At 42.9% G+C, this 144,179-nt stretch overlaps 5 protein-coding genes and 4 long non-coding RNA genes across 33 annotated transcripts in view; 7 read left to right on the forward strand and 2 right to left on the reverse strand.

Moving 5' to 3' along the window:
• Positions 1-14,231: 14,231 nt before the first annotated feature.
• On the forward strand, positions 14,232-20,909 carry LOC148903360 (uncharacterized). Its single transcript, XR_016114985.1, has 3 exons — positions 14,232-14,402; positions 15,747-18,109; positions 19,148-20,909. It is a non-coding gene; the product is annotated as an uncharacterized LOC148903360 (long non-coding RNA).
• On the reverse strand, positions 16,751-23,665 carry LOC148903361 (uncharacterized). The gene is made up of 3 exons (XR_016114972.1): positions 23,561-23,665; positions 17,953-18,127; positions 16,751-16,889 (listed from the first exon to the last, which is right to left on the reverse strand). It is a non-coding gene; the product is annotated as an uncharacterized LOC148903361 (long non-coding RNA).
• A 201-nt stretch (positions 23,666-23,866) lies between these two features.
• LOC148903362 (uncharacterized) lies at positions 23,867-28,840 on the forward strand. 2 transcript variants are annotated; one of them, XR_016114998.1, is made up of 4 exons: positions 23,867-24,341; positions 25,342-25,482; positions 25,549-25,939; positions 28,408-28,840. It is a non-coding gene; the product is annotated as an uncharacterized LOC148903362 (long non-coding RNA). The 2 variants fall into 2 exon arrangements; XR_016114990.1 differs by lacking the exon at positions 28,408-28,840 and having other exon boundaries at positions 25,549-26,007.
• A 1,707-nt stretch (positions 28,841-30,547) lies between these two features.
• Positions 30,548-32,871, forward strand: ccdc28a (coiled-coil domain containing 28A). Its single transcript, XM_089001310.1, has 5 exons — positions 30,548-31,067; positions 31,279-31,460; positions 31,676-31,830; positions 32,163-32,185; positions 32,281-32,871. Exons 1-5 carry the CDS (start codon positions 30,898-30,900, stop codon positions 32,333-32,335), a joined length of 585 nt encoding a protein of 194 aa, XP_088857436.1. The 5' UTR covers positions 30,548-30,897; the 3' UTR covers positions 32,336-32,871.
• A 3,051-nt stretch (positions 32,872-35,922) lies between these two features.
• On the forward strand, positions 35,923-56,304 carry ect2l (epithelial cell transforming 2 like). Of its 14 annotated transcripts, XR_016115578.1 has the most exons (23): positions 35,923-36,597; positions 39,170-39,282; positions 39,363-39,528; positions 39,814-40,069; positions 40,158-40,329; positions 41,211-41,349; positions 41,426-41,591; positions 41,687-41,815; positions 41,884-42,264; positions 42,332-42,435; positions 42,648-42,758; positions 42,836-42,922; positions 43,093-43,202; positions 43,275-43,422; positions 43,980-44,053; positions 44,156-44,312; positions 44,374-44,439; positions 44,517-44,605; positions 44,802-44,971; positions 45,041-45,201; positions 46,507-46,662; positions 54,096-54,190; positions 54,406-56,304. XR_016115578.1 is itself a non-coding variant. In XM_089001145.1 (22 exons), exons 1-21 carry the CDS (start codon positions 36,523-36,525, stop codon positions 45,169-45,171), a joined length of 2,766 nt encoding a protein of 921 aa, XP_088857271.1. In that variant the 5' UTR covers positions 35,927-36,522; the 3' UTR covers positions 45,172-45,201; positions 46,507-49,581. The 14 variants fall into 14 exon arrangements, 11 of the variants coding, with proteins under 11 accessions (XP_088857236.1, XP_088857284.1, XP_088857262.1 ...); XR_016115579.1 differs by lacking the exon at positions 54,096-54,190; XR_016115581.1 differs by lacking the exons at positions 54,096-54,190; positions 54,406-56,304 and having other exon boundaries at positions 35,924-36,597; positions 41,884-41,976; positions 42,055-42,264; positions 45,049-45,201; positions 46,507-49,581.
• filip1l (filamin A interacting protein 1 like) lies at positions 46,130-89,702 on the reverse strand. 2 transcript variants are annotated; one of them, XM_089001101.1, is made up of 6 exons: positions 89,467-89,702; positions 71,305-71,563; positions 71,054-71,227; positions 70,709-70,887; positions 50,553-53,292; positions 46,130-46,666 (listed from the first exon to the last, which is right to left on the reverse strand). In XM_089001101.1, the coding sequence occupies exons 2-6, from the start codon at positions 71,554-71,556 to the stop codon at positions 46,448-46,450; spliced, it is 3,564 nt and encodes a 1,187-aa protein (XP_088857227.1). In that variant the 5' UTR covers positions 71,557-71,563; positions 89,467-89,702; the 3' UTR covers positions 46,130-46,447. The 2 variants fall into 2 exon arrangements, with proteins under 2 accessions (XP_088857227.1, XP_088857221.1); XM_089001095.1 differs by having other exon boundaries at positions 71,305-71,567.
• On the forward strand, positions 85,373-86,714 carry LOC148903366 (uncharacterized). The gene is made up of 3 exons (XR_016115007.1): positions 85,373-85,445; positions 85,529-85,598; positions 86,513-86,714. It is a non-coding gene; the product is annotated as an uncharacterized LOC148903366 (long non-coding RNA).
• Positions 89,703-127,882: 38,180 nt separating the features above from the next.
• Positions 127,883-134,222, forward strand: LOC148903367 (uncharacterized). 10 transcript variants are annotated; one of them, XM_089001256.1, is made up of 10 exons: positions 127,883-128,148; positions 128,276-128,366; positions 128,725-129,018; positions 129,100-129,163; positions 130,998-131,113; positions 131,180-131,275; positions 132,527-132,717; positions 132,809-132,866; positions 132,927-132,989; positions 133,070-134,222. In XM_089001256.1, exons 3-10 carry the CDS (start codon positions 128,830-128,832, stop codon positions 133,451-133,453), a joined length of 1,161 nt encoding a protein of 386 aa, XP_088857382.1. In that variant the 5' UTR covers positions 127,883-128,148; positions 128,276-128,366; positions 128,725-128,829; the 3' UTR covers positions 133,454-134,222. The 10 variants fall into 10 exon arrangements, with proteins under 10 accessions (XP_088857382.1, XP_088857407.1, XP_088857364.1 ...); XM_089001281.1 differs by having other exon boundaries at positions 128,878-129,018; XM_089001238.1 differs by having other exon boundaries at positions 127,883-128,366.
• A 7,384-nt stretch (positions 134,223-141,606) lies between these two features.
• Positions 141,607-144,179, forward strand: part of LOC148903368 (uncharacterized) — a 9,790-nt gene continuing 7,217 nt past the window's right edge. Inside the window, exon 1 of the mRNA XM_089001321.1 lies at positions 141,607-141,714. The gene's annotated coding sequence lies outside the window, so the exon portion shown is untranslated. The remainder of the gene's footprint in view (positions 141,715-144,179) is intronic.

Raw genomic sequence — 144,179 nt, forward strand, 5'->3', positions numbered from 1 at the left:
CAGATGAAATTAATGTCCTCTCGGACCCAGCGTGCAAGACATGCAAGGCATTTATAACGTGGCTAAAAAGACATACAATTGACAACAGACAATACATGTAATTTCTGTATGTAAAGTGAGGCCGTGTCGTCTGGAAAGTGAGGTAGTGATGTATGTAAAGTGAGGTAGTGACATATGTAAAGTGAGGAAGTGACGTATATAAAGTGACGTAATGTAGTAATGCAAAAACAAACAACAAGAAAGGGTTGAAGTGAGGGCTTGCAGAAAAAAATGAGAAAGAACAAAAAAATTCAGTTCAGGATGATCGTACAGTATGTAGCATGTACTCAGAGTTCGGTGAGTGTGGCAGTGGGAAGGGGCAGGCTGGGCAGGGCTGGAAGGGAGTTGAGTCTCCGGACTGCCTGGTGGCAGAAACTGTCCTTGAGCCTGCTGGTCTTGGCTCGGAGACTCTGCAGTCTCCTACCCGATGGCAGCAGACTGAAGAGGTTGTGGGAGGGGTGTGTGGGATCGCCAGCGATCCTGATGGCTCTGCGGGTGAGGCGGGTGTTGTAGATGTCCTGAAAGGGGGGGAGAGAGACACCGATGATCTTCTCAGCCGTCCTCACGATGCGCTGCAGAGTCTTATGGCAGGACACGGTGCAGGCGCCGTACCACACAGTGATACAGCTGGTCAGGATGCTCTTGATGGTACCGCGGTAGAAGGAGGTCGTGATGGGGGTCGGGGCTCCAACTCTTTTGAGCTTGCGGAGGAAGTACAGGCGCTGGTGGGATCTCTTGGCCATTGATGCCGTGTTGTGGATCCAGGACAGGTCTTCGGATATGTGCACTCCCAGGAAATTGGTGCTGCTCACTCTCTCCACTGCAGCACCATTGATGGTTAGTGGAGCATGCTGGGGGCGCACTCTCCTGAAGTCCACAACAATCTCCTTCGTCTTCTCCACATTCAGACGGAGATTGTTGTCCTTGCACCACGTGGCCAGGCGGCTGACCTCGTCCCTGTAGGCTGTCTTCTCGTCGTTGTTGATGAGGCCCACCACAGTCGTGTCATCCGCAAACTTTATGAAGAGGTTGGAGCTGGGTGATGATGGTGAGCAGTCGTGCGTGAGCAGAGTGAAGAGGAGGGATCTCAGCACACACCCCTGGGGGGCCCCTGTGTTCAGCGTGATGGTGCTGGAAGTGTTGTCGCCAACTCTGACTGCCTGTGGTCTCCCCGTCAGGAAGTCCAGCAGCCAGTTGCACAGGGAGGTGCTGATCCCCAGTTTGCTCAGTTTATCGGTGAGCTGTTGGGGGATGATTGTGTTGAATGCTGAGCTGAAGTCGATGAACAGCATTCTGACGTAGGAGTCTCTGGTCTCCAGGTGGCTGAGCGCTGTGTGGAGAGCAGTGGAGATGGCATCGTCGGTCGAGCGGTTGAACTGGAAGGGGAAGGGGGAAGACTGGCAAACTAGAAGGGGTCATGGTTGGGGCGAGGGCAGCCTTGATGTGGTTCATAACTAGCCGCTCGAAGCACTTCATGAGGATGTGAGCTCCACAGCGCAGTCTCTCAGAACACGGCCAGGAATGCCGTCGGGACCCGGGGCTTTTCGTGCGTTGGTCCCCCTGAGGGATCGCCTCACGCTGTCCTGGGACAGTGTCAGCACCTGTTCACCGGGAGGTGGTGGGGTCTTCTGTGCTGGAGTGCTGTTGTCTGCCTCGAAGCGGGCGAAGAAGTCGTTCAGCTGGTTCAGCAGAGTGGTGGAGTTCTCACAGGTCTGTGGAGAGGACTTGTAGTCTGTGATGGTCTGTATCCCACGCCACAGGTTCCTGGTGTCTCTGCTGTCTCTGAAGTGGTTGGCGATCCTCCTGGAGTGCTGTCTATTGGCCATCCTGATGCCACGTGATAGGTTGGCCCTGGCTGTCCTCAGGCCCAGCTCATCGTCAGCTTTGTAGGCAGCGTTCCGAGCCCTAAGGAGCCTGTGGACTTCACCCGTCAGCCATTGCTTCTGGTTGGCCAGGATGGTGACAGATCTGGTGACAGTCACGTCATCCATGCACTTCCTCATGTAGGAGGTAACAGAGTCTGTGTACTCTTGGAGGTCGGTGGTGTTGTAGGTGGCCGCTTGTCTGAACATGTTCCAGTCAGTGTTGGAGAAGCAGTCTTTGAGTGCCTCTGACGACCCATCAGGCCACACCCTTATCTGCTTCTTGACTGGTTTGACGACTTTGACAAGTGGCCTGTATGCGGGCATTAACATGATAGTGGAGTGGTCCGAAGCTCCTAGGTGGGGGAGGGGGTAGGCTTTGTAGGCTCCTTTTTGTGTGGTGAAAACATTGTCCAGAATGTTGTTACCTCTAGTCGGAAAGTTAATGTGTCCATGGAGTTGTGGAAAAACGCTTTTCGGGTTGGCATAGTTGAAATCGCCAGCTAGGATAAGGAAAGCATCTGGGTGGGCTATCTGTTGCTCGCTGATGTGCTGGTAGAGTTCATTCAATGCCGTGCTCCTGTTGTTAATTGAGCTCGGGGGGGTGTAAACTGCTACCAGCAGTATGGCACTAAATTCCCACGGCCGGTAGAATGGCCGACATTTTATGACCATAAGCTCCATCAGTGGTGAACAGTGTTTGCATTCCACAACAGCGTTGCGGCGCCAGGCATCACTGATGTAAACACAGAGTCCCCCACCGCGAGTCTTCCCCCCCTCGACGAGCGCTCTGTCTGCCCGGAAGCTAGTTAGCTAGGCTAGCTGGATGGCAATGTCCGGTATGCTGTCGGTCAGCCATGTTTCCACAAACACAAGGGCACAACACTCACCCACGGTCTTGGAAGTTGAGCGGAGAAGTCTGATGTAGTCCATTTTATTGTCCAGCGAGCGGACATACATACATACATACATACATACATACATACATACATACATACATACATACATACATACATACATACATACATACATACATACATACATACGTATGTCTCTGTAAGCTCTCAGTCGTACAGGAGTGGTCCATCGATGAGAAGGTTTCTTCAGCCGTCATCTGTACACATTTGAAGGTTTCGGACGTTTCGCCTCCTATCCAAGAGGCTTCGTCAGCGAACTAAAGTCTGACTGGTCGTATCGGCCCTATTTATATATCACTAATGTCCAGACATGGCGGCGCCGGACACAGCTATAATAGGTCCCTACTCTCAGGTTGGGGGGAGCAGAGGACCACTTCCTGTGGCCCCACTGATTGTTCCTACATTCCTGACTAACGACTGGCCTATTTGCCCCACTCCCACCGGTATCACCTCATCAGCATTAAATGTTGTCTAACCTGTTTTGCCTAAGCAGGCTATTGTATGAACGATCCAAATTGAACCTCACCCCACCAGACCGGTTTAATGAAGGATTTTGTTGTTTTATAAGAATCGCTTCTTTTACCCCCCTTTCAAACCATCTATGTTCTTTCGCTAAGATTTTAACCTCATTGTCGTCAAATGAGTGGTTGCTAGCTTTTAGGTACAAATGTACTGCCGATTGAGGCCCACTAGTATTATCCCTGCGATGTTGATATAGTATTTTTTTGAGAATTTGTTTAGTCTCCCCAATGTACTGCTCTTTACAATTTCAGACAGACAGACAGACAGACAGACAGACAGACAGATAGATAGATAGATAGATAGATAGATAGATAGATAGATAGATAGATAGATAGATAGATAGATAGATAGATAGATAGATAGATAGATAGATAGATAGATAGATAGATAGATAGATAGATAGATAGATAGATAGATAGATAGATAGATAGATAGACAGACGGACGGACGGACGGACGGACGGACGGATGGATGGATGGATGGATGGATGGATGGATGGATGGATGGATCGATAGATAGATTGATAGATGTGGTGTGGTAGAGGCTGGGGTTCCGCACGGTACCGCACGCCTTCTTTTACAGTGGGAAATTGAGCCGTGGCTCAATTTTACTTCACATATAAGGCACACCTGCGTATAAGGTGCAGGCTCATCTTTTCAAGAAAATTAAGGCTTTTGGGTGCGCCTCATACACGGCGTATGTCACTTGAAGATAGCATTAAGGCTGATTTGAGAGTGTGTCAAATATCTGTATGGGTATTTACACATACAGGAGATTCGTGTGCAATTTTTTATGAGGTGCATGTTTGAAGCATAACAGTGGCAAGGTATTATGATCCATCGTTAGGTGTCGTCTTGGTCTCATGGTGTCAAAATGTTGAAATACCAGCCCTGTCAAATCTCGTCGCCGTCCTGGGTGCGCCCCGCCCCTCCTGTGACCTCCTTCGCTGCTCCCTAGAGACGGCCCCTCCCTTCATCACGCACCTGGGTTCCCATAGCTGTTTGTCATTCCCTTGATTGTGCCTTCTGACTATATTTGCCGATCGAACTAGATCGTCTTCGTCGGAGTATCAGAAAGCTACCCTCGCGACTTCCCTTCCGTCAGGTCTGCATTATTCTTTTGTCCTCACTCATCTCCATTGGTATTGTTTTTGCACATGTGTCTCAGTAAAGACTTTCCTTGGTTCACGAGTATCTGTCTCGCCGTGTACTTTGGATCCAAACTCCCCGCTTTCCCTCGTCACTTGAGTCCTGCCTCCAAGCCTCAAGAGACATAACAGCTCTAATTGAACCAGGACATTCTGTCCGGTTAAAATTTCGTTTGTCTTTCCTGGTTCGCGCATTGTCTGGAGTTCACTTGATAAAGATATCAGCAAGTACAATAGATGGTGAACAAAAAACTACTTTATTCTAATGAGACAGAGAAAGCACTTCTCGTCTCGGTGGGACGAAGACATGAGCACAAGAGCACAAAGAACAAAGAAAAAAAGCTCCCGCTCTGACAAGTTTTTAAACATACAGAGTGGCGATCTGTTGTCCAATCAGTTGCGAACAAGTCGACCTTTCCCGTCCAATCGGTTACGAGCAACTCAGTGTTGGGCGGGTCTCAGATTGAAGTTGGAGCCGCTGCCTTTTCCTTCCAACGGCTATTGAACTAATAAGACTGATAGTTTTATTTAACTAAATTAGACTGAAATTAAACGTGCACAATTCATTATATATGCTAAGCTAAACATGAAAAAACATATGTTTACTTAATCTAAACATGAAATAACGTAATATGTTTACTAATGTGCATAAACACTCTATCATTCCCTCCTGTTGTACATTTAAACATCAGTTCATACATTTCCAAAAGATTTCATGCATGCACGTCATACTAATTGCACAGGGAACCATTCTAATCTCATCTATCCAACGTCTAATATTATTTAACTTACCATGGAGAAGGCGAAAAACCTCTATCACAATTTTGCTGCTGTGATATATAACCTCTCCATTTTTGAGGGTTTTTAATGAGGAAAACTCCTTCTCGGCTCTCCGTTTCCTTTTTTTGCTTTTGTTCTTTGGAGCAACCACTCTCTGGCCATGGTGTACTATCCCTAGCTACAACACTGGGTCCCCTTCACGCATTTGTTGATACAAAACCTTTGCGTAATTCACCTGGGAATTAGTTATCATATTCATTAGCATTGTTCTTAAGCATGGAATAATACAACCAATGACTAAGAAAATAAGTACAATCACAATTGCGAATGGGATGAACATTCTGAGCAAAGTCTTATACCAAGAGCCCCCAAAGAGCCCGTCAAAGATCCACGGTTGATCAGGCCGGTGATCTTTGGCCATGGCATCTCTGAGATCCCTGACAACAGACAGAGCATCAGTTCATGTTTATGGAATTCGCTTCTTCGGGTATGTACGTACAACAAGTATCACCCACCATAGCACAGACGCCCCCTTGTGGCGCTGTCAAAAGGTCCAAAACCATTCTATTTTGCAGCACCATTTGTCTAATTGCTGCAATTTCAGTGTTTTGCATTTCATCTACTTCCAAACTGGCGTTTACAAACACTTGAAACCTGTAGTCAATTGTTTCAATTCGTAGCATGTTTTTAGCTACTCCAATTTGTGGAAAAAGAGCTAACATTACCTTACTTCCCGTGCTATGGTGTTTGAATTGTTCTGGAACATCAGTTCCCCAGATCGAATCGTGGGGCTTAAACGACACTCTTCTTTTCACATGATGGTGTGCTGGACGACTGGTAACGATGAAAGTATTGTCAGTCACAGTAACAGGTGCGCACATACCGTAGGCTTTCGGAGGAATAAAAGAATATACTTTCCAACCACATAACCACCAAAGATGTGAAGATACAGGTAAAATAGTGACATTGGTGTTTAACGGTAGCACGTATAAACATCTATTCTCATCTATAAAACCTAAATTTTGACCTGTACCGTACATTGCAACGCATACTGGTAATCGCAATCCGCTCTCGGTCATAACCTGATTTTCAGTTTCCAAAATGGTATCCAAACTTGGAACAATCTCTCCTCTCGAAGCATTGCGAAGAACTGGAAAATGTTGATCAGGTTTATGCGAAGATATTAACATATACGCAGCTCGAGCCATTTTATCTCCAAATACCTTTGAATGCACTCTTTGTTGCGTTACAGAATGTGGCATAAAAGAACAAACAAAGCAATTACTTTTCCTATTTTGTTTAGCAATTAATGTAGCATAACGATACCACGTGTTTGATAACAACGGATTCCAGTCATGTTTTTCTCCTGCAAATGGTTGATATAATGCGTCCATGACATCTGAATTTTGGGCTTTTTTGTCAGGTGTTTCCATCCAGGCTGTCGGTCTGATGTGCGGTTTATTTTTGAACGGCGATGTCACGACTGGTGTTGTCAAAGATGACATCATGCATATAGTTACAGGAAAACCAGTGTGATGTTCACGAAAATCAGGACAGAGTCTCAAGTCCATGCATCCTGCAACCTTGTGGGTTACGATAACGAGTTGGATATCTGTCATTGTGCCAGTTCCAGTTCCTAACCAGTTCCCTTGAGTTATCTTTCTGACAATTCGTTTTGCTTCTTGGGCACAGCTATTTTGAACCCATTTTGTTTTGGGCTCAGAATGGACCACAACGGAGTCCCAACCAGTGGTCCAAGTCTTCCCTGACTTGATACGAGCGTACCAAGAACCATGAGGGTAATCACTTCCCGTTTGTCGTGCTTCGTTCATGAGGATGTTAAGAGGAAATGAGATGATTCCTGCATCTTGTAGTGGCAAGCAGGCTACAGGATGTGCCATGCTAGGGCACTTTTCTGTCATCGTTGGTTGCAATGGTGGAGTTTGGCAGGCTGATGGAATGGGAGGCTTTACGTGCGTCATCTGGATTGCCTCCACTAATTCATACAGCAAGATGATGTGGACCAAACCCATGGCTATTGAGTGGTTTGGCTCCGTCTCTCTTCCATCTGCTCCGGATCTGGTTGGTGAACGATTTTGCAGTGGCTTTGATGCACCCAGGTGGACCTCTCGGCGATTTTGATGGCAGTTGGCGTGGTTATCAGCACGGTGAATGGCCCCTCCGACTTTGGTGCAGACCTTGATCAGCGCCTTCGGGGAGCCCAGCAGCCTCTCTGTTCCTGCAAAGGGAACACAGGACTGCGGCAGTACACGTGCTGTGGACCTCTTTGTTGTTGTACAACATTTCACACAACCATTTTGCCAACAAAGCGCCTGGATCTGAATTATTCTTTTAGAATAAAATGCAACTGGTCTCAGCTTTTGTCCATGCTTTTGTAACAGGACTGAAGTCATGTATTTGTCTTTGCAGTCAACTGTTTGAACAAAAGGTTTGTCATAGTCAGGTAAAGCTAAGACGCTAGTGTTTGCTATCAAATTTTTTAATTCTGTAAATGCTTTACTGCCCTCTTCGGTCCACTGAATAGAGTCTTTCAGTGCCATTTCGTCTTGGTATATAAGTGTCAATAATGGTTGGGTAACTTGTGCATAATGCGGAATCCAAGTTCTGCAATAATTGCACAGTCCCAAAAACGTCATCATCTGTTTTTTCGTCTTAGGTCGAGGAACCTGCAAAATTGTCTGTTTTCTCTTAGTTGTCAACTCTCTTCCCTTTCTTGACAAACGATGTCCTAAGAAAACTACTTCTTGTTGACAGAACTGCAATTTATCCAAAGAAGCTTTGTTACCTGTATTCGCTAAATATTGGAACAAAGCTATTGATACAGTCTTGTTCTCATCTGCAGTCGGTGAAGCAATTAAGATGTCGTCAACATACAAAAGAATCTGAGAAGATTCAGGATGTTTAAAATCAGCAATGCACGAAGACATTTCCTGTGAAAAAATTGTAGGACTATCTGTAAACCCTTGTGGTAATCTTGTATATGTATATTTTTTCCCATTAAATGTAAATCCGAACCAATGACGTGAATTTTTGTGTAACGGAATGGAGAAAAAGGCATTGCTCAAATCAATCACTGTAAACCATTTTTTGTCAGGTTTTAAACTGTTCAATAATGTGTGCGGGTCTGGCACACACGGAGCACGTGATTGTATGGATTTATTTACCTGTCGTAAATCATGCACCATTCCCCAAACTCCAGATTCCACTTTTTTAACAGGAAATATCGGTGTATTACATTCACAAGTTGGGTCTTCAATCAAAATACCAGCTTTCACCATATCCCGTATTACAGGGGTGATGCCAATAATAGCGTCCTGTTTTAATGGATATTGTTTAAGTCTTGGTCGATAAGTCGTTTTAGGCAATACTTCAACTGGTTTCGCTGTTTTAAGTAAGCCCACATCAGTTTTTCCCGATGACCAAAGGGTGGCAGGGACGTCTGGAAAGTCCTCCGCCCCTAAAGTGGCCATCAGTCATAATTCTAGTGAATCGACCTTTACTGGGTCCCCCATAGCGTCAACTACGAAGGACTCCAGAAAATTCACTTTTTTGGGTTTATACCCTTCTTCTGTTGGTATTAACGCTATTTGCAATTTTTGTAACAGGTCTCTCCCCAACAAATTTATAGGACACTCTCCACTCAAGACCATAGTGACCTTGTATGGAGTTAGTCCCTCATCTAAAATTTTTATTGGTTTGGAAATCGGTAACAATGTCACTTTCCCATCTGCAGATACCACAGAAATTTGTTGTCGACTCGGAGTGACACCTGGAATGGTGTCTCTTAACACTGATCTGCATGCACCACTATCGCAAAGAAATTTGACACCCTTTTTCCTGATTTTTAGCCAATAATAAGGTTTTTCGTTTTCCGGTAAGGTTAAGGCAAACACATTAGTCAAATCCAAGATTTCAACTGGTTTTATTGATTCCCATTTCTCACTGTTGTGATTGTTGTCATCATGTTGAAATGGGGTTCCTCGCGTCAATCTGAATGTTTTGTTTTATGTCCTTCACCATATCGCGTATTATATGGTGGAGGTCTGTAAGATTTCCCATGTTTCCTTTTCGGTATAGGTTTCTTCTTGCAGTGGCGAGCAATATGCCCTACACTGCCACAATTGTAGCATCGATCATTGTGCGGCATCCGTCTCTTCATCCGATCCTGGTATAACACGTTCTCCATTATGTTACCCATGGTAGATGCCATCACATGTTCCATCGGCGAATCTGCACCATTTCCCCACTTTTTTCTCACCACTTCTTGGGCGTGTATCGCCCACTCCATGAGATCAACCAACCTTCCAGTCCGGTGTTGGACATAATGTTTGCGAATGAAATCTCCAATTTCCGGCGTCAAATTCTGCAAAAATGTTTGCTTGAATTGGTTGACATATATGGAATTCTCATCAGCAGATTCAGGAATACAGCAGTGGTTTCGAAAAACATTTTCCAAGCGTCCCCGAAAAATGTTAATATCTTCCCCACGTAACTGTCTACAATTCTGAATCAAGCCAAAGTTTGGTGTTTTTTTCCATAATGTTCGGATGTTTTCACAAATCAATCTCCGTTGGGTTGACGCTTCCTCGTACGTCATATTCGTTCCCATCGATGTTTTCCCAGTAAAGTCACCTTTCACCCGATTCCAATGGTGTCCCAAGCATCTCCTGAGAACCTTAAGTGTTTCTTGTCCATTCAACTGATAAGAAGCACATAATTCCTCAAAATTCTCAGTCCAACTTTCTGCATTTTCAACAACATCACCTAGTCCTTTACACGCCTCTGCAACATCACTGTCGCCCCATGGCCAATAAACCAAGATAGTTTGATCATGTATGCTTGAAGAATTAGGATTTGCTACCTGAATGAGTGGCAAAACGTCACAGTCGCTTCCATTATTCATTTCAATTCCATTCAACTCTTCAAACGGATACAATTGTCCAGAACAATTTGCTTTGCTCCTCGTACGCGAAGAGACACAATCAGCAGCAATCTGATTTTTAATATCAGGTTGCAATCCTCGTATTCCTCCAGTAGGGGTCATAAGCGCTCCATTCTGCTGGTCTGCCCAACAGACATTTGGAGTCATCACCGGGGGGGGCCACCCAGGGGGGCCCACCCGCCCCACAGGGGTTGAACAAATGGCGTCCTCCCCTTTCTTCAGCCCTGCGGAGGAGGGGTAGAAGGAGTGGTAGGAGGGGGGGGGTCGTGGCGCCTGCTCGGCGGCGCAGGCCCCCGCCCCACCCCCTCGCCTCCCGTGGGGGAGCTCTGGGGATTGGAACAATGGCTGCTTTCCATTTTCCACCAACTTTTCATTGGGACGTGCAACAGACGAAGCCACAGTTTCATCGTCAGAGCCCACTTTGGAAGACATTGCAACTATCGCTTTCTCCTCTTTTTTTCATTCGTTTGGCTTCCATTTCTCTCTCTCTGATTTTTGCTTGCACAATCCAAGCTTCGCAGGCAATTATCTCGGCACGTATCTTTCCAAGAGATTTTTTTCATCGCGGATGCTTCCTGAAGTTTCAATTGAAACATGATTTCTGTCAAAGGCTGTAGTTGCAATGCACCAGAGAACGTACTACAGTCCATCCACTTCTTGCAATAAAGTTCGCTACCTGGGAACTTTTTGGACATAAACTCTACGTCCCTATGAATTGGGGTCTTTTTAGAAAAAATAGCACCCATTTTCACGATTGCAACAACAAATTCCTTCTTTAGCTATCACAAGAAAGGAAGCACACCTCGCGATGTTGATTCAAACCCAAGAACAAAGGGCGTGATTCGCGCCAATCCTCAGCCAGGATGCGCGTTCACGCACACACACAAGGAATGCTCTTACGCACACACGCACACACACACACACCAACGGCTCAAATGACTTCGCCCCCACCCGTCTTTCTCTCCGAGACAAAGAACTTTCTCTGTGCCACCATGCTAGCATAGACAAACCAAGTTAAGAATGTATTTTTGATCTTATTTCTTTCCTCTCGACTCAGTACTATAGCAGCTGCCCTAAAACACTTCCGCTCTTCAGAATAAAAGCGGTCCACCACACAAACTGAATCCCAGCTATCACCACCTTGTGAACAATATTCTTTCGCTGGAAAACTTCCGATTCACAATTCGGCGTGTGGATATTTCGTGCACATTAATATGCACTCCTCCACCGGCATACGTATTCTCATTTGGCCACCTTGCCTAACGAAAATCGCTCCACACCGGTCCGTACGTGAGTCAAGTGGAAGAGACCGTCTCTGGCCAAGAAGAGGTCTCACAATGCATTCAAACAATGGCTGCTAGCTAGCGCGCTACTTACTTAGTGAACTTTTGAATGCTGCCGTGTAGTCCTTCAGCCAGAACGCGAGGAGCCACAACGCCACCAGAAAGTTGTGATTCTTTCCGTCTCTCGCGCGGAGGATTGCACGAGCAGGCTTCAGTGAAGAACGAAAAAAAATATTCGTTTCTTCCGTAGGTCGAAGCCAATCAAAGAGCAGGTTTGACGCGCCTCTCAATGCGCGCCTCCCGTCAAAAATCATAAAACGGGTCAACCACCAGGAGCTTCTTTAGTTCCCGTCTCGCCTCGATTGGTCGCCCAGGTTGTAGTCCTCACGCAAAGGTTGACTTGGCACGGGTTTCTTGGCACCAATTAATGTCCGGTTAAAACTTCATTTGTCTTTCCTGGTTCGCGCATTGTCTGGAGTTCACTTGATAAAGATATCAGCAAGTACAATAGATGGTGAACAAAAAACTACTTTATTCTAATGAGACAGAGAAAGCACTTCTCGTCTCGGTGGGACGAAGACATGAGCACAAGAGCACAAAGAACAAAGAAAAAAAGCTCCCGCTCTGACAAGTTTTTAAACATACAGAGTGGCGATCTGTTGTCCAATCAGTTGCGAACAAGTCGACCTTTCCCGTCCAATCGGTTACGAGCAACTCAGTGTTGGGCGGGTCTCAGATTGAAGTTGGAGCCGCTGCCTTTTCCTTCCAACGGCTATTGAACTAATAAGACTGATAGTTTTATTTAACTAAATTAGACTGAAATTAAACGTGCACAATTCATTATATATGCTAAGCTAAACATGAAAAAACATATGTTTACTTAATCTAAACATGAAATAACGTAATATGTTTACTAATGTGCATAAACACTCTATCACATTCATTGGGCAATTTAAGGATACAATGCCTGTTGTGAATTTTCCCATTAAGCTCCTCACCTTGTGCAAAAAGTCCTGGAACATTTAACAGTTGGACATGCGTATTCAGAAGCTTAGAGAAGGTCACATTTAAGTTCACCTGGAGAGGTTTGAATGCACCTGTGTGTCTGTATGTTTCCACATTTATGCTGAAATGAGACACAGACTGTCCAGTTGGCATGGCGACGGAGCGACTCAAACACTTCATATAGGACGGGAAAATAAGTACAACTACGAGTCACACCCCTCTCGGCTGTCTGTCCTATATGACAAACCCGATTACAACAATCGTCATCAGAGTATTTATGACAGCAACTTATGTCCGTGTAATCACATTGTTGTGCTCGTCTTGCCACCGGTTGCTGATGCAACGGGCCTGAAGCCACCGCCATAGCAAGAAAGGCCCGGGAGGCCTCTTAAAGTGCAGTCATTAGGCAGTCACTTGTGTAGGTGTTCTTGCAAGAAATCTTTTACCAGCTGTCAATTAGACACACACACTTACTGGGGAGAACGGCAGTGGAAGTGCATGCCAGTGCGTGTGTGTGTGTGTGTGTGTGTGTGTGTGTGTGTGTGTGTGTGTGTGTGTGTGTGTGTGTGTGTGTGTGTGTGTGTGTGTGTGTGTGTGTGTGTGTGTGTGTGTGTGTGTGTGTGTGTGCATGTTAATCATGACCCAAGGCTCAACCTGCTGTTGAGAAGAGAAACTTGTCACTTAATGCTTTTGTTCACTCAGGAACATCTGGCTTTGACCGAAGGGTTTGCGCGTGTGTCTCTGATTGTTTAAAATGGGCCGTTGCTCAAAGAAGCAGAGCGAGAAACAGCATTTGTGTGTGCGCACGTGTGTCTGCGTGTGTACTGATGCGAGTGCAGCAAGGACTAAGGCGCGAGGAGCTGATCATCGCCGTGTAAACCTCTGAGGGAAAAAGGCCTCGAAGCCCCTTCTGTCAGCTGGGCTCTGAACTCCTTCCCCTCGACTGCTCCCACACAAACACACACATTTATACACACAAGCACACACACACGTACACACGCAAACAGACAGGATCCCTCTGGTGCACCAGATTTGTGTTTAGGTGAGTGTGAGCAGAACAATACCCCAGTGTGTGTTTGGAGAGCCGTGGCTAATTGTGTTCATTTGCTGCTTAACAGTGAGGCCAATGAAGATGTGTGTGAGTGTGTGCGTGTGTGTGTGTGTGTGTGTGTGAGTGTCTGTGTTTGCGTGTGTGTGTGTGTTTTAAGTGCCATGTGCGGCCATTTTTTTCTGTGTTTGAACATCCTAGTTCATATCCACCTCAGAGGCCACATTTGTAAGTGCAGCTTCCACAACTTCATAAAGTAACGCTGAGTCAAGTCAAGACCACCAAGCGTCCTTAAAAGCGGAACAATGACAGCATTGTCGGCACCGAAGTCCCAGCAAGGTTCAAACGCACGACCGCGGTGGATCGATTGTAAATAATGTCATCTTAGAAGGTCACTCTTGGACCTTTTGGCCGTGTCAATACAAAACCACATGCACAGTCACTCGCATAAAATTGACATAATAAAATCTTGGCGTAACATTTCTAATGATGAAACGACTGGCATGCAAACACACGTCCTGTAAATGTGAACGCAGCGCTGCAGGCTTCGCTGTGTTCACCCACCCTCTCTCGCTTTGCTAAGAGGCCCCTCCCTGCCCATGGCGAGCGCAGGAGAAAAAAAATATATAAACAGCCGAAGAGACAAACAGCGAGAGCCACTTAGAACCACTTAAAGCCAAGGCTCCTTCCCACAGCGAAGCACTTGCCCAGGGCGAGCGGTGGCTGCTTGCCACGCTGGGAGGCCGAGACGCCACGACTGGCTCTGTGCTAGTAGGCAATACTTACAAAGGGGCACTTGCTCAAAGAGGATTGCAGTGGATCTTCCACTATAGGAGGCAAGTGAATTTTAAGATTTTTTTCTTCAAATAATCAGATTAATATACCCACCCAAGACACAATTCTGTGGAAATTTCTCACGCCAAAAATATTTTTACACAAGATAAATGAGTCATTTGGCCAAATTCACATTCAGTTGCATTGGCAGGACAGGATTGTTAACTTTTGAGGTGGTTTGCAACTTTCATTCTTCCATTTTTCATTGTTTCCTTTTTTTTGTTGCTATTATTCGGTCCACTCTGCCTCCCTGTGCTCATTGCTTCACCTGCCTCTATTTTTTTTTTTTTTTTTTTTCGTTCCCCGGCTGTGAACCCAAAGGCCAACACTCCCCTGGAAGTTCTGTTTACCCTACTTGCTGCTTTTTGACATTCACTTACTTGGAGACAGAAGGAGAAAAAAAGGGAAGGACACGCATTGTTTTAGGAGGTGAATGTCGACCCCCCACTTAAAAATAAATAAAAAGCCATCATAGAAAGTATATATGTGGCAAACCAGAATTAAATTTGGAAATATTTTGCATCTATTGAGGAATGATCTGGAATATCCCATAAAAGCATAGAGACACTCTCCAATTTACAAACATTCGAGTTCCGAATAACGTTACATACGAACATTTTTGCGGGTACAGTGTGTCGAAAAATGTTCGGACATAGATGCCGTATATTAGATTTTGTATTGCGCGCCTTTTTCCGTCCGAGCTCGCTTGTGATTGGCTGCATACTGTGCTTCACACACACACAGCGCATTGGAGGCTTCAAGGGCTGGATGTTTACATGACAGACACCAAGGCTGACCAATCGCACCCGTCTTTGCTGAATTGTTGCCAACGAGTTCAGGCCCCAATCCCCAGAGCTCACGTACGATTGGCTGCATAGAGTATGTGGGTGGGGAAGAAATCCCTCTTCCCTGTTGACGGTCCAGTAGGACGCAATGCATAACAAAAATGGCTGCTGGCATGTAATTCCATAATTACATGCAAGCAGCTTCAGTAATGGTTTACTGTAGACCCAATGATATACAGGTAACATCCGAGTTATGACCGGGTTCCGTTCCGACAAAACAGTCGTAAGTCAAACGGTCGTAAATCGAAAAGCATTCAAAATGGCTGACGCGGTCGACCACGTGATCATAACAAATGACGACACACTGGCCTCTCCTATATGACAGGATAGTATACGATGTTAATCTGTTGTTTCTAAGCAACATTTTTTATTGAATACTATTAGATACCAAAATGTTGACAGTTCATTTATACATCTTATGACTTTTAGTGTCATTTTAATCATTTTATATTATGTATTATCGATCTTTATAACTATTACCGGTTGCCCTCTTCCACCCAGGGGCTGTCTGCAACACCGACTCGCCCAACCCGCCATCTCGCCGCGCAGCAGAACGACCTGTCTCAAAAAGGCAGCGCCGCCGATCCTGAGCCCAACACGCTGTTTGCGTCGCGATAATCACACCCGCTCAAGCACACGGGTGTGCACCGTCGCCTCGGCATCGGTGGACACCCCCGCCCCCGATTGCTGTGCGAGTGAGATGCTGTCTTGCTGGAGAAAATTGTCGTGCGCATTTGTTAAGAAACAGTCATTTTGTCCTACTTCGATATTGTCACGTTCGGATTGACAGCTGGGGGCGGGGCCAAACCTCCCTAATGGGTTTATCTTGATCGTTCGTCCCTGGTTCATTCATTCTACGGGCGTTGATGGCAGAGGATGGTTAAATCAGTAGGAAGCCTGGTGTTGGACAGAAAGTTAGTTTAATCTTGAAGACAGCAGAGACATCGCGGTGTCGGCTGAAGAGGAAGCATGAAGAGAGAGAGAGAGAGAGAGAGAGAGAGAGAGAGAGAGAGAGAGAGAGAGAGAGAGAGAGAGAGAGAGAGAGAGAGACGAATTGGGAGGGCATTTATATGGCGCACAGTGTGCGACGCAATAGGATGTGACGTAATGGTGTGCGACATCAAGGAAAGCAGGATATGACGTATCAGAAAGTCCAAAACGTAAACAAAGATTAGAAAGCAATGTTTAAAGATGTTGGTATAGTGAATTACCGCAACATGTCCCCCCTGACAAACATATCTAACATCGGTGGAGGTGAACAGAAAGAAGAAAGAAAAAAGAAAAGAAATTCACAAAATAAAACAATCACAATGGAAAAAATCTCAAATTAAAGTCATGTCATTTGCTACAACAGTCAGTCTTCATGGCATCCTGGATGGTGATCACCAGGACGACAAGGAGGAATGAAATTGTTTGTAGCATTTGTCGCAAGCAGGCCCCAGGGTGTGATACGGATGAGCTGGTGACTGGCAAAGAGGGTGTGATCTGTTGGCTCCAGTGACGTGCATCGGGAATCTTCTTGACGAACGATGTCCTCGCGAATCTAGATGAAGCTTGTGGCTGCTAAGATGGCTAGCAGCTCCGCAACCGGTCCATCCCACGTTGGCGTGGTCCATGTCATTCTCTTCAGACCGCAGCTCCGTCCTGTGGAGAACAAAAGACTTGTGCCAGGTCACATGTCGAAAGGATGGTTTCATTCTACACATCACACTTTCTTGGCATTTCTTTCTCTATCAAAGTCTGTCTCATCGTTTAGGCTCTGCAATGCATTCTCTCACAGAAATGGCAGTAAGTCATTGTTAGATGTTAGTTGGTTAGTACATGTTAGTGGTTAGTTAGTCTGCATTTCTGGAGGGCACAACTTTCTTGGGGAATGACGTTGCAGCCAACATCACTCATTACCACAAGTGAAAATGTTGGTAATGATGATCTGAGCTATCGTCACTCCCCCCTGTTGATACATGAACAGTTTGCCAACTGGGAACGTGTTTGCGTGGAAAACACGATCCATCTTTGACATTGCACAGATCAATTTGTATAAAACCATTTGTCAATCACTGTTCCAAAATTTTGGAGGCTGTTCCTCCTCTCCTGGCACCTCTCAATTCTCAATGACCATCGCAGCTCTGTTTACGAATTGTTGCGGTTCATATCATCTGCATAAAAATCATAATGAAAAAAAGTTTAGTCATCATATTTTGCAAATCAACCTTGTCCAATTTGTTATCGTCATCAAATTTAATATGTATCGTATATATGAATCAAATCATCTGTTCTTTGGCTTCATAGGGATGACAATTGTCAGGTCAAAACAAGTGCAATGATCTTGTCTTGATCAAGTCTGGTGGTCGTGGTCGTAAGTACGGGTGGTCGTAACTCGCGCTGGTCGTTAGTCGGATGTTACCTATATGTATGTCGTTCTACAGTAGGTGTGAATTTATTTTATGACTGTTAGAGCGTCTGTGTTTTATACTTCTCCGTTTCGTGTTTGACTTAAACATACATTCCATACAAAACATAGCACTGAAGCGACTTACGACCAAATTCACCTTACGAACGTCCGCTCGGAACATATCTCGTTCGTAAATTGGGGGGGCGTCTGTATTTCGAAAAAATATTATAAAAAAAACAAAAACGGACTTCACGATCAGTTTGATAGGCAGTGTGTGAAGCCCACAAGACGTGGCGACTCACAGTATGCATTTACCTTGAGTGTAATCCATGCTGATGGTGACACAGATCCCTACAGGGCCAACCACCCCTGGGTTCCAGGTCGCCCAGCTTGATGACGAGGTCAAACAGGCAACTCTCAGCCACGGCACCATAGAGGACTGCCCAGGACCATTAGTATCCATTACCAGGAGGTATGCCCGGCTACGCTACTAAAAACACAAACACACAAAAGGTGAAGATGACGTGAAGATGAATGTCAAAGAGGGGCTTCTACTAGAGAGAATACATAGTATGTGTTTTTTTTTTATAATCTGGAGAAGAAAAAAAAATACCTGCTGGTTTGCAATTAGATTTTCGTGTTTGGTTATTCACATTTCAATGCCAAGGCTTTTTGTTTGTCTGTACAATCTACGTGCAGAACAATGACTTTAGCAGAGGAAAGCATGCATGAGTTGCAGCATTAGACACCAGAACTCGGCCTCCAGCCGCTTGGTGCCAAAGATCATCACTTCAAATAGATTTCCTTAGGGCAATGACCTTCCGGGAGTCTGTGGGGATTTTGTGCTGGTATCAATGCAATAATTGTGATATGCAAACTAAACATCGCCACAGTTGTGCGGAATACCCTCATATGACCTCTGGTGGTCAATTTCATCTTTCTTACCCATTCATTGAGAGCTTCGTGGCATTCTGTTGCCTCATAGATTAAAATCGTAATGGTTTTTTTTCGACAATATCAAGTTATAATTGATTTGATCATCTCAGCAGGCTTATCTCATACACAATTACTGTATTTTCCAGTGTATAAGGCGCACCCCCAATGAATGGTGTATTTTCAAACTTTTCAATTGATGAAAAATGTTTTCCAAATATAATATATCAATATATATTTCCAAATATAAGCTAAACCATATTATAATGTGGTTCGGTTCACTACTTCTTCTACAAGGCGAGGGTGGAGTCGGTGGCTGCTGGCAGTAGTTGCGAGACCTGTTGCGGCCCAATATTAATTCACAAATAAGGCGCAGTTGCGTATTTAAGGCGCAGGGTCATCTATTCAAGAAAATTAATGCTTTTGGGTGCGCCTTATACGCTGGGAACTATGGTATGTCTGTACTACTTTGTTTGAGAAGGAAGTTAGATTTCCACAAAGAACAAAGCCCACTAATGACACTGGAGTCAGTTCATTGTTTTTGCATCACTCATGGCTCTTTTTGTGTTGTTTGTAGGCAAAAACAGACTTTGGTGGACATAGCTGGCAAGGGAAACATGCTCAGACCATTTTAACCCTTTCAGGGACTGCAGTTACAACAGTGGATATCATAACAGGTAACAGGGTGAGGGAAAAGGTGCGTGAAAAGCATCTTGCGTGAAATTTTTTTTGTGAATTCAATCATTGATTAAATATGCATTTTGAGGTGGTGGTGAGTTAATGGCCTTGGCCACCCGAATATTAGAAAGTATAATCCAAGCAAGGATGATGCGGTGTTTGGTAATAGAAGCAAGGTGACTTTTCCCCCCCTAAAAACAAGTAATTTTGCAGATGGATGCAAGGAATATACCCGGCAGCAACTATATCCAACAGGTGGAGCAAAACAATGCTAAACAGCCTGCCATTTAACAACGCTCACAAGATAAGAGAAACTTGTCTCTTGAGTTTGTGTATATATATAGATATATGCATGCATGCATGTGTGTGTGTGTGTGTGTGTGTGTGTGTGTGTGTGTGTGTGTGTGTGTGTGTGTGTGTGTGTGTGTGTGTGTGTGTGTGTGTGTGTGTGTGTGCGTGCGTGCTCGTATGTGCACACGCACCCATCAAGCAAGCTGCGCCCTTGGCAGCCTATTATCCAAACTAAAGCATGGCACCCGGCCCGTGCGTGTGCGCTTCAGAGCGCAGCAGCTGTGCCATACCTCCAAGCATCTTCACAATCGTCAGACGAGGACGATTGTGGATGAATTGAAGGACAAAAGTCACACCTCTGCCGCGTTTGTCTGCTCCCCAGATGTATGTAATTTCTGCTCCTTGGACAGCAGTGTATGCATGCAGATGTGCACTTCAAGATCTGTTGCAGATCTTCTCACTTTACAAAATCTTCCGACTGTTCAAGGCTTTATTCCAGGGGTGTCAAACTCATTTCGCATCGCGGGCCACATACGGCCTAGGGAGATGTCAAGTGGGCCGGACCATTAAAATTATACCATACTCTGGTAAAAATAGCAAAAATATCATGTCTTTCCTTTGTTTTGGTGTAAAGAAGCACAATAACATTCGGAAAATGTTGGCATTTAATGAACTATCCTTTTCCAAAACATTTCATGAAACACCTCATATTTCCTTAGACAAATGTGCAATTTACTTTTATCATTCACAATGCATATGCATTGCAACTGATCCCACTGATTGTACAAAGGCACAAAACTTTAATTGGTACTGAAAAATATAGTAATGCACTTTAAGATTTAAAGTAGACTTTTAAAGAATGGGAATTTTTAAACCACTTACACATACGCATATAAAATCTATACGTAATCCCTGCGTACACCTTACAAACTAAGGAGACTGATTTTAAATGTGTAATGAAGAAAGTGTTCACCTGTCCTGTAAATCTTTAAACTTCATACATGAAACATACATACACATACAATACATACTGAACATTTATGGAGTTGTATGAACAGTAGAATTCCATCACAGAACTTTTGTTTTGAAGCTGCTGACTAACATTAAAGTGTGGTATGTCGCGACACCTGCTTTCTTTCCGACCATGGATGACGCGCCGTCTGTAGCCAGGCTGACAGCGTGGGACCAGTCCACTCCAAATTTGTCCAATACAGCAACGACAGAGCCGAAAATGTCCTCTGCTGTTGTGGTGTCCATCATTGGGACCAACTCAAGAAACTCTTCAGTAACAGTCAATGTCTCATCAACTCCTCGAATAAATATGGCCAGTTGGGCCACGTCTGTGATGTCAGTGCTCTTGTCAATTGCCACGGAAAATGCAATAAATCCTCTCTGCTATAGTGTTCTTCGTCAGGCTATTGGCAAAAGCTTGTCGCTTCTCGGAACATACAAGTTCAGCCGCCTTCATCATGCATCGTTTAACAAAGTCGCCGTCAAAATACGGCTTCAATGCTAATGCTATTTCGCTAGCAATTAGGTAGCTGACTTTTACTGCTGCTTCACTGACTTCTCGGCTCCGTATGAAAGTTGACTGCTGTTTCTTCAAACCCGCCAGCAATTCGCTAATCTTTTCTCTTCTCAGTTGTCCTTGGAACCCGTCATATTTTTCGCTGTGATGAGTCTCGTAGTGGCGTCGAATATTATATTCCTTCAATACCGAAACTTGTTGCAAACACACCAAGCACAAAGGTTTTCTGCGCATCTCTGTAAATAAATAGGACGTAGTCCATTTTTCTTTGAAAATTCTACATTCCTTATCTACTTTTCCCCGTTTGGATAACGACATTTTGGCTAATTAGGGTGTAGCGGAGAGGTAGAGACCAAGGTATTAACAACGTCGTAACAAGCAGCAGATGGCGCATTGACACCGTCTTCTGTTTTCAGTCTGTCTCAGTGATGCGGCGCGTCTTCTACTCTGATGGAAAGAGTGCGCCCCTTAATATTAATTCCATGTCTTTTATGAATTTTTCCACTTTCAAATGATCCTGCGGACCTGATCGAACCTCCTTGGGGGCCGGTTCCGGCCCGCAGGCCGTATGTTTGACACCACTGCTTTATTCCATTATGCATTTGCATTTTGACATGAAATCATTAGATTTGAGTTAGAGATAGACAGATAAACAGAGCGAGAGAGAGAGAGAGAGAGAGAGAGAGAGAGAGAGAGAGAGAGAGAGAGAGAGAGAGAGAGAGAGAGAGAGAGAGAGAGAGAGAGAGAGAGAGAGATGGAGATTAAATCAGAACCCTCATTTTAAACATTTAACTTGTTTTTTAAGCTGTAAAAGCTATTTAATTTTCTTTGAATTGTCGGATGGAAGAGAGCAGGCCTGGTTTCTGATTCTTCATTTCTTCCTTAGTCATTCACTCATGACCATGCTGTACCACGACTGAACATTTTCAGAATCAGAATCAGAGTCAGAATCATCTTTATTGCCAAGTTTGTAGAACACACAAGGAATTTGTTTCCGTAGGATTTTCCGCGCCCTAGTTTTAACACATTTTTGACTGAATAAGTTTAAATGCATAGGTAAATGCTCTTTGTGGCTGACTCAACTTGCGCAAGCGGCATTCGCATTCAGACATACAAACACACAACCATCGCCTAACCATGCACCAGCACCACCACCAGCCATGGCAGCCTCAGGGCTCAACCATCTGCCGCCGCTCTGTCCTACCCAACTTCTTAACATATGCAGCCCTTGCCCTGGGTAAGGTGGTGGGGGCACTGGCCGCGGCCTCGGCCAAGTTGGTGGGAGGAAGAGGGGGTGCAAGAGTGCATATGGTGCACGTGAAAAAGAGACAGAAAGGAGGCGAAGAAAATGGAGACAAATGAAGGATTACTTAAACCTCGTTTTTTCGCTCGGTCTCCCCCATATGGGAGACCACCAAGGTCACGGCCTGCAAAGGACTAGCAAGGCCGCAAGCAACGGATTGAACAAGGGGGTGGCGGTGAGGGGATTTGGGGGTGGGGGTGGAAAGTGTGGGGGTTTGGTCAATGAGGTTGGCACTGTCACTGAGACACCATTGTGACATTATGCCTCGGGGCATACGCTGCCACAAAAGGCAGGTGTGCACTACTTTCATCTAGTCATCATCATCCCGTCTCTGTCTTCTACCCCCCACGCAATCAAGATGAGCGAATGACAGTCAGTTTTGTTTCATCGCTAACATTAATTACATCCGCTTTCCTAAAGTCCTTTCATTCATTTTTCATGAGGCTTCTTTGCATGCGTTGCACCACTCTGCTATTCTCTTTCTTCCACTGGGGGTCTCTTTACCCGTTCCAGGAAAGCATCAAGTATGGAGGTTTGTTCACCCATGGGGGAGTTGTGTCAAAAATACACTTAAAAATTCACAAAAACTCTGAGCATGTAGAGATAAGGTAAAAAAATATCAAATTCTGTCACCTCGATCATCTCCTGATGGAAATGTGTGTGTGCGCACGTGTGATTGTGCAGTGATTAAATAAACCATGCTGACCTTTGCTATAACCTTCCGCCCACCCCACTTCAAGCTTCTGCCTGATCTATCTGACCTTACAAGACCCACTCACATTAAAGACTTTTTTCCACTCCTTCATCTGAAGTTTTCCCACATCTGTCCTTCTCACAGGATGAAGAATTTCCCTGTCCAGCCGGTCGGATTCTATGTGCCGTCCTTTCGCCAAAACCCAGAAGCCTCATCACCATTGTGTGTTGTGCAATGTGCAGTAGATATGTTTGTACATGCGTTTATGCCATTTGTGCGTGTGAGTGATCTTTAAAATCTTGAGGTTCAAACGACCACTCTCACCACGCCTTGCCACTGAACTCACCAAGAGGTCGCTGAGATGCCACTGTGTGTGTGTGAGCCTTTATCCTGATCTCCTGCTCTAATACCCCGAGGACCTTTGGTTCCTTAACGGCAGGAGCTCAGAAGAAACACACATAGGCACCTTCAAAGATCTCACATCAATCGCTCTTACCTCTTGAAGCGTTGAAGAACGAGCACCTCAGGTGAAAGGTCAGCACGCCTGCAGAGTGACACTCAATCACCGTGCGCCGATGAAGGCAGCGTGAGGATGACTGGCTGGGAGGAGGAAGGAAGCAACGGCTTAATGTGAAGATTATGTAATAAGTCCTGTGCCAAGTGAGAAGAGGCTTCCATAGTGTTGAACGTGTACACAACCTTTCCCACATTTATAAGGCTCATCAGGAAGGTTCTGAGTTTAAATCCTGACTTTGAAGGCTTTGGGTTAGGGGGGTGAAACGCGTGGCGGGGAATTTTGGAATTGGTGGTATTTTTTAACTGATTTGATCGTTCCAGTGAATGCAGGTACACACACGAGCTGAGTCTGCTCTACAAGGCACGTTACATTTACCGTACTTTTCAGTGTATAACACACACCCAAAAGCCTTGATTTTCTTCAACAGATGACCTTGTACCTTATACGCAGGCGTGCCTAATATGTAAAGTCATATTAAGCCACAACAGGTCTCGCAACTACTGTCAGCAGCCACTGACTCCATTTCCTCCTGTAGAAGAAGTCATGCGTAACCCAGCCTCTATTGTAGCGCCATATAATGTGGTGTGCCTTTTATTTGGAAAAGTTTTATATATGTCTATATTATAATTGGATAACTGTTTTTATTCATTGAAGGTGCACCTTATAGTCAGGCACTCCTTATATATGGAAAACGTTTGAAAATACCATTCATTGAGGGTGCGCCTTATACTCCCGTGAGCCTTATACCCTGGAAAATACAGTGAGTCGTAATTTTTTTGTTACTCTTGTTTGTTATGTATAAATCTTAATTCCATCTGCTTGGAGCAGAAAACCAACAGCAATTGGACACTGCGTTATGTTCTGATAATTTCGCCTGTTCTGTTCCCTTCACCTCTGTGTCCTTGCTTATGTTGGGTGTAATTCCCCCGTGAGTGTGAACTGCCCTGACTGCTGACGTGAAATTTGTTGCATTTGATCACGTATTTTTGACATTCGATGTTGAGTTTTTCTACATTATGTGTTATTTGGTGCAATTGTAGTGCAAGTGACGAGAGGCATAATAAATAAAAACAGTTTTCTGAACCTGTATCACACAAGTAACCATGGGGGTCAGAATCTCTTCAGACACCTGAAATGAAAATCGATAGGATTTCCCGTTCTATCTTATTACTATTTCAAGTACCTGTTGCGAGTGATATATCAGCCTGTCCACCATATTGGATGTGGCCACCGTATTAGTCATATTGACTTTAATTCGTAAAATTTAATTTGAATGACAATACAGTACAATCAAAAGTAAAAAGTTCAGTATTCATTCAATGAGTTCCAGTTTGATGATCTCCAACGAGAAATTGTATGAGGCATTTTCCCCAAACCGCTTCACTTTGCCACATTAATATGACTGCAACATCGGCGTAATCATGGTGAAGTCTCTGTATGTGTACTTTATATGTTGCACCGCAGTGCAGTGTCAATAAAGTACAAGTAAAATATGGAGCAAAGTGTCATGCATATTAGCTTATTTGACAATAAAGCTGACTTTGACTTTTGACTTTGACTTTGACAATACAAATGGTCATGTTTCCAGTACTTCTCCTCCAAAGTCTTTAGAACAATTCGAACTGGCCACAAGCTTTGCATAACTCATAACTGATTTGTGTTCATGGAGACAGTGTTAGTGTCCAGTTGGGATGATCGCGAAAGGCTTGTCTTGTGCCTGTTTGAATGCCGGTGTTATAGAATTGTGCTTGACTTTGCAGTGCTGAGTGACCAGTGTAGATGAGAGAGGAGAGGCTTATCTCTGGATGCTTGGTGTTTCCTAGCGTGTGATGTCGGACCAGTTTCAGAAAAGCTTCCTGGACTGCGTTCACTGATAAGCTTTGGGATGTGGAGATGTGCAGGTAGCAAAAATGTCTCAGTTGAAATTGGAGCCCATTTATTTGTGATGTTCTCATTTTGCTTGTCAGACTCCCTGAGCAGTGACCGGAGCAGCAAGCCATCCAAACATTTGGAAACTGGGACGACAAGGAAAAAGAGATGGACAGGAAAAAGACGGCTGAGGGAGAAAAATGATGGACCGCAAAGAAAGCAGGACAGCAGAGGAGTGGCGGCACATGGAATGTCACAAAACGGAAAGAACTGAAAGCCGAGTGCATGGAACCAAACGAAAGGAGAAGAAATGTTGGACTGAACGATGAGAGGAAAGCTAAGGCCACCTTTCTCCTTCTCCTCTCGTGCCTCCTCTTTTCCGCGTGAGAATGTGCATTTTTCTTCCTTCTTCAGATGTGGCACGTTTTCATGTGCACACAAAGATGAGACGTACCTGGCACAGAAGGGCGTGAAGGAGCTGGCACAAAGGTTTGTGTGCACCACACTGATACGCACACACCTGCCTGGCACAGAGTTCTCTATTATATGTATATATATATATATATATATATATATATATCGATATAACCGGACTATCGATATATCCGACCCTGCCCGCATGTAATTTTCTCCTTGCGTTCATAGAAATAGTATCGTAATAAGCGGTACTATCGATATAACTACTGTACTATCGATATCGATATAACGAGACTTTACTGTATATATATATATATATCGATATAACGAGACTTTACTGTATATATATATATATATATATATATATATATATATATATATATATATATATATATATATATATATATATATATATATATATATATATATATATACAGTAAAGTCTCGTTATATCGATATCGGTTATATCGATAGTACCGCTTATTACGATACTATTTCTATGAACGCAAGGAGAAAATTACATGCGCGCAGGGTCGGATATATTGATAATCCGGTTATATCGATATTTTTTCGGACTCCCAAGAATATCGATATAACGAGACTTTACTGTATATATATGCTAACCTTTATATATATTGTGCAAACCTTTAATGGCTTGTTTTTATTTGTGCCCAAAGTGTTGATGTTATTGTGATTTTGGTGTTATTGTGCTTTAAACCAAAAGCAACAGCTGGAGCATTAAACAAGTGCATTTCAAAGAAACTGGTGGCAGAAAACAATCAAGGAAATGGTAACTAATTGATACACACGCAAACATAAACACACACACACACACTCATACACACACACACACACAAACAACGATTGCTGTAATTAGTTTGTTTTTAAAAGAACCAAATGACAGTGATTTGCGCACCACAGCATCCATAACAATTTGCCACTGGGTGTGGGTTGAACCATTTTACCATGGTTCTATTCAAACACTCGCAAATAGTCATGCATCTGTGCACGTGCGCGCGCACACACACACACACACACACACACACACACACACACACACACACACACACACACACACACACACACACACACATCCACACACAATCCGTATACACGCATACTGTTATGCCATCATGAAATTTACTTGAGATTGATGAAGAGAGGCTGTCTAAGCTCCAGTGACGTGCAGTCAGTGGAGGCAGGTGAGGCCGTGCCTCACCTGTCATCATGGAAATATCAAATCAAAAATAAATTAAACAGTTATATTTATTTAGTGATTTGTACTTAAAATTATTTTCCATTTAACTGCACCATTTTTGGTGCAGTTAAAGTTCCACTCGACAAAACGTGAAGTAAATAATGACACAAAAAGTAATCTGGACTCGAAATGAATAAGTGAGCTAATTAGATAACACTAGACAGTATAAAAGGGGAAACAAAATAAGATATTGTCATGAAAATGCGCGTTAATCGAGACCAACAGAAAATTGCGACTCACCATTAATCTCCTCCAGATTGTTCTGGAACTATGGACGGGACATGGTGCCACGCTGTGCGCCGTTGCGTCACTTCCTTCATAATTTAATAATCTATATATATATATATATATATATATATATATATATATATACAGTAAAGTCCCTCGATACTATATCGATATGCAAAAGGGTCGGGAGTCCCGGTTATATATATATATATATATATATATATATATATATATATATATATATATATATATATATATATATATATATATATATATATATCGATATTCAAGGGAAAAAATATCGATATAACCGGGACTATCGATATATCCGACCCTGTTTGCATGTAATTTTCTCCGTGCGTGCATAGAAATAGTATCGATATAACCGGGACTATCGATATATCCGATATCGATATAACGAGACTTTACTGTATATAGGGCCTAAACTAGCAGTAAGAATTTAGTTTGCTGACGAAGTTTCTTGGGTAAGAAGCAAAACGTCCGACACCTTCAAAGAAGTACACATGACAGCTGAAGAAACCTTTTCATCGATGGACCACTCTCGTACGACTGAGAGCTTAAACAGTCATTTGGCTTCTCAACCACACAAAGGGACAATTTAGTCTGTTCTATGAACCTGCCATGCATGTTTTGGGAATGTGGAGTGAAACCCAAGTACCCTGGGAACACCCACACAGACACAATGAAAACATGCCGACTTCACTCAGGAAGGCCGGGTCGGAATCGAACCCTGCACTTCTGCTTGGTGAGGCCGATGTGTTCACCACTAACCACTGTGCTGGTTAGTGGTTAACACATATACACTCCTAAACATTTCATATACACTTATTGGCCAATCCTTTGAACTGTTAAGAGCAGCGGGGGCTCCCCACTGCTGTTTTAACTCCTAACACCACAAATGTTGCGAATGACTATAATTCTAACGCGTTGTGGCCAAGGGTAGAATCTCATTTCAGTCACTTGCAGTCTGACTTGCAGTCTATTTATGCTTATCATCATCTTCTTTGTCTTCTTTTTTTGTTCTTCTTTTCAGTTCATTGGGGTATTACAGCTCTTTGGTGCATCCCATCATCTACTGTACAGGAAGCGCAAAGAATTTCTAGATGTAGTCAACGAAACCAACCCTGCTTGTACTCAGACCCACAACAGACAAGACACGCCATTGGTCGAGAGCAAAACGGGTGTCTTGTCTGTTTGTGTCTGTCAGTGACGGAAGGCCTACGTTCGCTAATACTGTCTGCTGTGATTAAACACAGATTGTACAGCTCTTATAAATACATAATTTACAACTAATACAAAGTAAACCGCTACTTTGCTGCTGAAGGCCAGTTGCATAGGGAGAATAAAAATTTCCCCTGTGAACTAATAATATAGAGTCGATTTAAAGGACAACCGGCGTCTCCGGACAAGTTATGTCCATAATTTGTAAAATGGCTTCAAATGACTTTTACTGAGCGTATTTTACAAAGATTCCACCGCATATAGCTATATTTTACGTTTTAAGACTCGCACTGAATATTCAGGAAGTCTTGTTTTTGAGTTGGTGACGAGTCCGTACGTGACGTCACGAAAGGACAACCCCCCTGACCGACAAAAAGACACATTGTAGCAGTCCTTCATCACGTCAATGTATTTTGCTGTACTGTTTGTCTGAAAACCTTGATGTTGCCCCCAAAAGCCGCCAGAAGAGAGCGTCCAAGCTCCATTGAAGGAATTTATCAGCCTGTGGAAACGGTCTGATTCATTCCTCATGGGAGCTGGTCGCCATTTTTGGGTGCGACATTCCCCCCTGCCCGTTTGCCTCAAAATGACACGGAAAAAATTATTTAATCGATTGCAAACTTGTATGCTTTTCTCTTCAGAATTATTTGAATCATATTCATAACTGGATGTGTAACAAGAAAGCATATTCTCCGAATCTGAAGCCATTGTTTTGATTTTTCAGCAATGTAAGACGTCTTGGCGTGACGTCACGAACTGGGGGCGGGACTTTCTGAAAATGCCCAATTCGCAGCTCAATTTTTTTGCAGATTTTGGACACTTTAAGTTATTTTTATTGGTGTTTTGCATTTGAATAAAAATATCATACTGCGTGTTTTGGGTATTTTAGATGCTATAAAATGTTTTCTGATGTCAGTTAAGAAATAAAAAAGTGACGTTGGTTGTCTTTTGCTGCAACCCAAGTAAAATGGTTATTTCCTCACTTTAAAAAAACAGCAGCTGACTTAGAATTAGCTGCAAGAGGAAGTCTGTAATTAGATGAGTTGTCATTCATCTGAATTTGAATGCATAATTCAAACAACATTAGAAAGGACTGAACCAGTTTTGGAAACAGCATCCTACATTGCAATTATGGTACCCGCCTCTCCTAATGGCTGCGAGGACTCGGTCTAAATGTGTTCATCTGTGAAGTTTTAGCCATGGTTCACCTCACTCAGTCGCTGTCACGCTGCACAAGCACACAAGCTCACAAAGGCGGGAAAAAGGAGAGTCGAGGGGGATCAAGTGGAGCAATTCTCTCAAAGTACTCTTTTGCTACATATTCCAGATTTTTAAAGAAATGTTCGATATGTCTTGTTGATGCATAATAGCCTGGCTGATATAAAAACTAATACTATAACTTCAAATGCCTACACCAGGCATTCTAATTATATTTTTTCAACTATATCTGATCACAGAAAATTTGACCAAGTAGCAGTTTTTTGCAAATTGGCATTTTTATCGAATGTTTGGTTAGTGACATCCAGTGACTACCATCTGTAACTACATAAAAAAAATGTCAGGAAGAAAAAAAACTGAAGAATAAACGTTTTCTTGGTGGGCTAAAAAGTCGCCCATAAACAAAACGCCTATTTCGTCAAAATGTATTGAGAAATTTCATACTAAAAAATAAAAACTAAACTACAGAATCGGTGCAACATATAGATAGAACATCTTTTTAGCAATACAGTACTTAATTAACTAACATAAGTGAGGTTTAAAAAAAAGATAAATAGCATTTACTGTCTTATAAATTCCTTAAAAGTTTTGTGAAATATTGTGTCATATTTTAAAGGAAACAAATCTGGTCATTTGGAGGCGTTGCTTTTCATTTACTTTCTATCCTTAATTCATACTCTACGCCAATAGTGGCGGTAATGCTCATCAACGTTATTTTCCAACCACTTGTCACACACCCAAAGAAGAAGCAGAGGCGAAGAGAAAAAGGGAAAAAACACAGGAACTATTGAGTGCCGGTTTTGACGAAAAACACGCCTATTTCCCGAGTTTCTTTTTGTTGGTGTCTGTTTTATTATTTGCCTCGATTTTTTTTTCAATCGTGAAGACATGCGAGACGCGTGTGGGTTTTGACCGACAATATTGTTTACGTGCGTTTTTCATCGTGTCATAAGCCTTTAAACTTCACGTTCCCCGTGCGATTATCATTTTGTGTGTTTTGGTTGATACGGCTGTTGTGTTGAGTGCTTAACTGTCATGACGTGAGCTCGACCCTGGTAATTGGTCACCACGTTCGTCTGCCGTTATGGAGGGGCGAAAGCTGAAAAGAAAAATCCCCAGGACCCCCACTACCACAGCGGCCGCACCAGTGACGGGAGCAACGCCGATACCCACCAGCGGTTCTGCTCGCAAAGCCAGTTCTCCCATCGGAGGCAAACACGACCCCCATTCCAGTCAGAAGAGCAAGGATAAAAGGTAGCAACGTATGCCCACTACTTATATAAAATACTTTATGTTCAAGGTACGATTAAGTCACACATGTTTGGATTGCAATAATAGGCTTTTGCCTTTCTAACCCCAAAAGCATAAAATCGCTGCTGAACACTGCTTACCCGCATTAAGTAGCCAATCTTTGCCTGGGCTGTATGCTTGCAATGTCTTCTTTAATTGGAGTTTTTTTTCCCAGGGGACTTCGTGATAAAACCAAGTATCAAATGGGTCCCGGTGTCTGTCGCAGCCCAAAACCGAACCAGACGGCACCCATCATTCAGCACTCATTCTTGACTGATGTCTCTGACGTGCAGGAGATGGAGAATGGTCTTCTCAGCCTTCTCAATGACTTCCACTCAGGGAAACTGCAAGCTTTTGGTGAGGTGATTTAAGGATGAACCAAGTGATGCAATTGTATTTTTGGTGTTTATTTTTTCCTCTCAATTGTAATCAGTAAAACATGGCAGAGTGAAGTGAAAATAGAATTGTGAATTTGTAATTGTGACCCGCAGTTTAAATTCAGCCTGAAGTGTTTTCTTCCCACCAGGAACTTATACACAAGAGTCTACAAACGTTTCTTTTGTCTGTCACAGGTAATGAGTGCTCCATTGGGCAGATGGAGCATGTGCGGGAGATGCAGGAAAAGTTGGCCCGCTTACACTTTGACCTGTATGGCGAGGAAGACGAAATGCAAGAGGACCATAGAAAAACAGTCCGGGACAACAACATGGACAAGTTGCTTCTGAATGTAAGACCTTGGACATTCAACAGTTTGTTCAAAAAGTCTTGGAGCAGCACCCAAATGATTGTTTAAAGGCCATTTTCCCTCTGTAATACATTTACAATGGCCTCTGTAATTCTTGGCCCCCTTGGTTAAGAGGTATTAAAAGCCTGAAAATGATTTCCATTTTTATGAGAGAAGCATCCTCTCGTTTTGAGAATGGCTCATCAAATAGAGACTGATGCTCATCCCATGGCCACCCCCCCCCCCAAACTCGGCCCTCATTGAAAAGTAACCGATATATGGTTGTAAGCTTATGATTCTAAAAATGAAAAGCTAATTATAATTTTCCTTTTCAGCTGGAGGAGTTGAGTTCATCTATGTATCCTTATTGGCATCTGCAAGACCACATGTGAGATATAAATAATGCCTATTTACATTGTGTGCTTGTGTTCTCCCTGAACTTGCCACTTCCAGCCAGAAACTGAATCTGACTGACAGCCACGAGATTCCGAGGTCTGCCAGCACATGAATGCCTGTCTGCCAGACATTGCCAGAAATCTGTTTGTTGCTCATGAAAGGCAAAAACTAAATTTGATGCGCCTAATGTAGACATTGCCAATCTAATATTACTAAACATCAAGATCCATGTAGTTTAGGTGCAGTTTATTATTTTACCGGACTGGTCACCAGCATCTATTTCCTGTTTTAGAGCATGTCACGTAAGAGGAAGTGCATCATTCTAATCAAAATGATTTGAATTAACTTAACAGATCGTTTGGCTGCCAATAATTGTATGACACTTTGTTGCACTTTAAATCATCACAACTATCAGTATATAATCAAATAGATTTATCGAAGTGTATTTATAATATGGGAAAAAAAGAATGTTTAACCAAATTCAGCATTGTGATTAGACAGTTTATGTCCACATATGTGCTTCCTGTTGGACTGCAAGCAGTCCAGTAACCCAAATATTGACTTCACGACAACGCCTTAATTTCTTATGTTGTTTTTTAAAGCTTTATTGGTTGGCTTTATTGGTTGAAACAAAATGATACTTCTCCACATGCGAATTGTAATCATTACTTTTAACTGTCAGTCCGCCAATGTTGGATGTAGTATTATCTTTAAAGCTTGAACTGTGCGGCCCGGTAGTCGAGTGGTTAGCACACCGGCTTCATAGTGCACTCCCTGTGTGGAGTTTGCATGTTCTCCCCGGACCCGCGTGGGTTTTCTCCGGGTCCTCCGGTTTCCTCCCACACTCCAAAAACATGCATGGCAGGCAGATTGACCACTCCAAATTGTCCCGAGGTGTGAGTGTGAGAGTGACTGTTATATGTCTTTGTGTGCCCTACGATTGGCTGGCAACCAATTCAGGGTGTCCCCCGCCTCGTGCCCGATGACAGCTAAGATAGGCTCCAGCAACCCCCGCGACCCTAATAAGGAATAAGCGGTACGGAAAATGAGATGAGCTTGAACTGTGGAAAATGTGTATGCTGGTGGCAGTGGCGTGCAGTCAGGGGAGGCAGGTGAGGCAGTGCCTCACCTGTCATCATGGAAATATCAAATGAAAAAATAAATTAAACAGTTATATTTATTTAGTGATTTGTACTTTAAAGTTCTTTTCCATTTAACTGCACCATTTTTGGATTTTTTTTCCGCCGAATTTTCACATTTACCATTCAAATACTAAGTCGAGACGAGCGGTGAGGCAGCAGCCGGCTGTGCCTCACCATGGATTGCGCAATGACTGTGCTAACTGGGCTGCTTGCTCTGCAGTGAGACCGCATTGCTGTCCCTCTGCATATTGCAATTAAAGTGTTCAAACACTTTTAGTATATGAACTAAATTTATACAGTTTAGCTGGTGTATATAATGTACAGTCACTGTACATAAACACTGTACTACAGTGTTTATTTTTTATCAAAACTGTGTGCATAGGTGAGGCACACAGTTCTCCTGCCTCATGACAGGGGGCGCTTGTGATTACAGATTCTTCTAGGGCCTCCTAGGCTGCAGAATAATAGAATTAGTGAAATTAGTGAGAGCAAGAGACAGTAAACGGTTAGCAAGTTAAGTGCAACCATCCAGTCATTTTTTTGTGTTGCTTGGCCTTATTTTCAGAATGGGGGATTACATATCTAAATTGAAAGAAATAGAGATACTTTTAAAACTGAAGAAAGATAAGGAAGGCTTCTACAAAGAAGTTATCGATGCCTTTCTTCAGAAGGAGCGGCACATGGACTTCATTTATAAGTAAAGGTAACACAATGTTTTTTTTTTAATTCTGTTTTTCGATGCTACAGTTTATATAAAGAATGCTGACATGACATTTTAAACAAAATACGTTAACTGTTGCCAATCAAATGCTGAATAAACTACTCTGTAGAGCGAATATGTTTGTAAATTTGACTATGATGACGTCAGTGCCTCACCAGCCATGAACCTCACCGCACGTCACTGCTAGCAAGTGACGTGTGGCGAGGTTCATGGCTGGTGAGGCACTGACGTTATCATAGTCAGATTTATAAACATGAACTCTACAGAGTAGTTTATTCACCATTTGATTGGCAACAGTTAACGTATTTTGTTTAAAATTTCATGTCAGCATTCTTTATATATACAAACTGTAGCATAGAAAAAAATAATTAAAAAAAAACGTTTTTATCGTGTTACCTTTAGTCCATGCGCCGCTCCTTCTGAAGAAAGGCATCGATAACTTCTTTGTAGAAGCCTTCCTTATCTTTCTTCAGTTTTAAAAGTCTCTGTCTCAACGGAGATCACTGCCAGTGAAGAAAGTCGTCCTTGATCAGTCCTGTTCCTGTAATGGTATGAGCAAATTGTATTTGCATGTTCTACTAGTGATGCTGGCTTTAGATCAAAGGAGCATGCGCGCTGCTGCAAGTCAGTCTGATGAGAGCCTGCGAGAGCCACACATGTCAATTGCCTTCTCCCTCCAACCAACACAGCCGTCCGTCCTAATTAATAACCTCAACTCTATCCAGAAGTTGTATCATTTACCGAACCCGCTTACACAAAGCAACACAGTTCCGACTGTATGTTTTCAGTGCTGAGAATGACAATCTCGTCTACTTCTACAGCAACAAATGGGGCTGCACCGATCTCCTCTTTAATGTAATTTCTAATGACATCACCAACTGCTTCAATTAAATCGTTCTGTATTCTGTTTCACAGGCTAGAAAATATAGTGGATGTCCCAAAATGACTCGCTAGCCTGTCATCTTTCTGAGCGAAAGCATGTAACATAGTTGCCAGGATGAGCAGAGCCTTTACTTTCATCATTTCCGCGAGATGCCAGCTGTTGTTTGGCAAGGAAGCAGGTGGCATTGAGATCTTTTAAAATCTCCCGGTTCTCCTTTACCTTAGCATTGTGGATGCTGATGTTGAGTCTTCGCTCATTTTTGATGAGGCTCCGTTGTAAATTTTTCAGGTCGCAATATCCCATTTGAGTCCAGACATTGTCACAAGTTGAGAACAGAAGGCAGGAAAAGCAGAAAATGCGGTTTCTTGCTGGACATCCACCCAGCCAGCCTTTTCGTGTGCACCAGTCCGCCTGAAAAGAGCGAGTATTGTGTCCCGTTGTCTGAAGCAAACCTTTTAGCTCCGGTGTTGGTCTTCCTTTAATTATTACCTCCTGCTTCGATTGAAAGTCCAGTTTAGAAAATTCTTTCAATTTAGATATGTAATCCTCCATTCTGAAAGTGAGGCCAAGCAACACGAAAAAATGACTGCAGGGTTGCACTTTACTTGCTAACTGTTTACTGTAGCTTTCTGTCTCTAATTCTATTATTCTGCAGACGTGGAGTAAGAAGTATCTCTGGAATCACAAGCGCCCCCTGCCTGTCATGAGGCGGGAGAACTGTTTGCCTCACCTACGCACAGCGTTTTGATAAAAATAAAACAATAAACACTGTAGTACAGTGTTTATAATGTACAATGACTACATTATATACACCAGCTAAACTGTAGAAATTTAGTTCATATACTAAACGTGTTTGAACGCTTTAATAGCGATATGCAGAAGGACAGCAATGCGGTCTCACTGCAGAGCAAGCAGCACAGTAAGCATAGTGATTGCGCAATCCATGGTGAGGATCAGCCGGCTGGTGCCTCACTGCTCGTCTCTACTTAGTATTTGAACGGTAAATGTGAAAATTCAGCGATTTTGGAAAAAATCCTAAAACGGTGAAGTTAAATGGACAAGAACTTTAAAGTACAAATCACTAAATACATATAACTGTTTAATTTATTTTTTCATTTGATATTTCCATGACAGCTTTCCATGATGACAGGTGAGGCACTGCCTCCATTGACTGCACGTCACTGCTTGCTAGTGGTTTTAAATAAAATACACGAACGACAACGTTCCGCGTTCATATTTGGATTTCATCAGACGCTCACGCAGCGCCATCTTGTGCATGTAACACTGAAGTACACCATAACGTATTGAACAAATGAGAAACTTGCTCACACGCCCCCCAACAAATATGCAATGGTATTTCAAAAGATAATATGTGAATTCCACAGGACAACCTGACTGGTTTTTCGTACATATAATGTAATTATGTCGGTCGCAACTAGTGCAGTGTCATGAGTGAAGGAATGTGTTGATGTGTGTCCATGGCGACCCGCAGCCACAGATAGTGCATTTGTAGGTCACACTTCGTCAGGGGTCCAAGTGGATTAAAAAAATCCATGGAGAAAAGGTGTCACTCCAGCGCTCGGTTCAGCTGCTGGACTCCGCTGAACAACCGTGCAGAGAACATGCAGGTGAGAATCAGAGCAATACGAACGGAAACAGTTTTATAGTTCTACTATATGGATACAGATTGTGATAAAATTCATAAAAATGGTCAATGAGTCGATCAAGAATGCACCAACATTGTGCTTTGCTGTATTCATTTTTATGTTTTCAAGGAAAGGGAGTACTGTAAACCAATCTCGTAATTGGAGTCGTTCAGTTCACCTATAACTGTTTTTTTTGTCATGTAAAAACTTTTTAATAAGATTCATAAATATTCTTTTTTTTTTCCATTTATGGATGTGTGTCAACCCAACGCGGCCCTGTTCACCATATCATAAAAATGCAATTTAGAGATGTGCATTAGTCTGTTCGTATATAAATCAGCATACCAACCGAACACAACAAGCGATGCTGTTTTCGTAATTATAGAGACGGAAAAAAATTAAATTAATATTGGAGTGAATTGAGTAGTAAAACAAATATTCAACAGTATACTGAATCTTATTTTCATTCCGTTATATAATGACAAATAAAATACCTGAAAAGATTTTGTTGAGCTGGATGAATTCCAATTCACCTTATCTTGAAAAATAATATATAATTATAATGAAAATCATAACATCATTCACTCCGAAATACTGTAGTGATTTGTTATGCCTTTTCAGACTCCATGAAGAGTTTGTCAAATATCTTTATTTGTTGAATGGTGGTTGTGAAATCTCCCAGGGAAGTGACACACAGATGTCTCGCAGAGCTTGATCGTGGCATGGAGTCGAGCAAGTCGTGCTGTGAAACTCTGTCCGATGCTGAGCAGGTCTCTGGGAGTTGTCTGAGGGTTTGTCTGAGTCCCGCGATGGCTGCCCTTTTATACTTTCCAAGCATGGGAAAAGTGTCAGCCTGAGATTCACATCAAAGCCGCGGTGCACACCTGTGACGCCACAGGGCTCCCCTCCTGGATCTGAAGCCGGGGAAGGCGAAGCAGGAAAAAACGAGCTGGGCCTGCTCAGAAGAGCCGGTAGGAGGTGAGCCGTTCTGGGAAGTGCACACGTCTGCCGCTCCGGGTTGTTTCGTCACATGGAGAGGCCAGGCATGTCCATCACCGGACATGGGGGGCGTTGTTGGGGGGGTGGCCGACGTCAATGTTTGGGAGCACGGCAACGTGTGCTCAACGACTGCGTTGTTTGAGTTGGTCGATGGAGACTGTATCCTCGCGGCCGTTGATTTGAATCCGGAACGTCTTCTCACCGCGGGAGAGGACGGGATACGGGCCATCGTAAGGGGGCTGCCGGGACTTGCACACCCGATCACACCGCAGGAAGGCATGCGTGCACGTTTGGAGTGCGGGATCAATGTGCGTCAGTTGGTACGATGTTTGCGGCGGCCGGGGCCGCTGAGCCAGCACAAACTGCCGGAGGCGGGTGAACAGATCATTGACGTCGACAGTCGAAGTGTCGGTCAGGTTGAGTAGCTCACCAGGCATTCGTAAACTGGCGCGATATACCAGCTCCGCTGGAGTCGAGTTGATGTCGGGCTTTAGCGTGGAGCGGATGCCCAGCAACACCAGAGGCAGGTTATCCACCCAATCTTCGGCATTGTCGGAAGACATCAGGGAGGCCTTCAGTTGGCGATGGAGGCGCTCAGCCATGCCGTTTGCAGCAGGTTGGTAGGCGGTTGTCCGTTTTCGTTCATATCCCAGGAACTTGCACAGCTTACCAAATAGTGCAGACTCGAACTGGGCTCCACGATCGGTGGTGATGGTCTTGGGCGACCCAGTGTTGGAGGAAGGCACCGACAACAGCTTCGGACCCGCAGTCGGGCAAGGGAAAGGCTTCGCACCATCGGGTGAAGTGGTCAACGCAAGTCAACAAGTACCGGAAGCCACGGGAGGGGGGAAGGGGTCCTACTAGATCTATGTGGACGTGACTGAACCGGGCGTCCGGCGTGTAAAAAATTCCCACGGGTGACTTCGTATGGCGGTGGATCTTTGAGCGTTGGCATCGTAGACAGCCGCGCACCCAGTCTCGCGCATCTCTCTGCAGTCCCTTCCAGGAAAACCGTTTCGCCAGCAACTTGGTTGTGCCACGAATTCCAGGATGAGAGAGACTGTGCAGAGAGTCGAACACCTTTCGCCGGAAGGAGTCGGGAACCAGTGGTCGAGGGATGCCGTCTGACTGGACGCACAGGATTATGCAGGCAGAGTTAGGGAGAGGGACGGCGATGATGTTGGGGTCGTTGGTATGGAGAGAGCTTGATCGTGGCATGGAGTCGAGCAAGTCGTGCTGTGAAACTCTGTCCGATGGTGAGCAGGTCTCTGGAAGTTGTGTGTGTGTCTGAGTCTGAGATGATTCTGGTCTGCTGTCCCGCGACGGCTGCCCTTTTATACTTTCCAAGCGTGGGAAGCCGCGGTGCACACCTTTGACGCTACATCCACACATTATATCCCACTTATTCACATTTTTATTCAAGGACCGAGTTAGGACGGTGTGCAAATAAATGGTTGGGTCAGAATGAGTGTTAAAGTCAGATTTATTTTGTCAATCAGCTAGCTAGCATTTAACCTTGCTAGAGGGACCAGTACTGATCTTTGTTCCCTATCAGTTATTTGAAGAGAGGATCAACCTAGTGCGGCATTGGTTTGATCTCTGGACTGATCAACAGAGGAAACACATGCTGCATTCCATGCTCACGCGATGCACCAAGGCTCAACTCAGGTGAAGCCCCCTCATCCCATTGTGAAAAATTGACATTTCAAAACACCATCCACTGAAGTACAGTATGTCAATCACCCAAGCAGGTACTGTAGAGATCTGCTGACCGAAACACTTCCAACAACTCGAGTGGATTTCACAGGGGTGTTGCCTCGATTCCTATCACTTTACATCATGTCCTTCTTGTCTCCCTTGGACCTCTGCTCCGCCGCCCAAGTCAGCTGGCACTGGAGAGTTCTATCAGAGCAGGTGGGAAGGGTTGTAACGCCCAAAGTTGTACAGTGCTGTGAAATAGTGTTTGCCACCTTCCTGACAGATATTTGTGTGTGTGCCTTCATAAATAGATTTGACATTTAGAGACAGCATTTTATATTTCCTCTATATGGATATAAAAATTGGTTTTATGAAAAGAAACATTTGTGCGTGATAAATATGCCAAAAAAACAGAAATTGGGAAGGGGGCAAATATTTTTTCACGACACTCTATTTAATTTACTCAGTAAATGTATTTATCACGGTTCAAATAAAACTCAGGATTGTCTCTGGGCGGGGCGCTGCATACGACAAGGTTGGTTTCTTCCCTACACGCCTGGAGAAAAGGAGTTAGGCGCTTGGAAGAACCACTTCATCTCCTGTATCAGCACACTGGATAGGCTGACTCCTCATGAAGCAGCACAACACTTTTGGATGCTCAGCCAACATTATGATAGGGAGGAAGAAGAAGAAGAGGAGAAACTGAAAGAAAGAATCATCAGGCAGATGATCAAAACAAAGATCAATGAGGAAAAGAGTGAGTCAAAACAATGAAGAGTCAAGTAAAAACAAAAAAGTAGCAAATGTAGCATATGTTGTTTTTGCTGTTGTTATTGTTACTGCAGGAATAGCACTAAGAACCAGAAAAGCCTGGAGCACCAGCACAAAGTTAGGTGACTCTGGAGGCGGAGCAACCACCCTTGAGACCCTGTTCAAGACCTCTAGATCCCCTGATTTGAGTCTCGGCATAAGCAGTGGCCTGAGCTTGGAGGGAAATGTGGCACACAGCTCCAGTAGGTGAGAAATGCATCAAACAACACTCTGGAAAGCTCATATAATTTCTTCAATAAACATATGAGTACAGATGATTGTTCGTCTCTGTGCCCATTTTGATTGGCTGGAAACCAGTTCATGTTGTTAAGTTGTTTAACTCATTCACTGCCAGACGATGTGCATAAATGTGTCCACTCCAGTGCCAGGGTTTTTGTTATTTTCACTCAAATGGCAGGATCCACAGAATATTAAGTTTTCGGACTATATAAACATTCAATGCAGCGTAAGAAACCTTAGTCTCTCTTCTTTCATCAGAAAAAAAGAGTTAATTCCTAAATTATATGGGTCTGGAGTTATATGAGTTGAAATGAGGGTGGTTGTCCAAAATACAATGCAATACATACACATTGGTTTATATAGTGCTTTCACAACAGCTGAAGCTGGAACAAAGTGCTAACATGGAAAAAGGGGAAATTCTTGTGGAAGGGGAAAAAAACATTGCCAGAGGTCTGGCCGGCGCTTTATCGCAAGAAAAACCAAAACCCGAACAAATTCGGGAATGGTGCTCCACATCATCCTTTTCAATACCCGAATAAATTTGGGAATGGAAGTGAATGAGTTAATTCTTGGTAATATTATTTTTTTTCATCTTGTCATCAATTTTCAATACTGCTTATTATTGTCACTGGTGTAATTAGTAAACCATTTTCCTGTTCCAAAGTGACTGTGTCCTCGTGCACAAAGTTCATGGTGACCATTCCTCAATCTTGTTAACTCATTCACTGCCATACGAATATTCAGGAATGGCGCTCCACATTATGCTTTTCAATCCCCGAATAAATTCGGGAATGGCAGTGAATGAGTTAACTGGTCTTAAGCAAAGCTGTTGTTTGCAATTTTTCAAGCAGAGCGAGCGAGCCACTGTCCACGAGCGGGCCACTGTCCAAATACGTCTTCAGACCTTCACCGCGACAACCCTCCAACATCTACAGGCATCCGGCAAACTGCTTGTTGTTGGTCTCCAATAAAATTCCTGCTTATGAGGTAATCATTCTGGTTGAAGCAGAGGTAATTAAATCACAATGGTAGCAATCAAGGTAATTTTCTGTATGTGTCGTAGCTGGTGCTGAGTGGTGCCAAGGCAGATGTGATTGTTGTCCTCTATGACCACCGAGGGACTCTCTTGGCACTGTTGTCCCAGGTTGAGGAGGCTGTTTCTGACCGCACTTTTAAAAGGCTTGGCCTTTTAGCGCCAGGGGGAACAGAAGAAATTCATCTCTTTCACAGTGAGAAGAAACAGGCTATCCTATTTCTTTGTTTGTTTGTTTGTTTGTTTGTTTGTTTGTTTGTTTATTTTCCCCAACATATTTTATTCCTGCAGACATCTGCTTATCAGAGAGCACCATACTCATCCAGGCTCACCGAGATTTCTGGGAAAAACTGTCCACCTTGGTGGTCCCCGCCGAGCAAGGTGGTCGGATCGACATTTTCTCACCGTGTGCGGCATCGAGTGGGTGATGGCTATTTCTCACTGGGACTTACAAGCAGGGCTGCGGCTTAACTCTTGTGCTCTCTCAGCCTCAGGTGTGGCGCTCATACATAAGCTGGCTGATCTTACTGGGCTGAATGTTTGGGCACCGATGGGTCTCGCCACTGGAAGTTTTCAACATAGTGAGTCATATCGTATAATTAAGACATTTCAATTCAAAATTAAATACAAAACATCGGTGTGTTGTGACCCATCTGTAGTCCTTAGCGATTGGTCTGATGGAAGTATCGGTGCCATCGGGATCTCTGACCCACAACCGGGAGGCCCGGCCCTTCATTACATTTATCAGCCAGTCCTGATGGTTTGGTGCAGGCAGGCCCAGTGGATTGAGGAAACTTTGGTGGAGATGAAAAACTGTCTGGAGTTCCACCTTAAGCAAGTTGGCCTACAAGCTCGCGGCAGAGCTTTGGGTGGGTGTCTCACATCTTTGGAGCTTGTGGGAACTTTGCCCTTTTGTAAACTCTGGTTACTCCTCAGCTCATTCTCTGTGGGAGAGAGTCTGTCTTGAGGATCTATGTTTGTCCGAAGACCTAAGTCTGGCGCTCACTGAAGGACTCACTGTTCTCAGCAAACAAGCAGAGGTAAATAGGACTTGTTGCTGTTCCGTTCAATGATCACAAAACCAGCAGGGGGACAGATTTTAATGTAGTTTACAGCATGGACCAAAAATCCTTCTCTGGCTTTTCTTTTTTGTGAAAGCTCATTAGCGACGAGTAGACATCAAGCCTGAGAGGTCATTGTGGAATAGTATAGCCGACTAATTGACCGGTTGTCACTGTTCTTGCATCTTCAGACGAGACCGTTTGAATTTCTTGCTGCCTTCCTGATGAAATGGAGTGATGAGAAGGAGGCGAGAGAAGAAAGCCTACTTTCCAATGTATCTCTGATTTCTGGACTTCCTCAGGTGTGATATGCTCAGAGTGTTCTCTCCCTCTGCCAGAGAACAGCCAAGTTCTCATCTTATCTTGCATCTTCTTTCAGTCGCAGATGGACTGGAGAGGTGTCATCGCCAGAGAATTGCAACAAAGTGAAGTTCTATACATCAGCAGACTGAGCTCTGTTGTGAAGGTGTGTCGGTGATTGCGGATGACAGTATCACTTTGTTTATGCATCCTGTTCCATGTTTTTGTTGAATTGTTTGGTGGTTATGTTGTATCGTGCTGCTATTGATGCACCATTCATGTTGTTGTTATGCGGCAACTTTATTGGTTCATTTTCCCCTGACCTCTTTGCTAAAGGCATACCAAGATCCTCTCACAGCAGCCCTCAACTCCGACAGGGCCATTCTCAGTTTAGCCGACATGCTTATCATCCTGAGCCCCGTTGCAAAAATACTGGACCTCAACAGGTAAACACGACCCATACACATCACTTTCTTGTTTAGTTTTTGTCTCATCTTTCACCTGCTTGCTGGTCGCAGGGAGTTCAAGGCAGCTTTAGATGCTCGATTGCAGCACTGGGGTGCAGAGCAGTGCGTTGGGGATGTGTGCCTGAAACTGTGCGCACACCTCAGAGTGTACACAAACTATCTCAACAACTACACAACTGCTCTCAGTGCCATTGACAAGGTAACGACTTGAATGACCACAGAGATTTAATACAACCCCTCACTCGTGATAAAAACCCTGAACTCTGAATTGTAAATAGCACAACCACCTTATGTTGACTCAATACAGTTACATATCAAATCATGTAGTTTGAACATTTCCCCATTGTGGGACTATAAAAGGCTTTATAATTCTAATTCTATGTTGGATCTCTCATTCACTCAATGCAGTGAGTGAAATCAATGTGGTGCTGTACTTTTCTATATCACCAGAAATGTAATGACTGTACAAAAGGCACATGCTGCCACCTCATGGGAGGGAAAAAAATAGCCAAAGGCCTGACTCCCCCGACCCCCTGAAAAAAATCTAAAACGAAACTAATTTGGGAAAGGCGCTCCACCTCATGCTTTTCAATTCCTGAATACATTTTGGAATAGCAGTGAATTAGTTAACTGAAGCAACCAAAGCAGTGGTTCATTATCTTTGACAAGGTAGCGTTTTTTATGCAAATGCAAATGGGTATGTGGAAGTATTGTTTGTCTGTGGTTATAATTACAAAAGTTCTTTATGTGTGTCAGTGCAGAGATGCAAAGCCGGCATTTCGAGCTTTCCTGAAGAGAACTGACCGAACTCTTGCAACCCACATGCTGAGGTAACCTTGTGTGCGCTTATGCTCCATCGAACTGGGATGTTGACACACATTCCTTTGTGTGCGGACGTTTGTTGGTATCCATGTGCGGGCCTTCTCCTAAAGTTTACAGGAGCTGCTGCTATGCCCAGTGTGGCGAATCCAAGAGTACACAACCTTACTGCAAGCTCTGACTTTGCACACACATGTCAGTCACCCTGATCACACTCAAGTCTCCTCCGCCCTCAGCACGTTGCAACGATACACACAGTTCATCCAAAAGGTAGAATGGCTCACACACTGTTGTCAAAACAATGAAAGCAATATATTTTGTCTCATTTCAGCTAAAACAGAACTGTGAAAGAGATCGGCTGTTGGAGGAAACCCAGCAGATGATCCAAGGCTGTCCGGTAGAACTATATTAGTGTCTCTTGTTGAACGTTATGCACACAACCGCTTTGACATGTTTGCGTATGTGTGCATGCAGAGTCTCAAAGGGGTAAACCGGCAGCTGATCATCCGTCAAGATGCTGATTTACTCCACAGCCCCAATGATCACATACCAGACTCTCCCAGGTGTCAAATTAAGAGAATGTTTCTAATAATTAGCATTTCTCCTCAGATAATATTGATTCACATTTTGAAAACATGAATTGTGTCGTATGATGTAGGGCAAGTGTGTCATGGCAGTTTGTGCCTCAAGTGTCAGTGCTGCTGCTGCAGATGTTAAAATCACCTGTTTTTAAGTGATGTGCGGCTCATGTTTGATTAGAACCTACGAGCACGTGGCAGATGTCAGCCTCTTCCTGTTCACTGATGTTTTGATGTTGACACGGAGGCAGAAGAAACATACACCTTTCGTGGTGGCGCACAGGAGCACACACACGTTCCTCACCTGTTTGCCGCTCGACACTCTGACTGTCAGGAAGATCGTACAATCACGTAAGTTGTCAACCACAGAGACAATTTACACATTGCTCTCCTTTGTTCAGCTGCTTTATATTTCCTTAGATGTGAAGCACGCCTTCATCTTGGATGGTTCCTCTCGCTCATGGATTTGTGCCACAGAGCGAGGCCAGGAGATGGATCACTTCTTGTGCGCGCTGAGTAGTGCCATGCAAACAACTCTGACATCCACGTGATCTGCAGACATTGCTGATCAAATACAGCAGGTGGTTGAATAATAAGTTGCACTCGTTGTGTTTGGGAATCACCCCCCACCCCCCCAAAAAAAGATCATGACTACCTACTTTTTAAATTGATAACATTAACTCATTCACTGCCAGACGTGCAAAAATGTGTCCACTCCAGAGCCATGATTTTTGTCATTTTCACTCAAATTCCAGGGCCCACAGAATATTGAGTTTTAGGACTACATAAACATTCAATGCAGCGTAAGAAACCTTAGCTTCTCTTCTTTTATCGGAAAAAAATAGTTAATTCTTAAATTATTTGGGTCTAAAGTTATATGAGATTGACATGAGGGCAGATGTCCAAAATACACTGCAATACCTAAATATTGGTTTATACAGTATAGCGGTTTAACAACAGCTGAAGCTGTAAATTTCGCATAGATGAAAAAAAGGGAAATGCTGCCCCCTCGTGGAAGGGAAAAGGTCAAAACGTCTGGCCGGCACTTTATCAGCACTCCCCGCAAGAAAAACCAAAACCCGAACAAATTCAGGAATGGCGCTCTATGTCATATTTTCAATTCACAAATAAATTTGGGAATGGCAGCAAATGAGCTAAAGTGCATGTTTGCTGTTAGTTTTATTAAACAAAAATCATCATGTTTCCACGTTTTGTTCAGTTACGGATGATCCCCCCCAAAATTCTACACATAATTCACAATGACAGTAAATGTTTTCCCTTGTTTTTCAAATGTATTGGGACTTTAAAAAAACTAATAAACCATCTTATATATAAGTATTCACAACCCTTGATGAATGTATTCCATGCAGAAATAGACTGTTCCGTAAAATGTGAAAAATATGGGGAACTCATTTTAAAGCCACTGTACTTTATCATATGTAAATCCAGATGTAGAATTTATGATCAAAATCAACTTGAGGCGTCTATGTTCTTATATAAAAGGTCTTTATTGAACCAAAATTTTGGGGGAAAAACTGTTAGGTAGTCTGATGCAGCTACATGTCATCATCAGTTTTTCACATTTAGGCGATTTATCATAAAAAAGCGAGTTTCCGGTCTTTCTTTCATGTCTATTTTTCCAAACTCCTAAAAGAAAATACACAACATACATCATTATCAAGCAGCCTTTCAAATACACTTCACCTGGGTTACTGTGATGTTGACATGAACGAAACTAAAGTCGCTACTCTGTTGTGGTTGCTGAATGCAAAGTGACCTCCTGTAGATCACAATGTCATTCACCTCAAATTTATTCATGACATTTTACTAAAGTCTGCGGTTGGCGAGGTTCGGGTTGTTGTTGATGTTGGTTCTGTGTACTGCAGACGTGTGCACAGCCTGGTCTTTGCCACTACTTAGAGGAGTTTGCAGTGACTGGCTACCATTCTGCAGCGTGCCATTGCTGCTTGTCCCTTTTACACACGTGGAGCCCTTCGGTTTTGGGATCCGGGTCGGCCCAGCACGTCGGAATGCTTCTTGAGGTATCTGGAGGAACACAGAGAGGAGACAGAGAGTTTGGGTTTGCCAGAGAGGTTGGGTTTGCCAGCTCAAGAAACGTTGCAGTTGGATTGGATTAAAACTCGAAGCAACCTTTAGGTGGAGCCAAACACATTGCATAATTTTTTATTTTTAATATATTTTATTATTTTCAGGGTTTGAAAAAAAAACGGATGCATACATTAAGCCTGCGCACGCATTTTCCAAGCAGAAAACAGTTTTGAGTCGTAATTTTGCGCCGTGGGTTGTCGGAGTAGCTGGGAAACATTTTCATTAAAAAACAGTGCAAGTTCTGATTACAGGCTTTATGGTGTGAGAATTGAATTGAGGATTTTTTTAATTTATTTTTTTAATTCAAATAGCATGCAAACATACGACGTAATAGAAACAAACAAGCAAACAACACTGCAAACAAAACACAACAAAAGTAGCCAAAACCATTTGGTTCTGAATAGCTCGTGGAGCTTCTAGTAGTAAATCAGAGGTGTGTCTCAACAGATCTTTCTGCATACTTAACATTTTGTAAACAGTTGGCAACATTTATTAGGTGACATAATCGCGTAAGAGACAGTACCTGATCGCACAGGAAATAAGAGTTCCTGACAAATAATCATTATACAAGAAGGAAAAAGAGGAGAGAAGTAAAAATAGAAGAAAGAAGAGAAAGAGAGAGAGAGCAGGGGGGGGGGGTGCCAGGGGTTTTAACATTTCATTGAGTCTGCACAACATAGTGAAATTGACAAAAAAAGAGGGGGGGAACACCAGATGATTTGGCAAGCACTTCATCCTATGCAATATTTCATCAACAAATCATGTGTTTTGATAGCGTTTGGGTCGGCAGATGGTTGAATTGTTTTCTGATAGTTTCATTTCATTTTGAAATATCACAAAATTTTGATTTATGAATTCGGTGTTTGGCAAGGAAAACTAATACATTAATAATAAAATATTTATCGTTGGTCTTGTTGTAATATCCAAACAACATGTCTTTGTAATGAAATATGAACGGAGAAGTGATTTTACATTGAACATATTTGACAAAGTGTTTCCAGAAGCGAGTAGTTTCGGGACAAGCCCAGAAGAGGTGAGTTGCAGTTTCAGGCTCAGCTTCACAAAATGCACAAGATATATCCTGTAAGGACCGTATCTTATGTTTAACAGGATAGCAACGGTGCAAGAGTTTGTAGGTTATTTCTCTTTGTTTGTTTGTGATGAAAAATTAAATGGCAGGGTCCAAACCTTTTCCCATGGGATATTTGGGACATACGTTCTCCAGTGATGAACAATGTAGGGGACCGTCACAAAGGATTTTTGAAACAAATGTCTAATTGCACGGTTCCGATTTCGAGCAATTGATGAGAAACAGTTTCCCCAGGGCGGTTTCTGTCACTGGAATTGGCGGTGGTCTGTCGGGAGTAGCGGAGTGACCCTTGAACAGGCTTATGATACCACTTGGGATGGCATCCATAACGATGGCAAAGTCCTTAGGGGTCACAGGGATTTGATGCGTATTGAGAAACTCAGTATAGTTCATTAAAACATTGTTTGTGTTAAAAAGTTGCTTTACATAAATGATACCCAAGTCAATCCATCTCGACGAAAACAGTGATTTGTTTTTGTACAAAATATGACAGTTATTCCAGATCATACATGAATGTGGAGAGAAAGAAAAAGAAAAATTTGATAGGTTAACAGGCAATTTTTCAACCTTATAATTACATTTCAGCAAGAAAGACAGACCACCAAGTCGGGAAAACATGGATTTTGGAATGAAATTCCAGGTTGCATCAGGGCTACACAGATAATTACGCAGCCAGTTAATCTTAAACGTATAGTTTAGAGAAGTAAAGTCCAAAAAATTTAGGCCTCCCTCCTTTAACGTCCTGGATATGACTGAGTTTCTTATATAATGAGTTTTATTTTTCCGTACAAAGTTATACATTATTTTGTCCATTGTCTTACATGTGCTTGGATCCATATTTAAAGCCATTGTAGGATATACAAACCGAGAGATTCCCTCACTTCGCTAGCAGTATTCTTCCGTTTAGTGACATTGCATAAATTTCACAAAAGATATTCCACCAGTGACGTTGTCATTATGTAGTTTAGCAGTGACTATAGTTTATGTTTGACTGGAAAGAAAATGTTTGCCAGAAAATGGGCAAAAACAATGTTGATCCTAAACCAGCTGATGTTCATGAGTTTCATTTTGCTGCAACCACAATGAAAATGTGGACTAAAGTATGTCAATCAAAATCAAATTGTACAGGCTGAAAAAGAAGGATGTGGATTAAAAAAATGTAGTGACTTTGGTTCAAAACATTTTCATGTCTTTTTCAATTTATTGGGCAGTCACTTTACTGGAAAGAACCATGCTATATGTATTTTACTGAATTGTTTTGACTTAACCAAAGTTCATGACTCCCCCAATGCACGCACGCTTAAATGATGGCTACACAGTCTGATGACTTCATGCAAACGGTGATGCATACAATGACTAGTTTTGTTTGTTGAATCTTATTCTTTGTCCTCTGCAATTGAACATAATGTCTATGTAGTTTGAACATAGTATGTTAGACCACAAAAAACATGATGTCAACACACTACTTTCTTCAAAAAGCTCATAGTGGATAGCATAGCATAACTATGCTAGGCATATGTTATGTCCTCGTTCTGACTTTTCCTGCTTGACTGATATTTTATGTACAGCTGAGTCAAAGTGGGACTGACCCTACATTTGGTTCACATAGGGTCTGCAACCTCTCAGTAAAGTGAATTGCAAATTGTGTTGCCTCTAAGTGACCAAGATAAGTGTCAATACTTGGATTGGATTGGATTTGCCTTTATTAGTCTCACAGTGGAGAAATTTACATTTCACAGCAGCAAAGTTGATTTGTGGGATTCTATTTTCTTCTTAGGCATATCATTGCTGCAGCAGCCGCTCTGCTTCCTCCCGCTGTTCTTGTAGCAACCAAACAGAAGCTTTGTTTTGTTTTGGCGCTGGTGCAGGAAAGCGGCCACATTCTGCATGTCCACTTTAATGTGATGCGGATTGTTTGGAGAAAGCCCATGGACCAGTGTTATCATCCATTTTTATTGTGCCGAATGATCACCACGGTTACCGTCATCTGTTCTGGAAATTCAGGATGTTTCGGGGTAGCTGTTGAGAAACGTTTCTGTACCACATTCAATCCAAAGTGAAACACAGGCAGCAGACCCAGCTGCTCAATTTTCTCAGGCCTTGCCCAAATGAATAGCATCTTATTCAGCATGCATCATATCTTTCTGCCTACAGCTTCAAATGATACAATTTCTACAGCTGTGAGGCTGACTGTTGCATTTGTTCAATTTAATGGCTGATTTAATCTTGGCCTTACTGTCACAGGTCTGGGCTGATGAGCCACACTGTCCATTTTGTCTGCTATACTTAGCTGTCTTTTTGTTTCACTGTTTTTTTTCAAAACTGTTATGCCAAATGTTTTATGTGCATTTCACATTCACATAAAAAAACAGAACAACTTTTTGTTTTGTTTTAATTACACACAACTGAAACATGCTGAAAACAATGAATAAACGAGGCATGTTAGCATGGATGACAAACTACAGTCCAATAGCTTTAATTTTCAGGAACGAACTCAGACACAGTGTACATTGATGTAAATTGCAACACAGTATGTGCACTCTCATTAGTCCAACTGAGGCAACACAAACGGGACAGAGCACAGCAAATCAAACACTATCAAAAGTTCCAGTTCTGAGCTTACTACCTCTGAGGGGAAGACACATGTAAATGGTTCAGGTTCGGGGTTTGTATCGAATTTCTTATGTGGAGGGTTGAGGGGTGGCAAAAGGGTCAGTCGTAAACATTACTTACTGTAATCTGTGATGGCCGTTGGGTTTGGGTGGCGGAAGGCTTAATCATGATGCTACTAGTGACTTTGTTCTTGCTTTTGGGCGTTCCAATGCTGCCATTGGGGATCCTGTGCTCCTGCAGAGCTGGCGAGCGGACACGCTGAATGAAGTGACCCCCTAAGTGAATGTGGATTTTGTTGTCCTCAGTGGTGATGATGTTTGGTCCAGAGCTGTTGGACCGCTGCACCTGCCAGCCATTCTGGCGCTCGGGACTCACGCGGAAGATGGCGTGCCCTTCGGAAATCTCCACCGGCTTAGCTGAGACATCACGGTCAGGGGTGCCTGTTGTGACGGAAACAATTTGGATCGGAGACAGGGCTCTGTCGGGGGTCAGTGAGTTGCATGGGTCAGGGGTCAGAGCTCTCGAATGTGACGACATAGGGAGAGGAGAGCGCACCCTATCTGGGGGGCAACACTTGTCTGAAATTGGAGAATGTCTGCATTTCGCAGTTGGGGAAATAGGTGAGTTCTGAATGATGGTGATTCTCTGTTTGGGCGGGCCTCCGCTTGTGGGTATGATGGCAGTGCTGGTGAAGGACGTTGTGTTCTCTGCAGTAGGGCTGGTGATCTCAAGGGTCGCCATGTTGTGTCTGTGCTCAGGGGTCACTTTAATTTGAAGCGGCTGGCCACGATTGTGGGTCAATACCACGTCTCCAGCCTGTACATGGTTACTATTCGGCCGTTGTGGCAGTTTGCCATTCAACTGGGTTGGGCCCGTATTGCATTTCGCACCAGGGACTCTTCTCTGGTTGTTGTTATTGAGGTTATTGATGTCATTTACGAGAGAGGGGTAACATTTGTTGTAAATCTCATTGTCCCCAGATTTTCTCTCATCACACAGATTCCCATTAAGCATGACTTGCTCTAATGGGACCGCTGTCAAGAGGTCATGAGGCTCGGTCTGGACCTCTTTGGTGGCAAGGTGCAAATCTGAAAAACGCCTTCCATTCATGCCAGGCCGCAAACTTTTGCTAAATCTTCGATAACGTTCAAGTTCCCGCGTGAGCGTTTCCATCTCTCTGGCCAGTTCCTTGTTTCTGACTTCTTGTTGGTTGAGTTTTCTTCGCAGAGAGGTGTGGTCGGTCTTCATGCGGCATATGGATTCCTCTTGTCCCATGTATTTGTGGATCTTTTCTTTAAGGGCTGTAACCTCCTCTGCCAAATGACTTGACCTTGCTTCCTCGTCCTTCAGACGTTTGAACAAAACATGCTCTTGGTTGGTCTCGTTCTTCTCAGCCAACTGGTATGTGGAAAGTTCTTTCCTGGACATTTCCAGCTCCTTCATCAAAGCCTTTGCTTTTTCCTGCTCGTTTGTGAATCTCATCTCCAAGGATTCCAGCTCCTCTGTTTTCAACAGGTCACTATCGACAACGTTAATGTCTTTGAGTTTGCGTCTGAGTCGCTCAACCTCCTGGGTCAAGTCTTTGACTTTGTTGTCCTCTTGTTGGAAGCGGTTCGCGAGGGGTGCTTTCACGTGCTCCTCTTTAACTTTGCTCTTTCGGTAGTCTCTTTCTATAGTCTCCAGTGAATGTAACCTTTTTTTCATCAGATTGATTTTTGACTCCAGATCACAGTTCTTCTCCTCCTCTGCCCTTACTTTGCACTTTAGGTCATCCCGTTCCTTCTTGGCCTCACACATCTTCTGTTCCAAATCAGCCTTTGATTTCAAAGCTTTCTTGCTCTCCTCAATGAGCTTTTCTGTGACTGAAGTAACCTTCTCCTGTTCCACCTGAAGTTTGCCGTTGCTGTTTTCTACCTTGTTCTCCATCTGCTTCAATTTCTCTGCCATGGCCTTCCTCTCATCAACCAACATGACTGTCAGTGTTTTTAATTTGGTGAGGTCCTCTTTCAATGTCAACTCTGACTTTTCAAGCTGACCCTCAGCACGCTCCAGCTCTTTAACTTGAGCTTTCAAAGCTTCCAGTTGCCCAGAGAGAGCCTTTGACACAGTTTTTTCCCTCTCAAGGTTACTTTTTAGTGAGGTGCACTCCTGTTTACTCTCACTAAATGCATCCTCTAGTCTTTCTAGGTCCGTAATTCTGAGATTCAGTTTGTCAACTTCAGCCTTCAAACCGTAACTTTGACTGGATTCTGTTTCCAGTTTCCTGTTCAGCTCTCTACAGTGGTCCTCCATTCGAATCAGTTCTTCATCCTTTCCCTCCATTTCAAGCACTCTTTTTCGTAGCTCTTCCAGCTCGGACATAAAGCTGGAGTTTCCACATTCACCGCGGTTGATTTTGTCTTTCAGTTCCTGCAGCTCCTCCTCGGCTCTTCGCAGCGTCTTGTTGGTATCCTCCAGCTCGTCAAGCTGTCTGCTTAGAGTGGACAACCGCTGACGCAGCTGCTGATTCTGTGCATCTTCGCTTGTCAGCTTAGCCATAGCGGCTTCCTGCTCCTGATTGTGTCGACTAATGCAGTCACGTAGTTCCGCTTTCAGGCGGCACACCTTCTCTTCTTCTTCCTGTAGGTTCTTGTTGGCCAAGTTCAGCTCCTCCCGAACCTGTGAAGTGGTGGTGTTCAGCTGTTGGACCTCGACTGTCTGTTGATTCAGCTGCTCGTTTAGATGCTGCTGTTTATCTACCACCATCAACGCAAAGGATTTGACCTTTTTCAATTCATCTTTCAGACTTGTGACCTTTTTATTGTTCTCTTGGTCTTTTCGTTCTTGGAAGGCCTTTTCTTGATCAATTAACAGCTTCAGTCTGAAAGAGAGGATGTCAAACATTTTATCTTCAAGCACTTAGAAAATGAATAGACTTTCCCTAAAAGCCACATTTTCACTAAGCGATATAATTCCACTCATCCATGTTTTTGGAAAAAATCAACTGTGGCTTTGCATTTCCATTATGGCAAGTCTCGGCGGCATGCCTATATGCAACAGTAATACAGATAATTTGACACATAGCATAATGAGATAACCATCCCTGATTTCCACAAAATACATCCTTTCTAAATCACAGTCTGAGTTTGTGCATTGATTGTGCCTAAGTAAGGCAGTGATTTGTCAAACAGCACCCCCCAGAAAATCCGAATAAACTGTTTCATTATAGTTGCAATAAACAGCTGTTTTTACTTGGTAGATGGAGTTAACTATTCTGAACATTTGAGTCTCTATTTTAAAAGATCGAGGAATCTGTTTTAAATGTGTTTCCTTCAGAAGAGGTGTTTTGTGTTTCTCTCATTCTTTTCCACAAACAGTCAGACAACAGATCCAAATGTGTCCCACACCTCACCATTTACTTCATACTATAAAGGCACTACAGTTCACAACAGAAATGAGAAAAGTCACAAATCTTTTATCTTTTCACAATATGACATCATAATTTCAATTTGTATGAGTCAAAGTAATTTCTTAAACCATCTTTACTATTTACTCTTAAAATGTTGTTTTTCTACTTTCATTCCTTTCATCACTTTGCTGCTGTGAAATGTAAATGTCTCCATTGCGAGACTAATAAAGGCAAATCCAATCCAAAATCCAAAAGTGAACATGCATGTTTTGCAGATGTAAGCGACCGAGAAGAAGTGAAATCTACTCTGAGATGTTCCGGTGGAGAGTCAAACGCTGAACTCCTCGAATTTTAACCCATATTAGTCAAGGTCTCTGAATATGTTAAATTATTGCAAAAATGTTTAATCGTTTCATTCTCATTTATATCTAACTGTTGCATTTATTCAGGAATTTAGTTGTAGAATTTTACTTCTGCTTGTAATTATTTTTCACAGAATTACTCAATTCATACAAAACACAATTCAAACAAAATACTCCAATACTTCAATCTTGACCTGACGTATGATCTGTATGTGCCAAACAGCCGAGAGCTGCTAAAGTCTCGAGAATTTGGATCAAGTTCAGCAAGCCTACCTGCAGCAAAGTGTTCCCGGTGTCACAGTCAGGAGTTATTTTAATATGCATCGTGCGCCCCGCACGCTGAGTCGCATTCCTACAGCCAGACCAAACAATAAAGGATGTGCTCTGCTCACTTTGCCTTTGGACCATGACATCATCAACATGGCCTTATATGGAGCTTTGCATTGCACGCACTTACAAGAAGGGGGTGTTCTTGCTCACTGGGGTGCATGTGCGCACTAGGCAGTGCGCCTAGTGCATACATAATGCCACATTTTTTTTTGCATTTAACAGTGGTGAGAAGAAACAAGGTACAAATACTTACTTGAACCTATCTCTGGTGAGTGAATAAGGCAAGATTGACCACAATAGAGTAATTGGATTGGATGTCCCTTTTTTCGTCTCGCAGTGGAGACATTTATACACATTATTCCCCATCAATGGCTGTGTTTAACTGAACATTTTTTTGCAGTTGCGATCTTTTGTTATTTTAGCATTTTTTTTAAATTGTGAGTCTATTCACAATTTGTGTTTGCAGTGGCATAAAAGCTTTCGCCATCACATCGCTTTTCCTCTTCTTAGGATGAGTACTGTGATAGTTAATAAAAGAGAGAAAGTGTTTAGTATTTTGGGTTTTTTGGTTGTCTTGTGCTAAATTATCCAAATTTATATTGTAACTGATGGTAGACAGTTCACCGATGGTAAAGTCATTTTCACTTTGTTACATTTCAGAAATTCTGTGCTTTATATCAGTTACAAATTTGGATCTGTGCATGTGAGTATTTTCCAACAGAAGTATTTGAACATTTACTTGTGTTTGAATACTATTGCCACCACTGCATTTTAACCAGTTACATATTTAATGCCTCTGTGTCATAATACTTTGTCTAAATTTATCTCCATTCATTTAAATGTTTCCAAGATTAGAATACAAAAGAATACATTTTGTCCGTCTTCTTCAGAAAAGATAAATAGCCTTTGTATTATTGCTGTCCAATATTTTAACTCTGATCATGACTGTCAGGGGATCCGGCAGGGATTTGGCGGGTCCTGTGGAGTTTTTTCTTTTTCAAGAGCCACCATCAGTCATGGGTTCACTTCTCTTTTTTGTACTCTCAACTCACTGCTGACTGCCATTAATAGCGATGTCACGCTCCTTTTGTACCGTATTGTTTGGATTATACGTCGCTCCGGATTATAGGTCGCACCAGCCAAAAAAAAATGCATAATTAAGAAGAAAAAAACATACATAGGTCGCACTGGAGGATAAGTCCCATTTTTGGGGAAAATTTCTTTGTGATAGAGAGGCGTTTGCGTTGCATGAAGCGGTAACACCAAGAAGGTCCTCCTGCAAAGCCGTTTATATTCATCTCCTAGGCAACGACCTGGGCGTGGAGACGCAACTGCACCATTGACAAACCTCTCCCAGCAGCACGTCGTTCAAGCACCCATGCGTGAACTCGTTCCTCCAACTGCGGCCACCTCGCTTTTCGCCCGCGATTAGCTTTTTTTGTTTTCTTCATTTCAATAAGTGTAACCTCTGCTTTTCGCCAGTCCCTTACAAGTTTTTCGCTCACTCCAAACTTTCTTTCTGCTGCTCGATTGCCGTTTTCGGCTGCATATTTCACTATCGGCAGCTTGTAAGCTGCAGAATATGACTTTCTTTTTGGTGCCATTTTTATTCCGCCCTTCTCAGTTGTGTTTATAAATAACAGGTGTTACAGAAAAATCTGACCCTCCAGAAACCGCGACCGCAGGGACGACAGATTCTGACGGGTCACAGATTTCCCTGTAACACCTGTTATAGAAATGTGTAGGCTACTGTCTCTGCGCTCACAGATTTTGACGGCTCACAGATGGATTGGATTGGATTGGATTGGATTTGCCTTTATTAGTCTCACAGTGGAGAAATTTACAATGATGTTTCAACACCACAATATCAGCGCAGGCCTAGAGCGCGCTCTTGCGGTTTAATGTGAAAATAACATGTGAAATGATATACAGTAATAAAAAAAACATATATAAGTCGCTCCGATTTATAAGTCGCACCCCCGACCAAACTATGAAAACAACTGCGACTTATAATCCGAAAAATACGGTATGTATGATTCAAAATATTGAAGGGAGAAAAATGATGTCAAACTCAAAATGTTGACTGTCCAGTGTTTTTTTCACATTTCTTTTCAGTGTGGTGGTGTCAAAATAAACTGCCAAAATGGTGTGGTATCTGTCTTTAGTTACAATGTACACAAGTACTTGATTTCGTGAGTTTCCATTCACTATGTGAACACCCCACAGCTGTAAGATCAGACAGCCAGACGAAAAAAAGCCCAACGCGGAGTCTTGGTAGTCATGTCATCTCACCTGCCTGCTCATGCATGTTGCACATTATGAAACAGACAATATCTACCGTGCATGACATCCTCCTTTAATCAAAGCCAAATGACTCTCTTTCTGTCTCTTTAATTCCCAACTTCCTCCTCTTTTCACCACTGATGTTTCTTTTTTCTTAGAAATGATAAATGCCTCTTCCAACAAAGCCTTTATAGAGTTAAGATGTAGTTACCAAAGCACCAGAATAATGGGTGACGTGTGCGGTCTTGTCAAAAGGCAGAAGTCAATGTTGCACTTTCAGAAGGTGCAACTCTGCAGACAGTGGGAAGGAAGACAAGGAAGACCCCTTTTTACTGCAGGGACCTTTTAAGGAAATGTATGCATTCATGCATAGGGTATTTTTCGAAATCTTGGGTTGTGTTTTATTTTCTTATTTTTTTGGTTTCATGGCAGTATGGCCCAGGAACATTTTCTTCTTGTAATCGGTTGATAACCCTGTCGTTGGTGGTGACCTGGTACCCGTAGGTAGTGTGTTGGTGACCTCTGCTATCGATCCTTCTGTCACATAAAATATTGACGACGAATGGTCATAACAAGCATTTTGTCCTGCAGTTTTGTGACGCAGGAATTTACAGACTGACTGGTGACACAACCATGACTGTGTATTTTACAGTCATGGTGACATCATTGACAAATGCACTGAGAGAAATGAAGCAAGTTGCCTGTCGCTTTCAGGTCACTTCCTGTCATACAAATATTTTCTTCTGTGATGGGTGTTGTGTCCGGAGGAATGAGAGAGGAGAGTTGCTTTGTCAACGTGTTTATTGTGCCACCATCTTAGTCTACCTGCGGTCGTGACGTCCCCGCTGCTTTACGACCTGTCGCAACATTCTGTAGCAGTGTGACATATGCTACATTTACCCCCCTCCCTGAAGGAACCAAAAACACTCTGTAACAAGGGAAACCGGGTAGACTGCCGGTTTCCCTGCTTAGCCGTGTGGGTTATTCTGCCACGCGATAGGCTAAGCACTGGCTAGGGTCTGAACATTCAAAATCGGTGATAATTGTCCAAATTACCAAAGGGCAAAGGCGAACGCGAGCTGGCCGAGGCTCTGGCCCCACAGGCACGGCTGGTTCACCACGCTCTTCGAGGCGTCCCATCGGTGTTCTCTGATGTGTGACAGGACGTTAGTAGTCTGCCTGAGAAGTCGTTCGAGGGGGTCGGTGCCGCCACTCTCCTTAGGCGGCTGGCATGCCAACGCGACCCATCAGCCAGACAGAAGGTGGTCGGTCCGAGTTGGGCGGTAATCTGGACTGGTGCTGTCCAGAATGAGTCCAATTTGTGAGAGCAGCACGGCCGGCGAATGCGGACCCAGTCCGACACAGTAAGTGTGCGTTGCTTCGTCCGGCGCTTCTCGTTGGGCCCTCTGCTGGCTGAGGAAGAGTAGGGCAGGCCGTCTGCTTGGTTGGAGCTTTCTGCACCCCCGTTGGCCTGGGGGTGAATTATGGCACCCGCATTGTCAGAGATAGAAAAGCCGAGTGCACAAAACAAGTCCAAGCCCAAGAGGTTGGCGCCATCACGGGAAATTTGGAAGGTGAAGGGGGGGAGAGTCCTCGAGCCATAGCGCACTGTGAAGGTGGCAGTGCCCACCATACCAATCTTAGTTTGGCCATAGCCAAACAAGTCCTCAGCGTTGGCCTCGATCTGGAGATGAGGAAATAGCCGTCGAACTGTGGACACGTTCAACAGTGACCTGGAGGCTGCAGTGTCGAGCAGGAGTGGTAAGCTCACTCCATCCAGTTCCACTGTGCACCACTTGAATGGCTTGGCGCGCGAGCCCACGCAGTGGATGGTGGTTCGCCGGTGAGCGGCGTGGCAGGTATGTTGACGTGGGAGCAGAGCGGCACATCCTGGCGAAGTGGTTCCTCCTTCCGCAGTGCTGGCATCTCTGTCCAATGGCTTTGCAAGTTGGCGCGCGTGTGGGGTGCCAGGCAGACCCACAGTTGGCACAAGGTCTGCGTGTGTTGGCCCGTTGATGTCTGACGACATTTATCTCGGTACGGTCGTAGGTGAAGGTGGGAGCAGAGCGGCACATCCTTGCGAAATGATTCATCTTCCCGCAGCGTTGGCATCGTTGTCCGGTGGCTCTGCAAGTGGGCGCACATGTGGGGTGCGAGGCTGACCCACAGTTGGCACAAGGCGTGCGTGCATCGGCCCCTTGACGTCTGGCCACATTTATCTCTGCACCGTCGTATGTAGAGGTGGAGTCGTAGGTGGCGGTGGCTTCTGGGAGTGGCGAGGTTGGAGCAACAATCTGTGCCAATGCGGGAGAGTGTGAAGGTGTGGGTGGGTTCACAAGCCGAGCCGTTAGTTGTGCTGCGTTCTCCAATTGGAACGCCATCTCCACAGCCTTCGATAGTGGGAGGTCGTCAGGGGACAATAACAGTTTCTCCCGTAGTTTGGGATCAATCGTGTGCTCGGCGAGTTGATGCCTAATCATTTCCTCCTCCAAGCGGCCGAATTTACAGAGGCCCGCTAAACAGCGCAAGTCGGCAACGTAGTGGTGTACCGACTCGCCTGTTCGTTGCCGTCGTTGACGGAAGGCAATCCGCCGGACAATCACGTCCTGAGGTGGGGCGAAATGTCGGGCCAATAAAGTGACACAATCGTCCTTCGTGGGTCCAAGAGAGCGAAAAATGCGCTGCCCCTCACTACCTAAACTGTGTATTAGCATAGCCGTTCGGCGTGCTTCGCTTGCCTCGTTTAGTCCGGTCGCCGTCAGATATGTCGTGAACGAGTCATACCAGCGGGACCACGGGACTGGTGGCTCACCGGGGAGCCACCAGTCCCGAGAAACGAGGGGAGGGGAGCTGTGTAGAAGTCCATCTTCGTCGCCAATGTTGTGTCCGGAGGAATGAGAGAGGAGAGTTGCTTTGTCAACGTGTTTATTGTGCCACCATCTTAGTCTACCTGCGGTCGTGACGTCCCCGCTGCTTTACGACCTGTCGCAACATTCTGTAGCAGTGTGACATATGCTACAATGGGATCCTTAGCAGGACAAATCTTGAAGCCAGTTTTTTTCTCAACCTCGAGTGAGCCAAGAGCTATATTTAGCACATTAAAAACCTAATGGCTCAATGCTAAAAAAAACAAAAAACAAAATGTTAACAGCTCTAGGAAAAAAAAAACGAGCCCAGAAAAAAAAAGATCCTTATTGAGCATGATGACTCTTTAATTTCTTCAACCTAATGAGCTAAATTAAAATATTTATAGTATTTGTGTATTTATATTATAGGACTGTCTATTCTGAACTAATGACCCTCCTCCCCTCCATTCTCAATATACTCACAAATCTACTGTCCCAGTGTCAAGTCAGGGCTTTTTTAGTTGATCACAATGCGATTATTCTGTTGCGTGCATGGCAACAGTCTAATAGCGTTGTGTAGAAGAGCATTGTTTTGTCGGTCACTAGATATACAAAAATACATTACATGTGGTGAATGCATCATTTTCAAATCAATTCAGTTAGATTGTTTTTAAATAATTTGCCAAGGCATACAATCTCTCACATTCACAACACACATTATTTGGGAATGACTGCTCCAAGTCTTTACAAAACGGCAAAATGTTCAGGCTCTGCTTAAAAAAATGCAATTGCACCTTCTCTATCCACATGAGTGGAGTGGATGCAGGATTTCAATGATGTCATAGTGAGCAGACATGACCGGTCACACTTCAGTGATAGAGCACAACAGTTGGCTCACATCTGGGGCCTGTTCACAGAGGCACTTGGAGGTGTGTGCTTTTCTCTCTCCACATTGCTCACAATGTCTTCCTTTTATTTTATGACAGTAATTAGCTTCAGAATAGCAGCTGCATTTGGGTTTAACTAGGCTCTAAATGTGGCCCAGCTAACAAAGGAATTGTAGTTAAATTAGATTCTAGGTAGCTATGACTTGAGCATTAGGTTGGATGCTGTGCGTGGCTTTTTCAAACGTGAGCTCATGCGTTCTTTGTTTGGAAAAAGAGTGCTCTTCTAAAATGAGCTCATGCTATACTTTCATTAAATTAGAGAGCTAGATGGAGTCGCAGCCTTCAGTCTCTCGCCTTTACTCTGAATCCAAACCACACATGCCATGCCCCTGATTACACTTTACAAGAATTCTACTAAAATCTTGGACAAGATTATCCAACGCACTAAGTGTGTGAGTTTTCATCCATATCCAAAGTCACAGATTGTGACCCAAACACCACATTACGGTACATTTGCTTCTTTGCTGGGGCCTCATGCCTTGTCTGCACGCTGACATTGATACTTCCTCTTCCTTACACTGCTCGGATCCTCCCCAGACGCCTGAAATCAGATCTGGCCACCGAAACCTATTTCGTCAGACACTGCCCCGCCCGACCCCCAGCTACTGTGTGTTTGCTTATTTGAAGAAAATAGTCTTTGTCCCTTTGCATTGGTGCAAGTCAAATGCTCCTTAAGAACAAATTGATTTGACTGCAACAATTACTCTTGAAAGCCGGTTTGACAGAGGTTAAGATGAATTCCATCGACCGTAACTCTTTAATAAGCAATATGGAACAGAATGAGATAGTTCCCGAGGGCAGGCATAAAAACCAATAGTTTTTATAATAGGAGTCTCTCACGAAAGGTTGGGATGTCATTTCGTCATATTGACAGACACTGGAGGAAAAGTTAGTCCAGATAATTGTCCGTCTGGTGACCAAGGTATAGTCTGCCTGTCAAAGTGGATCAGCATTTTGAAAATCGATAGATGAGTTTATTTGGCTATTCCGAATATTGCAGCCAAGCAATGTGCGCTCCAACTTTCTCATATAAAAAACATGTTATTGAATTTTCATCTAAATTTAATGACATTTTTCGGAATTTTGTGAACCCACCCACTCTTCCCTTTTTGCTGAAACCAACCATGGGAAAGTAACTTGGATGGAAGTACGTTGTTCCTTGTTGACGGAATCACGAGATGAGGTCATACATGCCAGAGGGCGCCTTCATCTGTTCTGTGTGTCAACCACACTTTAGGGCTGAGGCTCATCTGTTTGCTACATTCATGGATTTCAGTTAGCATTGATGGGGAGACGCATTATTTCATTCGCATTTTTGAGGTTGTGTGACGGCAATCACACGGGTGCTTCCTTCGACACGACAATAGAAAACCTCCCATTTTGCAAAACTGAGGCAGACATTGTTATAACATTGTGATTTTGCAACGCATGACGACAAAATGCCAAAGAATCTTTCCAACATCTCGTGAGGTGCTCTTTTCCCATCCACCTAGAGAAAGTGAATTTTTGCACTTTGTTCATTGGTAAATAAATAATGGATTGCCCGCCCTCAGTCCATTTGCAGCTTGCTGGTATCTCATCCGTTAAAGTATCACTTTCAGGATATAAAAAACAAAATAAATAATCACACCTTTGTTTTCCAAATTCTATCCAAGCCATACTTTGAACTCGTTGCACGGTCAAGCTGAAACCAGCATCCTGAACTGGAGGAAAATGCTCGGTCCGTGTTGTGGATATATTGGCACAAGTCGACAACTGGTTGAACTTTCTCAAGCTCTTTGAACTCTTTCTTGTCTACCGAGCAGAATGATAACGAAAGCAAATGCCGTCACACAACTGTAAAACTTTCCTGTAAGTGCTTCTATCTCCAAGCATGATGTCATTGCTAAAGTTGTGTCACTTTCATTCAAACGACACCACCAGAGAGACTTAACATAAAATCTTCAAGCAATTTTCTCATCACCATTATTTGTTGGCCACTTTCAGTTACTTTTAATGCCATACCATACCCATAATAATCATACAACTGATTATTCTGGCGAAATGTTACTAAATCAGAATCAGAATCAGAAAACCTTTATTCGTCCCACAATGGGGAAATTTGCAAAAACGAGCATTTTACCAGCATGTGGGCTTGGACACACCTTCCTGTTGTGATTGGGACTGCTTGCGAGGTGGAATTTTTGTATTAATAAATTGACTTATTTTTCCCAATTAAATCATGACAAAAATATAAAGGCAGATTGCGAATCGGGAAAGTAGCTCAATGGTCAGTAGAGGGATATGACTCACATGTGCCATGCTTTTGACTCTTTTTCATTACGCCGTCATTGCACATCCTAGTTCATAACTAATTGCCATCCTTTTCAACAAGTACTCTTTCCCCACAAAAGTGATGTTTGCTTAAGAGACCGTCTGACATATATGGAGATGAGGTAGAATGTGCGTGTTTGGTGTGTTGGGTCAACGTGTTAAAAGCCTGCTATTCATGGTTTTGATATGAGGGCATGCTCATTAAAGCATTCGACTTCCAGTAAGCTGTTGTGGTCAGCTCGGGAAATCACTTTTTTTGTCCACCCATACAAGGAAATGTTCGGTGCAAGTACTCTCCTGTTGCCAATAACTTCATTTCCTCATGTCAGCTTTCAGAAAGCTGGTACAGAGCAGGAATGTGTGAGTGTGTGCCAGGCTGAAAATACAGGTGGAGATCTCTTCAGGAAAGACATTGCTAACACTTTTTGATGAGCCGATAGCAAGCATCTTAATGATCCGTAGGTGCCGACAGGTTGTGCTCATGCGTCCAGCATAAACAGCTGTAGAATAACTTTCTTAAACATGCCGTCATCTGGACACAACAACAAATTGAGTGAAACCCCATCCATCGTGCTGCTATTAAATGAGCCATATGCAATAGATGGAATAAAACATAACATGGAGAAAGCATTTTTAGTAGGTCAATCATTGCTGCTATGTTTGTCACTCTCAGTTGAAGTTGACTGTAAGACTGACAAAAAAACATTAGTAACACAAAAATGTTCTGGCTAATCATATACTAAAAAAAGACGCTAGCTGAATATGAACGGAACTACTACTTCCCATTTCCACCCAGTATTTCTCCAGCTTAGTAGGCGACCGTCTAAGCTTCTTTTACTATTTTTAATTACACTTCATCGAGATCCAGTCGAGCCCAGGACTACTTAGCATCAGTGTCGGCGCAGGCAATATGCCTCCTCTGTACAGTATAGCATAGGTGGAAATGATGAAGCGCATTTCAATGGTGGGGTTACTGCAAAGTAACATTGTTAATGAGTTTCCTCTTAGGTAAAATTGATTGTCCAGGAACACTGATCATTTTCAATTAGAGATCCCACAATGTAAATATAAAATGCAATACGTCTGTGTAAGTTCTCAGTCGTACAGGAGTGGTCCATCGATAAGAAGGTTTCTTCAGCCGTCATCTGTACAAATTTGAAACGTCCGAAACCTTCAAATTTGTCCAGATGACAGCTGAAGAAACCTTCTCATCGATATAAAATGCAATGTGTTTCAAAGTAGATCTGGATAATAATCATCTCAGTGATGATGAGGTCATTTCCCAAGAATGTTCTCGACCTGTTGATGTCATCACCAGCGCAACAGTTCGGCCGTCCAGATGGCTTCAAGATAAATGGAAAGCCCTCTGTAGCAACTAAAGACGCAGTGGGTAATCGTGCTGTGTCATGTTTGTGGCTACTCTACACGTCTTTCAATCGGAGCCCTATTTTACTCCCATCATGCATGGATTTGTTTTGGATTAGGAGTATCATCTATTGCACATGTTTGTCAAGCAGTCGGACTTGTTTTATTTGATTATTTCGACTGGTTGAATGTCACAGCATAGAGCACAAGAACAGTTTGGCAGTCCAAACACAATCAATGAATTAGACACCGAAAGGCCAAGTGGGAGTATACACATTGCGTAGATCAGTGACGTGCAGTCAGGGGAGAGGCCATGCCTCACCTGTCATCATGGAAATATCAAATGAAAAAATAAATTAAACATCTATATTTATTTAGTAATTTGTACTTTAAAGTTCTTTTCCATTTAACTTCACCATTTTTGGATGTGTTTTGAAGATCGCAGAATTTTCACATTTACCGTTCAAATACTAAGTAGAGACGAGCGGTGAGGCAGCAGCCGGCTGAGCCTCACCATGGATTGCGCAATGACTATGCTAACTGTGCTGGCTTGCTCTGCAGTGAGACCGCATTGCTGTCCCTTTGCATATCACGATGAAAGTGTTCAAAAACTTTTAGTATATGAACTAAATTTCTATAGTTTAGCTTGTGTATATAATGTACAGCCACTGTACATTATAAACACTACTACAGTGTTTATTTTATTGTATTTTATTTTATTTTTATCAAAACTGTGCGTAGGTGAGGCACACAGTTCTCCTGCCTCATGACAGGGGGCGCTGGTGATTACAGATTCTTCTTGCGCCTCCTCGGCTGCAGAATAATAGAATTAGTGAGAGCAAGCAACAGTAAACAGTTAGCAAGTTAAGTGCAACCATCCAGTCATTTTTTTCGTGTTGCTTGGCCTTATTTTCAGAATGGAGGATTACATATCTAAATTGAAAGAAATAGAGAGACTTAAAACAGAAGAAAGATAAGGAAGGCTTCTACAAAGAAGGTAAAAATGCCTTTCTTCAGAAGTAGCGGCGCATGGACTTCATTTATAAGTAAAGGTAAACGATAATGTTTTTTTTATTCTTTTTTTCTATGCTACAGTTTATATAAATAATGCTGACATGACATTTTAAACCAGGGGTGGTCCCCAAACTTTTTCCTGTGAGGGCCACATAACTTTTCACTTCTTTGATGGGAGGCCGGTGTCAGTTTGTAACAGAAAAAGTGTTAAAAAAAAAAAATGTTTTCCAGAAAGCCACACATAACCAAATAACCCTTTCCAGGTTCTTTACAGAAAAAAAAGTCAGGAAATAAATAATAACACTATTAATGAAATAAATAATAACTAAATAACCCTCTCTGAGTTCTTCACAGAAAAAAATCAGGAAATAAATAACACTATTTATGGAATAAATAATAACTAAATAACTATCTCGGTTCTTCGTAGAAAAACAGGAAATAAATAACACTATTTATGAAATAAATAATAACTAAATAACTCTCTGTGTTCTTCATAAAAAAAGTCATGCAACATTAACTTTCTGTTGTGTCATGCACAATCTTAACAGATAAAAGTTCAGCTCAGTTGTCAGAGCAAAATCTCTCTGACACATATGAGCAGTCTCTTAAAGTTCTTGTGTTCCTTCCTTACAATCCTTTTGTAGGTTCCAGGCTTGTAGACGCCGCTGTTTGCAGCTCTCTCTCATCAACTTCCCTGTGAAAACCACAAAGGAAGCAGGTTGAGAAAGTGAACTAAGTGATACAGCACCTATACAGCACGATACATTTCATTACCAGTATGGCTGTAAAGATGGATTTTATCCCAGTAGATTGTATTATGATTATATTTGTTTATGCTCAGAATGACTCATTCAAGTCAGAAAAGTGAGCTTACCTATGTATGTTCATCAGTGTGAACTGTGGGTCTGCATCTGGCTGGTGAGAAGTTGAATATCAGGTTCCATTCTAGTCACAGCCAGTCTCAAGCGCTGATGGAAATGTTCTTCTGTCAATCTTGATCTCATCGGAGATTTCAGCAGTTTCATGCGAGAAAAGCTTTTTTCGCATGAATTTTTTATACGTGCTACCAAAAACTGTGGGCATTTTCATTGCATGTTTTTTGATGTTTGGATATGTGTCGTTTGGGAGGGCGGCATGAAAGTCAATGAGACTGTTGGACTTGAATGCGTCTTTCAGACCATCACAGTTCTGTAACTCAGGTCCATCGTCTCCATGGTTTGGTACACCTGGTCAAAAATATCCTCTCCCGTTGTAGTCCCTTTGAGACTTTGGAGGGCCGCCTGCTCCTTGCATATCTCAAAGTTTGCGCTAACTCCACAAATAAAAATGAGCAGTTGCGCTGTGTCTTGCACGTCTGTGCTTTCATCCAGTGCTAATGAAAAAAAAGTCAAATTCTTTCATCTTCTGCTGCAACTGGGCATATACATTAATCCCGATTTCTTCACCGCGTCTGGTGATTGTACTCGCCGACAGACTTACGGCATTATACACATCTTCTCGGGACACAACACCTCCGTGACAACATCCATACATTTCTTAACAAACTCTCCGTCCGTGAAAGGCTTACCGCTGCTTGCTATCAGCTTAGCAACCCGAAAGCTGGCCCGAACGGATGCCTTCTTCAGCTGAGCTTGGCGTCCAAATTTATTCTGCTGAGATAGTAGTCAACTTTTCGCTTTGAGAGTTTGTCTGCTCGTATTTGGCCTTGCAATCGTACTTGTCTTTGTGACGGTATTCATAGTGTCGGCGAAGATTGTATTCTTTGAATACCGCCACCGCCTCGTGACAGATGAGACAAACAGCCTTTTCTTTGCATTGAACATAAAAATAATCGTTTGTCCACTGCAGGTTAAAGGACAACCGACGTCTCTGGACAAGTTGTGTCCACAATTTGTAAAATGGCTTCAAATGACTTCTACTAAGCGTATTTTACAAAGATTCCACCGCATATAGCTATATTTTACGTTTTAAGACTCGCGCTGAATATTCAGGAAGTCTTGTTTTTGAGTTGGTGACGAGTCTGTATGTGACATCACGGAAGGAACGCCCCTGACCGAAAAAAAGACTCATTGTAGCAGTCCTTCCATCACGTGAATGTATTTTGCTGTACTTGTTTGATCTGAAAACCTCGTGTTGCACCAAAAGGCTGCCAGAAAAGGGCGACCAAGCTCCATGGAATGAATTTATCAGCCTGTGTAAACGGGGTGATTAATTCCTCACAGGAGCTTGGACGCCATTTTCTGCCTCTTTTTTGGTTTTGGTGATGCATTTCCCCCCCCAATGTTGCCTCAAAATGGCACGGAATAAATACTTTAATCGATTGCAAACATGTATGCTTTCCTCTTCAGAACTATTTGAATCATATTCATAACTGGATGTGTAACAAGAAAGCATATTCTCTGAATCTGAAGCCATTGTTTTGATTCTCCAGCAATGCAAGATGTCTTGGCGTGACGTCATGAACTGGGGGCGGGACTTTCTGAAAATGCCCAATTCGCAACTCAATTTTATGCAGATTTTGGACACTTTAATGTATTTTTATTGGTGTTTTGCATTTGAATAAAAATATCAGCCTGTGTGTTTTGGGTATTTTAGATGCTATAAAACGTTTTTCTGATGTCAGTTAGGAAACAAATGGTGTCGGTTGTCCTTTAAATGATGCTTTATAATGAGACATCATGTACAATTTTGTCCACATATTAGAACAGTTCCTCAGTATCTTCACAAAAGGTCTCTGAGGTTAGACCTTGGTGTCGGCGGGGTCACGGCTGTCTCATGCTAATGCAGAGTTTATTTCTTTCATTGCTGTGAAGACCTGTTCCGAGTTCAGCCAGAAATTATTACATTGGCAACTTTTCTGGCTATTTTTCATAAATGCTACTAGCAAATAATCTGGTGACTTTTTCACTTTTGTCATAGGTTGGACATTTCTGCAGAGCCAAATTGTCACATTCCAATTGAGAACATTTGAATGCTACTTGAATACAAAAATTGAAAATCTGTATAATCTCTCCTGATTAAATGAATTGATCACACCCAACATCAACACTCAACTTCAAGCCAAATGTTTTTTTACCTCAACAAAACTAGAAGATGCAGAAAGCCATGAAATTGGCACATTGGTTTGATTTCCCCATATAGGAACAAAGGTGGCCAGTCGCCATCTGTATACCGTTCATCTCTGCGCTGAGATCATGTTTTAGGAAACATATGTTGCTGGTTAGCACGCCGTTGTCATTCTGGCTCCCACACCTCTGCTTGCTCCTGCATCAGTTGGCATGCGATGAGGTCATCACACATAACAGACCCTCAATCAATCAAGGAGAAGTATTTGCCGCCATTCCTGCACATCCGCTATCACCCGGGTGTCAAACTTAAAACCCATGGGACAGATCCCTGACTAAACCGTGACATTATGAGCAATATCCCACCAATTTCCAACCTCACCCTTCTGTCCAAAATCAGAGACCATGTCGTCACATCCCAAATCAAAGCCCACCGGACATTAACCAACTCTGAAAGCAATTTCATTCGGCTTCTTGGATACATCACAGCACTGAAGCTGACCTCCATTAAATTACCAATGACCTTTCTCTCTTCCTATTCTGGCTTTCCCTCCATCCTTATCCTCATTCACTTTACCACAGCCTTCGACACCATCTACCACACTATCCTACTCTCTCTCCGCCAATTCTTCAACATCACAATGTCCTGACGAGGCTTCACTCATATTTCACAGAGAGGAAACAATTCACCCCCATCAACAACTGCTCCTCCTTCACTGCCCCACTGCTCCACTGTTCCAAGTTGTCCCCCAAGACTCCGTACTTGGTCTCTTCATTCTCTACCTTTGGCCAAATCATTTGTCATTATGGTCTCGGCTTCCCCCGTCAACTGGAAATCTCGGCCAAATGTAACATACTCCAATATCTTTCTGATATTGAATTCTGGTTGCAATCAAATGTTCTCATTCTCAATTGCACTAAATCTCTCTTGTTAATCATACGTCCAAACTCACCAAATCACGGAGCCTTGTCCAACTTTAATATCACGATTGACAACTCCACCCTGTTTCCTTCCTCTCACTGTTGCAACCTCTCTATTATTATTATTTAAAGGACAACCGACGCCTCCGGACAAGTTGTGTCCATAATTTGTAAAATAACTTCAAATTACTTCTACTGAGTGTATTTTACAAATATTCCACCGCATGTAGCTATATTTTACGTTTTAAGACTCGCGCTGAATATTCAGGAAGTCTTGTTTTTGAGTTAGTGACAATACCTACCGTGACGTCACGGTAGGTATTGTTACTGACAGAGAAAGCGACACACAATGCATTTTGGGTACTTTGTTTGGTCTGAAAACTTCGTGTTGATCTGTGTTGATGGCGAAATTAGAAGGAAAACACATAAATAACGCGATGGTGAATCGTTGTGTGTTGCACCAAGACTACTATTTGATACGAGCTGACACAAATTCCCAGCAGACAAATCAGCCCACTTCCAACGGAGCTTGGCCGCCATCTTGTTCATTTTCTGGGACGCTACATTTGAGTCCATATGCCTCAAAATGAGACGGAATGACTCCAAAGCTGAAGCCATTGTTTTGATTCTCGAGCAAGGCAAGACGTCTTGGCGTGACGTCACGAACAAGGGGGCGGGACCTTCTGAAACTGGCCATTTCTGGTTTCATTTTGAAGTAGTTTTTGCACACTTTGTCATTTTTATTGGTGTTTTTCATTTGACTAAAAATATCAGCCTGTGTTAGTTGTATTAAGTTCATCCTGTCTACTTGATATCTAATTTAAAACAGATTCTTATCTTACAGACGGAAGTCGGAAGTAGACGCCGAAACATGTCAGGTATTTGAACACCGACAATACACTGTCTGTAAGATAAGAATCTGTTTTAAATTAGATATCAGCCAGTGTGTTTCGGGTATTTTATATGCTATAAAATGTTTTACTGATGTCAGTTAGGAAACAAAAAAATGGTGTTGGTTGTCCTTTCATGTACGTGGACCGCAAATCCTTGTGACAATTTCCCCTCATGGAGTTTCATGATATTAATATTGGGTGTTATGGGAATCCTCTCAATTTGAAAATTTCCAAAGGAATTGTAGCATTTAACAGCAGTTTAGGGTAACTTAATAGAATGGTATCATATTAAAACAGAAATCTAAACATTTGAAGCTAACTATTTAGTTATTTTCTTTTATCGTTTGAATAAAAATGCTTCATGCCACCAGACGTGGAATTTATCTGACTGAGCTCATATACAATACGTCCCAAAAATATGCCTCGATTCTTAGGTGGTGTTATGACTTTGATTGCGTCTTTACTGTGACCATGAATTATCACACAATTAACACAAACGGTGACATTTCCCGTGGAATAGAGAGCCATGTTGCGGTCCTGTGCACTGACCTCTCATGTTCCTGCTCCAGTAGGTTGGTAAACTCGTCGCTCTTCTTCACAAAATCGCCATGGTTGCGCTTCTCATCCGCCATTTTGTACAAGGCCTGCTTGTGGGCCTGCTCTACCATCAGGAGCTGCTCTAGCATCCGCCGGTACGTCTCCCTCTGCTTCTCTACTAGCTTGTCCAGCTGCAAGACAGAAGCAGGACAGGACTTGAGGACTTTATTTCATGGAATACTCTACACAATGTCTTTTTACGGCACTTTACAGTACAATGTATTTATTCATTTAGTTATTTACTTGTGCTTTTACTCGATTATTGCTCTCAAATATTTAATAGAAGACTGTTAGTACCTCCAGCATGGGCCGTTCATAGATGTCTTCCTGTAAACCGTCAGCCTTCCCCTGGATGGTATCCCGCTGCAGAGCCTGCAGGACTTTGGGTGGCGTGACAAAGCCGTATTTTGCTTCCAGAAGGGCTAAATCGATTTTGTCTGCCTTCAGCACTGTAATCACCTCATCTCTTGCCTGAAGAGGGAATCATGGCAACTGTTTTTTTGTTGATATTGTTGAGAAAAAAAGTTTTTCCGGACTTATGCCCTGACCTGCAGTTCTCCCTCCAGCAAGCTCAGCAAGAAGACCAGGTCATCACGCGAAAGTTCTCTTGCCTTCTCCTTACGGGGCCCCTTTGCAGAACCACTGGTGCCATTCTTGGTTGTCTTGCGGTTCCACTGGATAGTGCCAGTGTCATCTGGCGGCTCACGGTGGCGACTGCGATGCTCCGGCCTCCCAGAGGTCTCTTCTTTGGCCTGCTTGACCTTGGTGACATCCTCCACACTGCTACTACGGGAGCGCATGTTGTTGCTACCTTCAAAGGACAGCGTTGAGTTATTACTTATATGTACATACATGTGTACAGTTTCTCATAGACGTAAATATACCTTTTTTCTTCCATTTCTGAAGAATAGACACCGCTCTAATGTAATCATCTTACAACTTTTGTGATATATGCAAATTTACCCAATTCCCTTCAAATAACTCACCACACAGCAATTCAAGTCTAAACTTGGCAACAAAAATGAGTATACCCAAAATTGAAAATGTCTTTCCCCAGAGTTGTTCAGGCCGCCATTTGAATCCTCTACTACGCTTCAATGACATTTCATGGTCTAGTAGTCTAAAGATGTTATTAATGGGATATGTCTGTTGGTCTTTTTCCTTTGTTTATGTTTCAATGTGTTGCTATTTCATTGAATACATGTCACACTCATCTGTAGAGTTATTTTTGAAGATATTTAAAAAGAGGCAGTTTTTTAAAAATGATTTGGTAATATTATGATACATATTTGTGGATAGTGTTTTTGTTTATTTGCATAAAAGAGTAGTAACACCATGTTTTCCTTTTTTTAATGTGATTGGGCCCCTTAGTGTGATTGGGGGGAAAAGAGACACTTCAGCTCAACATTACTTTTTGGGATCTGAAGAATCATAATCTGTTTGGCGGCGATGTCCGCTATGTGACTGGGACGCTCAGACGCTCACTGATTGTGATGAACCCAGCTACGATAAATTGATAGAACAAGTTACTGAACTACAACCACACAATTTATATTACTTTTTAGTGGAAACCAACCATACCTCAAGTATGCCAGAACAATTGCATCATCTTTATAGGGGCTTTTATCAGAGTTCAGACTTAAGAAGAGATTTGCATCGGCCTCAGAGGGATTAGAAAACCATTTGTTGGCAATGAATCATCCCATTTGCTGAAGTATAAGATGTATTTCGATCTATATTTCCCTGAAAGTCATTTTATTCAACTCATATTTTCTTCTGAATGGACTCTCACCACTTGTTGAACTTGCCAGAAAAGTAGAGCAGCGTTTTGTTGGCCGATGCGTGAGAACCTAGGATGCCCTGTGAGTGAGAGCAGAGACTGGCTGATTGCATTGAACACATTAGAGGTGAGACGCCACATGATTGTGAGCTGAGGTAATTCCCCCTGAGTCAGGGACAGACTCCAAATGCACTCAGGCAAAACACAGAGCTGCCAATAGAATGGCTTAGTGCAACAGATCCAAAGGTCACAGACGTGTACAGCAACTTGGCATGTGCAAGTGTCACCTATCTGTCAAAACTGTCGGAGGGATCACAAATATTTCACATAGTTAAAAGGTAAAAAGGGTCACGCCGGGGACACGGAAGTTGATTCATGTTGAATTTAACCAAAAGAACATTAGTCGTAGCTCAAACAGCACATACTTGACTGAACAGAAAAATATACAGGAGTTGCTACATCAGCTGTATGTGTTAATGAAAGTTCAAGAAAGAAGTATAAATATCAATTTCAATATTTGTGAATGTGAAATTGTAGGTAGAGACATGGTGAGACAACGGTTTGCATGTCGGTCTCATCGTGCAGGGGTCTTGTAATGGGTTTGTATGCTCGCCTGTGTGGGTTTTCTCTGGATAGTCTGGATTCCTTCCACGTTTCAAAAATATGCATGATAGATTGATTGATTACTCGTCCGTCCATTAAGGTCATTATTAATGAAGCAGGAATCAAAAGTAAAAACAAAAAGTTTCATTAATATAGGGACGGCACATTGAGGGGCAGGCAGAGGGGAAAGAGCCAAGAGGAAAGAGAGTGTTGGGGCTTGTTGGGAGAGCTTTTATAAAGACGGACAGGATGTGACGTCATGTAAAGGTGGTCCGGATGTGACGTCATGCAAAGGCGTGCAGAATATGACATGACAGGTCCAAGCAAACAAAACGATGTGAAAGCTAATAGAAAAGATGTTTAAAATGTGTTCGTATAGCAAATTGCCTTAAAACTATCTGACTGCCTGTCTGTCTGCCTGTCTGTCTGTCCATCCATCCGTCCGTCCATCCATTTTTTTTTTTACACTGTAGCTTTTAAACTCTTGGGGCACTCATAAGAGCATCTGCGGCCAGAATTCGCTGAAAATAGTTGGCAGTTTGGATGCTTTTCTTTTCCATTACCACTGTAGTTTCTGTGGCTGGCTAGCTGGTCAAAAAATAAGATGTGGCAAACCAGAAAGCCTTGGATATGCTGTTCTCAGACTTTTGGACTCTTAAAAGTCGGCTTTACAGTGACCACTTCATATTTTAAAAAAATATAGAAAAAATGCCTTGACTTTTCATTTGCCTGTTAAAGTCAACAGGGTGAAAGGTGAGGAAGCAGCTGTGCCGTAAAGAAAATAAAAGTCACCCCCATGTATGGAGAACACACGCACACACTCACAAAACTACTGAGTACATTCCGACGGGCTTACATCACACCCTGACGTGATTGAGGGCAAGAGAATAAAGATCAAATACAAGCAGGAAGAGAAGGGAGGAACAGATGGAGTGAGTGAATTTTGCTAAGAAGGAGCAGTTCTACGACTTGCCTACCTCCTAAAGTGGGCTCAAAATCAACCAATCAATTTAGGAGCAACCATCTAATCTTTTTGCACAGATCATACATTGACAATTTTCAATTTGATTTGCATTACAGTTGTTTTTGTAATTTCACTTCACAGAGAATGTTTGTGCGTGTAAAATACCCACAGGAATTTAACGGTATTTCGTTTTTTGCTGTTGTTGTTGTTGTTAAAGTCCAACTAATAACCATGTAATAACATCACGCGCTTCCATGGTTTTAATCACAGATCTTAAAAAGGAGTGCACTGTTTAAAAACTGGGCAGATGGTTATCAGCAGGTAGTGACATAAAAGCTCTTGAGGAGCTTCCAGCCATCAAAAGCGAGCACATAAAAATTCTGACATTTCATGAAGTTGCCTCAAGCACAGGGGAACTCCCAAAGAACAGGGTGTGGGGGAAGATGATCGGGTATCGTTCGATTTGACTCGCGGGTGATTACACAGAGGTTTAAAAGGGATACGTCTTTGAAAATTGACTTATAAATTGATTTTATGCAAATAGCGGGGTATCTGGAGTGCCTGACCACCCACCCCTTCTCTGATATAATTCAATCGAGTAAGGCGTCCCTGATATTTTCAAAAATCTACATGTGAGCCATTCTGAACCCAACTGCGTTTTTCCAATCTCGACTTGCTGTGTTTCACTCGAGGAGACTGTTCGATTATTTGTACTTGAATTTATTTTTTTTTCGAAATGTAACATTTCCCCCTTCATTTTTGTGTAGTCGCTATTCCTTATTGTGTAAAAAAAAGGCTCTGTTTACTTGAACAATAAAAGTAACTTTTAAGTGCTAGATAAAAGTGTCAGACTCCATGACTTGAGTTGCATTAAGAGCAGTGTCACATAAGCTCTTTGAGCATTATTTTGTTTTGACTGATAAGCAAGCAGTCCACGGTTTACCTTGCCTCTCATTGAGAAAATTGAGAGTTATGTTCCTCTGGCTTGTCAAGTTCGTAATTTTGCATTTCAGGATGAAACATATTATTCTAATGATTTTACAGCTTTTTCCAACATTGACTCTAGCATCATGAAATGTTTAACATTGCCCTGTTTGAACCGCTCAGGAATCAAGGTTGTAAACAAGCCCCCGAAGTTTACCTTCCACAACTGCTACCAGATTTTTTTTGTTCCCCCCTCCCCCACCCCATGGTGCCAGTCATATAAAGTGAAGTCAAACGTCAATGAACAGAACATGACACACAAGAAGTGAGCCACCTTCTTTCACTGTTGGACTGTTCATGCTATGTTTAGACCTGAGAATCCCATTTGGGCGTCAGTGCATGTTCCAGCACACAATTGTATTTATTATCCCGTATTGGTTTTCCTCTCTTGGCCCGAGCTACAGGCTACATACAGTTGCACCGTAACCAGGTCTGTTTTGGAACAGGTGATTATGAGAAGGAGAAGCCACAAGTGCCTCTGCTTATGGGTCGTCGTAGTATCTGTGACTGGGGTCATTGGGTTTATACGGACTGTGACCCTGCTGATCTTAGCTTTCTACACGAACAGGAAGATAAAGAGAATTTTCACTCAGATCAATAATTTAGAGCTACCGTGTCATATAATTAATTTTGTTGGCAGGCCACATTACCTCGTTATTGTGGAGCCATATTGTTAGGGCAAATCGCTATACAAACACATTCTTAACATCTATTGTCATTCTAAATCTACACCTTTGTATACTTATTTCAGGTTTGATTGTAAGCCCCAACTTCTAGATAGTTTGTAGCTGATAGACATTTTTAAACAATATCACCATTAGCTGATAGGCTTGTTTGAAATCACATCACACCTTCGAATGTGGAGAGAGGCGCTTGCCGCTCCTGTGCGTGCTGTTCACCCCGCCCGCTACTCTCCTTTCTCTCGTTCTCTCTCTCCCTCTCTCTCTCTCTCTCTCTCTCTCTCTCTCTCTCTCTCTCTCTCTCTCTCTCTCTCTCTCTCTCTCTCTCTCTCTCTCTCTCTCTCTCTCTCTCTCTCTCTCTCTCTCTCTCTCTCTCTCTCCTTCTCTTTGTCCCTGGCCCCAACCTTTTTTGGGGGTCAGCAGTTAAATCCTGTGCTGTCCCGAAGATAAAGAATATTTTTTGTTTTTTTGGTTTTACTTTTGATTCCTGCTTCATTAATAAAGTGTCTATCACATATAAATGCGGAGCCACTGAAATGTGCAATCGCCTCATCGTAGTATTACATATGCACAACAAATCGATGGCTAGTTTTGAAGTTGTTCACACAAAAAATCTGAAATTTTGATTTGTTTTTTTTTCTTCTTTACTGGCAAAATAATTTATTGACTTGCTTTATGGGCCACATAAATTTTGAGAGCAGGCCTTATTAAGGAAAAATGTAATCATGAGTTAACACTTAGCATTAAAAAAATCTTTACCGTCCACATACTAAATTATTTCCCTTTAAAGGACAAACAAAACATTTTTTTTGTTTCATAACTGACATCAGAAAAACGTTTTATAGCATCTAAAATACCCAAAACACGCAGACTGATATTTTTAGTCAAATGAAAAACACCAACCGTCCAAAAACTACTTCAAAATGAACCCGGAAATGGCCAGTTTCTGAAGGTCCTGCCCGCTTGTTCGTGACGTCACGCCAAGACGTCTTGCCTTGCTCAAGAATCAAAACAATGGCTTCAGATTCGGAGAAGATGCTTTCTTGTTACTCATCCAGTTATGAATATGATTCAAATAGTTCTGAAGCGGAAAGCATACATGTTTGCAATCAATTAAAGTAGTCATTCCCTGTCATTTTGAGGCATCTGGACTGAAATGGAGGATCCCAGAAAATGCACAAGATGGCGCCCAAGCTCTGTTGGAAATAGGCTGATTTGTCTGCTGGGAATTCGTGTCAGCTCGTATGCTCGTAGTGGTCTTGGTGCAAAACACAACGATTCACCATCTCATTATTTGTGTTTTCCTTCTAATTTCGCCATCAACACGGATCAACACAAAGTTTTCAGACCAAACAAAGTAAAGTACTGTAATGTAAAATGCATTGTGTGTTGTCGCTTTCTCGGACAGTCACAATACCTGCCGTGACGTCACGGTAGGTATCGTCACCAACTCAAAAACAAGATATATGATTGATTATATTGATTTCAATAACTTACGTCCAATTTCCCACCTCCCATTCATCGCCAAAATTCTTGAAAAGACAGTTGTTTTCCCAGCTTCACTCACACCTCACTCACAATAACCTGTACGAACAATTCCAGTCTGGTTTCCGCCCCCGCCACAGTACTGAATCGGCTCTCATAAAAATCACGAATGATCTTTTTATGGCAGCCGATGCCGGTTCACTCTCCATCCTCATCCTTCTCGACCTGACCTCAGCCTTTGACACCATTTCCCACCCTATCCTGCTCGACAGACTTTCCACCCTAGGCATCACACATACCCCACTCCGCTGGTTTCATTCCTATCTCTCTGATCGCTCACAATTCATCCAAATCAACTCGTTCACCTCACGGTCCTCTCCTGTGTCCTCTGGTGTGCCTCAAGGGTCTGTCCTGGGGCCACTTCTCTTTATTATCTACCTACTTCCTCTTGGCAATATTTTCCGTAAGTTTGGCATTCACTTTCACTGCTTCGCGGATGACACCCAACTCTACCTGTCCAGCAAACCCGACGCCTCTCTTCCACCTTCATCCCTCTCACTTTGCCTCTCAGAAATTAAATCCTGGCTTTTCCCATAACTTTCTCAAGCTTAACAGTGAAAAAACCGAACTTCTCCTTGTCGGTACCAAATCCACCCTCCACAAAACTAACAGTTTCTCTCTCATCATTGACAGTTCAACCGTGTCCCCCTCCCCTCAGGTCAAGAGCCTGGGTGTCATCCTCGATAGCTCACTATCTTTTCAGTCCCATATAAATAACATAACTCGGTCTGCTTATTTCCACCTCCGTAATATTAACCGTCTCCGTCCCTCGCTCACCCCTCACACCACTGCTATCCTTATCCACAGTCTCGTCACCTCCCGCATCGATTATTGCAACGCACTTCTCTTCGGTATCAATCAGAAATTTTTCCATAAACTCCAACTCGTCCAAAATTCTTCAGCCCGGATCATCACTAGAACCCCCTCCTTTCACCACATCACCCCTGTCCTCCAGCAACTCCACTGGCTACCTGTTAAACATCGTATCGAATTCAAAATACTTCTGTTTACATTCAAAGCCATCCATAACCTTGCCCCTCCCTATCTTTCTGACCTGCTTCAAATCTCTGTTCCCTCTCGGTCCTCAGATCCTCATCCTCCCTTCACCTCTATGTGCCCTCTGCCCGTCTCACCACGATGGGATGCAGAGCTTTCAGCCGCTCTGCTCTCAAACTCTGGAATGCTCTTCCACCCAACATCCGTAATATTGACTCCCTCCCTATTTTCAAGGCTCACCTCAAAACCCACTTGTTTAAAATTGCTTTCAATGTATAGTTCTATCTGCTATTTTGTTATGTATCATTTTACTTATGGTTTTATTGTTATGTGCTTTGTTTTATTGTTTTTATTGTAAAGTGTCCTTGGGTGTTTTGAAAGGCGCTTGAAATAAAATGTATTATTATATATTCAGTATCAATATTCAGAGCGAGTCTTAAAACGTAATCTATAGCTATATGCGGTGGGATCTTTGTAAAATACGCTCAGTATAAGTCATTTGAAGTGATTTTACAAATTATGGACGCAACTTGTCAGAGGGCATCGGTTGTCCTTGAAGCAGCCTTTCTGACTCTGAAAGCAGCAAGGCACAAATGAAATGAGGTGAAGGTAATCACAGCATTGTGTACAGATGAACTCATGTTATGTCACGTCACCAACCAACCAGCAAGGGAAGTATACTGTATGATAAAGTTAAGTCTGAGGTGTCCAACCCCTGATCTCTTGACTATTAAAAGTATTCAATACTTTTCTTTGTCAATAAGATGGTTCCGCCCACACTGGTCTAAACATGCTATCCTAATTCATATTGCATTGGCATAATATGAAATAATTAAAATAAATCCCTGTTATTTTACCTTTCTGGGAGGGCTGCCTACTTGCTGTTTCCTGAAAACGACATCACAGTGCCAAATGGCTCTGGTGATGGCTGTCACGGATCACTTGCTTTCTGGGTTTGCTCATAATATGTTAAATAACGACCATATCAATAACCAAAATAGTCACACTGAAACAGCATCAATGACAATTTGTTACATGTTACCTACACCCAGTTCCACAGACTCACCACTGCCAATAGTCAGGAGACCCTGAGGGGACAGAGGGACCTGACAGGATTAAAATGTACACATCCCCCTTTAGTGTCTTTAAAACCCCAATTCAGAGTTGACAGTAGATTAGTCAAAGCATGGGTTTATAGGATGGTCAGCAATGTGTCACCTCATCTGCCAGGGTTTGCATCCATGTGACATGATAGTGGGCATCGTGAGGATTACAAGGTCAGCGATCCTTGAGCCACTTGTCATGCTGTCCAAAGGCCTGGACAGGGAATGCCTTGTGGCTCAGAGACAATGTGTGGCAAAGGCTGCTCTCCAAGAATCAATCAATGAAAGTAAATATGCACAGAAATGCATACAACATTGGATAACTCACGAGGGAGCTGTCTGGCTTGTTAGATGCTAAACAATATGCTGCTCATCAATAATGTTGCAAAATAATGAACTGAGAAATTGCAGGTGTTCAAGTAGCAACAAAAACTGTCAGACGTGCTTGCAGTCCAGCATTGTAATTTTGCTTTGTCGTGCTGAACTCACAATGTCATTTCAAATACTGTATACAGAGGGTTTGACACTGCTTGAACTGTTGATGCCTCTGGTACAACTAAGATCATTCCCAAACTTAAAGGGCAACCGACCTCACTTTTTTGTTTTTTTAACTGACATCAGAAAAACGTTTTATAGCATCTAAAATAACCAAAACTCCAATATTTTTATTCAAATCCAAAACACCAATAAAAATGACTTAAAGTGTCCAAAATCTGCCAAAAAATTGAGCTGTGAATTGGGCATTTTCAGAAAGTTCCGCCCCCAGTTCGTGACGTCACGCCAAGACGTCTTGCATTGCTGGAGAATCCAAACAATGGCTTCAGATTCGGGGAATATGCTTTCTTGTTACACATCCAGTTCTGAATATGATTCAAATAGTTCTGAAGAGGAAAGCATACATGTTTGCAATCGATTAAAGAATTATATGTGCCATTTTGAGGCAACATTGGGGGAAAATCTCTCACCCAAAAAAAAGAGGCACAAAATGGCGACCTCCAGTGGCCACCTCCGCTTCCACAGGCTGATAAATTCCTTATGGAGCTTGGATGCCCTCTTCTGGTGGCTTTTGGGTGCAACACGGTTCTTAGACCAAACATGTACAGCAAAATACATTGACGTGATTGAAGGACTGCTACAATGTGGCTTTTTTGGTCAGGGGGCGGTCTTCTCATGACGTCAAGTACGGACTCGTCACCAACTCAAAAACAAGACTTCCTGAATATTCAGAGCGAGTCTTAAAACGTAAAATATAGCTATATGCGGTGGAATCTTATTAAAATACGCCCAGTAGAAGTCATTTAAAGCCATTTTACAAATTATGGACACAACTTGTCCGGAGACGTCGGTTGTCCTTTAAGCATCAATAAGTTTTATTAGTCCTTCATTTAAGGTGCTGTGTTTGTACTGAAAAATAAGAACACATGCGCACGGTCCACACAATGAGCTCTCACAAAGGTTGTCAGATTTATATATACAACTGATTTATCTTATTTTCGTTCTCAATTTGACTGCTGCACTGTGCAAGAGTTAATATATTGTGGAATAACAGGGCCAGAAAACGCCCTATTTATTATTAGTATTTTTTATACAGTATCAGGATGCATGAACATTTTGAGAAATGAAAGGACATGTCACTCTCTGTTGCTGTTGTGTGGTACAGTTGCCTAACAGTCAACACTGCTCTATATCTGAGCGACATGCAGCTTTGGTCTTCGTCAGGGGCGTCTCCTTGACAACATGCAACACAGCACCTGGGCAACAATGCCAGCCCAAAAAAAGAGTCGTGTTCACGGCATGGCCGCTGTAACTGGCGCCAATATTGTCATTGGTTGCCATGACAACAAAAATATAATTTATTTGGCCTTGTTGTTTTGTCAAAATGTTTAAAGTTTCTGCGTGAACTTTTATATGTATGTTTTTCTTAAAATCGTCTTCAATACTTTATTTATAATATTGTGTCTTGATCACTTCTGGTTCCGTGTCACGTGTTTCGTGCGAGAGAAATCGCTAGAGAGAGACAGAACGAGACAAATTGCGAGAGAAATTGCCAGAGAAAGGGAACGATAAAGTCTACGTCATTGAAGTTTGTCTACCTGTGGTTTACAAAGTGCACATGCTACGTTATTAATTTGCTTATTTGTTGTAAGTCTTGTCGAACTAATGTTGATTGTTGTTTTAAATGTCTTTTAGTTTTCACAGTGTTCCACAGTAAACGTTTTGGATATCAGTACGAAGCGTCATCCTTGACCGGGGAAAAGAGAGCCGCTGTTAGGTGAATATTTACGGCCCCTACTTGTGTCACTTTATCTAATCATGTTTCGTATGCTCGGAATTTCACAGGCAAAGTTGCATCCCTCCTGGGAATAGACTGCCCAGAAATAACTGCCAGATATTGTATGTGGATCTCCGGAGGATTTTATGTGAACATAACAAACAGGGCCACTCAGCAAAGGGAGGCGCAGGTTTGACAAATTGTGTCGCATCATGGAAAGTCCCCGCCCCTATCAAGCACCCTGCTGTGGAGTCCAAATCCAACCTGCTGCATAGTTAAAGTACACACACTAAAAGGAGTGAGGGTGATGATGCTGTGGCAAATATGAACAGCAGGTGGACATTGGGCTGAGTAAATAAAAATAAAAAGGAATACATTATAACTGGGTTTAAAAGGATATCCTTGCATCACAATATGACCCTTTCATGCACCCTGTAACCCCATATCATTGAGAAGAAATGAATATCAGCGCAGAGCGCCGATGCGTATGTGGAACTGTCGCAGCTTGGAATTGCAGGAGATTTATGTGGGAGAGGAGATATGAGACAATGTCTTTTCCTCAATGGATGCTACAGCTTCGTGTTTGCTTTCAACATTTAGCTTGTAGTAGACGTGCAAATTCCACCATGACGTCCCTGATCCACTGCTGAAATGGATGCTTTGATCCTCTCCTCTTTCATCTAGAACTGCTTCATGTCATCACAAAGAGGGTACAGCAAGTCCTGAAGAATGAATGACTCTGTGTCTTTGTGTTGTCGTATTATTTGTTATGTTTGTTTTTTTCCCAAGATGGCGGCACGTGAACACGCAGCGGCTCCCCTCTACCGGCAAATTGGCGTTTCATATTTATTATGTTTGTGAAAGTCTTTATAAGTGCCTTGCATGCTGGGTCCGAGAGGACAATAATTTCATCTGTGCTGTATGTCTGTGTAAGCTCTCAGTCGTACAGGAGTGGTCCATCGATGAGAAGGTTTCTTCAGCCGTCATCTGTACAAAAGTGAAGGTTTCGGACGTTTCGCCTCCTACCCAAGAGGCTTCGTCAGCGAACTAAAGTCTGACTGGTCGTATCGGCCCCATTTATATATCCCTAATGTCCAGACATGGTGGCGCCGGACACAGCTATGATAGGTCCCTACCCTCAGGTTGGGGGGGGGGGCATCCAAAAGATAGGCTACCAAATGAAAAACAAAGTAATGTAGTTTATTCCATACATTGTAAGAATGAAAATTGTAAAGAGCAGTACATTGGGGAGACTCAACAAATTCTCAAAAAAAGACTTTATCAACATCGCAGGGATAATACTAGTGGGCCTCAATCGGCAGTACATTTGCACCTAAAAGCTAGCAATTTGACGACAATGAGGTTAAAATCTTAGCGAAAGAACATAGATGGTTTGAAAGGGGGGTAAAAGAAGCGATTCTTATAAAACAACAAAATCCTTCATTAAACCGGTCTGGTGGGGTGAGGTTCAATTTGGATTGTTCATACAATAGCCTGCTTAGGCAAAACAGGTTAGGCAACTTTCGCAATGCTGATGAGGGTCGTTATGCTGATGAGGTGATACCGGGGGGAGTGGGGGTAATAGGCCAGTCGCTAGTCAGGAATGTAGGAACAATCAGTGGGGCCACAGGGAGGGGTCCCCTGCCCCCCCCAACCTAAGGGTAGGGACCTATCATAGCTGTGTCCGGCGCCACCATGTCTGGACATTAGGGATATATAAATGGGGCCGATACGACCAGTCAGACTTTAGTTCGCTGACGAAGCCTCTCGGATAGGAGGCGAAACGTCCGAAACCTTCACTTTTGTACAGATGACGGCTGAAGAAACCTTCTCATCGATCTGTGCTGTATGTCATCCATATTAGCATATTTGACAATAAAGCTGACTTTGACTTTGACTGTAGTGACTGCAGTCCTCGAGAGGATTGAAACAGTTCCCAGGTGCCTTAAGACTTCTGTGATTTATATTTTATTTCAAAATACCCCAAAGATTAAAAAATACACAACACTTGACGAGCCTTTCCGTTTTTAGCCACAACATTGGATAACTCCTTTATATTCAGAATGACCAGACCTGACTGCTACGGTGGATCAAACTCGTCCTGTAATCTTTATTAACTCCCCTCAAAAAGTACATTGTTTTTTTTATATGATAAATATTCACTTTCATCCATTTTGTCATCTGCTTATCCTCACGATGGTCGGGGGCATACTGAAGCCGGCTGTCATTGGGCAGTAGAAGAATAAATAGGCCATGTTTCCAACACGTGCAGACATGTGTTTTATGGACTGGTGAGAAAGCAATTCAACTTTGAAAGACAACCGACACCTCCTGACAAGTTGTGTCCATAATTTGTAAAATCGCTTCAAATGACTTCTACTGAGCGTATTTTACAAAGATTCCACCGCATATAGCTATATTTTACGTTTTAAGATTCGCGCTGAATATTCCGGAAGTCTTGTTTGTGAGATGGTGACGCCACGGACCGAGAAAGGACACACTGTAGCAGTGACCTCAATGCATTGTGCGGTACTTTGTTTGGTCTGAAAACTTTGTGTTGATACGTGTTGATGGCGAAATTAGAAGGAAAAAACATAAATAACGCGATGTTGAATCGTTGTGTGTTTCACCAAGACTACTATTTGATATTCACTGACAAAACTTCCCAAGAGACAAATAAGCCCATTTCCACGGAGCTTTGTCGCCATCTTATGCCTTTTTTGCGTGCTACTTAAGAGTTTGTCACTACCTTTCTCTCCAGATTCCTCAAAATGACACGGAATACATTATTTAATCGATTGCAAACATGTATGCTTTCCTCTTCAGAACTATTTGAATCATATTCATAACTGGATGAGTAACAAGAAAGCATCTTATCCGAATCTGAAGCCATTGTTTTGATTCTCAAGCAAGGCAAGATGACTTGGCGTGACACCACGAACAAGGGGGCGGGACCGTCTGAAACTGGCCACTTTCTGTTTCAATTTGAAGTAGTTTTTAGACACTTTAAGTCATATTTATTGGTGTTTTGCATTTGACTAAAAATATCATACTGCGTGTTTTGGGTATTTTAGATGCTATAAAACGTTTTTCTGATGTCACATAGGAAACAAAAAAGTGGTGTCGGTTGTCCTTTAATGATGTAAAGGCTATATGGTTGAGAATTTCCAAGATCTGCTTTTGGTCATTCATTCCCATGGGGTTGTTGAATAGAACATATTCACTTTGCTCCCATCTTGAATTTCCAAACAATCAGCTCATTCAAGTCACATTAGGAACAATTTTCACTTTGCTTGAAAAAAAAAATCCCATTGACGAAAAGTGTAACTGTAAGATTTTTCTTACAATTTTTGTAAAAATGTAAGATATTTCCATTCCCCAATAATTTTCAACATTACGCCGAGGCATCAATATTTTTTTCCACTCAACATTTCATCATTCACATGCAATTCCTCCAGAAACTACAAATGTCTCTATAACTATATTGTCATTGGTTACCATGACATCAAAAATATAATTTATTTGTTCTTGTTGTTCTGTAAAAGTGTTTAACGTTTATATGCGAACCTTTATATGTGTGTTTTTCTTAAAATCGTCTTCAATACTTTATGTTTTGTCGTTATCACTTCCGCCTCCGTGTCATGTGTTTCGATGTACGAGAGTAATTGCAAGAGAGACAGAACGAGAGTAACTGCTAGAGAGAGAGAACGCAGTCTAGTCTACGTCAAAGTTTATCTACTTTCGGTTAATAAGGTGCACACGGTACGTTATTAATTTGCTTATTTACTGTATGTCTTGTCGAACTTATTGTAATGTTAATTGTCGTTTTTAAATGTCATTTATAGTTTTCACGGTGTTCCAAGTGCTCCATAATAAACGTTGGGACATCAGTACGAAGCGTCATCCTTGACCGGGGTAGATACAGTCTCATTTCATACTCTTAGTTCTTGTTTTATTTTTAACCTAAACCGTCTTCAGTTTAAGTTCCAAAAAACAAAACAAGGGAACAGGTCTCACTCAATGACATCATTGAAGGGACACGGATACACCTTACAAAACTGTACTAGGACACTCCATTAATACAAAATCCAGGCTTTAATGGCTTGTTTAGAGTTGTTGTGTTCTGTGCATGAGTAAGTGGACTGATCTAAGCTCATCTAATGGTGATGGGGGGGCCACAGGAATACCGTATATTCTGCTTAAGCACAAATGCAGTTTGCCCTCGTTCAGAAATCCTGACTTTTGGTGTCAGTGGGACATAACGAATGACAACTTTATTTTTCACTCTGCCAAGTTTTTAAAATTGGTGTATCAGAATATTCAGTCATCACATTTTTTACTTGACCCAAGGAGAATGGTTGAATCAGTCATTCTCCTTTCACCAGTCTCCTTTTTGACACAAGCATCTGTAGTGTGAATATGTTTACCACCTCGAGAAACTAATTCTGATTCAAATCATGAAGATTTGTTACTATCTTTCTATCTTTTCAGTGGGCTAAATTCTTCAGTATCAGAATCAGAAAACCTTTATTCGTCCCACAATGGGGAAATTTGCAGTCCACAGCAGCAATTTGAAAGGGGATGGGGTGGGGTGGGGGCTGAAAGGATAGAAAACAAGATATTTTAAGCATAGCAAAATAAAAATGTCAACAAAAATGTCAATGTTTTTTTTAACTCAATTGGAAGTTCCATCCTGTAGTACAGTGTGATGGGTGCAAACTTCATTGAACTTATTTGGACTGTAAAGTCCACGGGTCAAGCTCGGAGCGAACCTAATGTTGGACAACACTGATGTTTCTGCTTGAATATAAATAGTGCTCTTTCCCCAGAGCTCTGAGTGGCAGCTATTCTGGAAGTGAAACCAGACCTGGGGAGCCCTAACAAGTGAGCATGCAAGCACCGTGCCCTCCTAGTTCCGCACTTGGAATTTGGATTTGGACTAGTCAACCTCAATACACCAGTACACAAATGATTCGAGAAATAGCACATGTTGGACAAATGTCATTGCCTTGCATGAACTAAGAAGCTCAAGTCTACTCCAATCAAATGCAATAAAAAATAAATTTTGAAAATCTTTTCTTTTTGATGGGGCCATTTGTTTGTATAATAATACATTTCATTTATAGCCGCCTTTCAAAACTCTCAAGGTCACTTTACAGTCACAGGATCAGTTTTTCTGTGGGTGAGCAGCGGCAGCCACACGCGCCAGCTTTCACTCAATCCGGAAGTAACTCAAATAGCCAGAAAGCTAGCCAGCTAGCCAATAGATAGCTAATAGCTAGTCAGCTAGATAGCTAACCAGCCAGCTAGATAGCTCTATAGCTAAAAGCTAGCTTGCTAGATTAGTGACATGTATTGGGTGTCATGTGTGTTGAGCACAGCTTCTCCATTTTGGTCGCATGTTTAGCGTTTAGCATTTGGTGGCATGTTGGTCGGTATTAATTGTATGACACTTACCGGTAATCATTCGATTGTCCATTTCATATTTTGACATTTTAATCGAACCCAGAATAAATATGTCACGGTTTGCGAGGTGGTGATGGCGGTTGCGGATCATACAATTGCATACAAAGCATACATCGTACATACAGCATGTACACATGCATATAACATACAATGACCCGACAGCGAATGGTCGTGCAGGGAGTCATTTCAATGACACTTTTGAGTGTCATTGATTGTAACGACCAGCACCTGCGAGGCAGCAGGCAGGGCTGACAGCGCTACCCATTGGTCTCCAATCCGAACGTGGCAGTCCGCCAAGGCTCGGCACGACCAGCACCTGTGCAGGTGCAGGCGGGGCCGATAGCGGACTGCCACGTTCGGATTGACGACCAATGCTTAGTGCTGTCAGCCCTGCCTGCCTGCACGATCATTCGCTGTCAGGTCATTGTATGTTATATGCATGTGTACATGTGTATGATGTATGCTTTGTATGCAATTGTATGCTGTGCATGTGTTTGTTTAACATTGGCAGACTTTTAATCTTGGTTTTCTTTTGATACTCTGTATTTTTTTCCATTCAGATGACTTTGATGTTTTACATTTTGTTCCTGCTGACTTTATTTTAATACAATTTGACAAACACAACCTCCTGCTCCCTCCTGCTCCTTCCTGCTCCCTCCTGCCTGCTTTTTGGGATCCGCAACCGCCATCACCACCTTGCAAAACGTGACAAAATAGGGTGCAGATTTATATTCTCGCAAACTATCTTTCTTTTTATAATGTGATTGTGAACCTTTTTTGTAGACATCAGCCACTACTGGAGTGTAACATTGTGACCATATGAGTGAGTCCTTGATAAATCCCACACAAAAGCTCTTAACCAGGCTGTAATCCGCCCACCAAGTCGAGGAGCTCAGAGTACGTTAACAATCTGCCCCACTGGCCCCAAACTGTCACTCAGCAGCAAGGTGTACTTTTCTCCAGTGATTTCAGCACTTGAGCTGTTATCTCTTAAAAAGCAATGCTTCCAAATGCCTTTCGTCAGTCTTCATACAAGCCTCCCACTTGTCATTAGTGCATGTCTGGGCCTAAAGGTTTGCTCGGTTGACCAGAGAACAACATGTTATTATTAGGATGAGGCTTGATGATGATTCTTATGCTAAAAGTGAAATAATCCATCCATTCGTCCATCCACCCACCCAAACCAATCCACCCATCCATCCATCCAGTCATCCGTTCATCCAGCTATCCATCCATCCACCCACCTTCCAAACTGCTCGTCCTCAAGAGAGTCACGGAAATGCTGGTGCCTATCCCAGCTGTCTTCTGAGAGCAAGCAAAGGACACCCTGAACCGGTTGACAGCCAATTGCAGCTCACACAGAAAGAACCATTCGTGCTCACATTCTTACTTAGGGACAATTTAGAGTGTTCAATCAGTCATGAATGTTTTTGGAATGTGGGAGGAAAATCTGAGTACCTGGAGAAAACCCATGCAGGCGCGGGGAGACCATGCAAACTCCATACATGAAGGTCGGAGCTGGAATTGAACTCTGTACCTCTGCTTTGTGAAGTGGACGTACTAACCAGTCGATCAATAAGAATCACCTATCAGTCTAAGTGACTAGCAGTCACATTCTCGTGAGTCTCAGTGTTAAGTAGCTAAATAAATTGATTTCTGGATATTAACAACACCAAAAGGCACTGGCCTGCTGCTCTGCCATGAGATGCAAAATATCACTTCTAGTCATGGACCAATAACCATCAACATCTTGCTTGCTTAGAGTTTCAACTTTCAGCATTGTGGAATACATAAAATCTTAATACAAGACTCTTAGGACATGTTTTTTGTGCTTTTTAGAGTAAAGTATTTTAACTATAAGAGCAAAAATGACAAATGTTTATACTAGGAAATGTTGTTTCTGTGCAAAGAAAATAAAGACAGATTGTACGGATTGCAATCATTTCAAACACAATCTTAACATGAGATCCTCATCATGTTAACACATCATCAGTACGCAGCCTTTGGCAAGGTAGTGATGGGAGAGCAAGTGGAAAAATATAATATAAAAATATAATATATTTCAAAACTTTCTAGGGTGCAGTCGACCTTTGCCCCTGTTACATCGGGATTATTTTTCATGAGTCATCTATGCTTTTATGTGCACTGTGACCGCAGCCTGCTCAGTACAATATCTTGTTCCATTGTCATCGGCACCCTTCATATACGAATCCCATGAAAGGACAGCAGATTCTCTGCCGTTTTCCTCAGGTTAGTAGTCAAAGCATTTCTCATAGATACTTTTATGGCCACTGTGCACAAGCTCCTCTGGTCTTACCTCTGGTAGCTAAGCGACCAACCGCTAACTGTGCTGCTGTGGTGCTGCAGAGCTGCCGATCCTGCCTTCAGCCTGACGCCCTGGATGACAGGTTTATCCTTCGTGTTGAATGCTTCTTGCCCACCCAGTGTGAGAGTTACTTCTCCACTATGTCCTCAAACCTCCCCTTGTACAATCCAGGTGGTCTGAATGAGGATGGCAGTGCAGGATGGTGTCTCAGGCTAAGTCCCTGTGAGCATGATGCTGTCTGGGCATGGGTGTGTGTGTTTGTGTGTGTGAGAGGGAGAGGGAGCGGAGGACCTGCCATGTTAAGTTGCAGCCAGTTAAATTTAAACCAGCCTGCCTTCTGACACCTTGAGCCATGTCTGCACCCCCCACCCTCCAAAACACACACACAAACCCCCCCCCACACACACTTGGCAATGACACTACTCCATGGATCCTGACTGAAGACCACTGCCACAGCATTCCCTGAGGGGCAGGATCCTATGCTTGGGATGGTTTGTGCTTTTCAAGCAGAAATGTAAATTTGCCACAAAAAAAAAGTAAATATTTTTTTCCCGTTGTGGCACATTGATCATAGGGGTGTCAAACATACAGTCCGCGTGCCATAGCCAGCCAGCAATGTGGTTCAATCCAGCCTACAGGATGAGTTTGAAAGTTAAAATAATGCTGTGGTGATGCTATAGTTATGTGTTGTTTTAAGTTTTAGATTTTATGATAGTTCTCACATTAACTTTGGTATGCATAAGTAGAAAATGCTGTGAAAATGTTGCAACTTTCGAGCCGAAAATACTTGGGGTCAGCAGTCCAGAGCAATGGAGTGTTATGCGATAGATGAGTCTAGAATTGAGGGCTAAAATTAGAAAACAGTAATCCGTGATGTCTGTATTTGACGCAGAGGCAATGAGGAAATGGCACAAAGCAAAACTGGGGGTGCCAGGAATAAAGATGTTGACGTTTACTTTGAGAGTCATCAGTAATAGAATTAGAACTGAGCTCCTCACAGGGATAGATAAGGTGTGATGTTTTGGAGGAAGAAGAAGGAAGAGAGACGATTTGAATGTTTTGGATCCGTTGCTTTGTCGGGAGCGATGCATTGTAAACCTCTTTTTCACATCTCAGTCGCAAGAAAGCTAGAGCTGAAATTCCTGCACGCTAACCAACTCACTGTACTCCCAACTTCCAACTATCACCTGCCAAGTCTCTACTTTATCGTCCCATTTGTCTTGAAATATGTTTAGTCATCATGAATAGATTTTAATCCACCCATTCATTCATTTTCCAAAACGTTTCTCCTCATTGGAGTTATGGGCGTGCTGAAGCGTGTCACTGCCGTCATTGTGAAAGACACAGAGGACGCCCTGAACTGGTGTCCAGCCATTCAGGTTTGATTTTAAAATTAATCAATGAACATTTCGGACCTCCCATGGAGTCAGATCTCTGAGCACATATCCTTGTCTTTATGAACTTCACACTCAATACAACATTTGGTGCAACAAAGGGAGTGGTTGGTGTTTTCTTTTTAGGACACTAAAGAGCTTTTAATGGTTTGTGCGGTTATGAGTCCAGTAACGGCACAGGAGCAGTAAGCCTTGAGCATGTTTGATACTACTACTTGAACATAAGCTCCAATAATGTGTTACCTAATCAGATTGTACAAAGCACCAATGCATGACCCTTTTCCACTCTTCCTCTCTCGTGCGGCGTCGTGGGAGCAAGGAGTTTAAAAACAGAAGTATTTACGACACAGTGCTCACCTTTCAAGTTCTTGGAGAGCCACAATGCGGGACCAACAGTGTGACAGCAAATGGTTAAAGAAAGTTTGGTTTCCGCTTGGAAAACTCTCCGCCTGTCTTGATACAGTGGATATCTGTGTTTCTTCAGCCAGAACCAAACCCCAGTATTCAAGTCACGTGAAATGCAAATTTTCCCATTGTGGGATGATTAACGGCTTTCTGATTCCGATTCTGAAATTAAGAGTCTTATTCTTCTTCTTTTCCTTTCGGCTTTTACCTTTAGGGGTCGCCACAGCGAATCAATGTCCTCCATCTTCAGAGGTTTGATTCGCATGTTTGTTTTGGCAAAGCTTTTACGTCGGATGCCCTTCCTGACACAACCCTATGTATTTATCCGGGCTTGGGACCGGCACAAGAAGACACTGGCTTATGTAAAACAACAGATTGACATCGTAAATCCTCTTTAGAAGATACATTAAAATATAACGAGGTTTTTTTCTGATTTCTGCTTTCAAAATGGGTTATGCATCAATGCCCGATCTGATAAATAAATACATTTGCTGTGTGCGGGATTGTTCACTTTTTGTATTGGTCCTTCTGAGGGAAACTAAATTAACACATGGTTTGAGGGCACCATGTGGTTCATTTGTTCCATCATATCAGGGGTATCAAACCAATAGTGGTCATGGGCACATCGCTGTCAAGTCACGTGATGTCGCGTCGTGGCTTGGTTGCCAGATCAGTTCAGTATTACAGCGTTACATAAAATGAGGATACAATCTAACTTTCTCAACAGAAGGTAAGAAGGAAATGCATTGTGTCTTTGTAGATCTGGAGAAAGTGTACGACAGGGTGCCCGGAGAAGAGCTGTGGTATTGCATGAGGAAGTCTCGAGTGACAGAAAAGTATGTCAGAGCGGTGCAAGACATGTATCATGACTGTAAGACAGTTGTGAGGTGTGCTGTCGGTGTGATGAAGGAATTCAAGGTGGAGGTGGGACTCCACCAGGGGTCAGCTCTGAGCCCCTTCTTATTTGCTATGGTGATGGACAGGCTGACAGACAATGTTAGACAATAATCTCCTTGGACCATGATGTTTGCAGATGACATTGTGATCTGTAGCGAGAACGGGGAGCAGGTGAGAACGGAGATCAGTCGCAGCAAGACGGAATGTATGTGTGTGAATGAAAGGGATCCAAGTGCAAGAGTGATGCTAAAGGGGGAAGAGATAAAGAAGGTGGAGGATTTTAAGTACTTGGGATCAACTGTCCAGAGCAATGGAGAGTGTGGAAAAGAGGTGAAGAAGCGTGTCCAGGCAGGCTGGAGCGGCTGGAGAAAAATGTCAGGTGTGATGTGTGATAGAAGGTATTCAGCTAGGATGAAAGGAAAAGTGTATAAAACGTCGTGAGACCAGCCATGATGTTTGGACTGGAGACAGTGCCACTGAAGCAAAGAGAGGAAGCAGAGCTGGAGGTAGCAGAGCTGGAGATGTTGAGGTTTTCTTTGGGAGTGACCAGGTTGGATAGGATCAGCAATGAGTACATTAGAGGGACAACTCATATTAGAGCATTTGGAGAGAAAGTCAGAGAGGCCAGACTGAGATGGTTTGGACATGTCCAGAGGAGAGAGAGCGACTATATCGGCAGAAGGATGCTGAGCCTTCAACTGCCAGACAGGACACAGAGAGGAAGACCGAAGAGGAGGTTTATGGATGTGGTCAAAGAGGACATGAAGGTAGCTGGTGTGAGAGAAGAGGATGCACAAAGCCGGGTTAGATGGAGGACATTGATTCGCTGTGGCGAACCCTGAAGGGAAAAGCCGAAAGGAAAAGAAGAGGAGGAGAGCATTCAGATATTTGTATCAGTATAAATGTGGTCAGCCTGGTCGCCGAGTGTCCATCACTTTGACTTCACACTGCAGAAATCCCAGGTTCAATTCTAGAGCTGGCTTTCCTGTGTGTAGTTTGCACATTCTCCCGGTTCTTGTGTGACTTTTCTCGGAATCATCCGGTGTTCTCCCATGTTCCAAAAACTTCATTGCAGGATAATTGAACACTCTAGTCCGTAGATGTAAGTTTGAGTGGCAGTGGTTGTCTCTATGTCCCCTGTGATTGGCTGGCAAACGGTTGAGGGTGTCCCCCACGAGACAGCTGGGATAGGCTTCAGCACCGCCCCCACAACCCTAGTGAGGACAAAGCAGTTCTAAAAATAAATGAATGAATAACCTGTCACGGTTTGCCAGGTGGTGGATCCCCAAAAAGCAGGCAGGAGGGAGGAGCAGGGTAGGGTGTATTTGACAAATTCTATTAAAAAAAGGAACAAAATCTCAAACATCAAAGTCATGAAAACAAAAAAGTAGAAATGTCAAAGTAAACTGAGTAAAAACTCTGCCAAGATTAAACAAACCGGACAGGGTGCAACAAACATTGAAACGACACTGAATGGTCGTGCTGGGAGTCCTATTGACTGCAACTGATTAAAACGACCAATATCTGTGCAAGTGCAGGTGGGGCCGACAGCGCCACCCGTTGGTCGCCAACCAGAACGTGACATAACTGTGGCCCTTTCACTGTCAATTTCTAGTCAATTTATGGCTTTCCCAAGATGTGTTCCAAATACAGTAAAGTCTCGTTATATCGATATTCAAGGGAGTCCGAAAAAATATCGATATAACCGGGACTATCAATATATCCGACCCAGTTTGCATGTAATTTTCTCCGTGCGTGCATAGAAATAGTATCGATATAACCGGGATTATCGATATATCCGATATCGATATAACGAGACTTTACTGTAATAACAATAATAAATTTCATTTATAAGCGCCTTTCAAAACTCTCAAGTTCACTTTACAGTCACAGGATCAGTTTTGCTGTGGGTGAGCAGCGGCAGCCACACGCGCCATCATTCACTCAACCCGGAAGTAACTCAAATAGATAGAAAGCTAGGTAATGTAGAGCTAATAGCTAGCCAGAAAGATAGCTAATATATAGCCAGCTAGATGGCCAGCAAGACAGCTAATAGATAGCAAATAGATAGTGATGGGTTAAAAGTGATCGTTCGTTCCTGGTTCATCGCTTTTCAGGGTGTTTGAAGTGGGATGATGAAATCGGCAGGAAGCCAGGTGTTGAACAGAATAAGCTATTTTAATCTTGTAGACAGCAGAGACATTGTGAGGTCGTTTGAGGAGAGACAGATAGGAAGAGAGCGAAAGACGCACTGGGAGAGCACTTATAAGAAGGACAGGGTGCGACGTAATAGGATGTGACGTGATGTGACATCATGTAAAGGCAGGCAGGATATGACGTATCAGGAAGTACAAAACAAAACGATGTTTAAAGATGTTCATATAGCGAATTACCCCAACAGATAGCTAGCTAGGTAACTAGCTTGATAGCTAGGTAGCAGTGACGTGTGTCATGATCTGGTTGGCGACCAACGGGTGGCACTGTCGGCCCCGCCTGCACCTGCACAGGTGCTGGTCGTCCCGATCAGTGGTGGACTGCCACGTTCGGATTGGCGACCAACGGGTAGCGACGTCAGCCCTGCCTGCATCCTCGCAGGTGCTGGTCGTTTTAATCAGTGACACTTAAAAGGACTCACGGCACGACCATCCGGTGTCGGTTCATTGTTTGTTGCATGCTTTGTTTGCAATCGCATGCATTGTATGCTGTGCATGTGTTTGTTTAACCTTGGCGGACTTTTACACTTGCTTTTCTTTTGATACTTTGTATTTTTTCTGTTCAGTTGATTGTGATGTTTTACATTTTGTTCCTGCTGACCTTTATTTTAATACAATTTGTCAAACAACCTCCTGCTCACCCCTGCCTGCTTTTTTGGGATCCGCACCCGCCATCACCATCTTGCAAACCGTGACAACGTGTAGTCAGGGGAGGCAGGTGGAAATGTTATATTTATTTAGTGATTTGTACATTAAAGTTATTTTCCATTTATTCACCATTTTTGGATTTTCTTTCAAAATTGCTGAATTTTCACATTTACAGTTCAAATACTAAGTAGAGACTAGCGGTGAGGCAGCAGCTGGCTGAGCCTCACCATGGATTGCGCAATGACTATGCTAACTGTGCTGGCTTTCTCTGCAGTGGGACCGCATATCTGTCCCTCTGCATATCGCTATTAAAGTTTTCAAACACTTTTAGTCGATGAATTAAATGTCTACATTTTAGCTGGTATTTAGAATTTACAGTCACTGTACATTATAAACACTGTAATACAGTATTTATTTTATCTAAACTATGTGCATAGGTGAGGCACACAGTTTTCCTGCCTCATGACTGGGGGCGCTGGTGATTCCAGAGATTCTTGCGACTCCTCGGCTGCAGAATAATATAATTAGTGATAGCAAGCTACAGTAAACAGTTTGCAAGTTAAGTGCAACCATCCAGTCATTTTTTCGTCTTGCCTGGCTTTATTTTCAGAATGGAGGATTACATATCTAAATTGAAACAAAAAATCTGAACTGGACTTTCAATTCAAGCAGGAGATTGTGTTGCTTTGTGTAAGCGGGTTCGGTAAATGAGGTTCTTTATTAGGACGGCTGTGTTGGTTGGAGGGAGAAGGCAATTGACATGTGTGGCTCTCGTAGGCTCTCATCAGACTGCCTTGCAGGAGCGCCTGCTCCTTTGATCTATAGCCAGGCATCACTAGTAGAACTAGAACATGCAAATACGATTTGCTCATATCATTACATCTCCCTTTCTTAATTGAATTCTTTATTTGAACAAATGTAATGAATTTAATTAGCTCAGTACTTAGCAAATTTAAACTTGAATAAAGTCTTTCCAAATTTTGCAACAATAAATGAAACATTCACATTATACATTCATTATTTTTTTTCCACCATGATCACTTAGAAAAACATGTTAAATGGTTCCAATCAGTCTCTCAGGTGGTTTCACTTTCCTTGAGGATTTTCGGATAGCATGTCCTGGATTTAGAGGTGTTACAACAGTCTCTGTTACAGTCTCTGTTCGTTGACTTGCTATGGTTGGTTCTTTGAGAAGATCTCGGCGGTTTCTTCTTAAAGCACCTTCCTCTGTCTGAATGTTGTATGGCCTTGGTTGGACCTGACGCAGAACAGTTCCTTTCTGTGACCTTGTGTCTGTTTTGTCTGTACCGTACTTGGTCACCGGTGTGTAGTTCAGGTAGGTTCCGTGTTCCTCTGTCATGATAGAACTTTTGTTTTTGTTTCTGTTGTTTTTTGATCTTCCTCACTTGCTCCCCTTCCTTTGTCTTTAGCAGGTTTTCCGGGATGGGTAAGTTGGATCTCAGCACGCGTCCCATGAGTAGCTGGGCCGGGGACATACCACACTCGAGCGGCGTTGTGCGATACACCAGCAAGCTCTGGTAGAAATCAGTTCCACTGTCTGTTGCCTTGTACATCAGCCTTTTCACAGTCTTGACAGAACTTTCCACCAATCCATTGGATTGTGGAAAATGTGGACTTGAGGTTATGTGCTTAAAGTCCCACTCCTTTGCAAATTTTCTGAACTTCTCATTGGCGAATTGTGGACCGTTATCAGAACACACTTGGTTTGCAATCCCGTTTCTAGCAAATATGGCCTTCATGCATGTTATCACTGCTTCTGCTGTTGAAGCTTGCAGTCTGCAAACCTCTGGATACAGGGAGTAGTAGTCTGTGACCAAAAGATAATCTTTACCTTGACACGAAAACAGGTCAGCACCCACCTTCTGGTATAGTCTGTCTGGTGCTTGGTGTGGGTGTAGTGGTTCTGCCGGTTGATTTGCTTGATATTTGAGGCAAATTGTACATCTCGACACTTGATCTGTGATGTCTTGATTCATTCTAGGCCAGAACATCAGTTGTCGTGCTCTTTTCTTGCACTTTTCAATTCCAAGATGTCCTTCATGGATCTTTTTGAGCATTTCACTTCTCAAAGTCTTTGGAATGACAATCTTACTGCCTTTGTATATGAGGTCATCCACTACAGATAACTCCATTCTGTAGTTCCAATATTCTGCTGCGTCTGGTGAACAATTTTGTTTCACTTCGGGCCATCCATTTTTGATGATTTGTTTCAATTGTTTCAGTGTCTCATCCTTGTTTGTCTCCATCTGTATAATCTCCATCTTTGCATCTGCAACTGGCAATGCACTTGTGATCATCATGTACATAAGCTTCGACTTCTTCATCCAGTTTAGCCTCCGAGTGCTCTTTCGGGTCAACAGCTCTGGATAGCGTGTCAGCTGTATACATCAGTTTTCCAGGGGCTTTTGAAACAATGCTATTAAGGGCTTGTGATCAGTCTCCACGCTGATTTCCTGTCCTGACACAAATTGATGAAATCTCTCACCGGCATACGTAATGCTGAGCAGTTCTTTTTCAATCTGTGCATAACGTGTTTCCGGATCCGTCATCGAACGTGATGCATATGCTACGGGTTGCCAGCCTTCATGTTTTTGTAGAAGTACTGCACCAAGCCCACTCTGTGATGCAGCCGATGATATTTTGATTGGTTTTTCTGGATCATAGAATTTCAGTACTGGTTCCTCTGTGAGCAGCTTCCTCAGTTCATTCCATGCCTTTTCATGCTCATGATTCCATTGCCATTCTATCTTCTTCTCAGTTAGTTGTCTCAGTGGGGCCATCTTTTCTGACAGGTTGGGTATAAATTTTCCCATGAAAGTGATCATCCCATTAAACCGTTGCACATCTTTTTTTGCAATGTGGCCTTGGAATGTTTTCTATAGCAGACACTTTTCGTGGGTCTGGTCTGATACCTTCACTGCTTAGGATATCTCCCAGAAATGTCAATTCTGTTGTGCCTAGCTGACATTTCTCTTTATTCAGCTTCAGATTTGCTTTTCTTGTTGCTTCTAGCACAGCTTTCAGTCTCTCGTCATGTTGAGCTCTGGTGGCACCCCAAATGATGATGTCATCCATCGAGGTATCAACTCCTTCCAAGTGCTCATATATCATGTTGATTGTTTTGTGATAAACTTCAGGAGCTTAAGCAATTCCAAAAGGTAGTCTTAGGAATCTGTATCTTCCAAACGGAGTGTTGAAAGTATATAGTTTGGAACTTGGCTCATCCAGCTTCATTTGCCAAAATCCTGAAGAAGCATCTAGCTTGCTGAAATACTTTGCCTTTGAAAACTGTGCCATAATCTCTTCACGAGTAGGTAGCTTGAAGTGTTCTCTCTTGATGGCTCTGTTTAGATCTCTGGGATCCAGGCATATTCTGAGTTTTCCATTCTTTTTGTCCACGACAACAAGGGAACTGACCCAGTCAGTCGGCTCATCAATTTTCTTTATTACATGCTTGTTCTCCATGTTGTCCAATTCGGATTTTAGCTGCTTTTGAAGAGCAAATGGGACTTTCCTGCATGGATATATCACTGGTGGCACACTTTTGTCCACTCTGATTGTGTGTTCTCCTGGTAAGCAGCCTAACCCTTGAAACAAGTCTTTGTACTGCTCCATCAGTTGATCATATGCTGTCTCTTTTTGTCTATCCACAACAAAAACTGTCTTCACTAGGTGTAGTCTCTCACATGCCGACAATCCTAGTAGACCCTGCACATCCCTTGGAACTATGATGAAAGATAGCTTATGTAATTGGCCTTTATGTGTCACATTCACAATGCATTTTCCTTTCATTGGTATGACTGAACCCGCATAAGCTGTGACTTTCATATTTGCTTTATGTATTTTTGGTCTCGGCCTGATCTTCAGGAAATCAGTCTTTGAAATGACATTCACATTGGCTCCAGTATCCAATTTGAATTTTAGATGAATGTTGTTCACTTTCAGCGTAGTGATCCAATCTCGTTCTTCTCTTTCATCTTTTACAGCATTAACATAAAGTTCCTCCACTTCATAATGATCATCTACTGCATCTACCTTGCCTTTGATTTCTTGGTTCATGCAGCAACGAGCATAGTGATTTGCAGTTTTTACATATTTTCCCATATGCTGGACACTGCTTTGGGGGATGTTGCGTACCACAACGAGTACAAGATTTTTGTTTGAGTATCCTATTTTTGTTGGGTTGTCTCACTCTTGCTTTGATCTCAGCAGTCTTGTTTTTGTTGAATCTGTGTGCATTTCTTTCCACTGCATCCACATTGCAGCTAGAATCATTTAGCAACTCTTTAGCCTGTGATTTAACAGTCTCAGCGGCTCTACACAGTGCTAAGGCTTTTTACAGGTCCAGATCTGATTCTCTGAGTAGCCTTTCTCTCAGTTTATTGTCTGTAATGCCACACACTATTCTGTCTTTGATCAGCGATTCTGTTAATCCACTGAACTCACATGTCTTTGATCTGTTTCTCAGCTCATTTGCATATTGGTCAATAGTTTCTCCAGCTGTCTGTACACATGTGAAGAATCTGTGCCTTTCAAACGTCACGTTGCGTTTCGGAATGCAGTAAGCTTCAAAATTTTCCATTATTTTTGAAAGCTTCATCTTGTCATCCTCAGCATCAAATGTGAAGTTATTGTAGACCTCTAGAGCTTCCTCTCCCACAATGTGCAAAAACATGGATGCTTTCATCTTTGAATGGCTTTCATCAGCTCCAATTGCAGACAAATACAGTTCAAAACGTTGCTTAAATCTCTTCCAGTTTTCAGCCACGTTACCTGTTAGCTGCAGAGCTGTGGGTGGACGTAAAGCTTCCATTTCTGCCGTTTCCTGCCATGGGTTGTGCTCAATGTCTTTCCTCCGTGGAATCTTCTGTTCCAAGTCCTTTTATCGTCCTCTTGTCTTCCAGACCAATTCTGACACCATGTGTTGCTTTGTGTAAGCGGGTTCGGTAAATGATACAACTTCTGGATAGAGTTGAGGTTCTATATTAGGACGGCTGTGTTGGTTGGAGGGAGAAGGCAATTGACATGTGTGGCTCTCGTAGGCTCTCATCAGACTGCCTTGCAGGAGCGCCTGCTCCTTTGATCTATAGCCAGGCATCACGAGTAGAACTAGAACATGCAAATACGATTTGCTCATATCATTACAGAGATAATGATCAAAGAAAGACCAACACCGGACTGTATAGCTCACAAACGGTGAGGGATGAATGCAAATCTCCTGGACAGCTTCTTAGCTTTTTGGCCCAAAAGGATCTCATTGAAACTATTTCTGAGGCGACAAAGTTGCTCCAGCTCATGCTTGCTGTTCCAGCTACTACAGCATCAGTGGAGCGGTCATTCTCAGCATTAAAAAGACTGAAAATATACAGTAGGACAGTGACGTGCAGTCAGTGGAGGCAGGGGAGGCAGGGGAGGCAGTGCCTCACCTGTCATCATGGAAAGCTGTCATGGAAATATCAAATGAAAAAATAAATTACACAGTTATATGTATTTAGTGATTTGTACTTTAAAGTTCTTGTCCATTTAACTTCACCGTTTTAGGATTTTTTTCAAAATCGCTGAATTTTCACATTTACCATTCAAATACTAAGTAGAGGCGAGCAGTGAGGCACCAGCCGGCTGATCCTCACCATGGATTGCGCAATCACTATGCTTACTGTGCTGGCTTGCTTTGCTGTGAGACCGCATTGCTGTCCTTCTGCATATCGCTATTAAAGCGTTCAAACACGTTTAGTATATGAACTAAATTTCTACAGTTTAGCTGGTGTATATAATGTAGAGTCATTGTACATTATAAACACTGTACTACAGTGTTTATTTTGTTTTATTTTTATCAAAACGCTGTGCGTAGGTGAGGCAAACAGTTCTCCCGCCTCATGACAGGCAGGGGGCGCTTGTGATTCCAGAGATACTTCTTACTCCACGTCTGCAGAATAATAGAATTAGAGACAGAAAGCTACAGCAAACAGTTAGCAAGTAAAGTGCAACCCTGCAGTCATTTCATGCTCTGCTTTTCAAAATCATTTCATGAACACGTAGAGGACCTGAGGAAAGTGCTTAACCAGCTGCGGGAGCATGGCATAAAGCTACGTCCGAATAAATGTGAACTGTTCAGACGACAAGTGAGGTACTTGGGTCGGCTCGTGTCAAGTGATGGTGTCCGCATAGACCCTAAAGACCTGGAAGCCGTTTTGCAGTTAAAAGAGAGAGAACCACGCAATGTAGGGGAAGTCAGAGCTCTATTGGGGTTCTTGGGCTACTCTCGATCCTTCGTACAGGACTTTGCCAGGATTGCACGGCTGCTGTTTAAACTGGTAGAGGGGGCCACTCAGCCTGACCAGAGGCCAGTTCACAACACCGGTACATGCCAAAGGAAAGTCACCAAGTTAGGCCAGCTTCCCTCTGGTAACCCTGTTCAGTGGGGCCCCGAACACAGTGCTGTGGTCTCCCGCCTGGTAGATGTATTGACTGGTCCACCTATTTTAGTCTACCCAGACTTTAATCTGTCCTTTGTGTTAAATACGGACACATCCAATGAAGGTCTGGGGGCTGTGCTTTATCAGCAGCAGGGAGATAAACTTCGCGTTGTTGCTTATGGATCCAGAACACTCTCACCTTCAGAGAAAAATTATCATCTCCATTCTGGAAAGCTTGAGTTTCTGGCGTTGAAGTGGGCAATCTGCGACAAATTTCGAGATTATCTCTACTATGCACCCACATTCACTGTGTACACGGACAATAAGCCTCTCGCGTACGTCCTAAGCACGGCCAAACTCAATGCTGCCGGACATCGCTGGGTGGGTGAATTGGCGGATTTCCACTTCACAATAAAGTACAGGCCAGGCAAGGCGAATGCTGATGCCGACACACTGTCGCGTTATCCAGTTAAGCTGGAGGGACACACAGAGAAGTACACTGAAACTTTGCCCCCAGACGTGGTTTCCACCATATGGCAGGGGCACAAGACTGTGGCTGAGGAGGATGTGCCATGGATGACGGTGTTGCAACTCACCTCTGATGGTGAGGATTTTCTTCCGGTGACAGTCCCCGTTATCACTCCAGATGATATTAGAGCTGCTCAGGAAGAGGATGCGTCAATCTCTGAGGTAATGACACTGAAGAGGAGGGGATGGAACCCCAATGACAAAGATAAAAGACAAATGGGACCAGAGGCAAGGAGACTTGTACACGAATGGAATAGACTGAAACTGGACAAGGGAATTTTATACAGACAGGCGGGGAAATGGAAACAGCTCGTTCTCCCTAGTAAGCTGAAGCCGACGGCGCTTAAACACCTGCAAGATGACATGGGTCATGTTGGAGCTGACAAGGTGATCAACCTTGCAAGGCAGAGGTTCTATTGGCCATTCATGCAGCACGAAATAGAAAACTACGTCATTCGCCAGTGTTCCTGCATTAAACAGAAACGACCCACCATTCCGGAAAAAGCACCCATGGACAACATCACTACTAGTGCCCCATTTGAGCTCATTTCTGCTGATTATCTCCATCTGGAGCCAAGTAAAGGAGGCTATGAGTATATTCTAGTCCTGGTAGACCACTTTACTCGTTTCGCACAAGCCTCCCCGACTAAGAATAAGTCAGGCAAGGTTGCTGCTGTGAAAATCTTTAGTGATTTTATTCCACGGTTCGCTTATCCAGAGAGACTACATCATGATCAAGGTCGGGAGTTTGAAAACAGTCTATTCCAGCGGCTTCAACAGTTGTCTGGCATTGCGCATTCCCGAACCACCCCATACCATCCGCAGAGCAACCCTGTAGAACATCTGAATAGAACATTGTTACAGATGCTACGCACTCTCCAAGAAGAAAGGAAAGCTGAGTGGAAAGACTATTTGCCTCATCTAGTTCATGCGTACAACTGTACAAGACATGAGTCCACTGGCTATTCACCGTTCTTCCTCTATGGAAGGTCTCCCCGGTTGCCCATCGACTTAGTTTTTGGTCTGACAGCGGACGAAGAAGTAAAAAGCCGACAGGAATATGCACGTAAGTGGGCCTGTCGAATGCAAGATGCTTACAGAATTGCCTCCGAGAACAGTCAAAATAACTCTGAAAAAAGGAAGAAATACTATGACCGTGGTGTTAAAGGCATTGCACTCCAGCCAGGGGATCGTGTACTTGTCAGGAACCTATCTGAGAGGGGTGGACCTGGCAAGCTCCGGGCTTACTGGGAGGAAAAAGTCCACAAGGTCACTGAAAGAGTGGGAGATGGACCAGTGTACAAGGTTCAGGCAGAAAAGGGAGACAGAACTACCCGTGTGTTGCACCGTAATCTCCTAATGTCTGTCAATGATTTGCCAGTTGAACAGCCAAATAAACAGAAAAAACAGCTAGACAGACAGGCAAATAAACAGAAAAAACAGCTAGACAGACAGGCTTATAGCAGGGAAGCAGTTGGGCCGGAGTCTGGATATTCAGATGAAGAGGAGGGATGTTCATACAATCTCCGACGGTTACCTGTGTATACAAGGAAGACAGGCAGTCATCAGGTGTCTCAACCTGAACCGCACAATTTAAGAGCTTTGGCATCAGAATTCCACCCCCAGGCACAAACTACGGAACCAGAGGATGGGCAGCAGCTAGAGGAAGCATTTCCATTGGTCGTACCAGCATCATTACCAATACCAACACCAGCTGACAGCCTGCCTGCTGAGGGAAGCCCGGAACAACTTGTAATGGATGATAATGATGGTGATGCAGGAGCGCCGGCGGAGTTGGTGGAATCGGACACTGCGTCACAAAGTGGAATGGAATCGCTGCCACGAAGGTCTACTCGTACTCGAAGACCCAGAGAGATATTCACATATGAACACTTGGGTCATCCATCATACCAGGCCTGGAGACCTGGGGCAAATGTGTTGTATACTTGCATGCCTTACCCCACGACTCATTATCTAGTGCGACCTGAACACTATTGCTACCCTACCCCGACGGTATGGACTTGAATGTAGTTGCATTTGAATGTGATTGACACCACCCTACGGCGACCAGACAGATGACTGTGCTTCTACTGGTACTTGACTACTTGTTGGTATAGTCAAGATGTCGGGGGACATCTTTTAAAACAGGGGAGAGTGTAGGGGGTTGGAAACGACCTCTGTTATTGTATGTTAGTCGATTAGACTACCAAGTCAGGAGAGGGCGCTACACGCCTGTGAATGGAACAGAGGAAGGCGATGTAGGCTCAGCTCACGCATGCGCAGTTGTCATAAATGCCGTTGTGTAAAGCTGATTAACACGGTTGTCTCATGTTGTCTTTCCTCGTCGTTCACAGGTATTCAAAATAATAAGTGTTAGACATTCTCAAGATGTTAAAGTAATTGGGGACTTATTGGGCGATGCTATATATGAAACCTTGTTTTGTGGCTTTGATGAATATTTTGTGGCTTTGATGAATTTGGATTTTTGGATGTCAATTGTAGTTCGCAGTACAACACACACGAGCGGGCAGATGTGCATAAGCATGTGCGAATGTGGAGGATATATACAATGTATAGATGTTGAATGTATAGATCTACACATGAATGTATTCTGATATTGAAATTGCTGAATTGATGTTTTGATGAGTAAATGGTCATAAATGCCGTTGTGTGAAGCTGATTAACACGGTTGTCTCGTGTCGTCTTTCCTTGTCGTTCACAGTGCTACCTGCCTGTGACGCCTTTGGACCGACCCAGATCCCCTAGGCCTGAGGCCGGTTACATTAGCAAGTAAAGTGCAACCCTGCAGTCATTTTTTCGTGTTGCTTGGCCTCACTTTCAGAATGGAGGATTACATATCTAAATTGAAAGAATTTTCTAAACTGGACTTTCAATCGAAGCAGGAGGTAATAGTTAAAGGAAGACCAACACCGGACCTAAAAGGTTTGCTTCAGACAACGGGACACAATACGCGCTCTTTTCAGGCGGACTAGTACACACGAAAAGGCTGGCTGTGTGGATGTCCAGCAAGAAACCGCCTTTTCTGCTTTTCCTGCCATCTGTTCTCAACTTGTGACAATGTCTGGACTCAAATGGGATATTGCGACCTGAAAAATTTACAACGGAGCCTCATCAAAAATGAGCGAAGACTCAACATCAGCATCCACAATGCTAAGGTAAAAGAGAACCGGGAGATTTTAAAATATCTCATCAATGCCACCTGCTTCCTTGCCAAACAACAGCTGGCATTTCGTGGAAATGATGAAAGTAAAGGCTCTGCTCATCGTGGCAACTATGTTGAACTATTACATGCTTTCCCTCAGAAAGATGACAGGCTCGCGAGTCATTTTGGGACATCCACTATATTTTCTAGCCTGTGAAACAAAATACAGAATGATTTAATTGAAGCAGTTGGTGATGTCATTAGAAATGACATTAAAAAGGAGATCAGTGCAGCCCCATTTGTTGCTGTAGAAGTAGACGAGATTGTCATTGTCTCACTGAAAACATACAGTCGGAACAGGACTGATCAAGGACGACTTTCTTCACTGGCAGTCATCTCCGTTGAGACAGAGAGACTTTTAAAACTGAAGAAAGATAAGGAAGGCTTCTACAAAGAAGTTATCGATGCCTTTCTTCAGAAGGAGCGGCGCATGGACTAAAGGTAACACGATAAAAACGTTTTTTTAATTATTTTTTTCTATGCTACAGTTTGTATATATAAAGAATGCTGACATGAAATTTTAAACAAAATACGTTAACTGTTGCCAATCAAATGGTGAATAAACTACTCTGTAGAGTTCATATGTTTGGAAATCTGACGATGATGACGTCAGTGCCTCACCAGCCATGAACCTCACCGCACGTCACTGCAGTAGGAACAGGACTGATCAAGACTGCGGTCAAGCCAGCCTCCGCTTGCAAAATCGAAGTCAAGTGAGCCACCACTTCTATTGACAACACTGTGCATTACGGTAGTCTGCGGCGAGCATGCGAGAGAGCGTCGCGCACCACCTTCAAAATAAAAGCGTCACAACGAGTGCAAGCCCGGCACTGGATGTAAATAAACAAAAAATATGGAAAGCAAGCGGTTTCTTGGCTGTCGGGTAAGGATCACATTAACTTAAGAATAATAATAACTCTCATAAAGGTGCCAAAGCGCGTTCTCAAGCGGAGACAGAAAAACTACAACAATAATATCCATCCATCCATTTTCCGTACTGCTTATTCCTCAGTACGGTCGCGGGGGGGATACCGGAGCCTATCCCAGCTGTCTTCGGGCACGAGGTGAGGGACACCCTGAATTGGTTTCCAGCCAATCGCAGGGCACACAAAGACAAACAACAGTCACTCTCACACTTACACCTATGGACAATTTGGAGTGTTCAATCTGCCTCCCATGAATGTTTTGGGAATGTGGGAGGAAACCGGATAATAATAATAATAATAATAATAATAATAATAATAATAATAATAATGACGATGATGATAGGCTAGAGTAAAATAAACACCATCATAGTTGAGTGCATGCTGACGTTATTTTTCATTAATTTTTAAAAAGTCCTAAAGGGGAAATATTCGATATCCCTGGACTAAATTAACACCAGGGGAAACTACAGCACGCCAGCTATCACACGATGCCACTCTGATACAGACCTGATGTTTTATTTTGAAATAATGGGCCTCTGAAAAGTGATAACGTATCCAATTTTTTTCGGTAATTAAAAAAAAAAACTTCTAAATAAAAAAATATATATATTCAATATCCCGGTACATAATCAACACTGGGGGAAACCAGAGCACCCCAGCTATCCAACCTGACCACTCTGATACAGATCTGATGTTTTATTTTGAAATAAAGGGCCTCTGAAAAGTGACATCTGACCTGTTTCCTGACTCCAATGAACATGTTGGTATAGTTTATCACGTGGCAGTGGGCAGGTTTGATCTGTGATGGGGGTTAGGCGTCCCACCCACCACGAGTCTCCCTGTCTAAGTGAGCATGCCACATAGAATGTAGGTTATTGTAGGGCCTGTCTACCTACGCATGTAAAGCCTGGACCTAGTAGATTGCGTAGAGGAAACCCAGAGACTGGTTCAACGGTCATGAAGGTGGGCCCAGCAAAGTGTTGTGGAGCGCAAGCAGGGCACAGTGAGACACGTAGAACACTGTGGTCATCCACTACATCCTGACCCATCCCCAGCCATCTTGGCTTTGTCTTGCCACTGGATTCAGATGGGCTGGGACGAGAGAGTGAGGCAGACGACATTCCGCAACTCTCCTTCACTTTAATCAAACTCACACGCAAGTCATCTTCACCACCTTCCTCACCTCACCACCTACTCTTCTAAAGTACTGCGATGAAGCAGCAGGTGTGGATACACTGGAAGCTGTAACCGCAGACCTGCACACAGGCGGTTCAGGCCATGTGGTCATCCCTTCTCTGGACAGAGACACCAGAAAGATTCGACAGCCCCCTGAACGACTGAACAGTCTTCTCTAGGATCGCACTGCTCATCCCCATAGCATGAGGAGAGCACTAGAAAAGGTGTCCCAAACATTGATGAGAAGGTTTCTTCAGCCGTCATCTGTACAATTTTGAAGGTTTCGGACGTTTCGCCTCCTATCCAAGAGGCTTCGTCAGCGAACTAAAGTCTGACTGGTCGTATCGGCCCTATTTATATATCCCTAATGTCCAGGCCTGGCGGCGCCGGACACAGCTATGATAGGTCCCTAATCTCAGGTTGGGGGGGAGCAGAGGACCCCTCCCTGTGGCCCCACTGATTGTTCCTACATTCCTGACTAACGACTGGCCTACTTCCCCCACTCCCACCGGTATCACCTCATCAGCATTACGAATGTTGCCTAACCTGTTTTGCCTAAGCAGGCTATTGTATGAACGATCCAAATTGAACCTCACCCCACCAGACTGGTTTAAAGAAGGATTTTGTTGTTTTATAAGAATCGCTTCTTTTACCCCCCTTTCAAACCATCTATGTTCTTTCGCTAAGATTTTAACCTCATTGTCGTCAAATGAGTGGTTGCTAGCTTTTAGGTGCAAATGTACTGCCAATTGAGGCCCACTTGTATTATCCCTGCAATGTTGATAAAGTCTTTTTTTGAGAATTTGTTGAGTCTCCCCAATGTACTGCTCTTTACAATTTTCATTCTTACAATGTATGGAATAAACTACATTGCTTTGTTTTTCATTTGGTAACCTATCTTTTGGATGCACTAATTTTTGCCTTAACGTGTTTATCGGTTTTTAATAAGTTGGAATTTTATGTTGCCAAAGGACTCTTTGTAATTTTTCAGAAACTCCTGCAATGTAAGGTACTTCTACTCCTCTCCTTTTTGTATCTTGAGAATTATTGGTTTCATTCCCTATTCTTTCTTTCTGACATTTGTTAAATGACCACTGAGGGTACCCACAGTTAGTGAGTGCTCTCCTGATATGTTTTGACTCCTTTTCTCTACCTTCAATGCTAGTTGGTATAAGTTTAGCCCTATGCTGGAGGGTTCTGATAACTCCTAGTTTTTGTTGTAAAGGGTGGTTAGAGTCAAAAAGTAAGTATTGGTCAGTGTGCGTAGCCTTCCTAAAGACTTCTGTTTTTAGCGTTCTGTCCTCTTTTATAATTACTTTACAATCCAAGAAGGCGAGTTGGTTCTCTGTAATGTCCTCACGAGTAAATTTAATGTTGATGTCTACAGAGTTGAGGTGATCTGTGAAAGATTGAATTTCTTGTTTTTTAATTCTGACAAAAGTATCGTCCACATATCTAAACCAGTATCTAGGTTTTGTCCCCGGGAAGGATGTGAGGGCCTGTTTCTCCATCTCTTCCATGTAAAGATTAGCCACTATGGGTGAAACTGGTGAGCCCATAGCACAACCATGAATTTGTTTATAAAATTTCTCCCGAAATTGAAAATACGTAGTATTAAGGCAGATTTCCAATAATTGGCAGATGTGATCCGGTTCAAGTTTGGTTCTTTCATGCAGAGAACCATCCGCCAGCAGTCTCGTCCTCACCACTGAGACTGCTGCTGGGGTTGGGACAGATGTAAAGAGAGAAGTCACATCGTATGATGCCAAAGTTTCCTCAGGTTCCAATATGAGGTCTTTGATCCTCTCTACAAACCCTGCGGTGTTCTCTACGTGATATTCTGCATTACCAACCAACGGAGCTAAGATAGTTTTTAAATATTTGGCTACATTGTATGTAGAGGAGTCAATGCTACAAACAATTGGTCTGAGGGGGAACCCTTCTTTATGTATTTTTGGCAGGCCATAGATACATGGCGTGGCCTCTCCCGGGTATAATCTAAAATACATGTTTGTCTATATGTTTTCCTTTCTCTAACTTTTGGAGACAGTCTATCATTTCTTTTTTGTATCTATTGGAAGGGTCCCTTTTAGTTGCTCATAAGTGTTAGAATCACTGATTAACCTATTTATTTTGTCTTCATAATCTAATGTGTTGAGAAGCACTGTGCATCTGCCCTTGTCTGCTGGTAAAATAGTACCGTATTTTCACGACAATAAGGCGCATATAAACGTCTCAGATTTTTATCAAAATGTGCGGTGCGCCCTGTAGTGCGGACGTGTTAGAGACCACCATGAGGAGGACGTGTAGAGAAAACGAGGGGGGTGTGCGGGCGTGGTTTGTGTATAAACGAACAGGTATGTGCTTTATGTAGAACATTGCTATTTTAACAACCCTGAAAATGGCAAAGAGACATGGTTATGAAGCTCAGTTTATTTAAACTGAAGGCTATCAACTACGTCGAGGAACAGGGGAATGGAGCCGCCGTGACATAATACGCGGACATAAGGCAAGGTGGCCGGAGTTGGAGGAAAGCTTCAAGCAATCGATCGGCGAGCTAAGAGCGAGCTGAAGGAGCGTTTCGACTGTCACCGTCCCACTCAGAGCAGTAACGCTAGCGGAGGAAATGAAAATTGAACATTTCCAAGGAGGTCCGTCTTGGTGCTGGCGTTTTATGAAACTGTGTGATTTTTCCATGCGGACCGGGACTACTGTAGCGACGGCCGGCGAATTATTCTGAAAAGCTGGCGAAAAGGCTGCCATGCTAACTGAGAGAAAATCCCGGCGATTGTGATTTATTTAAAAGAAAGACTTTGCCTAAAGAGACATTTCCAGCAGGCGTCATTCTTAAGGCAAACAAAAAGGGCTGGATCTTACGCCACAGTTTGCCAATGGCTTGTGGATGCTTGGGCTAACGTGTCTGCTAGCACGGTGGTTTGAGCTTTCGGAAAAGTCGGTACCGGTAATGTGCTCCTTTTTACCATGCCGACGCATATTGAGTGATGATTACAAAATGTTATTCCTTTGTAATTAATAAATAAAGCACTACCAAACTCAGTTTTGCTCCTGATCTGTTTTTTTAAATACGCATACTTGTATGCCTGTGTGTTGTTGTGAGGCGGACGTACGTATAGCAGTCGAGGATATGTACCGGTATATAAAACTTGCGTCCTTTCATCCGGTGCGTCCAATGTGTGTGTTAAATACAGAAATGGCACACATAAATGAGACTGCGCCTTTTCACACGGTGCACCGTTTGGTCGTGAAAATACGGTAATATTTTTGTCTTTTTGTACAGTAATTAACGCCTTTCTCTCTTCTAATGTTATGTTGGACGGAGGAAGTTTGGCACTACTGAGAAGGGCTGATATTTTAATGCGCAGATCATCTGCCTCTGCATATGAAAGTTTGTTATTTTTAATAGCCGATTCAGGAGCTGTGATATAATCTATTGTAGGTATAGTTTTAGGAGTCACTGAGAAATTTAAACCTTTGGTTAGTACCGCCTTTTCTGTCTCTGAAAGATCTCTGTCTGACAAATTTTTGATCCAATTCTCCCTTGAAATCTGTTCATTCCTAATTTTTCGCGTGTTTACCAGTAGCTGAGATTGTTTCAGTAAAAGTAATTTTTGAAATTCCGAAACCTACAAAATTGTACAGATGACGGCTGAAGAAACCTTCTCATCGATGGACCACTCCTGTACGACTGAGAGCTTACACAGACAGATGTCCCAAACATTGTATGTCTCAAATCACCCTGGCCAGCAGACCGCGGCTGGCGGGGACCCATTGCAGCGGTACGAATAACAAGAAGAAAAGAACCAGGATACACCCGATCAACTTTGGCACATGAAACGTGCGCACGCTTATGGATGCCGCCAAGGCCAACAGACCATAGAGGGGAACTGCACTTGTTGCAAAGGAACTGGACAGATACAATGTAGACATTGCAGCACTGAGTGAGACACGCCTTACAGAGGAAGATCAGCTTAGAGAGAGAGGAGCCGGCTACAGATTCTTCTGGAACGGACGAGCCAGAAACGAACGGCGAGAAGCAGGGGTTGGCTTTGCAGTGAAGAACAAGCTAGTCAGTAAGCTGAGCAGTCTCCCACAAGGTGTCAACGACCGTCTCACGACCCTGAAACTACCCTTCTCTGGTGGCAAGCAGGCAACCACCATCAGTGCTTCCGCACCCACGATGACCAACCCTGACGACATCAAGCACAAATTCTACGAGGATCTACACTCCCTTGCAGCCGCTGTCCCTAAGTCGAAGAAGCTGATCATCCTCAGCGATTTCAACGCCCGTGTAAGCTCCGACCACTCAACATGGGAGAACGTCATTGGGAGGAACGGCATTGGAGGCTGCAACAACGGCCTCCTCCTCCTGCAGTTCTGTACTGAGCATGAACTCTTGATCATCAACACAGTTTTCCGCCTCCCTGCACGCAACAGGACATCATGGATGCACCTGCGATCAAAACATTGGCATCTGATGGACTACGTTTGCGTCAGGTAAAGGGACAGGCAGGATGTTTGAGTGACCAAGGCCATGTGTGGCGCTGACTGCTGGAGTGACCACCGACTGATCATCACGAGGATGAGGATCAGAGTTCTCCCGAAGCGGCGACCCCAAGGAAAACCAGCACCCAAGCGACTATATGTGTCGAAGCTGAAGAAGCCTTCAGTCACGGCTGAGTTGACCGACACCATGGAGGAGCGAGCACAGTACATCCAGGTCTCAGATGACAGCTGGAAGACAGCTGGACTTCCTTTTGTGACACTATGTATGCAGCAGTCTATGAAACCCTTGGCCCCACCCAGCGCAAGCATCAAGATTGGTTTGATGAGAATGACAATGAAATCACTAATCTGCTGGAAGAGAAGAACAGACTACACAGGGCCTATGTCAGAGAGTCGCCATTGAAGAAGGCTGCGTTCAGGAACACCCGTACCACGGTCCGGGAGAAGCTGCATGATATGCAATACACGTGGTTGAGCCACAAAGCAGAAGAAATTCTATGCTACGCTCACGTCAAAGACATGAAGCGCTTCTACGAGTCGGTTAAGATAGTGTACGGCCCCCATCACTGAGAAATCGCGCATCTTGGTGAGACGGGCAGAGCACTTTGATGCCGTCCTCAACAGACCATCCCACATCAACGTAGAAGTGATCAACTGACTACCCCAGGTCGACATCAACCAGGACCTGGACACACCACGCACCCTGTCTGAAGTAGAAAGGGCTATCCACCAGCTGTCAAGCGGCAAAGCTCCAGGAGCTAATGTGATCCCATCAGAAGTCTACAAGCATGCTGGGCCACAGTTGCATGAGAAGATGACGCAGATTTTCCAGGCCATGTGGACGAAAGGAGTAGTCCCTCAAGACTTCAAAGGTGCCACCATGGTTCACTACAAGCGGAAAGGCAACAGACAAGCGTGTGACAACCACAGAGGAATATCACTTATCTGCATAGCTGGAAAAGTCTTGGCAAGGATCCTTCTAAACCGCCTCATCGAACACATGGAGAGTGGCCTGCTGCCAGAAAGCCAGTGTGACTTCCGAAAAGAGCGTGTAACCATCGACATGGTGTTTGCTGCACGCCAGCTGCAAGAGAAGTAGCAGGAGCAGAATATGGACCTGTAAACCACCTTTGTGGACCTGATGAAAGCATTCTGTCAGCCGCAGCGGCCTCTGGAGCATCATGAGCAAGTTTGGATGCCCTGACAGATTCATCACGATGGTTCGGCAGTTCCACGACGACATGCAGGCACAAGTCCTCGACAACGGAGAATCACCCACTCCCTTTCCACGACAAATGGAGTGAAACAAGGCTATGTACTGGCTCCAACACTCTTCAGCATGATGTTTTCTGCCATGCTGATGGACGGCTTCCAAGACTCCGACCTAGGTGTCAACATCAGATACAGAACAGATGGCAAGCTGTTCAACATCAAAGTCAAAGTCAGCTTTATTGTAAAATATGCTAATATGCATGCAATACAGCACAGATGAAATTACTGCGATGAATAACTTGCTACGCCTCCAGGCTAAGACCAATGTCCACTTTGACAAGCTTCATGAATTCCTGTTCGCTGATGACTGTGGCCTCAACGCCAGCAGCCCTGAAGACATGCAGTGCTCCATGGACCTTTTCACCACTGCCTGCCTGCATCATTGGGCTGACGATCAGCACCAAGAAAACTGAAGTAATGTACCAAACCGCTCCAGGGAAACAGTACCAAGAACCCACAGTGATCGTGACTGGACAGAAACTGGGAGCTGTAGACAAGTTCATGTACCTTGGCAGCACGCTGTCTCGCAGCGTGAACATCGACGACGAGACCGTCGCCAGGATTGCCAAGGCCAGTGTGGCTTTTGGCCGGCTGCGTTCATCAGTGTGGGAGCGCAAAGGTGTGAGTCTCGCAACGAAGCTGCAAGTCTACAAGGCCATTGTCCTTACCACCCTACTGTATGCCAGCGAGACCTGGACTGTTTACCAGAGGCACGCAAAGAAACTCAACCGCTCCTGTTTTGGGCTTTTATCCACCTCAGTGCCGTACCCCAAGTTCCCCCGACCCCTGGTAGTTCCTGCATTTTTTTGCCCGGGCGTGAGGCTCCAACTTCATGCTTTTTTCCTCCCAAGCGCCGCGGCCCAAGTTCCACCAACCCCTGGCATTTCCCGCACTTTTACGCCGGGCCGTGGGGCTCCATTTTTGGCCTTTTTCTCCCCCCAACGCCGCGCCCCGAGATCCACCAGACCCTGGTAGCGCCAGCACTTGAACGCCTCCAGACCTCCTTAAATGGCTTGACACTTGGAGAATAGAGGCCGACGTTAAGCCCAAGCTGCCCGCCTTTGGTGGTTCCCTGTCGGCCTCCAGACCTCCATAGATGACCTGCTTGACACTTGGAGAATAGAGGCCGAGGTTCAGCCCCGGCTGCCCGCCTTTGGCGGTTCCTTGTCGGCCTCCAGACCTCCGTAAATGACCGGCTTGACCAGTGACGTGCAGTCAGGGGAGGCAATGGCCTCACCTGTCATCATGGAAATATTAAATGAAAAAGATAAATTAAACAGTTATATTTATTTAGTGAGCTGTACTTTAAAGTTCATTTCCATTTAACTTCATCATGTTTTGATTTTTTTCAAAATCGCTGAATTTTCACATTTACCGTTCAAATACTAAGTAGAGACGATCGGTGAGGCAGCAGCCGATTGAGCCTCACCATGGATTGCGCAATGACTATGTGAACTGTGCTGGCTTGCTCTGCAGTGAGACCGCATTGCTGTCCCTCTGCATATCGCAATTAAAGTGTTCAAACACTTTTCGAACATAAACTAAAATCCCTACAGTTTAGCTGGTGTATATAATGTAGAGTCACTTTACATTATAAACACTGTACTACAGTGTTTATTTTATTTTATTTTATTTTTATCAAAACTGTGTGCATAGGTGAGACACACAGTTCTCCTACCTCATGGTGATTACAGAGATTCTTCTTGTGCCTCCTCGGCTGCAGAATAATAGAATTAGTGAGAGCAACCTACAGTAAGCAGTTCGCGAGTTAGGTGCAACCATCCAGTCATTTTTTCATGTTGCTTGGCCTTATTTTCAGAATTGAGGATTACATATCTAAATTGAAAGAAATAGATAGACTTTCAGAACTGAAGAAAGATAAGGAAGGCTTCTACAAAGAAGCTATCAATGCCTTTCTTTAAATGAATCAGATACTCTGTAGAGTTCATGTTTGTATATCTGACTGTGATCACGTCAGTGCCTCACTAGCCATGAACCTCACCGCACTTCACTGGGCTTGACACATGGAGATTAGAGGCTGACGCTCAGCCCAAGCTTCCCGCCTTTGGTGGTTCCCTGTCGGCCTCAAGACCTCCGTAAACGACCGGCTTGACACTTGGAGAATAGAGGCGGACTTTCAGCCCAAGCTGACCGCCTATGCTGGTTCCCTGTCGGCCTCATGACCTCCATGGATGGCCGGCTTGGTACATGGAGAATAGAGGCCGACATCCAGCCCCAGCTGCCCGCCTGTGCTAGTTCTTTGTCGGCCTCAAGACATCCGTGGATGGCCGGTCTGGCACTTGGAGAAATGCTTAGTTGGCCCACTAACCAATAGGCCCACAGTCAAGGTGCAGATGACCACAGTTAATCAGAGTCAAACAGACACAGCCCAGTTAAACTGTTACCTTCATCTAGAAGGCCTTGTAACTTCCTCACAGGAAGGAGCTCATTAGCCAGGTTACAAACTTATCAGTTCATGGAAAACACAATGTTTTATTGCTTACAGCTCTTGGTGCCCAGAACGTCCAGAGGCTTGGTATTCTAATCAAGAAAATTATGTTTCGCTAATTTATCACATTAAATGCATGTATTCTCAATAAATGGCTTGGCAGAGGGGCGTCTGTCATGAAAGACTGCGTTTCCTGCTGGCAGTAGGGACAATCTTTCTGGTTCTGAGTCTCTGTCCATAGTGCCTGATTGTGATATCTCTAACATTTTTGGGGGCTTGTCCGGTGGCCACGCCTCTCCTGCGGTTGGTAATCTTTGGCTCCTGATTTAAAACGGTGCACCGTCGAAGCCTACTGGGACTTCATGAAGACCTCTTTTCCTGGGTCCAGGAGTCCGACCGCTCGCCGGGGGAGACGCAAACGCCATTCCAACGGACCTGGGCAGGCTCGGAAAATTGAACTCAGTCTGATAAAACGATAGTACAAGTGTCTCTGTTTGGGTCTTGGAAGATAATGATAGTACAGCCTTTTGAAGGTTCTGGAAGAATAAAACGATAGTACAAGCTTTTTTTTGGTTCTTGGAAGATAATGAGAATGTGTTAAAGTGCCAGAAAGCCATTAAAAACGTATGAAAGGTCAGTCGGATACTGATTTTAGGAAAAAAGTAGAGCCGGTTGTCTCATAATAATTCAGCTTATTTCTGTGGTAGTGAGAGTGCTGAACTGAGCTTAGTTTTATGGGACACAAGGTCTGATCATCCTAGTGTCTGTGTGTCGTTGTGTGTCTTTGTCTCCGTGTGTCTGTGTGTTTGTGTGTGTCAATGTGTGGGCATGTGGGTCTTTGAGTAAATGTGCGAGTGGGCTGTTTCCGCCGTGAGCACATTTGAGTGTGATTGGAATTGCGATAACGTGTCGTATTTCAGATCATATACAGTGGAATTCAAACAGCGGACTTTTGTGGATGCAATATGCACGTTCTCATCACCCTATTGGGGGTTGAAGAAGGAGAAACCACGAATGTAATTTGAATTGCTGTCCTACTGAACGAACCCAGTTATAGAGTCCGCCCTATGCGTTGAAAAACTGGACCAAATTCATTGAAGCAATAAAAAAGAGAGAGAAGGGGGATGTTGCAAAAATTTAACTTTAATACTCCGCTCTGCTTCGATAGTATTAATGAAAATTTAATTCCGCGCCTGCACGTAAATATTTTATTTCGAAAAAAAACACGCCGGAACAAGATTGCAATTTCATGCAAATTACAGTGAAGTCTAGGCACCAACATGGCGACGCGGAATTCTTCCAGTTTTTGGCAACGAGTTAAATCAAATCAGTCGCCACAGGTGACAAGATATGTTCTATCAGATATTAAACATACAAGTATTCAAATGAGACAACTAAGATGCACGAGTTATTTCCTTCACATTAAATCAGGAAGTTGTCTTTCATGGCAAAAGAGCAAGATTTGGTTTTCTCTGTGAGTGTTCCTTATCAAGGCGGCCTGTCGCTCAGTTCAAAATTTCTGATGCAGCTGTCGAGAGTACAAGACTCACCATTGTGGGGTGAAAGTGAAACAAACAGTGGGCATTCGCATGCAGTATGCTAGTTTGAAACCATCTGACTCTGAGCTAGGACACTGATGAATGAAAAAATTAAAGCTTGATTAATGTGAGTAAATTAATACAATATAAACGTGGTAAACGCATAATCCTTCGTACTGAAGCAGATGGAACTGGCTTGGCGATTGATAAAAAGAAAGAAAAAAAGTAAGAAAGTATTAATATTAATGAAAGACTCGAGTGGAGAGACTCGTCCTCGCCCACCTGCGACCGCTGGCAAGCTCATCGCTGGACCCGCTACAATTTGCCTACCAGCCCAGCATCGGTGTGGACGATGCCATCATCTACCTCCTCCATACGGCGTTGCTGCACCTGGAGAATGCTGGGAGCACGGTGAGGATCACATTCTTCGATTTCTCCAGTGCCTTCAACACCATCCAGCCAAGTCTACTGGGGGACAAGCTGCGGCATGCCGGAGTCGACCATCACCTCACATCCTGGATTACAGATTACCTCACAAACAGGCCACAGTACGTGAGAGTAAAGAACTGTGAGTCGGGCAGGCTTCTCTGCAGCACCGGAGCGCCGCAGGGAACAGTCCTGGCTCCATTCCTCTTCACCCTCTACACCTCGGACTTCAATTACAACACCCCAACCTGCCACCTTCAGAAGTTCTCTGACGATTCAGCTATTGTTGGCCTCATTACAGAGGGAGACGATAGGGAGTACAGGGGACTGACAAAGGACTTTGTGGACTGGTGCCAGCAGAATCACCTCCAGATCAACACCGGCAAAACCAAGGAGCTGGTGGTGGACTTCTGCAGGAAACAATCGTCACCTGCACCATTGAACATCCAGGGTTCGGATATTGAGAGGGTGACCTCCTACAAGTACCTGGGTGTTACTCTCAACAATAAACTGGACTGGACAACAAACACGGATGCCCTAATCAAAAAGGGACAGAGTCGCCTCTTCCTCCTCAGGAAACTGAGGTCTTTTGGAGTTCAGGGGTCACTCCTAAAGACTTTCTATGACTCTGTGGTGGCATCAGCCATCCACTATGGCATTGTCTGCTGGTCAGGCAGCATCACCACCCGGGACAGAAAAAGACTGGAGCGCTTTGTCAAGCGGGCCAGTTCTGTCGTGGGCTGCTCGCTGGACTCTCTAGAGGAGGTGGGCAACAGACGGACGCTAGCTAAACTAAAAGCTATGACGGACAGCCCCTCCCACCCCCTCCTGCCCATCCTGACAGCTCTGGGTAGCTCCTTTAGCCAGAGACTATTACACCCGCGCTGCAAGAAGGAGAGGTACCGCCGCTCGTTCCTACCGACTGCTGTCAGGCTTCACAATTCCCAATGATCACATGTGAAAAAAAAAAAAAAAAAAACTGGACACTTGTAAATATGGGTTGTTGCAATATATCTAAATGCATTTCTTGATTCTGCACTATGTACAGTCTTGTTTATAGAACGGTTTTTGCACATCTACATTTGCACAGTATACAGTTGACATTTTTATTTTGTTATGCTTAGAATATCTTGTTTTCTATCCTTTCACTCCCACCCCAACCCCATCCCTCTTCAATTGCTGCTATGGACTGCAAATTTCCCCATTGCGGGACGAATAAAGGTATTCTGATTCTGATTCTGATAATAATGATACCAATTATATTTTCAAACTGGTAACTGCTATGCGACTATCGGATTAGATGCAGCCTTTATAAACTTGATTCAATTATTGAAATGATTTCAAATTACAGCAATTGTTAATGTGTGGCCACCATATTCAATCTGTAAAGTGCAAAGTGATGTTTGAAAAATGCCTGGCAAATTCATTTTTGTAATCTATTTTATGTGCAGCAATCCCATATCAAGGCCGAGAAGGTGACGTGGGAATATCCAAGCTACAAATTGACTTGTCGCATTGTTGAGAAGACAAGATAGGAACGCCTTTAATTACAGCACACACATTCAGGGAATTTGCAAGAAGCTATACACCTCTGCGAACACAGTCTAATTAAGAAAAACTAAGGAACAAAAAAACAATCTGACCGAATGTGAATTAATGTCTCCAGGTTCCAGCGCAGCTGGCCCATCCCTCTAGCTCCACTTCGACATTATGGCCGGCCAGCCGCAAAGACCGGACCAAGGCGGCATTGCTGGGGCGGTAGGATGAGTGCCTGAGGGCGTGTGCGAGGAAATCATCACATTTTTCTTGCACTGAAATTGGTAGTGGACGATATCCCCAAAAAATTGTTAATGGTTAGAAATGCATCATGAGCTGTGTCTCAATAGTATATGAAATGTTGTTTTTCGCAAACATTTTGGAAAAATTGTTAGTTAAAATCCATTTTTCCTGAAGTGAAATTTTGACTGACAATTTCAGACATTATACGTTTATACGTGTATGGGCATTTCCCATTCACTTATCTTGGTGTGAAGATGGGATTTTTCTTGTCAGATTCGGAGAATATGCTTTCTTGTTACACATCCAGTTATGAATATGATTCAAATAGTTATGAAGAGGAAAGCATCCATGTTTGCCATCTTTATTGCCAAGTATGTAGGACACACAAGGAATTTGTTTCCGGTAGAACACGCTGCACTAGTATCGAAAAAGAAAAAGAATTTATTTATTTATTTATTTATTAATTATTTATTATTATTATTTATTATTTTATTATTTTATTTATTTGTGCCATTTTGAGGCAACATTGGGGGAAAATGTCTCACCCAAAAAAAAGAGGCACAAAATGGCGACCTCCTGTGGCCACCTCCGTTTCCACAGGCTGATAAATTCCTTATATGGCGCTTGGACGCCCTCTTCTGGCCTTCTGGCGGCTTTTGGGTGCAACACGAGGTGCCCAGACAACACAAGTACAGCAAAATACATTGACGTGATAGAAGGACCTTTACAAAGCGTCTTTTTTTACGGTCAAGGGCGGTCCTTTGGTGACGTCACGTACAGACTCGTCACCAACTCAAAAACAAGACTTCCTGAATATTCAGCGTGAGTCTTAAAACGTAAAATATAGCTATATGCGGTGGAATCTTTGTAAAATACGCTCAGTAGAAGTCATTTGAAGCCATTTTACAAATTATGGACACAACTTGTCCGGAGATGTCGGTTGTCCTTTAAAGTGTTTATCGGTTTGAAATAAGTAGGAATTTTGTGTTGCCAAAGGACTCTGTAGTTTTTCAGAAACTCCTGCAATGTACGGTGCAGCTACTCCTCTCCTTTTTGTATCTTCAGATTTTTTGGTTTCATTCCCGATTCTTTCTTTCTGACATTTGTTAAATGACCACTGAGGGTACCCACAGTTTGGACACAGAGAGCACTCATAAATAATAATAATAATAATAATAACAATAATAAGAATAATAATAATAAATAATAATGATGATGATGATAAAAGTAAAATAAACACCATCATAGTTCAGTGCATGCTGACGTTATTTTTCATTAATTTTAAGAAGTCCGAAAGGGGAAAATATTCGATATCCCTGGACTAAATCAACACCGGGGAAAACTAGAGCACACCAGCTATCACACCAAACCACTCTGATACAGATCTGATGTTTTATCTTGAAATAAGTGAAAAAAGTGATAACGTATTGATATTGTTCGTCAATTTAAAAAAAAAAAATTCTAAATTAAAAAAAAATTGATATCCCGGGACCAAATAAACACTGGGGAAAATTAGAGCACCCCAGCTAACCTACCAGACCATTCTGATACAGATCTGATGTTTTATTTTGAAATAATGGGCCTCTGAAAAGTGACATCTGACCTTTTTCTTGACTCCAATGCATGTGAACATGTGGGTATTGTTCGTCAATGTTTAAAAAGTTCTAGATCGGAAAATATTCGATATCCCTGGACCAAATCAACACTGGGGGAAACAAGTGCACCCCATCTATTTGTCATTGTAGCGCTTTCTCGACATACATAACAATGTAACCTTGGATTCGTTTTTACACATTTTCTAGTAAATAAATGCGCTTACTGTCACAGTTTATCTGGTTAATCCCGCCCGATGCCACACAGAGATGAAAGATTCCACGACTGCGGCCAAAAGATTCCGGTATTTATACTTCCTTGATTTCACCAATGTGGATGTGGTCCTGACATATCTTATCCTACACCTAAACTTAATTGTTCCACCTGCATCACAGATGAGAATATTTTTGATTTTACTCTTCAGGTTATTCAATGCATGTAATATAAGTGAGACCAACTTTCACAGTAAGAATGTTTTTTTTTTCTTGTCACCTTCATCAAACACAGTGAATTCTTACCAATACGAAGAACCCACCACGGAAAAGCAGAGAGGGAAGAAAAAAAACGGAGAAGAGGATCTGTGTCTCACCCGATACAACAGGATTCATCCAACTGTGGCGTGATTGTCACCTTGGCAAGTTTAACTCTTCCATAAATATAGAATGGTCACTGTCTGTATATTATCTGGAGCTGCATGTGTTTTATAAACTGGTGAAACAATATGACCTAGTATCATTGGTGTTTTTAAATTGTGCTGTCCAAGTAAATGTGTTACTTCCACAAGACAACAACAACTCTTTGTGTTTCAGATTGCCGCAGAAATTATGAAATAACATTTCCAAACATTCCACATTTTCAGTTTAAAACCACAATTAAAGAAATGGCCAAAGAGAGGGAAAATATGGATTAGTAATACTGGCAGCATCAGGTTTGTTATTTCATATTGCTCACCCATGAAAGAAAATGTGTATTTGATTGTATTCTCCAGAAATAGATGATCGAAAAATCAAATTATAAAATAATTTTGTTATTTATGCGCTCAACCACAATTGAATAATTAAACATCTGTCAAATTCATTATTCACTAGTGTATTTATAGAAAACAAAAAAAACCTTAAATAGCATATTGACACTAATGTGAATTTTAAACTGAATTTAATGGGAACTGTTTTGTCATCACGTTGTAGCTTTTGATCCTTGGCATCACCTGGTAGGATCGTGTCCCACACACTGACATCCTTCAACGCAGTGCCTCAACCAGTATCGAGGCTATACTACCAAAGAGGCAACTCCGGTGGGTTGGACTTGTCATCCGGAGGCCTCGCTGACGCTTGCCTCGACAGGTGCTTTATGGACAACTCTTGTCAGCGAATAGGAAGCCTGGTGGGCCAAAGCTGCGATACAAACACCAGCTTAAACAGACTCTAAAGAACTGCAACATCAAGCCCAGTGATCTGGAGTCTGCTGCAGCTAACAGGCCACTCTGGCGTTCCTTATGCCACGAAGGGGTGACACACCTTGAAGACAAATGCACCCACAGGAGGATCGTGCGGCACCAGCAAAGACACCTTTGTGATGCTCCAGTACCATCTCGGCAGTCTGGTCCGGGCCTCACATGTCCTGAATGTGGCAGGATTTGTGGCTCCAGAATCGGGCTTCATAGTCACCTACGGTGGCATCGCCGCCAGCAACAATAACCACTGGCCTATACCCCACATAAGAATGGAAGCATGTCATCTTCGACTTCGATGGACTGCCAAGAGAGAAGAGAGATAAAAAAAGACTTGTTTATCCATTTCCACGATCACTGTATTACTTTTTACAGATGATATACACACAAGGCTGGTTGAGGTATAACTCATGTTCTTGCCTTGGGAGGTTTTTGAAAACGACGAAAACCAACCACGTGTTGACGTGCAGGTCTAATCAAGTGATAATGAAGACTTTTCTATTTGGAAGTTTTTAAGAATTGACGAAAGATACCAACATGTTCACATGCTTTGGAGTCAGGAAAGCGGTCAGATGCCACTTTTCAGAGGCTTTCAATTCCACAAAAAACATCAGATCTGTATCAGAGCGGTTGGATAGCTGGGGTGCTCTGGTTTCCTCCAGTGTTGATTATGTCCCGGGATATCGAATATTATTCGATCTCAAAGTGTTTTGTTTTTTTTAAATGGATGAATAATATCAATACGTTATCACTTTTCAGAGGCCCATTATTCCAAAATAAAACATCAGCTCTGAATCAGAGTGGTCTTTTTGGATAGCTGGGGTGCTTTAATTTTCCCCAGTGTTGGTTTTGTCCCGGGCTATCGAATATTATTCAATTTAGATGTTTTTTTTTTTAATTGACGAAAAATATCAATATGTTTTCACTTTTCAGAGGCCCACTATTTCAAAATAAAACACCAGGTCTGTGCGTTTTGCATGTGATGTGTGTTGACTGTCGCTCAAGTGCACAAGTTTATCATTGCCAACTGAGGCAGTTAATTAAAAAAATACAGTCCAGTACATTTGTTTGTTTCCAGATAAGATAGCCCAGCTGAGTCCCGTTTGGCTACGTTGCTCTGTCTGCAGCTGGCCTTACCTATCAATCATCTCTCAGGATGATGTGTAACCTTGAACTTCTACTGCATTTGTCTCTCTTCAAGCCTCACATCCCCCAATGCTCAAATTAAGGGATTGTGCTCAGCAGCCAGGCCACTTCATGGTCTTGCTTGGCTTTATGACCTATTGACCTATTGACCATATTTCAACGGCCTGTTGGCAATGATGAATTTATTTAGAAAGAGGTTTCTCAGTGCGCAGCTTCCCTCCATTTTGTTCTTATTGCTGCAATGTTGCTGCCATAGAGAGGAGCCAGATGAGGTGGCTCGGGCATCTAATTAGGATGATCCCTGGACGCCTCCCTGGTGAGGTGTTCCAAGCATGCCCCACTGGCAGGAGACATAGTATCTCCAGCGTGTCCTGGGTCATCCCCTGGAGATACTATGTCTCCCAGCTGACCTGGGAACGCCTCGGGATCCGCCAGGACGAGCTAGAAGAAGTGGCTGGGGAGAGGGACGTCTGGGTTTCCCTACTGAAGCTGCTGCCCCCGCGACCCGACCCCGGATAAGCGGCAGAGGATGGATGGATGGATGGATGGATGGATGGATGGATGGATGGATGGATGGATGGATGGATGGATGGATGGATGGATGGATGGATGGACATCAGGTCTGTATCAGACTGGTCTGGTAGGATAGCTGGGGTGCTTTAATTTTTCCCCAGTGTTGGTTTTGTCCCGGGATATCGAATATTATTCGATTTACAAGTTTTTTTTTTTTTCATTTGACGAACAATAACAATATGTTTTCACTTTTCAGAAGCCCACTATTTCAAAATAAAACATCAGATCTGTATCAGAGTGGTCTGGTTGGATAGCTGGGGTGCTCTGGTTTTCCCCAATGTTTATTTGGGGAGTGAAAGGGAGAAGTGGAACGCCAAGAGTATAGAACTAAGAGTAGGAACTTTGAATGTAGGAACAATGACAGGTAAAGGTCGAGAGCTGGTTGACATGATGCAGAGAAGGAAGGTAGACATACTGTTTGTCCCGGAGACCAGGTGGAAAGGGAGCAAGGCTAGAAGCTTAGGGTCAGGGTTTAAGTTGTTCTATCATGGTGAAGACAGAAAGAGAAATGGAGTTGGGGTTATCTTAAAAGAGGAGTTTGTTATGAATGTCTTAGAAGTAAAAAGAGTATTAGATAGAATGATGAGTCTGAAGGTAGAAATTGAAGGCGTGATGTTCAATGTTGTTTGTGGGTATGCCCCACAAGTAGGATGTGAGCTGGCGGAGAAGGAGAAATTTTGGTTGGACTTTGATGAAGTCATACAGTACATCCCGAGAAGTGAGAGGGTTGTAATTGGTGGAGTCTTCAATGGACATGTTGACGCAGGACACAAAGATGGTGAGGAGGTGATGGGTAGGTTTGGATTCCAGACGAGGAACGCTGAAGGACAGATGGTGGTTGACTTTGCTAAGAGAATGGAAATGGCGATTGTGAATACTTTCTTTCAGAAGAGACAGGAACATAGGGTGACCTATAAGAGTGGAGGCAGAAGTACACAGGTAGACTACATTTTGTGTCAACGGCGCCATCTAAAGGAAATCAGTGACTGCAAAGTAGTGGTTGGTCAGAGTGTAGCCAGACAGCATAGGTTGGTGGTGTGTAGGACGACGCTGGCAGTGAGGAAGATGAAGAAACCAAAGGCTGATGTGAGGACAAAGTGGTGGAAGTTGAAAAATGAAGAGTGTTGCATGACATTTAGGAAGGAGGTAAGGCGAGCACTGGGTGGGCAAGAGATCCTTCCAGATGACTGGCAAACTACAGCGAACATAATCAGAGACACAGGTGGGAAAGTACTTGGTGTATCGAGTGGAAGAAAGGTAGATAAGGAGACTGGTGGAATGGGGAGGTGCAGGAGTGTATACAGAGAAAGAGGTTAGCAAAGAAGTGGGACAGTGAGAGGACGGACAAGAGTAGACAGCAGTACAAGGAGATGCAGCGCACAGTTAAAGTAAAGGTGGCAAAGGCTAAACAAGAGGCCTATGATGACTTGTATGCTCGGCTGAACAGCAAGGAATGTGAGACTGATCTTTACAGGCTGGCGAGACAGAGAGACAAAGATGGTAAGGACCTGCAGCAGGTTCGGGTGATTAAGGATAGAGATGGCAATGTATTAACAGGTCCCAATTGTGTGATGGCAAGATGGAAAGAGTACTTTAAAGAATTGATGAATGAGGAAAATGAGAAGGAACAAAGAGTAGAAGACGTGACTGTTGTGGACCAAGACGTAGCAAGCATTAGCAAGGATGAAGTGAGGAGGGCGCTGAAGAGGATGAAGGGGGGAAAGGCACTTGGGCCTGATGATTTACCAATCGAGGTATGGAAGTGTCTTGGAGAGGTGGCGGTGGTGTTCCTGACTGGGTTATTCAACAAGATCTTAGATGGTGAACAGATGCCTGAAGAATAGAGACGAAGTGTACTCGTGCCCATTTTTAAGAACAAAGGAGATGTGCAGAGTTGTACTAACGACAGAGGAATAAAGTTGATGAGCCATACAATGAAACTCTAGGAAAGAGTAGTTGAAGCTAGACTAAGAGCAGAAGTGAACATTTGTGAGCAGCAGTATGGGTTCATGCCAAAAAAGAGTACGACAGATGCAGTGTTTGCGTTAAGAATGCTGATAGATTAATACAGAGAAGGTAAGAAGGAAATGCATTGTGTCTTTGTAGATCTGGAGAAAGTGTACGACAGGGTGCCCAGAGAAGAGCTGTGGTATTGCATGAGGAAGTCTCGAGTGACAGAAAAGTATGTCAGAGCGGTGCAAGACATGTATCATGACTGTAAGACAGTTGTGAGGTGTGCTGTCGGTGTGACGAAGGAATTCAAGGTGGAGGTGGGACTCATCTTATTTGCTATGGTGATGGACAGACTGAGAGACAATGTTAGACAATAATCTCCTTGGACCATGATGTTTGCAGATGACATTGTGATCTGTCGCGAGAACAGGGAACAGGTGGCGGAGAAACTAGAGATGTGGAGATATGCCCTGGAAAGAAGAGGAAAGAAGATCAGTCGCAGCAAGACGGAATATATGTATGTGAATGAGAGGGATCCAACTGCAAGAGTGATGCTACAGGGAGGAGAGATAAAGAAGGTGGAGGAATTTAAGTACTTGGGGTCAACTGTCCAGAGCAATGGAGAGTGTGGAAAAGAGGTGAAGAAGCGTGTCGAGGCAGGCTGGAGCGTCTGAAGAAAAATGTCAGGTGTGATGTGTGATAGAAGGGTTTCAGCTAGGATTAAAGGAAAAGTGTATAAAACAGCGGTAAGACCAGCCATGATGTTTGGACTGGAGACAGTGCCACTGAAGAAAAGACAGGAAGCAGAGCTGGAGGTAGCAGAGCTGAAGATGTTGAGGTTTTCTTTGGGAGTGACCAGGTTGGATAGGATCAGGAATGAGTACATTAGAGGGACAACTCATATTAGAGGCTTTAGAGAGAAAGTCAGAGAGGCCAGACTGAGATGAGACATGTCCAGAGGAGAGAGAGTGACTATATCGGGAGAAGGATGCTGAGCCTTGAACTGCCAGGCAGGAGACCGAGAGGAAGACCGAAGAGGAGGTTTATGGATGTGGTCAAAGAGGACATGAAGGTAGCTGGTGTGAGAGAAGAGGATGCACAAAACCGGGATAGTTGGAGGACATTGATTCGCTGTGGCGACCCCTGAGGGGAAAAGCCCTAAGGAAAAGAACATATTATTATTATTATTATTATTATTACAGTAAAGTCTCGTTATATCAATATCGTTTATATTGATAATACTGCTTATTACGACACTATTTTCATTTCCCGTGCGCATTTCTAGTCTTTTTATGTATAATTAGTTCCGTTTAGTACGATTCATGGTTTTTACGATAATCCGGTGACTACGGTGCTCTTTTTCATCTCCCGCCGGCCATTTTACTATGTGCCATTTTGAGGCAACATTGGGGGAAAAAAAAGGCACAAAATGGCGAGCTCATGGCCAGCTCCGTTTCTTATATGGCGCTTGGATGCCCTCTTTTGGCGGCTTTTGGTAATGCAGTTCGGCGCAGGACGGATATATCGACAGTACGGTTATATCGACATTTTTTCTAACTCCCGAGAATATCGATATAACGAGACTTTACTGTATTATTATTATTATTATTATTATTATTATTATTATTATTATTATTATTATTATTATTATTATTATTATTATTATTATTGTTACAAGTACTTTTTCTATCTCCATTTGAGAACGTGTCTTGGCACTTTTCTGAGTGTTCTTATTCTTTCTTAGGTTAACGTCATCCTTACCCAACAGCCTAGAAACCGCCTGTTTTACATGTTTTTTGTATATTTAGTCCAAACCACTGCCGAGCATGAATTTGTTGTGACGCTTTTATTTTAAAGGTGGCCCACGCCGCTCGCTCGTCGCTCGCTCGCTGCAGACTACCGTAATGCAGTGTTGTCAACCGAAGTGGCGCCTCACTTGACTTCGTATTTGCGAGTGGAGGCTGGCTTGACCGCAGTTGATCAAGGACGACTTTCTTCACTGGCAGTGATCTCCATTGAGACATAGAGACTTTTAAAACTGAAGAAAGGTAAGGAAGGCTTCTACAAGTTATTGGTGCCTTTCTTCAGAAGGAGGGGCGCATGGACTTCATTTATAAGTAAAGGTAACACGATAATAACGTTTTTTAATTGAGTTTTTTTTTTCTATGCAACAGTTTGTATATATAAATAATGCTGACATGACATTTTAAACAAAACATGTTAACTGTTGCCAATCAAATGGTGAATAAGCGACCCTGACGTCAGTGCCTCACCAGCCATGAACTTCATCGCACGTCACTGCTAGGTAGCTCGCTAGATAGCCAGAGAGCCAGCCTGCCAGGTAGGCATCTGTGTGCATTGATCAACATATGTAGTTTGAATTGTTTTTATTCGATTTCTTCCCATTCTGGTGGTGAATAATGTTAAGTGACTTTATATTATTTTAGTTTACGTTGTAAACTATTGTAGAAAATAATCTTGATTCAAAGTTTTTTTGCATGAAAATAGCACTGTGACTGGCTGACAACAGTTCAAGAGGGTACCCTGCACACCCAGAGAACCATTGTGAGGTTAAGCAAATTAGAACATGGATGCATGTATGGACGAAGACTATTGTTCAATGGGGAAGAGTGAAAGGGAGGTAACAAAAATGGGTTTTCAACATGTGAAAATTATTTGCACATCTCTGTTGCCTCCAGGTGGCCCGCAGGCGGCATTGCGTCCCCAGGTGCAACCAATTGAGTTATATGTAGTTACAAATTGGACAGAATAAGGAGAGTGCGATTTTTTTCTTTGGGAGGAGTATGTTCTTGTTCATTCAGACATCCCTCATGGCTGAAAATTACTTAAAGATGCTGAAAGGGAGCTTGCACTTCATCCCAACCGGCAAGCAACTACCAAGAACGCCTCCTCGCTCCCAAGTGAAGAGACGCTTGACCTTTATCAGTGAGGATAAAAAAAGTCACATTGTGGCAGTCCATCAGAATACTGAGGTCTGTGAATTCGGTTAGACCCTCTATTGTCTGACTAAACTGTTTGGTGGTGACCTCATGACCTGTGACTATGATCCAAAGGGGGAGCAGGGCAAGTTGCGTGATCTGGATGGAATTGAGTCCAACATTTCAGACACAAAACCAGGTTTGACTATTTCAATGATACTTCTAAACAGTGTTTTACAGTGTTGAACTTTATTGAAATAAGGCACTCATTTTCCATTTGAAAATTCTTGCAGTGAAGCACAAACCGCAAGTACACTCTTAATGTGGGGTTTTGTAGAATTTCAGGAGAAACTTACCCAAGTTCTAAAACTAACAGGCCATGAACAAAATAAGCTAAGATTTGCATTGCACTTATCAAATAATTTGTTGCTTATTATTTTTACATTATCGTGATGACAAGATTGGATTGGATGTACCTTTATTCATCTCACAGTGGAGAAATTTACATTTCACAGCAGCAAAGTTATGAAAGGAAGAGGAAAGGAAAGAAATAAGTAGAAAAATGTATTCGCGAAAAATGAAAAATATGAGTGTAATTTAAAGGACAACTGACGTCTCCGGAAAAGTTGTGTCCATAATTTGTAAAATGGCTTCAAATGACTTCTACTGAGCGTATTTTACAAAGATTCCACCACATATAGCTATATTTTACGTTTTAATACTTGCGCTGAATAGTCCGGCAGTCTTGTTTTTGAGTTAGTGACGAGTCCTCACGCTACGTCACTGAAGGAACACCCCTCAGCGAGAAAGGACATACCTTGCATCACCTCAATGCATTTTGCAATACTTTGTTTGGTCTGAAAATTTCGTGTTGATCTGTGTTGATGGCGAAATTAGTAGGAAAACACATAAATAATGCGATGGTGAATCCTTGTGTGTGGCACTGAGCATCTATGTGATATTCACTGACAAATATTGTAAGGAATTAATCAGCCCGTTTCCACGGAGCTTTGTCGCCCTCTTCTGCCTCTTTTCGGTGCTACATTTATCCCCCCAGATGACACATTCTGTGCTACATTTCCCCCCTCAAAATGACACTGAATAAAATATTTCAGCGTTTGCAAACATGTATGCTTTCCTCTTCAGAACTATTTGAATCATATTCATAACTGGATGAGTAACAAGAAGGCATCTTCTCCGAATCTGAAGCCATTGTTTTGATTCTCGAGCAAGGCAAGACATCTTGCCGTGACACCACGAATATGGGGGCGGGACCTTCTGAAACTGGCCACTTCCGGTTTCAAATTGATGTACTTTTTAGACCCTTTAAGTCATTTTTATTGGTGTTTTGCATTTGACTAAAAATATCATACTGCATGTTTTGGCTATTTTAGATGCTATAAAACGTTTTTCTGATGTCAGTTAGGAAACAAAAAAATGACGTTGGTTGTCCTTTAAGTTGGACAAATTAAATTGTATGCTCTGTTATTAACACTTTTCTTTGCAAATGTATCCCTATGGAAAAATATATATATTCAACTTATTTATAAATTTTCTTTGATTGTTCTCACAAAGTAAGTGATGTAGAATAAATTCCTGCTACGATCAGCTATAATTCTTCGAGATTTTTCAAAAGGATCAAACCAACGTGAATTGTTATATATTTTAATGTCTTAATCAGACACAATGAATTTGTTTTGATGAGTGAATGTTGTGTTGCTACAATCATAAGTTGATGATTTAAAAACACACCATTGCACATCTCAACTGGTATGCTCTTCAACAGCAAAACACTGAATGTTCCAAGCTCAATTTTGTTCCCATCCATTTATAATATTGCAAATAAAGTGAATTTCCTTTCATTCCTTTCATAACTTTGCTGCTGTGAAATGTAAATTTCTCCACTGTGAGACTAATAAAGGCAAATTCAATCCAATCCAATTTAAAGAAGATTCAGGAAAATGAGTTAAATGTAGTTGTGACACCTCGTCACACCAGAGCATCATATTCTAACATATGTGTATTCTTGCAAGTATTTTCTGGTGGCTCTGACATCTTACTGAATGGCATGAAGGGGTATGAGACAACAGCCAGTGACCTGGACTTCATGAAGAAGATTCAAGTGGAGAAACAAATCAAGGAGCTCCAGGTGGGCTTTGAGTGAAGTGGTCCATGTGCATGAATCTGAAAGCCAATTAATCTGCGTGCTCTTCAGGCAGAGCTGGAGGTGGTGCGAAGCGTGTTGCTAAGGGAGCTGACCTTGGAGCCAATGCTGTCCTCCAGTGAGAACATGACAACTGATCAGGACAAAGTGAGTTGACGTTGTTTGTTAACTTTACATTTCATCGATATATTTTTGCACTGACTGCTCTGAATATGTTATGAGGTAGAGGTAAATATGAGGTAGAACGCCATTCCCGAATTTCTTCGGGTTTGTTTTTTTTCTTGTTTAGGTGCTGATAAAGTGCTGGCCATGGACTCTGGCGCTTTGTTCCAGCTTCAGCTGTTGTTAAAGCGCTATATAAAACAATACAGTATCAGTATTGCATTGTACTGTATTTCGGACAGCCGTCCTAATTTCAAGCTCGTATAACTCCAGAACCATATAATTTAGCAATTAACTTTTTTCTGATGACAGAAGAGCGTCTAAGGTTTCTTACGCTGCATTGAATGTTTATGTAATTCTAAAACTCAATTTAGACATCTCATGTTTAGATTGCTAATAGTTTTTTTTAGTCCACAGAGGGCGCCTCCACTTTCTAAAATGAACGTTCTTCTCTTTAAAACGAACGTTTTTCTCTTTGGCCAGTAGAGTATCTCAGGTTCTCAAAATTGTCATTCATTTTCACCCCTGGGGTGAGGCATGTCATTTAATGCCTATTTTGAAAACTAAAAATGTGCTCTTTTGTCCAAATGTTAAGCAATGATTTCATCAAATGGAGAAAACACACACAAAAAAAATCCACTACCATGTCTACAATGACTCATTGAATCCAAATGGGATCATTCAATCCAGTCAAATAACAAAGATTAAAAAAACAATTGATTTGACAGGTTTGAATTGTCCACTAAAAGCCACAAACGAACCAAAATGGGAAAATGTATGTAGTCACGATATTGATTTTATTTAAAGAGCTAAAGTGACAAATTATAAAAATCATACAATAAATCCTCTAAGAGGAAATAATCAAATATAAGTTTAATTGTAGATGTTATAGCACATCTCAGCTTCGTCCAGTAATTGACCCTTGGATGTTGACCACTGTTAACTTGCGAATGGGCTGCATTTGCGCAAGTGGCTGGATCTTGGGCTGCATTTGCGTAAGTGGCTGGATCTGACTACATCCTGCACGCTGATGTAGGGGGTGCAAAACAGCAAAAAAGGTAAAGATGTGCAGTCATTTGGTCAAATTCCACATCAACATATCCTTGTGCAGTTATGTTTTTGCACAATCATACCAATGAAAACCGACAGACAAACCTTTATGGATGTTAATTCTTTTTTTTTTTTACAATGACCGCTTTGTGTAAAAGTCTTTTGCCTGTTTGGTTTTCATCAAAGTCAGAGCTCATAGAGCACCACAAGCAGGTGCTTGGAATCATGTTGTCATCAGTCAAAGTGTTGGAGCCCAAGGCCACGTCGCTGCTGGCTATTCTAACCAAAGAAGATGTGGATACGTCACCGAGCAAGTGGAAGAGGAGGAAAAAGAAGCAACAGCAGGCACTCACTCACACGGAGAAAGATAGTCGTCAGTATGTCATCTCTCATGTTGCAATATGCAACGTGTAGCATGTCATTATATATCGCATCTTTAAATTGCAGTTTAACTTGTGTACATTTCAGGGCAAACGAGGAATCAAAGGAGAAAGAACAGTTGGTGAAACAAGTTGTTGGCTGCCAGGTGAGTAACAGAATCACAGAACTTTTTATTTTTAATTGCAGCACTTCTGTTGGCTTTTAGATCCTGATTGAGCAACTAACAAGAGAGATATCAGAACTCAAATCTAAACTGACGCAACCAGAGGTAAGAGCAAAGCTTGGCTTCAACCAATGAATTTAATTTTAGCTCCAGTGTCTAAACTCGCTATCCAACCCTTTCAATAGATTGAAGGAAAAGAGGTTGTTACATCCGTAGCACCCGAGACGGATGAGCCCACGGGCAAGAAACCGGCAGGCAAGGGCAGGAGTAAGAGTATGAAGAAACCCCAAAGTTCCCCCTTACAATCGATGGTGGAGAGGGCTCCCAAAGCAACCGCGGGACAGCGGAAACTGGCAGATAAGTCAGAACCTGGCCGAGGGAGACCCAAAGCCGTCAGTCGCGCAAAACCTGCGGCATCTCAGGGGGACATTGGCAAACAGGCGGATGACGCAAAGCCAGCAGGAAGGCCACTTCGGCATCCAAAGGAGACGAAACAACCAAATATTGATCTGAGACGCTCCAAGAGGATTGCTGAGAGGCAATTGCATACGGCCAAATGCCCTCTCTAAAATTTTTTTAATTTCCGTTTTATTGGATTTTTTCAATGAATAAAAATATGATTTCGTTGAACTGCAATGTTTTAAAGAATCATGTCTCGTATTACACAGCAACCATTGTTTATTGCACTTAACAGAGGAACCTTTTCATCATCGCATGGGTTGGTTGTCGAACTGAAGCCAGTTTTTTGCATTGTGGAGGAATAAAAATGGATTAAATCATACACTTCAAAAATTGTGTTGGATTAGATAATGCTTTATTCGTCTCGCAGTGGAGAAAAGCAGCAAAGTCATGGAAAGAAGAGGAAAGGGAGAAGTAGAAAACCAAAATATAGTACAAGAGCTGCTGGAAAGGCAGCCAATCTAACGGTGGCATCTTGAAGTCAAAAGAACAACAGTCATTCAATCTTAAGCACCTTCTGCACCCTCTTGGTTATATAAAGCAGTTCTAGATGAAAGAGGAGAGGATCAAAGCCTCCTTTTCACTAGTGGATCATGGAAGTTAAATGTGCATGTCTGCTACATGTTAAATGTGGAAAGTAAACATGAAAAGAGATTGTCTCAAATCTCCTGGCCCTTGTAAATCTGCTTCAATTCCAAGCCGCGACAGTTCCACATGTGTATCGGTGCTCGTGAATTGACCTATTTTATTTTGTCAGGCGTTTGCCTGAATTACAATCATCTGGATTTGGATGCAATTATTCTCCTTTTGACTATATATCTACTTGACATATTGTATTTTGTGCAACCGTCTAACAAATTAAAATATGGAGCAAAAACATTATTCAGTGTGTTTTGCATGTGATGTGTGTTGACTGTCACTCAAGGGCACAAGTTTATCATTGCTAACTGAGGCAGTTAATTAAAAAAAATACAGTCCAGTACATGCGAAGTCTCAAGACATTGTTTCCAGATAAGATAGCCCAGCTGAGTCCCGTTTGGCTACGTTGCTCTGTCTGCAGCTGGCCTTACCTTTCAATCATCTCTAAAGCTGATGTGTAACCTTGAACCTCTACTGCATTTGTCTTTCTTCGAGCCTCACATCCCCCAATGCTGAAATTAAGGGATTGTTCTCAGCAGCCAGGCCCCTTCATGGTCCCGCTTGGCTTTATGACCTATTGACGATATTTCAATGGCTTGTTCGCAATGATGAATTTATTTAGAAAGGGGTTTCTCAGTGCACAGCTTTCCTCCATTTTGTTCTTATTGCTGCAATGTTGCTGCCATAGAGAGGAGCCAGATGAGGTGGCTCGGGCATCTGATTAGGATGCCCCCTGGACGCCTCCCTGGTGAGGTGTTCCGAGCATACCCCACTGGCAGGCGACCCCGGGACAACCCAGGACACGCTGGAAAGACCATGTCTCCCAGCTGGCCTGGGAACGCCTCGGGATCCGTCAGGACGAGCTAGAAGAAGTGGCGAGAGAGAGGGAAGTCTGGGTTTCCCTACTGAAGCTGCTGCCCACGTGACCCGACCCCGGATAAGCGGCAGATGGATGGATGGATGGATGGATGTTGCTGCCTGCCAAAGCATGAACCTCTTGCTGAGGCATAAGAACCTTTGCGTTAATTCTCGCCGTGTTTTGCTGATTGCCAGGATTATGGACCAAGGAGATGGCTTGTGAATTGTTGAGACATTGTTGATGTCTTGACAATTTTGGCTGGCTTCAAGTCTTCTTCTTTTGCTTTCGGCTTTTCCCCTCAGGGTTCGCCACAGCGAATCAATGTCCTCCATCTATCCCGGTTTTGTGCATCCTCTTCTCTCACACCAGCTACCTTCATATCCTCTTTGACCACATCCATAAACCTCCTCTTCGGTCTTCCTCTCGGTCTCCTGCCTGGTAGTTCAAGGCTCAGCATCCTTCTCCCGATATAGTCACTCTCTCTCCTCTGGACATGTCCAAACCATCTCAGTCTGGCCTCTCTGACTTTCTCTCCAAAGCCTCTAATTCGAGTTGTCCCTCGAATATACTCATTCCAAATCCTATCCAACCTGGTCACTCCCAAAGAAAACCTCAACAGCTTCAACCACTTCAGCTCTGCTACCTCCAGCTCTGCTTCCTGTCCTTTCTTCAGTGGCACTGTCTCCAGTCCAAACATCATGGCTGGTCTGACGACCGTTTTATACACTTTCCCTTTCATCCTAGCTGAAACCCTTCCATCACACATCACACCTGACATTTTTCTCCAGCCGGTCCAGCCTGCCTGGACACGCTTCTTCACCTCTTTTCCACACTCTCCATTGCTCTGGACAGTTGACCCCAAGTACTTAAAATCCTCCACCTTCTTTATCTCTTCTCCCTGTAGCATCACTCTTGCACTTGGATCCCTCTCATTCACACACATATATTCCGTCTTGCTGCGACTGATCTTCATTCCCCTCCTTTCCAGGGCATATCTCCACATCTCCACCTGTTCCCCCGTTCTCGCTACAGATCACAATGTCATCTGCAAACATCATGGTCCAAGGAGATTCTTGTCTAACATCGTCTGTCAGCCTGTCCATCACCATAGCAAACAAGAAGGGGCTCAGAGCTGACCCCTGGTGGAGTCCCACCTCCACCTTGAATTCCTCAGTCATACCAACAGCACACCTCACAACTGTCTTACAGTCATGATACATGTCTTGCACCGCTCTGACATAATTTTCCGTCACTCCATACTTCCTCGTGCAATGCCACAGCTCTTCTCTGGGCACCCTGTCATACGCTTTCTCCAGATCTACAAAGACACAATGCAATTCCTTCTGACCTTCTCTGTACTTGTCTATCAGCATTCTTAAAGCAAACACTGCATCTGTTGTACTCTTTTTTTTGGCATGAAGCCGTACTGCTGCTCACAAATGTTCACTTCTGCTCTTAGTCGAGCTTCAACTACTCTTTCCCAGAGTTTCATTGTATGGCTCATCATTCTTAAATTAATTCTTAAAAATGGGCACGAGTACACTTCGTCTCCATTCGTCAGGCAGCTGTTCACCATCTAAGATCTTGTTGAATAACCCAGTCAGGAACACCACCGCCACCTCTCCAAGACACTTCCATACCTCGATTGGTAAATCATCAGGCCCAAGTGTCTTTCCCCCACTTCATCCTCTTCAGCGCCCTCCTCACTTCATCCTTGCTAATGCTTGCTATGTCTTGGTCCACAACAGTCACGTCTTCTACTCTTTGTTCCTTCTCATGTTCCTCATTCATCAATTCTTCAAAGTACTCTTTCCATCTTGCCATCACACTACTGGCACCTGTTAACACATTGCCATCTCTATCCTTAATTACCCGAACCTGCTGCAGGTCCTTACCATCTTTGTCTCTCTGTCTCGCCAGCCTGTAAAGATCAGTCTCACCTTCCTTGCTGTCCAGGTGAGACTGATCTTTACAGGTGGTGGCTGGCTTCAAGTCTTGCAATATTTTTTTTTGCATCAGAAATGTTCTTTTAATAATGGTTACGTTTTTGTGGTCCTGTTCTTTTTTCTACTGAGAACTTGTAAAATAAGTCAGTAAGTCATGGAGAAAGATTGGACTCTTGCCATTGTGAACAAGAAAAAAATACTCAAGCAAGCAAGCAAGCAAACACGCAGGCTTTAACAAGGCTTTGAAACTCCGAAGCAGGACAAGCTTCCACTATGCTGATAGGTCCTCATTCAGCCTCTGTAAACTCCAGCAATCCGGCATCATGAGTTCATGGGTGCTGACTTTCTCCTCTGTCAACACCGTCTGCGTGGAATCCGCCCGTATGTGTCTACATTTAGGCCCTCAATGCCAGTAAAAACGAGCTCTGCTGGCAAAGGAAAAGAGTGCATCCTTGGTTTATCAAAGCAGCACAAACTGAGTCCAGGGAGCCCATGACCTTCAATTTCCTGTCTGGCCTTGTGTTGTGTAATACAGACTCTATATTGTCAATATTTTTTAAGCAGAAGTCCTTGAACGCTCCTAATCTGAGTTAGAGTAAATCAATTCCTTGCGGGTGCATAATGATGCTGAAAACCAAATTGAAAAGGGAAAACGTGTACACTTTACTGAAAATAAATTGCCCCAAAGGAAGACGAAATGTTCAAGAATGTTTTGTTGTTTTTCTGCCGAGAAAATGATTCCACTATTGGTATGTGGAGAGAAAATTACTATGTGGATATGTCAGAATGTGTTACACTCGACACTACATAAAATGTACAATTATTAATAATCTCACCACTGGTTGGCTATTTACCTTCCTACCAGCAGTTTATTAACAGGCTGTGGCATACCCACAAGATAAAGCTTGATTTTGGACAGCGTGGTTCTAGTTTTTGATCATTGCAAATATCCTTCATGGAAGAGAGCCGTTTTTTCTCTCTCTATGACGTTTTTTTCTCTCTCTATGACGCACATGAAATTGCATTTCCTCAAAGCAGAATCAGAAAGGTTTCAAATGGAAATAAAAATCCAGCATGTACCGGATATCTGACAAACTGAGTTGTCACATCTGTAGATCGCCTACCGAACCACACATATCTGATTGAAGAATACAAACAGTACACTTGTGATTCTAAACTGTGCAGCAAAAAGTATACATAGTAGAATAAAGGTAGGTCAATCGTGTGAATGTTCATTCTTATAGATATATCATTTATTTTTTTTATCTTTAAACTTTTTGTGTGCGTGCGTGTGTGTGTGTGTGTGTGTGTGTGTGTGTGTGTGTGTGTGTGTGTGTGTGTGTGTGTGTGTGTGTGTGTGTGTGTGTGTGTGTGTGTGTGTGTGTGTGTGTGTGTGTGTGTGTGTGTGTGTGTGTGTGTACCTGAGCAGTGGTCCCCGGAAGTGATGATGCGAAAAGTGGTCCCCAGAAAGCATTAAATATGTGTGTGTGTGCGCGCCTGTGTGCTTGTGTGCGCGTGCTTGCGTTCGTGTGCTTGTGTGTGTGTGTGTGTGTGTGTGCTTGTGTGTGTGCGTGCGCGTGCACGTGCATGTGTATGTGCACGCGCGTGTGTAAGTGTGCGCGTGCGCTTGCGTGTGCGTGTGTGTGACTTTTAAAAGACACCTTCCATCTGTGTTGACCCCTACAGCAACTTGCTGCAAGGTAAATGTCTATCCAAAGGATCAAACTACCATTAAGCACTTTTAATTAGAAACTGCAAACTTGCAAATTTCCCCATTGTGGGACGAATAAAGGTTTTCTGATTCTGAGGCATCTGCACTTGTCGGTGGAATTACATCATTGTTTGCTTTGGAAAAGTTCGAATTAATGTCCCCAAATGAGGCTATAATAATAATGATCATATTCTGTTAATCTGTCTTTAGATAGTGTCTCGCTTATTAAACGACAAAGGGGCCTGGTTGGGCCTGGGGGTTGGGGAGAATCTGCTGAGCGGAACACAATTTTAGTCTTGATTCTTTACACAGTCGGGATGTTCCATCCAATGCAGACATTGGAAATATTTTCAGTAATTTAGTACAGTTAAAGAGCGTTTCCAATGGCCAGTCCTGAACACATTTCCTGTTTTGATTGGGTGTCTTTGAGATACATGTGAAGAGAAAGTTGCAGACAAAAGAGTCGCATTGATGCAATGTAATGATGGTGAAACACTATCTGATGATTTCTTCCACTGACCTTGGAGCTAAATTCCTCCACATGTTTTCTTTCAAAGTAAACCAGCTGAAATGTCTGTGATGTCATCATTGACCTTTATTTTCTCATGTAACGGCTGGTAAAACGAATCCTTTAATTTCTCCCATACCGGGACATTCATATTATATTCCAGGAACAAACGTCAATGTGAGGGTTTGGTACACTGCTCAGGCGTATGAGGACAAAGGAAGGACTGGGAAAGTGAGCTCCAGTAATCACTCCCAATTTTGCCCTTAGAAGGTCTCATGGTTTGTCAAGTGCAAAACCTTTTCTTCAAAACAGTTTTCTTTTTGTTGTTGTTATTTATACGTTATCTGCTATATCGAAGAGTGGAGCTGAAACATATTTACCACTTTTCAAGGCTGTGGTCTTCTCTTATAAAATGTCATATCCGTGGTAGCCTCTCATGAGTAAAAACTAGTGCAGGTACATTCTGTATAGCTGTAAGACAGTTTCCATTCCGACCATGTTTTCTCTCTGCGGTGTGTTGGGTTTGCTACACTGTCATGAAAATGATTGATGTTAGGAAATAATAGAGTTCAGCAACTACTTTCAGTGAAAACAACTGATTTTTTTTCCTGAAGCGTCTGAAGTTTAATTAAAAAAACACCAGGAAAAATTATGACTTGAATGTGAACCAGCTGTTGACGGTTGGAATTGACACCTCGATATAAGCAAGAAATTGAGTAAAGTTCAAACCCTCACTAGGCGTGAGATTAGATCTGGTTTGCAAACTGTGGCTTTCTTCTTATTTCCTAATCCATTTCCTGCTGTTACACAACCTCATCATAAAATCATTCGCACATTTGACTGTTGTGATGGATGCTGGAGCGAAATAGAGTACGATGTAAGCAACTTTTATTGCGTGGCAAAGTTGCCTCACCAAATTAATACATAAGATTTTTTTTTCCGGATGAAGGAATTTCTGTTTGATCGAATTCCTTATGAGAGAAGATTTATGACAGTCTAGCTAGCTATTAAGCTAACTACCTAATCATGTATTTTCTATCTATTAGTGTCCTTTAGAGTTTTGAAAGGCACTTAGAAATTAAATGTATTATTATTAGCTGTCTAGCTATTGTTTAGTCATCTAGCTGGCTAGGTAGCTATCTATTAGCGACTGTATCCTGTGACTGCAAAGTGACCTTGAGATTTTTGAAAGGTGCTTATAAATGAAATGTATTATTATTATTGTACCTATTAGCTAGCTAGCCTTCTATTTATTTGAGTTACTCCTGGGTTGAGTGAACGCTGGCGCGTGTGGCTGCCGCTGCTCACCAACAGAAGAATTTATCCTGTGTATAGTGTATAGTGACCTTGAGAGTTTTGAAAGGCGCTTATAAATGAAATTTTTTTATTATTATTATTATTATTATTATTATTATTATTATTATTATTATTATTATTATATAGAGATGCCATCACATATGTGAATGCGGCACAGGCCACATTTTTTTGTCATTAGTGCTAAATAATAATAACAATACATTTTATTTGTATGCGAGGCGGCTCGGTAGTCGAGTGGCTAGCACGCTGGCTTCACAGTGCAGAGGTTGTCAGTTCAAGACTCGGGCTAGCCTCACTGTGTGGAGCTTGCATGTTCTCACCGGGCCTGCGTGGGTTATCTCCGGGTCATCCGGTTTCCTCCCACATTCCAAAACCATGCATGGCAGGCTGATTGAACACTCTAAATTGTCCCTCTGTGTGAGTCTGAGAGTGACTGTTTGTTTGTCTCTGTGTTCCCTGCAATTGGCTGGCAACCAATTCAGGGTGTCCCTCGTCATGTGCCCGATGATGGCTGGGATAGCCTCCTCACAACCCTAATGAGTATAAAGTGGTCTGGAAAATGAATGGATGGATGGATTTGTAAGCGCCTTTCAAAACTCTCAAGGACACTATGTGCAACTATTAGATTTTTGTGACGACATTTTTAATACATGTACAAATATCGAAGATAAAACATCAATAGGTTTGAAAAAGATGACAAAATAATGAAAAGTATATTTCCCCCCAGTGTAAAGGGCTCTTTGGCTTACAAATTCCCACTCAAATATGGCACAAAACTGCTGAACAAGAATCCAAAATGAAACATGCCATTTTTTCCCCTACAAACAGTACTCCAAAAATGTAACTTTTTGGAGTACTGTTTGTTCAGGATGTCCTTCCAAATTTTCCAAGAAAAATATTAGGCATGATCCCTGTGTGGTATATGACAGAGGAAAACCCAGTGCGGGAAACTAAAACATGTTTACAATCTTGTGGTAATCGGTGATATTACAATGTATAAAAGACACAGTAATATTTTAAGAATGGATTTTTCCTTTTTAATTAAAATAAAATTTAACCAATTTCTCCTGTCGGGGTTACATTATTGGGCTCCATAAGGCAGGCTATATTTGTGTCCTGGCAGAGATTTAGATCTTGCTTTGAATAGTAATAGCAACTTGATAGGAATTGAATCCGACCAAAGTATATGTTAGAGCACCGAGATTGCCTTTCCGCAGTTGGCCGTTGTCTGTGCTTTCTCTCCGAAGCAGATCCTGTGGTCCTTTTTGTACGGTATTTGTGCTCCATTCTCTTGCTTGCTTGCGCAGCTCCTCCCTCTTGCGCATAAAGGCTTCACCACTGTCAAAGTTCTGTGTTCCATCTACCGTGCAGTTTAGCAGCAACACGAGAAGGTAAGAGATGCATGCAGCGCTGACCTGCTTTTGGGATTGTTCATGTTTTGTCTGTGTAAGTGGTGTTATCGGCATTTCTGGCTGCAGAATCGCACTTTCTGCATTGCCTATTGGCCAGAAAACATTGCAGATAAATTTGAAATATTTTCTGAATGTTGAATTCTGAAGAAAATCCAAACTGACTAATAAGTGAGATTTGGTGCATTGACTTGTAAGCACAATAATTCTTTCTCCATCCAGAAGTGATCATCATGCAGGGCCTGCAAACTGCCAAACTCCGCAGCATGCTTGTCTGTCTGCCCCTTTGTTTATTTGTTAAACCTTGGCATCGGGTGATTGTTTGGGATGAATCTGTGCTTTCTGCTTCATTTGATGAGGATCAGAGACAATACTTTCACGCAAGAATATCCAAAGAGCCTCACAAGCATCACCTTAACATGAAAATACATTATTTTGTCATCTTGGAGGCCGGCTGCTGTCGCGTTATTGTTGAACCAGCGCCACTTGTCATTGACGTGTGCAAAGGAGAGGCCAGATGCTTCTGTGAGCAGGCCCAGACTTTAATGGCTGCTCCCTTGTTAATGTCTTTGCACTGTGCCCCCACACTCGCTCGCTCACCCTTGATTCCTAGACAGGAAGTGTTGATGTAGCATGGACAGAATGTGCTTCTTGAGCCCACCACCATGTGTCTGTTGCTGCCTCCTTTCTTGCCTCTTTCTTGTGAGTCACACTGCGACGGCACATACAAATAATGTACATGTACTACTCCCCTACAAGTTGAGTTAGAAAATGCATTTTAGTTATCTCAGCTTTGTATTTTACAGAGATCAAGTCAATCGGTTTCTTATCTTTGACACCGTAATTGTTTTAGAATTACAAATGATTGCATAACATAACTGGGCCTTCAACGAGGACTTGGTCCAGCTTTTAAGGCCGCCATGATCTCCTGGCTAATGAAGAAGCAAGAATTTATATACAGTAATATTAATACCAATACAATCTAATTAAAGTGCAGCTGTTCTCTGTGAAACATCTGGAAAAATCTATATGATCTATATGATCACGTAAAAAAAAAACGTAAAACATCTCAGTAGATGACATACTGTCAAGAAATGCAGGTAATGAAACGTTTTAAAGTCTGTAAGTGCATTTTGCTATTGACGTTGACAGTAAAGAGTTTTGCTCTGAACAACCAATCAGAAGATGGGAAAATGATGATGTCATCATAGGTCAGCTTGTTGGCTTTGTGTGGAAACATTTCAAATTGGCTTGATTGAATAAGCATTCCTATTTTAACTAAGGTTAGTTGGATCAGCACTCAAGGTTGTGAAGGCCGTCAGCAGATGAGTTTGCAACACAGAAAATGAAATATAAGGAGGGGGGGGGAGCATCATTCACACATACCTGTCTACGAGCTATGCAGCTAAGAGAGATGCTACAAAATGAAAATAATCCACTGTTTGGAATAAACCAAAATAATCTCATCCATTGAGGATTAAAGATAATTCATTTTAAAAAAAGTCAGGAAGGCTTCGCTGGACTACCAACGGTTGATTATGATTTTCTGATTGTCATATCCTGTTATGGCAGCTAGTCAGATCAGGTGAAACGTATGTGTTGCATAATTTCAGTACCTTGTCATTTGACAATGCTTGATCTCAGAAAGAAAAAAAATCAACATCATTTCTCAAATTAATTTTCTTAGTTGATGGATACAATGTAAAAAAATGCATTGCTGAAAGTGGATGAAACACCTTTACTCTTTGTGCCACATGCACACCAACACAAAAGAATAAAAACAAGAAAAAAAAATTCATACGGATAAATAAAAGCAGTGATTGCTTGCAACTTGCTTTTCTTCTTCCATCTCTGCAGCTAATTGGATTGTTATTATTTTCATTAGTTGTTTTGGCATTTATGATGTGTGATTAAGTGTGATGGCAAGATGGAAAGAGTACTTTGAAGAATTGATGAATGAGGAAAATGAGAAGGAACAAAGAGTAGAAGACCTGACTGTTGTGGACCAAGACGTTGCAAGCATTAGCAAGGATGAAGTGAGGAGCGCGCTGAAGCGGATGAAGGGGGGAAAGGCACTCGGGCCTGATGATTTACCAATCGAGGTATGGAAGTGTCTTGGAGAGGTGGTGGTGATGTTCCTGACTGGGTTATTCAACAAGATCTTAGATGGTGAACAGATGCCTGAAGAATGGAGACGAAGTGTTCTCGTGCCCATTTTTAAGAACAAAGGAGATGTGCAGAGTTGTACTAACGACAGAGGAATAAAGTTGATGAGCCACACAATGAAACTCTGGGAAAGAGTAATTGAAGCTAGACTAAGAGCAGAAGTGAACATTTGTGAGCAGCAGTATGGCTTCATGCCACAAAAAGAGTACGACAGATGCAGTGTTTGCTTTAAGAATGCTGATAGAGAAGTACAGAGAAGGTCAGAAGGAATTGCATTGTGT

This window comes from Hippocampus bargibanti, linkage group LG01 (genome assembly GCF_051943395.1).
Source record: "Hippocampus bargibanti isolate YZ-2025 linkage group LG01, ASM5194339v1, whole genome shotgun sequence".
In the NCBI taxonomy this organism is placed as follows: domain Eukaryota; kingdom Metazoa; phylum Chordata; class Actinopteri; order Syngnathiformes; family Syngnathidae; genus Hippocampus; species Hippocampus bargibanti.

Excerpts from the sequence above, each read along its gene's own strand:
- ccdc28a (XM_089001310.1), top strand. The coding sequence starts at position 30,898 with ATGGAGGGGCGAAAGCTGAAAAGAAAAATCCCCAGGACCCCCACTACC. Across the intron at positions 31,068-31,278 it reads CAGAAGAGCAAGGATAAAAG|GGGACTTCGTGATAAAACCA; the intron begins GTAGCAACGTAT and ends TTTTTTTCCCAG. Across the intron at positions 31,831-32,162 it reads TGGACAAGTTGCTTCTGAAT|CTGGAGGAGTTGAGTTCATC; the intron begins GTAAGACCTTGG and ends TTTCCTTTTCAG.
- ect2l (XM_089001110.1), top strand. The coding sequence starts at position 36,523 with ATGGAGAAAAGGTGTCACTCCAGCGCTCGGTTCAGCTGCTGGACTCCG. Across the intron at positions 41,816-41,883 it reads CTCACCGTGTGCGGCATCGA|CCTCAGGTGTGGCGCTCATA; the intron begins GTGGGTGATGGC and ends GTGCTCTCTCAG. Across the intron at positions 44,440-44,516 it reads AGATGATCCAAGGCTGTCCG|AGTCTCAAAGGGGTAAACCG; the intron begins GTAGAACTATAT and ends GTGTGCATGCAG.
- filip1l (XM_089001101.1), bottom strand. The coding sequence starts at position 71,556 with ATGCGCTCCCGTAGTAGCAGTGTGGAGGATGTCACCAAGGTCAAGCAG. Across the intron at positions 71,228-71,304 it reads TGCTGGAGGGAGAACTGCAG|GCAAGAGATGAGGTGATTAC; the intron begins GTCAGGGCATAA and ends TTCCCTCTTCAG. Across the intron at positions 70,888-71,053 it reads ATGAACGGCCCATGCTGGAG|CTGGACAAGCTAGTAGAGAA; the intron begins GTACTAACAGTC and ends TCTGTCTTGCAG.
- LOC148903367 (XM_089001220.1), top strand. The coding sequence starts at position 128,830 with ATGTTCTTGTTCATTCAGACATCCCTCATGGCTGAAAATTACTTAAAG. Across the intron at positions 129,019-129,099 it reads CAGTCCATCAGAATACTGAG|GGGGAGCAGGGCAAGTTGCG; the intron begins GTCTGTGAATTC and ends TATGATCCAAAG. Across the intron at positions 131,276-132,526 it reads TGACAACTGATCAGGACAAA|TCAGAGCTCATAGAGCACCA; the intron begins GTGAGTTGACGT and ends TTTTCATCAAAG.